Consider the following 108,909-nt stretch of genomic DNA (forward strand, 5'->3'; position numbering starts at 1 on the left):
GATACGATGTAGTTTATTTTTATGGCGGAAATTTGCATCAACATATATTTTCATCACTTTATCTCGGAACAGGCAAAATACCGAATCCTCACAATTACATGTGAGGGAAAAGGGAATATACATCTGGCAGGACAAGTGTGATTTGTATTTTATTTCAGGATACATTTATTTATTTGTCTTATGATTTCTGTTTGGTCTTTATGTAATACTTATGGATGTCAATTTTTATGTAACATTTTGAAAATATTTTGATAACTTTTAGTAATGAATTGGGACTCAGTTACTAAATTTAATTTATACTGATAACCAATTATAAGTTGCAAATGTGTTTTAATGTCACCTGGGATAATTCCTTCAGCTAAATTAGTCATTTCTGTCTCTGAACATTTTGATCATCTATTTTGGATATCTTTTTTCATTTGGTATTCATTGTTCACCTTTTGTTATAATTAAATAAACATAGATAAAATTGTTCATGTTGGATGTTTTCTGTTTGGGGGATAGAAATTGGCAAAATGAACATTTTTAAAATGAGGATAGTTTCCATACCACATACATATATTTATTTTTACTTCATAGCCTCCAGAAGTACAGATTCTATTAACTTACGTGAAACCAAAAACTCTGTTAATGAAGATGTTGTGCACATATTCCAATGCCATTTCCAAACTCTCAACACATGTGTACATGTGCCTTAAGCTCTCCTCGCATTGGAAGGGCTCTCCCAGATTTGGTTCAAGCAGCTGTCTTTAAAACCATGGCGTTCATGTCAGAGCATGTTGGAATTTGTTTATTCACAAAAAGCAAAAAATTCCCACTGGCAATGTGACCTCTCGGTAAGTGCCCACCTATAGACGGAGAAAACCTTGTTAGAATGGGATCAGCATCACCAAAGATGGGATCATGGTGAAAGGATCTCCAAGAGAGAGGGAATTGATGATCAGAAATAGCCACAAGCCAATACCGTTTACCTCAATGATCTGTATAATTTATGGAAATTGAGTTCTTGTTACTCCAGCCTCCTTGGAAATTGTTGGAAACCTATTCTAAGCTTTTAACTTCTTCCTTTGCTAAACCTGTATCTGTTCCTTAAGCAAAGGTTGTTAATGTATTACATTTCATCAACCCTATACTTAATTGCATGTAAAATTTCCTCTTCACAATAAACATTTTATTTTCATATTTTATATTCTTTATTACTCTTTCGAATGTCATTTCAATGTGCTTAAAGAGCAAACTTGAATTTCTTGGTAGGGAGTAAAGGTAACTTCACCTCGAAACGAAAGCAACATTTGTCTTCACATTTGACGTTTACACCACATAGAAAAAAATGCATTCGATAATTTGACCCATTTTGCCCCATCTCATTTAGTGTTTAAACTGGGTCTTAATCACGGACCTTATTTTTAAGACAATTTGGTTAGGGGCATCCTGTGTAAGGTGAGATACTGACCCATGGGTCAGTGTTTCCTAACTCCTTGTCTTCAGGCTAGCCCTACGCCACCAATCCCTTCCCTGATCTTCTTTTTAATAGCTGTTAAAGCTTGGCAACTCTTTAATCTTCCTCCTCCTCTTTCTCAGTGCTGTGATCAAAAGTCCGAAGTCCAGATAGTTTACAGATCCACCGTATAACTTGGGCTGGGAAATGTGGGTGGCTCTTCTGCAGTACTCAGTTGCAGATAAGTATGCCTAACTACAAATGCCCATATCTGCTCATTTATAGTTCTTCAATCCACTGTTGGCTCTGAATAGAGATCTACAGACTATATAAAGCTCTGCCCCATTGACATTAATTCATATGCCTCTCCAAGCCGTCAAAGTGGAATTCTCTAAGCTTGAAGCCGCAACCACTTTCTAATAGGTCTCATAGCCTTGTTTGTTTTTATTAAAAACTGGAAGCTAATGATATTTGTAATAAGAATAGCCTCCTTTAAAAGTATGTTGAAATGTCAATATGCTTAGAATGTCCAGCTGTTCTGTGCTCTGGCTACTTGCAAATAAAAACTGTTTTCACTCCAAAGATACTGGAAATAGATTTAGTCTCAACTTTTGTGTAGCTGACTTATCGCATTTAGAAGGAAAGAACAGTGTTCCTCTAAGTGTTATTAGTTGGGACATAAGCTTTTTAGGTATTCTGACACTCTCTGGTCAGATAAGTTTGGGAAACACATACCGTGCCCCCACCTTGGATGGTGTGATTATCATTGTTAAGGTTCTCAGAAGTCTTGCAGCGAGGAAACATGTCGAATGCTGTTTATCACAGTGCTTCCCAAATTTATTTAGCTGGAGACCCCCATTATCGTTTGAACATAATGTCTGCTAACATCTCACAGAGTCCACTTTGGAAAATATTAATTATAATTAGATCTGATGGCTTTGCTTTTTAACTGTTGACTTCACATATGGTTTTATATATTCATCTCCTTAAATCTCTTACCGAGAGAAGCCAGTTGCCAAATAAAATGTTTTCTTCAATAAGTATCTGATGGTCTAAAAAAATGAAGAGCTGAAAAGTAGTTGTGATTTGTCATTGTTTATTAAATTGACTTTTTAATGAAAATTGAGCCCTGGCTAGTGTGGCTCAGTGGATTAAGTGCCAGCCTGTGAACCAAAGAGTCCCCGGTTTGATTACCAGCCAGGGCACATGCCTGGGTTGCAAGCCAGGTCCCCAGTATGGGGTGTGTGAGAGGCAACCACGCATTGATGTTTCTCTCACTCTCTTTCTCCCTCCCTTCCCCTCTGAAAACTAAATAAATAAAATCTTTGGAAAAAAAAAAAAAGAAAGTTGATATTTCACCTGGGAATTCAAGTGGGCAAATGTGCTAAATTCCCATACAAGTACATTTTTCACAGTGTAAACCAGCTGTCAGTACAATTATTCCTGAGCCAAAAATATAGGCTACTTTTGAAAGTTGAAGTTTGGAACTGATTTTGAAATGAAATTGTGGTTATTCTATGAATTGCAATATTTTAAAGAAGTATCATTTTAATGTATTCAATAGGCAGGGTAATTCTGAAAGTTTCATTTTACGTTTTGGAACAAACGGCTGAGGCACATCCCTTTTTAGCTTTCTGAATCATCTTTTCAGGATATTACAAAAATTCCAAAATCTTTACAATAAAACTAAACTTAAGTGTAATAGGAAGTTACTTTCTATCTAATTTACTTGATGAAAAATCCTGTATTTTCCAGACAGATTTACTCTTTATTTTTATGTTCTGCATTCTGATTGCCTAGTCCAACCTTACATGTCTCCTTTCTGATGTTAGAACACACACAAATAGTGGTAAACTTTTTGCTCTGCTATGAATGCTTGTAGGAAACAAGGGAAGATGGGAAGGGCTGTTCGCTATAACTTTATGTCTCTGACTCCTCTGAAACCACTTCAGGAATATTTTTATTTCTAAAAATGATGAGCAGCATCTTACATGTATTTTTTTTCAAAGAACAATCTTTAAAAAGCTAAGTGTTTACTCCCATATTCTCTAACACAGTCTGGGACTCTGACCAGCCTTCCTGGAGAATGTCTTGTCTTTTAAGCAGCACATGGTTACATAGGCCAAAGGCAATGGAAAGGTGTAGGGTGACCATCCATCCCAGTTTGCCCAGTACTGAGGGGGAGGGTTTTGATGTCATTTGAGAGGCCATTTTAGATCTGAGCACTGATTGGCTAGGGAGGCAGGCTCATTATTGTTGGGACTTTGGGTCATAATATAAAGGATAAGAAACAGAACATGTGGAAAGAAAAGTGCTTCTGGACAGTCTGCCTTGTTACTTCTCCTGCCTATTGCTACCCGTTCTTCATATCTCAGCTTAGAGCTCTGCCCCCCTGTCTCCCAATGGCTGTTTTACCTTTCTTTCCCCAGTGATAAAACCCTATATTTCTAACTGTGCTCCATCTGAAGCAAGGTGTGGCCAAGTAACTAAGTTCTAGACTATAAGATGCCAATGGAAGTTTCATGTGCAACTTCCAGAAAACACCTTTGAAGGGAGAGGTTATGTCCTTCTTTGCTCCTTTGTTCTTCCCACTGGCAGGATGTGGAAGTGATGGCTGGAATCTGAGCAACCATCGTGGACCCCATAGACCTGTGCGGAGGGCAGTAGAAAAACCACAAAGGAATCTAAAGCACAATACCAGCATGGGTTACTTTCCTTAAGACTTTCATATGAGAAAAATTAATTTCTCTCTGGTTTAATCCATATAATTTTGTGTTCCCTGTCAAATGCAGCTGGGCTAAATTCTAACTCATCTAGAATTCTTCCCCTCCAGGAAGTTTTCTCCAAAACTCATAAAGACTAAGTTTGTTCCTGCTTTACATTCCCACATCCTTTTCATTTATATCACCTGCTGGATTCCAAGCGCCCTCAGGGCCAGCCAGGGCAAATATCCTAGAAACTAGAAAACGAAGTATGTGGTGACTAGCAGAATCACAGGCCCAGTCCCGCAGTGTCAGCCGCCGTGGGATTCACAGGCTGGCTGACAAGCAGTGCTGCTTATGTCTGGGTGGCCCATCGCAATGACCAGGGAACTCTGAAACCATTCTGGACCTCCAGACTTCAAGACTTCAGGATGGGAACTGAGAGTCTGCATCTTTTAAAGGCTCCCCGGGGGAGTCCGAAGCCTATCAAGCCACACAAAATAACATTTGGGAACTGTGGTACAGTGTGAGGGTTTCCTTCCCACCAATGACCCATTTTCCTTCCTTCTCTCTCTCTCTCTCTCTCTCTCTCTCTCTCCTCCCGAACCCCTGCCATCATGTTAAGAGCTAGTAGTTCAATGCCTTTCCAAATTCATACTTAATGCAATTGTTAATCTCTTTTTAACTTGAGAGTGCCTCCCAATACATAGATAAAGGGTGGAGAGAGCTTGAACAGGAGGAATTTTACACTAATATGATAAATATAAGCACTTTTCTGACATACGTAATTAACTTGTTTCCTTATTTGTTTTCTCCCCACCAACTTCCGCTGCTTGAAGCTCCAAGAGAGTATTAATATTCACTTTCTTGCTTGATGTATTGTCCCTAACACCTAGCACTGTGCCTGCAATATATGACATGTTTAATAATATTGGCTACATTAATTAATAGACAGGAGTTACATTTTATTGAGTACCTACTATGTACCACTGTGTCTGGTATTTTATGTGAGAGGCAGGGATACAGCAGGTCAGCTTGTGACTCCCTTTGGCCTGAGGAGACAGTCCAGAGCACTAATGAATCCTGGAGCACTCACACCTGCAAAGTGTCTTGTTGGGAAGGCACCAGGGCCAAGCAGGCGACTTTCTGGAGCTGGGAGGAAGTGACTTGAGCACATGACCTCTGTTCCTGATGCACCAGTCTTGGGCAGGACCACACCTTGTAACAAATGGGTAGATATCACAGTATACCTGGAAGTAGGTAAAGATGCCAAATATAAACAAAGATGATAATAGAGGCTACTGATTCAGGACACAATTCTACTGCTCTCAGAGGAACTTTGAAGTCATCCTTTGTAATAGTCCAGCTTTGGTTAGCTTATCAAACCTTGATCTACCCACTCCATCAAAAACAAGCCTGAACAAGCCGGGCATTGTCCATCAGATACCCAGGCATTTTTGATGGTTTAGTTCTGAGCACCAGCCAAAAGTAAATTGAGAACGCCGAGTCATCCATCATGCTTTAGCCACACGTGAGGTTAATGCCTCATCTTTTAGAGGCACACAAAGGGCCGTTTGAGTAGGAAAGTCCCACCGAATCCCGCTGAAACACACAGCCCACATTCGGATCATCTTTCTCAACAGCGTCTTGGTTTGGAAGGCACAGCTGTTGCTGAGACCCCTGAATACAGCCTGCTGTTCTCTGTGGAAGCTAGGGTAGATTAGCATGGTGAACTTGATATACAGGAAAGCCCTCCAGACTGCCCCTTCCTCCAAATAGCCAAGCTGCTGAGAGCCAGAGTGTTTGCCAAAGCATCTCTGTCTGCTTGCCAGTGGGCAGAGCTGAGTGGAAGTTGAACTTACCGTATGATTTTGGGAATGTTGGCACCCTGTCAAGGGGCTTCGTTCCATCAAATCAGGAATGGAAAGGGCTCCACTTCATACTGGAAAGTCCCCTCGGGAATGAGTGCCCAGCCCCTCTGCTTCCTGGGAGGGTGATGATTAGGAGAAGTGGCCTTCTCTGACTCAACCCTCAGAAGTGTGGCTTTTAGAGATTATCATGAAACATGAGACATGAACCAAGAACAAAGCTGAAATCAAGTTTAGGTTTCTAACAGCTGTGGTGTTCAAATGGTTTCAGACTGAAGAAGTTGAGTAACAGCTGCAGATTTAGTCCTTGTTTTTGGGACAAGAGGTGATGGATGAAAATACAGTGGAGACACAACTGCCATGATGACTTTCTCCTTCAGCAAATGCCAAGTTATGTCTTGGGTTCTGTGAAGTAAGATGGAAAATTAATGATCTGCTGCAACCTAACCAAAAAAACATGACAAAAACCCCACCCCCCTAAAACCCCAAGGTTAATATTTTTGCTTCAAGACACCCCAGAGTTCTAAGAGACTGTTAAATTTCCTAAACTATATATGGGAACATCGTGGTTCTCCTGTGTTGTTCCTCATTCTTATATCCATGACGGGCACTGTTGGTCACAGAGCTCTTGACTTCTTTCACAGAGGTGGTCCCGGTAGTGCCTAGCAATGCTATGGAGTTGACATTCAAGATAAAAGTGCATCCCTGACCTGGCCCAAATCATGCATTTTACAGATGGAAAACTGAGCCAGAGAAGGGGAGGACCTGCCCAAAGTTATGCAGTGAATCTGTATCTGTAGGAAGTGAAATTAGGGCTCAGAATTCTTAAAAATGTCAAGTGAAAAATTGGTCATTACTTAACGTACTTACTGTGCTGTGTTTGTTCTCTCTGTTTTCAAGATTAATCAAACTTAAAAAATTTTTTGGTTTTTTTCTTATATAAAAGCAATAGAAATACAAATAAATGAAATCACAAACCCATCTAAAAGCACTACCCATATATGAAACCATTGTGTTAAGCCAAGGTCTATAGACTCTGTTTAGATATATATAAAAAATCTATAGATATAGATATAGCTTTAGATATAAATATATAGACATACAGCTACTATATTCTGCATTTTTGTAAGGGTGTAGTCAAGCTCCCTTTTTAGAGTTCCTGGGTACAAGAAATTCTTAACAGAAACACTACTCCAGGTTATACCCTCAAAACGGACCCACGTTGTGCATATTGTTTTGTAACCTGCTTTGTGTAAATGTTTATCGATTATAATGTTTAAATATCCATTTGACTACTGTGGTTAGACATTTAGACTGCTACCAAATTTTTGCTACTCTAAATATATCCTGGCTAACTCTTTGCTCACAAGTTTCATTGTCTTCCCAAAGGCAGACACATTTTAATGGCTTTTGACACACATTGACAAATTACCCTCCAATCAATCTGGAAACAGGGGTCCCGCAGTGTCTGCAAACTAAAGTTCACGTTTTCTAGCAATTTTACCAACACAAGATCTCATCATTCTTTCCTGTTGTTCTTTTATTCTCCTGTCTGTATGCTTTATGTATCATGATAGAGTACAGAATTCCCAAAGGCAAAACCAGACTTTTGTAGTCCCCATGGGGAGAGCAAACTAACAATGAATTAACATTTACTGAAAGTTTACCAAGTGCCAGACATCGGGCATTAGTTCATAGGGTTCACAGCAGCCATTTTGTAGGGGAAGCTCAGGAAGGTTGACCAACTTGTCTGATGCCACACAGGGACCAAGCTTGGGTAAGTCTGGCTGGAGCCTGCACACCAACCCCTTTGCCAGGCTGCTGCCACACAGTACCAACAAATAAATACTTGTACATAGGTTGATTGATTGGTTCATTTTCTCTGCTGGACAAACCTGAGATGCTCAGAAGGGAGCCACCATAAAAATGGTCTAAAAATGCGGTCTCCTTTTTCCCAGTCAGTCCTGACTTGACTAACCCCAACGGATTTCAGCAATGTTCAGCTGGGTTTGAGGGCATGACCTGAGGTAGTATTTTTATTAAGTATTTCTTATGACTGGGAACTCTAAGAAGGCGGCTTGAATTATCCCATACAAAAATATAGCCATCTAAGATTATCAGTGGCATTTCCTTTTTTATAGTGTTTGGTGCTAATAATAGCCCCAAACTCCTCAACCCAACTTTCCAGCTTTTTAAAAGAACAGTGCTTATGAGAATGGGATTTATTCCCTCCACTGTTTCCTGTGGCTTCCTTGGCAGAGGAGGCAGATGGCTTGAGAGTCAATGGCTGTTTCTGTCTCTATACTGAGGGCCCCTGGCAGCTGAGCGGGAGCCAGAGAGAGAGACATGCTCCTAGGGAAGTGAGGAGGCACGTGAGGCTGGAGGAGGAGAGAGGCCAGGAGGGTATTTATGAAGAACTCAGAGCCAAGTCAGGTTATCTGTCCGAGGTTCCGGGGAGCTGAGTGGAGAACACGGGCCCCTTTCTCCAAGTGGCTGTCCCTTGGTCAACCCTGCAGCTGCCGGGCCAGCGTGCTGGGCCTGACGGGACCCAAGCGGGGACTAGATAGCCATGAACGGTCTTGGCGAAGTGGAGAGTGACTCTATAAACTAACATGTTCCCTGAAGGTTTCCTGCCCTCGCCTGCTCCCATGCTTCTTCCACTGCATGTCTACCCATGAAGGCCTCCCCCTGGCTGCAGGGCCTGGGGAACAATCCACCGTGTTTCACGACTCTTTTGCTAAAAAATCATTTTTTGGAGGTGTAGTAATATGCACTCACTTTAAGTGCGATACAAATGTATTGACAAATGTGAGCACCGTACGATCACCATGACAATCAAGATTGAGAATGCCTCCATCATCTCAAGAAATTCTGATCTGCCCTTTCTGGCCAACCCTCTCTCCCTCCACTACCCCAAGCCACCACCGATTTACTCTGTCACTGCAGGTTGGTTTTGCATTTTCCAGAATTCCGTAGAAATGGAATCATAAAGTACGTAGTATTCTGTTTTGGACCTCTTTTACTCAGCAAAGATATTTTTTGCAAGATAATTACCCTTGCCCTTTATCTGAACTCGGTAAACATTGTAATTTCCTAAAGGGCAGAGGCTGCAGTTTTACCCTTCTTTGCATTCTCTCCCAGTCCCTAAATAGTACCCGGCCACACACACACTAAGTGCTCAATGGTAGTGTGATTTCACACAGTGGGTCAAGAATCTAAGTTCTTCATGAAATTAGTCACTTGCAGTCTTTTGCCTTTCCCTCCGCAGAGACCTCACGGGTTCTGAACCGGCGCTGACCATCTGCCCGTGACTCCCACATCGCACTCCTTGTCTGGCTCATCTCCGTCCTCCCTGTGTTTCCACCACCTTCACACTCAATATGTGTAAAACGGCGTTTGTGGGAGGTATCTGAATCAAAGCTCTTTTTGGTTGCAAGGAAGGAGAAACTCACTCCGACGAGCTCAAGTAGGAAGCAATTTTTCTTGAAGGGTTGCAGAGGGACTCACGGGAACAGAGGGCGGGGGCACGGGGGCATGTAGGAGAGCGTGCTTGTCTTCCGTGACACAGGATAGCAGCATTTGAAATGAAGTCTGGCTATATTTGGAAAGGTGAACATGGTGTGAAAGGCATTTGCCGGTAGGTGGAAGAAGCTGGATAAAGGCAAGGAGATAGGAATGTGCCAGTCATTCTCAAATACTGCTTGGCCCTGTGGTTATCTGGGAATCCAACTTGTCTTCCCAACTGGATTCTGAGCATGAACCTGATATCCTATTTCTTCACATTGATTTAGAACAAAATAATCACAAAGATTATTATCACCATCACCACCAGCCCCACCGGCAGCAGCAACACAGCTATTTATTCAGTACTTACATTGTGCTAGGTATAGTGCTAAATTATTTTCCATATATTTTTCTAATCCTCACAACACCTTTGAAATCTTATAGATGAGGAGTCTGAAGCTCAGGGAAACGTGTTCTTTAACTTGATCCAAAGTGACTGCTTAAAAAGCATGTAAGAAGGGAGACTGGATTCCAACATAGGTCTGCCTGTGTCCCAAAGTCCCTTAATCTTGAACCCGAAGGCTTCTTCAGAACCTGGTCTTAACCCTCAGCTTGCTTGTCAAGTGAAAAAGGCTCCCTGTGATTGCACTGGAAATTTCCATGTAGTCCTCTAAGACTATTATATGCGAAAGCAATCCTGAACTAAAGGTCTTTTGTGATGACTTCATCCATCACGAAGGTTTCTGGCTCTGAAAAAGACAATTATTTCTTCTGACAAGCCTTTCTCAAATGGGATCTTGATTCCTAAACCTTGCAGGAATATTGACACAGGGAGGAAGTCATTGCTTAGCCCTGGTTAGCATTGCTAATCTTTAGGCAAACTGCTCCTTTTAAAGTTGGTTCCTTGGCTTGGCTTTTTACTCAGAAAACTTTGGTTACCGAGAACTTGTGGGAGGGGTTTTGCAATTGATACTGATCGGTGGAGTTTCAAGAGGCTGGGAGGAAATGATGGGTTTAAGCGATCCCCGGCGACAATGACCCTCCCCGAGGCAAATGACTTTCGAGGTACTGACAGTAGTATCTTTTTCAAGCCCAGGTTCTTATTCAGAGAAAAAGATTACCTTGTACATTTGTTACACTCTCTGAGATATAATTTTGAGGCCACCAAAGAAAATGCTCTCAATTCCAGTCTCTGATTCATGCTTCCCATATACTATTGAAACTATGCAAGGTCTGTAAGAGAGAAGGGGGGCTTTGGAGGACCTGACCCAAGAAGGAATGAATATCAGTCGTTCCAATGTGGTGTACGGGGCACCACCCACTGCTGGTATTAAATCCTAGCTCTACTCTGCCTTCAGTTTCCACTCCTACTGCCTGTGCTGGTGATTTGTCAACATACAGTCTCATACATATAGCTCTGAGTTTGATTGCTAACAGATCTTGTTTGCATCTGTATAACTCTTCGTAGTTTGCAAGGTATTTTGAATCATTTATTGGTCCATACATCTTTCATTCATTCAGTAAATATATACTTAGTAATAATGTTACGGAATGATGGACCTGTTGTGGGGGTTGTGGGAGCAGATATTATTACTGAAACAATGCCCCCCGCCTTCCCCTGGGTCCCTCAGTTCTAGGTACTTTGCCCGCCACCCTTGAAATTATGGCTCTCAACGGCAGAGTTTGGTGAAAAGGAAAGGAACCATTTATTCAAAAGTTATACAGGTTTTGAATAATGGCTAAATGTCACTGTTAAATCTCAAAATCCCTTTAAAAACACCCACCAACACATACAGTCCTGCCTTTCCCCCTTTGCCCAGTCAGGCCAGTTAGGCCAGTCAGGCCAGTCAGGGGTACCATCCGTCAGAAGAGAAAAAACAGAAGTCCGGGGCTCGGCTGGGCAGGCCTCTTGTGGTTTCCAGCTGTGGTTCATCAGCTCTGTTGCTGCGATTTCCAGTTAACTTTCTTTCTCATGGCCCATTAGCAAGAGTCCTTTCTCCCCTCTCCTTCCCACGTGGTCTTCACATTGTTCCCCAGAGTCGGTGTCCCCTTGTCTCTCCTGCAGACCCCTTTCCAGTTACATCCTGGATTGAAGTTTAGTCCTCCTTCCTGGTTAGCCTTGTTGAGATGCAAAATAACCATCTTTGCATATGAGGTCTGAAGCTATTCTGCTGTTGTTGACATGCAAAATGACTCTCAAGGGCCCTACTTGGAGTCTGATATGAAGCTGGCCTGTTATTAATACAGAAAATAAACCTCAATGGCCCTGCTCCAGGTCTCCATCCCCCATGGCGACCTGCCTTGGGGGTGGTGGGAGAATATCTTACATTTTTCTTGGACACCCCAAGTTCTGGACCACATTACAAATCCCCTTTGGGGGGGTCTAGCTGCACCCTGTTACAATCATAGTAATGTAATGGGCCCACCTTGTGGCATGCATTGTGACAGACACAGAGGCTATAGTGATAATCAAAGGAGTTACACGGTCCTCGTCACTGCCATCATGGAGTGGGTAGTCTAGGGCAGTATTTTGTTGGTGGTGTTGTTTCTAAACACAATTCAGTTGAATAGTGTTGTAAAAGGTATTTCTTACATTAGGATCATTGTCAAAAACATGAAAACCCACTGTGGAGGCAATTGTGAAAGATTCCTCAAACTGTCCTTCTCACAGCCACGGGAGAGCTTATGGAGTCCAGGGCAGGGGACAGAAAATATTACTACCATTCCCGCTTGTGATAGTATTTGTCAGGCATTGTCCCTTGCAAGGGAGGCAAAAGTGATCAAGCCCACCCATCTTTGCCTTTGGTCTCTTTGGGGCCCCCATTACCCTCAGGATGCAGGCTCAACATCTTAGCCTAACACAGCAGCCACTTGTGGGAGGTCTGCTCTCTAGCTCTCTGTCTCCCTTCACTGCTGTTCATCCCACTTCATCCCTCCTCCTCAGAGGCCTTTCTCGGCTCACACCATAAAAATACCAGTTCTGATAGCTTGTAGATCTAAATCTACATTTCCAGATCTAAATCTGAAAACAGTTGAGCTTTTAGAGAAACACATAGGAGAGCATTTTTCTGATCCTGGGGGATGACACAATTTCTTGAATAGGATTCAAAAAGTACTAGCCATTAAAAAAATTGATAAATTTGACTATGTTAATACTAAGAATTTCTTTTCATTAAAGTGAGTGAATAGGCACCTCATAAAGTGGAAGAAGATATTTGCATATGTATATCTGACCAAGGGCCTATAGAACTCCTACAAATCAATAAGAACTAAATAGACCAATCAATTAAAAAAATCGGAAATAGATGAACAGATTCTTCAGAACAGAGGGTATCCAATGCCCAATAATCATTTGAAGAAGTTTGCAATGTCATTAATTATTAAGGAAATGAAAATTAAAGCACAATTAGATATCAACTTAGCCACCTGACATCTAAAAATTTTTTAAAGGGAAAATACTGCCCTGGCCGGGTAGCTCAGCTGGTTAGAGTGTCATCTTGATATGCCAAGGTTTTGGGCTTGATGCCCCAATCAGGACACATACGAGAATCAACCACTGAATGCATAAATAAATGGAACAACTCTCTCTCATCCCTTCCCCCACTTGCCCTCTCTCTAAAATCAAAACAAACAAACAAATAAATAAATAAAGGAAAATACCAAGTGAACCCAGAATCTCTTAAAAAGCTGGTGGGGGTGTGCCCTGGCTGGTGTGGCTCAGTGGATTGAGCGCTGGCCTGAGAACTGAAAGATGGCCGGTTTGATTCCCGGTCAGGGCACATGCCTGAGTTGCAGGCCAGGCCCCCAGTTGAGGGCTTGTGAGAGGCAACTGATCCATGTATCTCTCACACATTGATGTTTCTCTTCCTCTCTCCCTCCCTTCTCCTCTCTCTAAAAATAAATAAATAAAATCTTTTTAAAAAAAAGCATGTGGAAGTGTAATTTGGTAGAATAATTTTGTTAAATTGTTTAGCTATATCTTCCAAAATGGACAGAGCACTGTGACCCAGCATTCTATGACCCAGCTATTTCACTGCTAGGTGTACACCACAAAGAAACACAGATATACGTTAACCAAAAGAATGTTTACAAAAGCACTATTTATAATAGTCTCAGTCTGGAAACTACCAAAAGGTCTATATAATTAGCAGAACAGATAAGCAGCTTGTGGCACATGCCCCTAACAACATACCCTACCGAATAAGTACTCTAACTATGTAAACAATATAGTGGAATCTCACAGATATAACAGTAAGCAAAAGAAGTAAGGGCATCCCATCTCCCTCAGCCCCACCCCCATAAACCATATACTATGTGACTTCATTTATACAAAGTACAAAAAGAGGCAAAATTAATCTTTACTGTTAGAAGCCAGGCTAACAGTTACCCTTGGTGGGAGGGGGACTTAGGACCCGAAGAGGGAAAAGAGGGTTGGCAGATTGCTGGTCGTGTTTTCTTTCTTTATCTGTGTATCAATCATATGGGTGTGTTCAGGCTGTGAAAATGGTTGAGCCATATATGAATGGTATGTGCACTCAATGCATATGTGTATGTTGCATTTTGACACAAAGTTAAAAATATAAATAATGCTTCAGCAAACATCCTTGTAGCTATGTCTTTGTAGACATCCCCTTTTTTTTTTCTTTTGACTAAATTCCTAGAAGTGGAATTGCTGAGTCAAACACTGTGAACATTTTATGGTTTTGGGTTTATCTTGCCAAGTTGTCAGGAGTGCTTTTATTTATCTTTATCTCCCTGTGCTTAGCACCACACCACTCCCTAATAGACGTTTGGTACATAGATGAACAGATGAATAAATGAAGACCTTCTCTCAGTTCCTTGAATGAATCAGGCCCTTTCAAGTTTAAGAGCAGTTCCTGTTTGCTCTTTCCCCATTCTTTACGCCACTGACTCTCAGCTTAAAAGACACTCAACAGAGAGCTTTCCCCACCATACTGTCTAAAGTAGTCCCCTCTCTTATTTTCTTTCTTAGATCCTCTTGTTTACAAATTCCCATGTGTAATTATTATATTTTATTTTTGTGTGTAGTTAGTTGCCTCTTTATTGCCATCCTCCCACTGGACTCCTAAGTGCCACGATTATAGGAGCGACATACGTCTTGTCCACTATTGTAATCCCAGCACCTAACACCGCACCTGGGATGGAGAAGCCCTTTATATCAGTGAGACCGTTTCAGCAACAAGGGACAGATGCCTAATCCAGACAGACAGACAGACAGACAAACAAACAAACAAACATTGGGGGCCCCTTGGAAATTAGAAGTTCAAGGGGTTGGATTACTTCAGGCATGACTAGATTGAGAAGTCCAAATAAGATTATTAGACCCCTGTCTCTCTCTTTCTGTCTCTTGCCACAGTTGGACTTCATTTTCAGACAGGCTCTTTCCTGCAATGCTACCAAAGGACAACTAGCAGCCCCAATTAACACTGTTCACCATCTCAGAAGAAAAGGAAGGCACTTTTTGATAGGGCTGTCAGAGTCTTGGGAAGGATGTTCATTGGTCCATCTCAGGGCCACATGCTCTTCCCTGAGCCAAGCACAGTAGGTACGGGGATGGAGTTCTATACCCAGGCCTAGGTTCCTTGACTATCTAGGGTGGGTGGGTAGGAGAGGGAGGCTCTACCCCACCCAAACCACAAGCCCAGATGTGAACAGGTACAAGGCCACCTGGAGTTGACTGATTTGTCTAGCTTCTAGTCCAACTAACACTTAACCAGCTGCAGGGACTCAGCTCTCTCACTGGATGTATGCAGCCATTAACCTAAAAACAGCAACTGGGACCTAGAAGTAATTGAGCTATTTTCTAGCTAAGTGGGGCCAGCTAAAATTAAGTGCTTCCTTGAACCTTGATTGCCATTTTAAATCAGGCAGTATATTGGCATTCCCTGAATGCCTTTGCCTTTTGCAATTTATTTCAGGTTTAGGTGGAGGTCTGCCTTTTTTAACAAACACGGGTGAAATTCATACATGACGTTTTCCTCCTTCACAATGTTTATCCTAAACTGGGTCTTTTATACAATTTTCTTGACCTGTTTAAAGATCATCCCCACCCCCCCTTCCATTTTATTTATTTCCCTCTGCTTTAAGCAGATCAACCAAAGTTTTCTGAGCTAAGTGACAAACAGGGATTTTCTCATTGGTATGCTGAGGTACAGCAGATATATAAACTCCCTGACAGCCTTAGTATTCTTTGCCTTGCAGACTCATCACTTTAGCCTTCCAATTTGGCTCCTTTTTCAGGATTTGGCCATGACCTTGAGGAAGTCAGTTCTCTCTTCCTGGACCTTGGTAGCTCTGGTTGCAAAATGAAATAATTACCTTGTCTGCTCAACAAGATGGTTTCTGAAGTGCCCTCCAGATTCCTGATCCTGGAATCATCTCCCCCTGCCCCCTGCATCCTTAGCAACTGGTGATGAGAAAGCTACCATTAAGTGTGGGGGTGGCTGCAGGACCAGCCACGTGATTTGTGGGTCTCTATACAAAATGAGAATGTGGTCCTCTTGTTCAAAAATGATTAAGAGTTTCAAGATAGCAAGAGCAGAGCATTAAGCTCAGTGCGAGGCCTTTCTAAGAGTGCGGTCCTATGCAGCTGTCTAGGTTGCATTTTGTGAAGCCATCTCCAGGTGACTGAATGAGTCAGATAGGATAACCAGCTATGCTTAAGCCCCTCCTCAAAGTTCTGTATCGTGTCCCCACACCTTTCGCAGGGACAACAAAATCAAATGCCTAGAAAATAAATGAGCCCTGGCCGGCATGGTTCAGTTGGTTGGGCGTTGTTCTGCAAAATAAAAGGCTACTGGTTCAATTCCTGAGCACGGCACATGTCTGGATTGCAGGTTTGGTCCCCGATCAGGGCATGTATGAGAGGCAACTAACTGATGTTTCTTTCTCACATTGATGTTTCTCTCCCTCTCTTTCTCCCTCCTTCCCCCTCACTCTAAAAATAAATAAACTTTTTTAAAAAAGAAGTGAGTGATGTGAACTGTGGGTAGTTGGTGACTGTGATAAAATGGAGAACAAATGTTCTACCTAAAAGGAGCAGCTAATACTGATCTCCAGGCAATTGTCACCATAGAAAAATTTAGGCTTACTATTTCTCAACCTTCTAATTTTTCAGGAGAAGCCAGGATAAGGATTTCTTTAAAAATAATCAGTTTCCTGATTTTTTAAACTGTTGAAAAAAATTATCCAGAGTATGAAAATGAGGCAAAGGATAACTGCAATTCCTTTCAAAGGTGTCCAAAAAAGGTGTCAAAGGTTCTCCAAATGTGCTTCCTTACTAACAGCATCTGTATCACCTGAGAACAAAGCATCAGCATATATGTAAGAGCATATATACATATGTTTACATATATACATATATGGGTATCTGTATACTTATATACAAGAGACAGGAGGGAAGAATTAGGGTTATTTTGTTATTATAAAGTAATCACACTACCTAAATAGGAAAAAAGAACAAGGACAACAAATAGGAAAATGTAACAAATATGATAGATATTAATCCAACTGCACCAATAATCACTTTGAATGTCAATCATCTAAATATACCAACGAAAAAAGAGATTATCAGAGTGGATCAAAAACCAAGATGCAATTATATTTTGTACATGAGAAATCCACTTTAAATATAAAGAATATGTAGATTAAAGTAAGCGATGGGGAAATATATACCATACTAACACTATTCAAAAGAAGGCAGGAGCAGCTATACTAATTTCAGACAGAGCAGACATCAAACCAAGGAAAGTTAGCAGGGATAAAGAAGGGCATTATATAATGATAAAAGGGTCAATATTACAAAAGACTTAGCAATCCTTAATGTGTCTGCATCTAATAATAGAGCATCAAACTAGGTGAGGCCCAAACTTAGAATTGCAGAGAAGAAGATGACTTCACTAACATAGTTGGGGACTTCAACCTCTCTATCACAAATGGACAGATCCAGCAGGTAGAAAATCAGGAGAGATAGTTGAATGCAACAACACTATCAGTCAGCTGGATAGAATTGACATCTATAGACTACTTCGTCAACAACAACAGAATACATAATATCCTCAAAATTACATGGAACAGTCACTACTATAGACCACAGTCAGAGCCATAAACTACTCCTTAACAAATTTGAAAGAATATAAATCATACAATGTTGGCTCTCAGACCACAGTGGAATTAAATTAGAAATCAATAACAGGCCCTGGCCATGTGTTGCCTAAGCCTGACTGCTGAGTGCAGAGTGGCAGCCACGGATAGTAGATCCCTGCCTAAAGAGGGCGCCGAGTGGACTAGAGGCACTTGAGGAGAGACTGGAGAGGAGGCTTTGGGGAGAGAACTGAGAGAGTAGCCAGAGGGGTCCCAATATTGAGACATCCACCGTAGGGCAACAGCTATCCTGCTCAGGCAGACCACTCCCCTGAATCACAGCAGAATGAAAGGAAACAACAGCCTCACCCTGTGGTGCTTAAGCCTGACTGCTGAGTGCAGCGTGACTAGATTAACAACTGAAGGAGACAACCACAGACAGTAGAATCCTGGAAGTCTTGAAAAAACTGCTTAAGGTAAGATGGGGTCAACATCTGACATCAGAGGTGGATCTGGAAAGAAAAAACAACGGTAAATACTAGAGGCTACAGAGATGAAATCCACTGTGGTCTTCTTCATGATTTGCAGTATTTTCTTTACTACATAGCTTTTTAACGTTCATTTTGGGTCCATCAAGTTTGTGCATATTAAGCCATTAAATTTTATACTAACAGTTTATTTCTCTCCTTTCTTATAATAGTCTTAATCTTTTTACAGCCTTATTAATACTGGTTCATTTGCTGTTGATAAGAAGATTGCAGGGGGCAGTTATTTTTGCGGATGTGGGTTTGTTTCCTGGGCTTGTGGTTTTGTTTCCCAGCACCTGCACAAAAACACACAAGACATGGTGGGCAGAGTGACCCTCACTCAGCTAGTTGGAGGGTAGGACCTACCAAAGAACGACCAAACCACAATCAAAACCCAATTACTTCCATAGAGACAACATAAATGGCATAAAAGGCATGCAAAGAGCAGCAAGTGCAGGAGATCAAGGAGACTGCACCACTGAATCTCCCAGGTCTCTTATGGTAGAAGTTCACACCACAAAGTCAGGAAGTCAAGACAGATCAATTTCAGAAGCAGCCCCAGCTGGTGTGGCTCAGTGGATTGAGTGCTGGCCTGAAAAGCAGACCAATTTAAGAAGCAGAAGAGAAGAAAAAGTCTCACAAATAATGGTAAGACAAAGAAACACTCTCTCATTGAAGCAAAAAGAGGAATCCCCTGAAAGAGAACTAAATGAAATCAGATATATATTTTTTATTTTGTATTTATTTAAAAATTTTTTTTATTGTTCAAATACATTTGTCCCCATTTTCCTGCCACCGCTTTCCCCTGCCCCACCCACCTCCCCCTCCCACCCGCAATCCTTCCCCACCTTGGCTTTGTCCATAGGTCCTTTATGCATGTTCCTTAACTTGACCTTTCCCTTTCTTTTCACACTTACCCCCTCCCTCATCCCCTCTCATTACTGACGGTTTGTTTTTTCTTTCAATGTTGCTGGTTATATTTTTCTTGCTTGTTTGTTTTGTTGATTAGGTCCTGTTGACGGGCTCCTAATCCTTACCTTGCTCCAGACTCTATTTGTTCATCTTGTTGTAAAACAGGTATATGACAAGAGGCTGTTAATTAAAGTTGGGACAATTACCCAAAGTTATTTATGGGCTACTTCTTAGGGCACTGTGGCCCCTCTCCCACATTTCAGGCCTCGGGATGAAAGCACAGTTTCAAGGCCTTCCTTCCCAGATAGTGGAAATGCTCCATAGAATTTCAAGGACTTCCCTCCTTCCTTGCTAACATAGTGTTTCTTGTGATGCTGGAACACCTGGCAGTATTATAAGACCAGGCTCAGGACTGCTGAGTTAGTGGGTGAGACAGGTCTTCTACCTCCTCCCTGTCTTGGTTTACTATTCATTCTACCTAAGCGATAAAAGGTGTTTCCTGGCAACCAGGATGCTAGATGCTGCCTAGTAACAGCAGTGTAGTCTCAAAATTCTTCCTGTGCTGTCTCCTGCCTCAGTTCCACTTATAGGTGAGATTGTATGGTATTTGTCTTTCACCCCCTGGCTTATTTCACTTAGCATAATACTCTCCAGTTCTATCCATGCTGTTGTGAAGGGTTGTAGCTCTTTCTTTTTTTCTGCTGCATAGTATTTCATTGCATAAATATACCATAGTTTTTTGATCCACTCATTTAGTGATGGGCACTTAGGTTGCTTCCAGCACTTGGCTATTGAAATTGTGCTGTTCTGAACATTGGGGTGCGTAGGTTCTTTTGAATTGGTGTTTTGGGATTCTAAGGGTACAATCCCAGCAGTGGAATTGCTGGGTGAAAAGGCAGTTCCATTTTTAGCATTTTGAGGAAATTCCAAACTGTTTTCCACAGTGGCTGCACCAGTCTGCATTCCCACCAACAGTGTTCTAGGGTTCCCTTTTCTCCACAATCTTCCCAGAGCTTGTTGTTTGTTGATTTGTTTATGGTGGCCATTCTGACTGGTGTGAAGTGGCATCTAACTGTGGTTTTAATTTGCATTACTCTGATGGCTAGTGATGCTGAGCATCCTTTCATATGTCTCTGGGCCCTGTGTATGTCCTCCTTGGAGAAGTGTCTGTTCAAGTCCTTTGCCCATTTTTTAATTTGGTTGTTTGTCTTCTTGGAGTAGAGTCATGTGAGTTCTTTATATATTCTGGAGATCAAACCCTTGTCTGAGGTATCATTGGCAAATATACCTTCCCAAACGGTTGGTTCCCTTTTCAGTTTGCTGATGTTTTCTTTAGTCATGCAGAAACTTCTTATTTTGATGAAGTTCCATCTGTTTATTCTTTCCTTTATGTCCCTTGCTCTAGGGGACATATTGGTGAAAATATTGCTACATGGAATATCTGAGAGTTTTCTGCCTATGTTCTCCTCCAGGACTTTTATGGTGTAGCAACTTATATTTAAGTCTTTTATCCGTCTTGAGTTTATTTTTGTGTATGGTGTAAGTTGGTGGTTGAATTTCATTTTTTGGCATGTAGCTGTCTAGATCTCCCAACACCATTTGTTGAAGAGGCTATTTTTACTCCATTTTACACTTCTGCTCCCTTTGTTGAATATTAATTGACCATAGAGACATGTATTTATTTCTGGGTTCTCTATTCTGTTCCATTGTTCTATGTGTCCATTCTTATGTCAATAGCAGACTGTTTTGATTACAGTGGGCTTGTAATATAGTTTGATGTGAGGTATTGTGATCCCTCCTACTTTGTTCTTTCTCAAAATTCCTGCAGCTATTCAGGGCTGTTCATGGTTCCATATAAATTTTTGAAATGTTTGTTCTATATCTGTGAAATATGTTATTGGTATTTTAACAGGGATTGTGTTGAATCTATAAATTTCTTTGGATATTATGGACATTTTGATGATGTTAATTCCTCCAATCCATGAACATGGCATCTGCTTCCATTTATTTGTGTCTTCCTTAATTTCTTTCTTCAGTGTTGTATAGTTTTCTGAGTACAGATATTTTACTTCCTTGGTTAAGGTTATTCCTAGGTACTTTATTTTTCTTGTTGCTTTAGAAAATGGGATTTTTTTCCTGATTTCTGATTCTCATATTTCATTATTGGTGTACAAAAATGCCTTTGATTTCTGAATATTGGCTTTGTATTCTCCTGTTTTGCCAGATTCACTTCCTAGGTTGAGTAGTTTCTTGGTGGCATCTATAGGGTTTTCTATGTACACTATCATGTCACCTGCAAACAATGACAGTTTTACTTCCTCCTTTCCAATTTGGATGCCTTTTATTTTTTTTTCTTTTCTGATTACTGTGGCTAGGACTGCCAATACTATATTGAATAGGAGTGGTGAAAGCAGACAACCTTGTCTTGTTGTTCCCGATCTTAATGGGAAAGCTTTTAGTTTTTGCCTGGTTGAATATGATGTTGGCTGAAGGTTTTTCATATATGGCCTTTATTACATTGAGGAATGCCCCCTATACTCCCACTTTGCTGAGTGTTTTTATCATAAATGGATGCTGTACCTTATCAAATGTTTTTTCTGCATCTATTGATACGATCGTGTGATTTTTGTCCTTTCTTTTGTTCATGTGATGTATTATGTTTATTGATTTGCAAATATTGAACTATCCTTGCCTGCCTGGGATGAATCCCACTTGCTAATGGTATTGCTAGATGTGGTTTGCCAATATTTTGTTGATGATTTTAGTGTCTATGTTCATCAGCGATATTAGCCTGTAGTTTTCATTCTTTGTTGTGTCTTTATCTGGTTTTGGGATTAGGATGATACTGGCCTCATAAAAAGAGTTTGGGAGTCTTCCCTCTTCTTAGATTTTTTGGAATAGTCTGAGAAGGCTAGGGGTTAGGTCTTCCTTAAATGTTTTGTAAAATTCTCCTTTGAAGCCATCCAGTCCAGGGCTTTTGTGTGACGGGAGTGTTTTGATTACTGCTTCAATTTCACCAGCTGTTACCAGTCTGTTCAGACTTTCTCCTTCTTCATTCAGTGTTGGAAGGTTATATTTTTCTAGAAACTTGTCCATTTTATCCAGGTTTTTCTTAGGAGTCATATGTCAAGCAGACAGGATGACGGGAGCCAGGAGAAGCTCTGGTCAGTCAGGAGTGTCTAGATAACGGATGTCAAGGGAATGTGTCTGTTGAGTCATTCAGGTGGTAATCAGATGTCCTGGGTATGTAAGTCCTTGGGGGTGTAATTAGAGGGTTACCTAAAGTCAGATGTATGTCAAGGCATTGACTCAGGACTGGAAAGTTTAAAAAACTTAAGTTCCTGGTGCTAGTCGGAAAAAGAAGGGACTCTTTCCTTATGCCTTAACTTTCATGTCAATAATTTTAGCAGCTTGATTAAAGTGACTTCATTTTATATATTCCCTATCATCAATCACTCTTTGCTCAGCTAAGAACTACCACTATCAGCATCCTTTATAGAGGAGGCAATGAAGTCACAGAAAAGTTTTTTTGACCGCTGGTTCTGCAACTGGTTAAGGACAGCAAAGGGATTTAACCGCTGGCAGGATGGCCACCTCCAAACCATGATGGTGTACTGTAGAAGGGAACAGTGGCCTGGGTCACCTGGACTCCTGAACTTTGGAACTGGTTACTGTAACTCTGCCTCAGTTTCCCTAACATCAGAGGAGAGAGGCCAAGAATGCAAAACTTTCTAGGACACCAGCATAAACCATTGTTCCTTCTGAGTTCCTTTCCAGTGTTTACTGTTTATCTACCCACCCCCATTACTAAAATCATACCTAAGTATTATAGAAAATGAAAGAGGCAAAACAAACAAACAAAAAACCTCAAATGAACTAAACCAAAACATTTTATTTATTCATAGCCTCATCACCCAGAGGTAATCACTGCAAACATTTTGGCACATTTCCTTCTAGTCTTTTTAAAAATGTCTTTTATTTACATAGCTGAGGTCATACCTAAATGTAATTTTGGACCCTGCATTTTTTCACTTAACATCAGAGCATAAACTTCTTTAAAATGTTATTTTAAATGACTGCATAATAATCCATCATGTGGATATTTTGTAATTTATTAACTGTTCCTTCACAATTAGATATTTAAGTTGTTTCCAGTATTTTCACTATTATAAATAATACCATTATGAACATTCTAGTTAATAAATCTTTGTGTGCATTGCAGATTATTTTTTTAGGATAGTTTCCCAGAAATGTAATTAGTGGGTTAAATGTCCTGAATATTTTAAAGATTATGTAGAGAAATATAGTACTTTTTATAAACAACAAATACATTCTTTATCAATAAATGGGAGGGCTTCCAAGGGTCAAAAGTTGTGTATATGTTTGTTCCTGTGTATAAGTGTGAGAGGGATGGATGAGAGACAGAAGAGAAACTTTCTCACTCCTTGGTCAGAGTTCGATAACCACTAGACTTTTTCTCTTGTGAGCTGCTTTCCCAATTTGGGGGTGGGTGGTACATGCTGATTAAATATTGAGCAGCTGAGTGCCAGCAAATGGAAGCTAATTTCAAGTATGGAGTTTGTATACCTTTTGCAAGGAGATGGTCCATAGAATCAATTAGACTTGGCACTTCAGCTTTTTCACCAGGTACAGCACTTTTACCGCCATTAGCTCAACAGCCTCTCACAGCTTCTGGGTGAGACAGAATGGAGCAGTCATTCCCTTCCCAGGTCATTGGTCAGGCCCAGACAGACATGGCTTATTGAGAGTCACAGAGCTGATTAGAGAGAGCTGGGACTAGAATTCTAGTCTCTTGGCTCGTAGGGGTAAAATCCCCTGTCACGGACTGAATTACGGCCCCGGCCCCATCAATGTGGTGAAGCCTGAACTCCCAATGTGACTGTACTTGGAGATAGGGCCAATAGGACACTAAGGTGTTCCTATAAGGTGACCATGCAGTTAGTTAATCAATCCTACTAATAGAAACCAGGGATAGGGATGCAATTACTGTATTTTGCTGTGTATAATGTGCACTCACATTTTTTGGCCCAAACTTTCAGGAAAAAAAATCTTTCACTTCAATTTTTAAATTCAATTATGTACTTATTTCTATTTAGAAACAAAACCAATTACCCTATTCCAGGGTATTTTTTGCATATGGATATCGCTATTGCTTTCTAGAGTTAAATTTTTAATGCATAAGAAAAAATAAAAAATTTAAAGCATTTATATAGGTACAGAATCAGTACTACCCATGTATAATGTGCATCCTTATTTTTCCCTCAAAAATTTTGGGGGAGAATATGAAGATTATACACAGCAAAATACGGGTATACCAAACTGGACAGAGACACTGCCAGTTTGGACCAAAAGGAACAGTCAGGACAAAAATAAAGAAAGCCTTCTAGACTTCCGGGATTCTACAGGTTAGAACACTAGACCTGCTGAGTATGTTTTGTCCTTCAAGGAAATGGAAGAATGACTCTGAAAGTGACTCAGAGATCATCAGGGCTGCCATTCCCACTATCTGCGTAGAAGGAGAGCTGCTTTCTTTCTTGGTTCAGAGAGTGGGTGCCCCTCCAGGTTTCTGGGAGTCAGGCTGCCCCTGCCTAGGGCCTCAAGGGGGCAGGGCTGCTGCAAAAAACTATAGGGTGGCGCTGCTGCAGAGCCGGGGCGCGAGGGGCGGGGGCGGGGAGGGGGAGGCGGGCAGGTCCACTGCCTAGGGACGTGGGGATGACGCGACTGCCCCAGTGGAAGGCAGAGCAGGCAGCCTGAGGACTATTCTAGAACTTTAATATTCTGTGGAATTTGCCTTGCTAGGTTTGGGGACTTGCTCTGAACCTGTCACCCCTTCCTTTCTGATTTCTTCCTTTTGGAGTGGGAGTATCTGTCCTATAATCTCCATTTCAGAGGCAAGTAAGTTGTCTGGTTTTGACCAGTTCACAGATGGAGAGGAATTTTGCCTCAGGATGAACCACCCATAGAGTCTCACCCACATCTGAATAGGGGAGATATTTAGGTGAGACATTGGACTTGGAGTTGATGCTGGAATGGGTTATGACTTTGGGGGCTATTGGGATGTGGCAAATGTACTTTGCATGCAAGAAGGACATGCATTTTGCGGGCCAGAGGATGGGATGGAATATTATGGACCGAACTGTACCTCCCAAAATTCATATGTTGAAGCCTTTACCCCCAGTATGACTGTATTTAGAGACGGAACCTTTAGAGAGGTAATTGACCTTGGGCAAATTAGCCTCTCAAGTCTGGTTTTCTCATCTGTAAAACAGGATATTATTAGTACCTGCCCTAGGAGATTATGGGGCTAATTAAAAGAGATAGATGAATGCAGAGTTCCTGGCACATATCAAAGGACAATAAAATATGGTTCTTTTCCGAGATTAATTAATTAAGTTAATGGATGTAAAGTGCTGAAGACAGTGTCTGGAACTTAGTAAGTGCTATGTCAGTCTGTTATCGTTGTTACTTCAGCAGTTAGTAAGCCCTCCAAAGCCTTAAATCCTAACCACCCCAAATTCCGGTTTTCTCCCAGTTGAGATCATAGGCTTTCCTGCCGTAGTACGTTTCTCTAGGCCATTTTCTCTGCCTGGGCTCCAATCCTCCCCCTCCCTAGCTCTGATGTCTTCTTTGAGAGTCCTCTCTTCTCCACAGCACCCGCGCCCCTCCCCGCGCCGCCCCCCCCCCCCCCCCCCGCCCCACTTCTCCCAGTCAGAAGGAAAGGCTCCTTGATTTGTGTTCTGCGAAGAAAACAACTCTACATAGCACGTAGTTCTTTGTGTCTGGTGGTTCCATTAACTCCTTCGAGGCCTCCCTACAAGCGTGGCAGCCTCTGGGGACTGGTGCCGCTGAGTAGCCTCTCCAGTGTCACCCAAGGCGTCTGGCACAGTGCGGGACAGAGGAAACGGGCCTCTGTGCAGAGAGGGGTCTTGTTTAACTCCCGCACGCCCAAGCCCAGGACTCTCCCCAGGCCGCGCCCACCTTCAGTGAATCCTTGGGGCTCGGACTCTATCTCCGTTGCTCTGGGTCGCCTGAGCCGGCTGGACTCCCAAGGGGGCCCGCCGGCTCCGCCCCAGCCCCCGGCGGTCCCTCCTACCCCTGGCGGGCGGGCTTGACCCCCTCCCTCACTGATTGGCGGGGGCCGAGCTGAGGGCGGAGCATTTCCCGATGGCCGGGAGTCGGGCTGGGAGGCAGGGGGCAATCAGTGGCGTCGCCGGCTGGCTGGGGTGCTGGCATGGCCCGGTGCTTGTGAGAGCGGAGTGCGCGAGGGGCCGCTGCCACCATGCCCAGGGCTGTGTGCGCCGCCGGGCTGTGCCTGCTGGCGCTCGCCCTGCCGGTGTGGACCAGAAGTAAGTGGCCGAGCAAGGGAGGGCTGGGGTAGGGATGGAGGCGGGTGGGCTAGGTGGCCCGGGGACCTGGGAGCTGCCCCCTGCAACTCCGGGAGGCTGCGTCCCTGAGGTCCCTCAGCTCAGGAGCCCGGCTTTGTTCCTACATTGCACGCCCTGGGAGGTGGTGGAGGTTCTGAGTGAGAAGAAAACAGCCAGTCCCCTCCCTGGCTTCTCTCCCTCTCTTTCCTCTGTTTTTTTTTTTCCTTTTCTTTCTGCTTTTGGCTTCTCTTTCCGCTGCTTTTCCAGTCTCTCCTCTTTTCTCCATTCTTTGCATGTGTGTTCCTATAAATGTATACTGATAAAATTGGAACCATACCGTATGTCTAGTTTTGTGTCTTGCATTTTCTACTTCACATAATGAGCATTTCCCACATCATCAAATTCTCAGAAAACACGATTTTAATGACTATAAATTCCATCAAGAAATTGCAGAAGTACAATGTTCAAAAAGTTGAAAACATGATTCTCATCCATACATTGGATGAATGGATGGCAAAGACTTGTTCGGTTCACTAATGAAGCATTGAATGGAGTGGTAACGCTGGTTCAGAGCCTTAGAGGAACAGGCAGGGTGCAGGCATTGGAGGAAGAATGTTGAGATCTTGTGCTGGGACAGATGCAAAAGCGGTCAGTACCCCATGGGGCCAAACAACCAGAATTCTTAGCTACCTTTCTACTATACCAAAGTCACTTTCATCTCTACCAGTCAGAAATCTACAGTTGACACATAACTGAGTATAGTCTTTTAATTAATAGTAAATTTAAAAAGTCAGACAAAGCTACGTTCCCTTAGGTAATTCAGTGATGTATGGAAGGCCTGTTAAACAATGCTACAAGGTGGCATTGAAAGGACGTCCTGCTTTCTCTTTGCCTTATTTCCAAATTTTGAACAATTTTTCTTAAAATGTACTGTGGTCCTCCATTATGGAGCCTTTAGATTGCTTTCAGTATGTTTTACATCATAAAGATCATTTCATTTTGAAATATTTCATTAAATATCATATAATTTTTTTTTTTTTTTTTGCAAAGAATCTAGACAAGCAGAGCCACTGGAGCAGGAACTGTGCTTCTCTGGTGCCCTGTGAATATTAAGCACCTAGCATAGTGCCTGACACACAGTTAAGTACTCAGAAAACATGAAATGAATAAATGAATGCGTTACTTCTGATTTTTTTTATCAGTATGATAAAACTAATGCACGTGTAATGAGATTATTTTTAGGATATCTTTGGATTGAGAATGCACTATATTGCTAATCTGAAAGGAAAGTCAATCTCTCATAACCGTACCACGCTAACAAAACAACTCTGTCCTCTGTCACTCATTACATTCTATGGGACTGATGTGGTTGGTTTAGACTGAACAGATTTGGAGTCCTCACCCTCATCCCCAGGAGTCCTGTGGATTTGGCCTATTCTCACAGAGACTAGGTCTTGGAAAATGACCACTTGTTTAAGATTGTCTGGCCCTGACTGGTGTGGCTCAGTGGGTTGGGCATCATCTCACAAACCAAAAGGTTGCCTTCCGGGGCACATGCCTAGTCAGTACCTCATGGGCCCAGGCTGAGGGTGTACAAGGAGCAACGGATCAATGTTTCTCTCTCACATCGATGTTTCTCTCTCTCTCTCTTAAAAAAAAATAAATCTTAAAAAACAAAAAAGGTTGTCTGCAACCTGTATTTGAGTTTGCCACCACCTCGAACAAGTCTTTCTTCATACAAGTTTCAATTCACCTTTCTTAATAAAAGGAATCCTGCGAATTACGTCCCACGGTTGTCGTAAAGATGAAGGAGAACTGGGTGGTGAGATTGATTTGGAAAGGAGGAAGCGTTAGCCAAAGGCAAATTTCCCATGAAGAAGCTCAGGTCCATGCTAGGATGCTCAGTGGATTGAGAAACAATTTCACAGTGACTCTCCCCAGTAATGCTGTGAGACGGGTAGGCAGGTACCATTTTCATCTTACAAATGAGAAGACTGAAGCTCAATTGAAATAATACCCATGGGTTTGACCTCCAGAATATGCCCAGAATCCAACCACTTCATTCCTCTCCACTGAGGTCATTTTAGTCTGAGGCACCATCATCTCTCACCAGGCTGGGCTCCTGCAAGTCTCCAGCTTTTCCTTCTGCTTCTATTCTCACTCCTGCCACCCTCTCCCCCCACCATCACCACCCAGCAGGCTGAACAATCTTTTAAAAACTGAATACAGATCATATTGCTCCATGTTTAAACCCTCCAGTGCCTTCCAAGTCTATTTATAATAAAATCCAGACACTTTCCGAAGCCTCTGTGATATCAGGCCCATGGCTGTCTTGTTGACCATGTCTCTTACCAACTTCTTCCTCATTCACTAACTTAAGCTACCTTTACCTTCTGCTTCTGTAAACAAGCCAAGTCTGCTTCTTCTCACGCAGGGCCATCGCGCCTGCTGGTTCCTCTATCTGGGACACTCACTTCCAGATCTTTGCCTGACTGACTTCTTCTGGTCCCTCAATTAAATGCCGTTCTTTGCTGACCATCCTGTCTAAAATAGGGAATGCTTCTTCATTGTCTCTTTATTCCATGACCTTATTGTACCATTTGAGAACGTTTGTGTGTTGTCTATCTCCCAGCTCTGGAAGATAAACTGTGAGGAGTGCAGAGACCTGGCTGCCCTTTTGGCACTGTATTGCCAACACCTAGCAGAGCACCTGACCCAAAAGTGCCAAGAGCCTGGAATCCACCAGGTCTTCTAACAACCCAAGATGGGGTTCTTCCCAGTTGGCAGTGCCTGCCCGGCTTAGCTGGGGTGCAGAGGTCTGGGGTTCCAATGGCCGCGCATCTTGTCTTGACAGGAGGAAGTGAGGAAGGCAGCCCCCAGCTACAGCATGAACTAACCATACCTCAGTGGAAGACTGAAGAAAGCCGCATGGGAGAAAAGGTAAGACCAAAAGCTTTCATTTTCAGAGGGAAGAGTTGGCAACTTCATTCTGTGAGGCTTGGGCCACCTACTCTATTGTTGTCACCGTTAGTTCCGTCTGACCCATGCTATCCTGCCTGTCTTTTTTCAAATCCCAGATGGACCTTTCCTTCATCCTGTGACAAACTTCTAGAACACGTTCAAATGCTATTACTTGAGGAAATGAAAATCCACATTAATGCTGACACAAAAGAAGTGCAAATATGTGTCACAAAAATCACCATCTTTCAATTGGAATTGATTAAATATTGTCATTGTTATTTTTTCTCTGCATAACACATGCTTTATTTTATTGGTGAGGTAATGTACTTGGAGGGAAAATTCTAATCCAAACTACTTTTTTAAATAAGAGGCCAAAGAGGGCCCTGGCACTGGGGAATATATATCTTAAAATGCAATGGGCATCTTGGGCCACAGCACCAGCAAAATGCACAGGCTTTATCAAGGAACTTGGGAAAAAGATGGAAAACACTACTGTGTTCATGCAGATAGCGCCTGTCCATCTCGAATATTCTTTGTGGCTCTGGTTTTCACATGGGAGAGCTAGAAAGGAAGATGCAATGGTTGACCTTCCACCCTCTGAACTTCAATTTCCTCATTTATGAAGTAGGACTTAGAGGGAATGAGAAGGATGAGGGCTGGGGAGAGGGGGTAGTGAATAAGAACTCTGGTTTCACAGAGTCAGTGATTTACTGGGCAACACATGAGAGCAAAATTACAGCAGGAGAGAGAGGAGAAAGCTTTGTCAGGAAGGATCTCAGACTTTGTGGCTTTTGAGTCTAGAAAGGTAAATAGAGAGGGAAAATGCCTAGAAATCCTTAAAGTAATGGTTCAAGTAATACAGACATGTCCAAACAATGCTCCAATTTGGATTTACTAAGAGAATTTACAGCAAAAATTTTAGGACAAATGAAAGCAAGTAACATTTTATCCTAAAGACAATAAATGCAATGAATTCATTTCATCAAAAAGTAAGAAAGGCTGAAAATAGCTTCAGGAAAAGTCTAGACAAATAAATGGATGGCCATCCTCGAGCAGGTTATTTTTAAAAATTAAGATCTTAGATAGCCGAGCCTATCCATTATTGCCAGGGAATGTCTCTGATACCCTTTGTAGAGGCCTCTCTGTTCCGTCCAGATGTGGGATGCTGGGCATCCTCAGGAAGGGTTTGAGAAACAAAGTGGAGCCCCAGATCCTGTTTTTGTTCCCAGCCATTGTCTGCCCAGAATCATTGCGTTTTGTACGAATAGTCATCACAGTGCCTGGCACCATAAGTATTTGTGGAATGAACAAATGAAGGAATGTCAGAGAGAGAGACAGAAAAAGGTAGGTCCCCCTTAGGCTGCTTATTCTCATTTACATAATTTATTCATCAAACGTCAATGGAACACTCACTGTATTGTAAATACAGTACTAGATCTTAACAGGGATGCAATACATAGGACAGATGTCAGGGACAGTGTGGAGCTGAGGATCTGTTTAATGCAGCCCTAAAGTGAAAGGACTTTGAACCCCTCTCTGGGGTAAATACAGTAAGAGTGGCCCAGCTGCCGAGGAGAGGTGAAATCTCCCGTTCCTGGCACAGAGTGGAGGTGCAAGGCAAAAGCGGAGGGAAGCTGGGCGGGGAGCTGCGCAGATCCTTGTGATGCTGTTTCACTGCTTTGGATGAAACGTGCCCGGGACACAAGGACCACCATATTTAAAAAGTAGCATTGTCTGAATTTGTTCTCATGTTACAGTGTGTGTCTCTTTGGGAGAGAGGTGGGTGCTTTGATTAGGGTCAACTTTTCTTTTTTGTGTGGGTCGTCCCGTGGCCACCTCTCTCTTGGAGAAGAGAATTGCTGCCGCTCAGTTGCCATGTGCCTTTTCCCAAATGACCACTTGGGACTGTGTCCCTGAAGCCTAATGCGGTTGCGCAGGGCCCTTGTTCCCAAACTACCCAGAGTAAAGTGGCAAAGGGCCAGCAACCAGGATGCATGTTGGCAGAGCTGAAGTGGGGCATCAGAAACAGAAGTGACTCCCTTAGTGAAAGTTATTGGGCAAACATTCACCTACTTCCTCTCCCCATGGTTTTGAAATGTTCTTGAGAGTCAATGAGATGTTAGCAAAAAAAGTAGCAAGACAAACATGGTTGCTCAAGCATCCTGTACCAGAAGCCCTGAAAACACACAGGTTGTGCAGGACTCTAAGGGAAGTGGGGTTTGAGGAAAATAAGAGGAAGAAATGTGCTTGGAAGACACAGGCCCACAACTGGAGGTGGGTGACAGAGCAGAGGACCTGGTCTCTCAGACACCAGAACTAAGCTTTCGGATCCATTTAACAGGGGAAGAAACTCTACCAAGAGCTTTTGTGGATCGAATGAGACTTCAAGAGTTTATCAGTTCTTCGCTATCAAGTTAGCACATATTTAAAGTACCCCAGAGAACAGATGCTGTTTTAAACAGGCTTAAATATGTAAATCAATAATTTCTGCCTTCTAAAATAGTTTAACTGCTCTAAGTTGATTGTTGAAGCATGGAGGTTTACTTTGACTTTGATTTTTAATTTCTTTGAAATTTTCCACAATAAGGAGGTAAAAACAGATAAAAAGCCTATTTCTTAAGCAAGTATAAAAACATGGAAAGTTGCACAAAAGAAAATAAAATTAACCAGTGATCCCACTGCCTTAGAGATAACTATGGCAACTTGTTGGTTTAGGTTTCTTTTTCTCTCTGTTTTTTCCTTTTACAAAAGTATATTTAAATAAAACATACTGTGTTATATTTTGAGTTCTTGTGCTTCATAATGATCATTTATGTTTTCTTGATAATTTAGAAATTATTTAAAGTCTTTGTTTTTAATGACTATCTATAGTGCTTTGTCACATGAATGAATCATTATTTATTTAACCATTCTCCTATTTTGGACATTTAGGTTCTATTTCCTTATTTAGGATTATAAGTAATGAACATCCTTGTGTATAATAAACGTTCGCCCATTCTTCCTTTTGTTCCTTTCAGACATAAAAACTCTTTTCAGACACTTAAAAACTCCTACTCCATACTGTCAAATTATCTTCCAGTGAGTAGGTGTTATCGGTTTAAATTCTCCCTGGCAAGGTATGAGAGGCCCCTTTTACAGTGTGCTCTTTTGCACTGTGATGTGTGGGGTTTTTTTTAAAAGGTATTTTTGAAAAAAAAATGGAGGGGACGGTTAGTAGTGATGTTGAGCATGTTTTTCTTGCTTACTGGACATTTGTATGATATCTTAAATGATCTCTGCTGGATGTATAGCAACTTTGGGCATCAGCAAATTTTCTCTTGTATGTAAAATGTAGCTTTCCTTGGACTTATAAAACCTTAGCTGGAAGTGCTCCTAATTGTCTCCTCTGAGAAGATTGGGCATATCTAAATTGAGAGCCAAAACAAAACAATATAAAATAAAAACCCACTATGAAAGTCTTTCCCTGGTATTTTAGATAATAGCCACCGTGTATCGGCGTTTCCTATATGCCAGATAAATTCTTTGTGTTCACTATGTCACTTAATCCTAACAAGAGCCCCATATTATCTCTGTTTTATAAATGAGGAAACTGAGCCATAAGGAGGTTCAGTAACATGCCCAAGTTCACGTCACCTCAGTGTCAGGGAGTCAGCACTTGAATCCAGATCTGTTTCCACACAAAATTTGCTGTTGAAGATTGTGTTTTCCGACATTTGACTTTACCAGACCCGCATGCAAGCACTTACAGCACATTGCAGCTTGGAGTTTCTTTCCTTTGTCTTTTAGGAGAAGGCAGATGGGGGAGGGGAGTTGGTCCTTCTGGGATTGAAGCTATTTTATGTTTGGGCTGGAAATGCAATTGACCCTTTCTCTTTCACTTCCTGTGGATCAATGTCAGAGCACTGTGCTAGATCCTGTGTCTGTTTCTGGGAGCGTCCATCCTGCATTTAGAAGCTGACATTCTTTTGTTATTGCTTTTAGCATCCACGCAAAGCTGAGCTCAGGGTCATGGCCGAGGGGCGAGAGCTGATCCTGGACCTGGAGAAGAATGAGTAAGTGGACTGCCTCCCCCTTTGTCTAAAATGAAACAGTTCGCTTCAATGTCAACACCGTCATAGGTGCCACTGTTTTGTAAGGAAGCAGATAGTGAAGCGACCCAGGCTTTCTCTCAATCTTTGGTTTCTTTGTGGGGAGCCTCATGCAAAGACAGCATTATCACAGCCTCTGGACTTACTGTGAAATTGCTGGACTGTTTAACAGGCTGTATTTCCAGGGTTTCTTAGAGTTCATGTGCGTGTGCGTGTGTGCACGCAAGGGAGGGATGGGCGGGTGGACTCCAGCAGCTGTCTTCCTAGCTGCAGTGCTGGGCATGGCAGGAAGCAAAGGAGATTAGAGGAAAACAGCAGAGAGGAGCAAGGCAAGGCGGAGTGTCCTGGGATTTGCACCTCCAACACTGCCTGCTCTATCTGTTTTATTCAGTTAAATCTGAGATTCTGCCAATAAGGGCACGGTCAGCAATCTCCTGGCTTCATCGGGCTGCTGCTTCCGTCTTTCTAACCTCATTCGTCTTGGGTGGCGACCTGAGTCAGAAGTATTTCCACACTGATTTGCGATCATGCACAGTTATATCTTGATTCCTGTTATTGAGCAGGTGAATAGACAATGCATAGCTGTGTCTGTTGTCTGTTCTTGGTCATTTCCAATCTGCTTGGCCACTGGGTAGCTCTCCTTCCTTGACTGGGAGATCCTGAAGGCCTTTGGTATTTCCCCACTTTGCTTCTGCCGCACAGACCTTGCAGATAAGGCTGCGGGGCTCGGACAACTGCCCATCTCCTCTTGGCAGCCTCCCTGGAAGCAGATGAGTAATCAGACATATTACTGCCAAGAAAGGGATGGCTGGGGGCCTTCCCACATCCAGAAGGATGGGAATGGCTGATGAGCTTGGGTGGAACGCGAGAGTATAAATTATTCCCGATTTGGGCTTTTGGACCCTTGCAAGGGAGGATGAGTGGAGCTGAAGGAGGGTGAGTCGAGCCAGAGGAGCGTGAGTGGAGTCAGAAGTGTGGTAGGAGTGTGACTTCAGCTTGCGCAGTAATAGGGCCTCATCCACATCTTCCTTCTGCCTCCAGAAAGATGGGCATCTCATTCATTTTTGCTACTTTTCTTTTTGTGAGTCAAACCAGCCCACACATGTGTTCTTTCTGTCTCATTTCCCTGGGACAGACCTGGCTGACCCTGTCCCCAGAGGGTGCAGGCCCTGCGTGCCTGGGATTTCTCCTTGCATAGCCATCCTTTTGTTCTGCAGGAAAAGGCCTTTAGAGGGTCTGTTCTTGATAGTCTCTCTCAGGGGTCAGCTTCAGTTTCTCATGGCCCCTGCCCTCTAGCTCTAGTCTAAATGTTCCCTGTTGTCACTTAATCTGATCCACCCTATTCTGCCCCCAAGTGGAATATTTGACCCTTCAGCTTCCTCTGTGCAGCCCACGTGGTAGGGTTACTGTCATGCGCAAATAGTTAGGAGCTGGGCTGGCCGAGTAAGGATCCCAGCATTCATCCCTCCCTCCTATTTTGGAGCCTTTACAAGAAAAGATCGTTGGAAGTTACAGCGGGAAAACACTTTAAAAAACAACAGTCTTATGCGTGGATACAGAAACTTCAACTCAGAGGGAAAGGCATTTGTCTAAGGCCACAGAGCAGGTCAGTGAGAGAGGGGAGATGAGGATCATTTGTGTCCTTGGCTTGGGTCTGGACTCAAGGAGAGCCCATGGAAGTAGTTCTATTGTGTGCTGCTCTGAGCTGCTCTCTGGCTTCTGAGTGAGCGGCAGGGGGCTGGATGTGATTCCTTGCCTCCTTGAATTGGCAGGAGGCAGACTTGACAAAATGGAAACAGCATGGTCAAGCACAATGACCTCATCAGGTATCCCTAGGGGACAGCTTCCTGCTATTTTCGTCTAAATTGGGCTTTTTGTTTTTGCACATGTGTTAGCAAGCGGAACTCCAACTGCACACGACTTCCTAGTGTGTTTATTTCCCAAACCCTTCTCATTCATGGTGTGTTCGAGGCCGGATGCAAAGCAGCGAGGGGGTGGGGATGATGCTTTTCTGATTTCTTAAATCCCTCTGTTAAGGTTGTTATAATCCTATGATTTTTGAGGGGAAACTGGGCCATGTGCTAAGTGACTCCTCAGGCTCTGGTTTCTAAGTTCCTCGGTGGAGTCACTGATTTTTTTCATCTCCTGTGCATTCCGGGCACCAGTGTCGGTACTGGGGATGTTGCTGTGTATGGAACAGCTCTGCCCTCATGGAGCTTTTATTCTGCTGGCGGGAACAGCAAAGAAATAAATGAATGACTGTGTAGTATGTCTGGTGACAAGTGCTATGGAAACAGAGGAACATAAGGGCTAGAAGAGCAGGGATGGGGAGGGAAGTGCTGTTTAAGGATGGTGATCAGAGAAGGCATTGGTGGCAAATTGGTATTTGAGTCAAGGCCTGAAAGTGAGAATAATGAGCCTTGGGGAAGGCTGGCCAATGGCAACTCCAAGGAGATGGAACAGCGAGTTCAAAGGCCCTAATAGATGAGGAGGGTTTCCGCTCCCCTCCGTAAACCCCGTGCATTTCTCCATACACGGGATTGTCAGGCCCCCAAGGAGCTGTGGGCAAGAGCTTCTGAAACTCTGAGGGGAGATAGAGAGAGGACATTTCTAATTTCTTTTTCATCATCCGGAGGTGTCTGGCCTTCTCCCATCAAATCAAAGCCCACGTGCTAATGCATGGTCCAAAATAGCAGTGAGCAGACCTTTAATGGAATTCACACATGGAGAGATTGCCAGGAATGGGGAAGATGGAAGAGTGTGGGGGGTCGGCTAGAAGAGGGGGGCCATCAGCTCAGGCAGCAGATACCCCAGGTGCCTTATTCAATAGCGCGGCAGCTGCAGCCTTTTTCTGCTGTGAAGCAACTCAGGATAAACAGATGGCATTCCCCGGGGAGACAGACTCTCCTGAGTGCACATGCATTGTGGGGATAATTTGCATACGGCTTTCCGGTCAGATAGTCCTGGGTTCAGATCCCAGCACTCCCACTTTCCAGCTGGATGTCCTCTTTAAGCCTCAGTTTCCCTATCTGGAGTATAATGATAGTTGCACTCTGTAGAGACACAAGAAGATGAAATGAGAGGGTGTGTGTAAAGGACCCACACAGTACCTGGCTTGGGTTCTATACCAGTAAATGGCAGCTACTGTTATTTCTTGCTCGTGTTTTTTGCTTTTTGTTTTTTTAATTGCAAAAGCAATACATGCTCACTGTAAAGCATGTAGCAATACCAAAGTATAATAAGTAAAAGAATGAAAGTCTCCCACCCACAAGAAGAATCCACTGTTAACAGCTTGGTGGGTATACCCGGGACCTTTTCTGTGCACGTGAGAATGTGCACATAGATACTCATAGACAGCCTCACAGAAACACACGCAAAGGCTGCTGTTTTTGTCGGGAGGGGAGGTGCAGAAATGAGATTATACTGTACAAACGTATATTGTTCCACACTTGTTTTTTTTGACTCAACCATGTATCATGAAGGTAGCACACTGCTCTAATAAAGTATATATTACATTTTTTGTATTTATTCACACATATACACATAATTTGTAAGTGTTGGGGCATAGCTGTTGTTAGGAGAACCTTACCTGCGGTTGGGCTGTGTGATAGAATGGAGAGAGTCCTGAGCTCAGAGACAGACATGTGGAATTGGTCAAGAAGCCATTTGGTATTCCTGGGCCTCAACTTTCTTATCTGTAAAATGGGAATTTTGTCCCAGTTGGGCTCTAAGAGCTCCTCCTGCACCTTCTATTTAAAGGATACTATGCAAGTGGAAGAATGGAAAAGAAGCATGGTGTTTGCTCTCCACTTGTGGAGACATTCCTGGAAGTGAGGGGCAGTGGGATAAAGTCAAATGGCCTCCAAAACCATGAGCCTTGAAGTTGAGGATGAACTGCCAGTTCAGGACCCACCGTTTACGCAACATAAACATGAGAAGGTGAATTACAGAGAAGAAATGACTGTGCTATTTTTACAACCCACAATTTTGAGGCACCCACCCAGAATGTTACTACTCTGTATAATTTCCCCCATCCTCTGAGGACTGCCTCATCAACCCAGAGACCATATTGGACAAAAAACCCCCAAAAAAACAAAAACAAAAACCCAAGACACAAAAAAAACAAAAAAAAAACCTTGTTTGCTGAAATGAAATGGAACCTTCTTGAGCTGCAGGCATCTAAGGAGATGCACCCCTCCAGGAAGATGTAGGCCTTGCCTCTCTTCTCTTCTCCTTTCTCCACATCGTGCCCTCCTTCCCAAGAGGAGGGCTCACTGAACTGTTCAACCAGCTTGCAGGGTGCTCACTGAGCTGCGTTACTAGATGGCAGGATCATTACATTACAAGGTCACCTTCAAAAGCAAATGAACAGCTCACCTAGTGGGCACTGTGCCCAGAGGACCTTTGGTCATATGCTTCTCTCTGCTGGTCTCTTGAGCACATTCTGAAACTCTTATCTCTGCCCTGTACTGCCCTTCCTTGAGTCTGAATGATGATAAGATTTGGGTTTCGGCTTGGACAAGAGACAGATGTCCTTTGGTCTCACCCCATTCCTTGTGCTTCAGCCCTGGCTAAAGACAGATCCTGTTTGCACAAGTCTAGCTAATAAGAATGGATATTTATTTTTTCTGTGTGTATTGGCCTTCAGACCTCATGAGGAACAGCAGTTGTCAAAGCAGAATTGGGGCACTTAAAGGTTTGCTGATTATAGTACTCGCCATTACTTCGCACTTTGATCTCTTTTCCTATCTCTTGACTTTTTATCAGTCCCACAGAGATACCACAGGGAAGGAGACTGCTTGTGTTGGCTTGGAAATCAGGCTACAACCTAGAAAATTAAGTCATTCACACTAAGGGAGCCATTTAGCTCCCAATTTTCTCCTTCTTTTTCCTCAACCCTATTTGAGTTGTATACAATGGAGGACCCGAGAAAGGGAGAAATAGTAGGCAGGAAAGGAGTTTCTCAGCACTAGACAGGATGGATTCGTTATCACCGCTTACTACTGCACTTTCCTTCCAAGGAGGCCTGGTAGAAATCTGTAGCTGATCCCGAGCAAAGCCCTGCTTACCGCCTAGGCCTCACCCACACCTCCTCTGCTTCCTCTTGGGTCCTCACGTTAACATCTTATCTAGGACTAGGACAAAGGACAACTCTCTTAGTCCCTCTCTTGGTTTGTTGTTGGCAAAATTCAACGTCCTGGATCTAAGAGAAGCTTAAGAAAGGCTTAAGATGATATCCCAATGCTTTTGGGAAACCATGCTTCACTGAGTTGCATTTAAATGAGTCGCACACATATGGATTACATTTCACTTGAAATACACATGGCTTAAGAAATTAGAGGATATCATTCTTTAACCAAGTACTTGGCAGATCTCAAGTATTCAAAATGTTTTTCCAAACTCGGCCTGCAGCTGGGCTCCCCATTGCCTGCAGCTGAGGTTGTCTAACCCAAGGAGACTGGTGCCGAGGAAACAGTGGGATGGATGGGTGGGGGCGCCAGAATTTGATGAGAGCTGCCTGTGAGTGTTGGGAATGTTTTCAAACCTTTTTTTTTTTTTTTTTAGTGTCAGCAACTGAATTCACCCTGCCGCCTTGACGCTGAGGCAGCGAATGCATTAAGTGAATTTAAATTCCAAGCGCTGTGCTTGGTCGGCACCTTGCCCCCGACAGACCTCGTGGTCCTGTTTGAGATGCCATTTTTCCAATGATAGCTTTCTAGACAGAGGTTGCTTTCATTTCCAGGTCTCGTGACGTCCAGAACCCCTGGAGTCACAGCCCCAAAACGATTGCCAGCCAATCTCGTACAAGCCTAATTTTCAACCCTACCCCTGCAGGAACAGGGTCCCCGTTATTTCTAAATCGATTAGGGTCCTTTGCATAGACTCAGTCTCAGTAGTTAGGAGTGGTAATCTGTAGGGATACAGCTACACAGTTGCTGGAGGAGAGGGTCAAGGAGCATCCAGAATTGAAATAACCCAGGTGTGTTGATTCTGAAGGCCACGAGCACGTAAGCCCCAAACACCATAATCCGTAGAGTAAAACAGGCTTCGGCTTTTGTGCCGGAGAGACTCAGGTTGAATTCTGGGCATTGCTGCTTCCTGGTTAGGTGGCCTTCAGCAGGTCCCTTGCCTTCTGTGTTCACAATAATACTCCTTAGCGAGCTTTACTGAGAGCCAGTCACCGTGCCAAGGCACTTCACGTACCGTCTTATTTAATCCTCAGGGCAGCCTTTTGGAGGAGATATTATTGTTGTTCACATTTTATAAATGAGGAAACTTAAGTGTGAGGAATTCACATAATTTATCCTAAATATCAGGCAGCGCCAAGAGTCGAACTCAGGTCTGCCTGCCTATTACTACATTCTACCGTCTGCATAGGAAATAGACATTAATACCTTCATTGCACAATCGGGTAGGCTGAAAAATGCCTCCCCTCCCCACTGTCCCAAGGTATCTGCATTCTAACCCCTGGAATGTGAGGCTGTGCTACTTTATATGGCAAAAAAAAGAGGCTTTCTTTGTGAGTGTGACTAAATTAAGGATCTTGAGAAGATCCTGGATCATCTGGGTGGTTCTACATGCAATTGCAAGTATATTTGTAAGAGGAAGGCAGAAGGAGATATGCTTATAGATAGAAGAAGGCAATGTGCCTCGGAGGAAGAGATTGGAATGATAAAGCTACAAGCCAAGGAATAAAGGGAGTCACCGGAAGCTGATGAGGCCAGGAATGGAATCAACCACAGGGAGATTTCGGCTCAGTCATACTGGTTTCATTCTTCCAGTCTCTAGAACTGAGAGGGAATTACTTACTGTTGTTTTAAACCACCAAGCGCGTGTTAATTTGTTACACAGCAGCCACAGGAAACAAATACATGGGTGTGTGGGGTTCAGAGATAATGTGCACATATTGTGATGGGCCTTGTAAAATGCCTGGCACATAACAAGCAGGTTTTCAATACATGCCAACATTCGTTAATGCGAAGTCAAGAACAGATGTTTTCTGAAGTGTCTTGGTGATGCAAAGCAATGCATGTGACTGTCTTCAAATATGAAAGTGGCAAGAGAAAACCATGTTGACAAATACAATAGGACGTGTGGTTGTTGTTTATCAGCATGCCCTAAGTTCCGGGTCAGGTACTCGGATGTGCAGTCTGCCTTTGAATTCTGGCTGAGGAATGTGGGTCAGATGAATAATGATGTTAACAGTCATGGTAATAGCTACTGCGTAGGGGGTGCCTCTCCAGCAGGCTGCGTTCCTCAGTCTCTACGTGATTCATCTAATTGAATCTTCACAGCAACTCTGTGAAGTGGAGGTGCCTTTCTTAGCCCTATTTGGCAGATGAGGGGACCCTGAGGCATGGAGCCATGTGACTTGCCCAAGGTCACCTGGTGAGAAGGGCAGATCCAGGCTCTCAGCCACGGCCTCACATTGCCTCCAGATGCCCTGTCCTTGCTCAGCACGTTCTTCCCCCGTGAGCACTAGCATTACTTCTCCCTTATTCTGCCCTCCCTCTTTTCTTTCCTTCTTCCTTCCCTAGGCCCTGGTTAGAGTTTGGATTTCAGTGTCCTGTAGTGGTATAATCCAGGCAGTTGGATTTAGAGCCTGGCTCCTTGTGGCCACTGGCAAAACATGCTTTGGCCAGTTGCTTCACCTTCGCATGTCTCAGTTTCCTCATCCACGCAGTGGGGCTAATGATAGTGGCCACTTCGTCTGATGTCATGTGAATTTAATAATGTAAAACTCTTAAAGAAGTTAATGCCATGCCTAGTGCACTGGGGGAGCCCAATAAGTCACTATTATTTGGATTTTGTGGGGTTGGAAAAATAGTTAAGTATGAAATAAGAGGGAATTCCCCTGAGTTGGTTTCCAAATGTAATTAAGAAAACTTGACCTTAAAACCCATTCCCCCCCCTTTCCCAGGAGGAAGCTCAGTTCTGATCTCCAGCCAGTGCCCAGTTTGACCTCACTGTATCTCAAGAATACAGCATTGCAGGCTTCTCCGGGCGGCCAAACTGTATCTCTTTTCTGTGCCTGCAGAGTCAGTGCCGGGCCCCTCCCTTGGCAAATCCCTGAACTGTCCGATAAGGAGGTCAGGATTTGTTCAGTGGTTCCGGCTCTCTCTCCTTCCAGGGACCCGCAGCCAGGGCTGCCTGTGTAGCCAGGAAGGATGTCCATGGTTTTCTTTTGTCTCCAGCTTATTTCTCCTGGCGGCCCTTCAGCAGGAGCACAGGGCAAAATCAATGGGAGGAAGCTGTCAGCTGCCCTCTTGGCCTTTGATGGACCCTTGTCAGAGCGCGGGGAAGCTGTGCCCTTGGAGGAAGCCTGGAGTTGATTCTTGAGTTTGTGGATTCCTTTACCATCAGGCTGTTTACCTTAATACAGTGATAGCTGGCGTCCAGTGAGTGAGCGTTTACCATACACATACTATTTTGCACAGATTTTTCTTTAACCCTGTGTATAATTACTCAAATAGGGTCACACAGTATCCTAAGTTTTATAACCTTTTTTTTTTCCACTTGGAAGAACAGCATGGACAATCCCAAATCATTAAAAAGGAATTCACACGAGAACCTTTGGGAATGTTTGAAAACTTTGATAATGATGTTCTTGAAAAAATATTACACACATAATAGAGTTTTAAAATACATTAGATCATACTTTATATACTATTCTGTAATTGGCTTTTTCATTACTTGTCTTCAGTATCTTTTTATGTAACACACTTATAGGCCTATTTTATTCTTTTTAATGGCAACATAGAATTCCATTGAATGGATGGACCAAAATTTATTAATTTCTCTTTAATGGACAGGTAGGCTTCCAATTTCTGGCTATTACAAATAATGCTGCAGTAATGGGTTCATACACATTTGCAAGTATTTCTGTAGGGTTGATATCTATACATAGAGTTGCAAGGTCAAATGGCATATATATTTAAAATGTTTTAAATTTTGACAGATTGTACCTTCCACTTCACAGATTCCTCCCCAAAGGCTATACTATTTTACTTACAGCAGAGAATAAGAGAATATTATAGATGCATTTTCATGTAAATTTATTGGATCATTTTTAATGGCTATATGATATTGCATTATAACTGTACATGCTAAAATTTCTTATAATGAAAATTACCGAATGCACATGGAAGTAGAGAGAATAATGTAATGAAATCCTGTCTACCTATCACCCAGAGTTGGTAGTAATCAAGATGCTGTGATTGATGTAATCATCTCATATTGATGGGCATTCAAGCTGCTCCCTTATTTTCCCTTCATTTTTACAAACAGTTTTGGAAGGGACACCCTTGTATTCCAGGAGGGTACTTCAAGGCAATCGTCTCCCAGATTTAATCACTGGGTCAAAGGGAATTTACATGGAATACAGAGAAAGGCACATTGCCTTTGGCTTCTCTGTAAGTTACATCTTATCGCCCTTGTTACATAACTCATTTTCACTCCTCTCCTCAATGGTTGATTGTGGAGTTTGGGGAGACCCTTTAAACCAAGCTCTCCTGCCTTTAAAGAAAAACAGCTTTATTGAGATATAGCTTACATACCGTATAATTCATCCATATAAAGTGTCAATTTAGTATTTTTTAGTATCTTTACAGAGTTGTGCAGCCCCAACATATTCTGATTGATTGAACATTTTCATCACTCCAAACGAGCCATCAGCAATGTAGTGGGTTGAATATGTCCCCTCAAATTTCGTAAGTTGCAGTTCTAACCACTAGTGCGTCAGAGCGACCTTATTTGGAAATAGAGTCATTGTGGATATAATTAGTTAAGATGGGCTCACGCTGGAAAAGGTGAGCCCATCTTAACTAATTCGGTATGACCTGTGTTCTTATAAAAAGGAGAATTTGGACACAGATATGCACACAGCACAGAGTTGTGCTGCCATAAGCCAAGGAACTACCAAAACCTAGGAGAGGGGCCCGGAACAGAACCTTCCTTAGTATCTTCAGAGACAGCATGGCCCTGCCAACAATTTGATCTTAGACATCTAGCCTCCAGAACTGGGAGATAATAAATTTGTTTTTTTAAACCACTCAGTCTGTGGTACTTTATTAAGGCAGCCCCAGCAAACTACTGTATTTTGCTGTGTGTAATGCGCACTTTGTGCCTAAATTTTTGAGGGGAAAATGAGGATGCACATTCTCCATGGGTAGTACTAAGATGTGGGTGTGCATATAAGCAACGCTCCCCGTTCTTCCCACCGGCTTCAGCCCTAGGCAGACACTAACCAGTTTTCTGTCTCTATAGATTTGCCTCCTCTGGACATTTCATGTAAAAGGATTATACAATATGTGGTCTTTTGTGACTGGCTTCTTCCACTTAGTGTAATGTTGGTAAGTTTTCTCCATGTTGAAGAACATGTATCAGTTCTTTAGTCCTTTTGTTGTTGTTGTTCCATTGTATGGAATTGCCACATTTTGTGTATCCATCCATCCATCCATCCATCCATCCTTTGATGGATCGCCTGCCTTCTCAGCCGCAGCTAACTTGTCTTCATTCTGCAAGGTTGATTTCAGCAAATACTGGCTGAGCATCTATGTGTAAAGCCTTGTGCTAGGTGCTGTGGGGAGTAGGAGCAAACACTATCCTTGCCCCCTGGCAGTTTACTCTCTGTGGGATAGAAGACAGAAACAGCAAAATCCAAGGCAGATTACAGTTTTAAATAATAGAGTTGAAAGTGCAGTGCTGAGGAGGCAGGAGGGAAGAGAGAATTTCTGACTGGCGGTAGAGAAAGCTTCCTCAGAGGGTTGCTTGGAGCTCTGTCTGGCAGGAATGAGGAGAGGAGTCTTTTGATGCGGGAGGGAAGAGAGGTGAGTGGAAGGATGAAAAGGAATTCAGACTGAAAAATTAGCGTATAAATATTTGGTCTGGGTCAAGGGGAGTCAAAGCTGTAGCGCTCATAATCTCTTAGGAATTCAGTATTCCAACCAGCCAAATCATTTTAATTCCAAAGAGTGGTATGTGGGGAATGGGGAAGGGGTTTATTTTTCTTCCAACAGCTGGGCTACCTGAGGGCTTGAGTGGCTTAGAGCTCAGTTTTTTATTTTCCTGTTGTTGACTTTGAGTTGGGCTCTCTTTCCTGAGGTGAAACCACACAATCACCAATGTGGTCGGGGTAGGTGGGGTATTTCTAGGTAAGATACTTGAGGTGCACTTGAAAGAGGAACTATATTTTCTGTGTCTTGGGTGAGAAGAAACTTCCCCTGCCCCCCACCCCATTGCTAGGAAATTTGGGCCACGTGATGGGAATTTGGGCCGTGCCACGGGGGCAGAGGCGTACCTGGTGAGTGGAGCTGTGGCCTGCTGGGGCTGAGCACAAGCAGACATGGCTTCTTCACAACCTGGGGAGATGGGGAGTCTCCACAGAAACAGGGCATGGAGGTGGGAGTGGATGGATGTATGGACATACATTTGGGTTTGGGAGATGCACGGGAAGTCTTACCTCCCAGATCACTATTTTCCCCTTAGCTTCAAGGGTGTGCCTTGGCTCTTACTCCAGACTCCTTGGAAGTTGGAGGATGTTTTCTACTGTTCAATCTTTGTGCTTGGACAGTGGAGTATGACTATCCTGGGGGGAATGTATGGGAGGAGGAGGCTGATACTGAGGCCTCTGGACTGATTTTATCCTGAGAATGAAGTGGCATTTGCATTCACACAGGCAATATTTTGATTGGGAGACGGGAAGCTTATTCATTCTCTACTTAGAACTCGTTGGCATAGGCCTTTGGCTGACACCTCAGAAACTAAGCGAGTAGGCTTTTGGGCACCCAGGAGATGGTGTTATTCAAACTCACCTCGGGGGCAGTTATTGGGTCAGGAAATCCCTAGCTTTACTGACGAGATTCTCTCATGTACTGAGCTTGAGCTCTGTACTGCTCATTGGGAATTCTTAACTTCCATCTTTCTTCTCTTTCATCTGACAAATATTGTGAGTGCCGACCATGCGGCAGGTGTTGAGCTAGGTCCTGGGTTTTCCTGGGAGGGCAGTGGCAAGCAGGACACAGTCCCTGCCATCCTGTGGATTAGATCCCAGTGGAAAAGACAGAAAACTGTCATTAGCGAGCAATGTGGACATGCTGTGATGGAGGAAGTTGAAGTACTGTAGGAGCATGGAGAAGGGGAACTTAAATAACTCGTAAGACAGTGGAGTAGTAAGACTGCATTGGTGGGGGTGGGGGAGGGGGAGGTCAGCAAAGTCTTTTAGGAGGAGGAGAAGTGAGTAAGAAGTAGGGCTGTGGTAAGGGTGGTGGCTTACACGAAGGGAGGTGGATTCCAAGCAGCAAGAGAGGACAAAGGCTCAAAGGCAAGAGTAACATTTGAAGATGGAAACTTCTTTACAGTTACAGCAGAGAGCTAGAGCAAACAGTGAGAGGGAGGAAGGAAATGGTGAGAGAAGAGGTGAGTAGGCAGGGGTGTAGGCAAAGGGGAGTCCTAGAGGGCCTTGTAGACTCCATAAAGGGTGTGGGCATGTATCTTGAGGACAATGGGAAGCGGATGAAGAACGTTTTAAAAGCAAGATAGTGACAGCACCCAAAATGCATTTGAGCAGGATTACTTCCGAAATGTAGGGAACGGGTTGGAAGTGCAAGACCAGCAGTAGTAATAAGACCCCTTCAAAAACTTTATTACAACCTGAGTGAGAAATTATGATGATCTAATTTATGGAAAAGATAGCTGATATGGGGAGAAGAGGATGGATTCCAAAGATATTTGTATGGCGGAGTCATGGAGACTGGCTATGGGCTGAATATGGGCTGAGGGAGAGGACGGATTCGAGAACCAGTGGGAGGCTGCTGCCTAAGTAAGTAGTGAGACAGTGGAACCGGTCCCTGGATTTGTCCTTAGCGTGCGGTGGGACCTCAAACAAGCCCCTGCTTTCTCGGATCTAGAGTTTTCTCATTAGATGAAGGTAGTAATCCCCCGTCGCCAACTTTGCAGGGTTGTGGCGGGGAGCCAGTGATGGAATCTGTGTGACATGGAGCCTCTGGTATTCTTTTCCTGGCCCCCAAAGGAAGGTCTGTCCTTACCCTGGTTAGCTCTGCAGTTTGTTCTCCGACATAGTCTTTCCACCTTATCTACAATTCTAAGCACTTGATCTTCTTAGGAAATGGTTAGACCTCTGCCTGTTCTAGCAGCTGAGGCCTCACTGGGGGCCCCTCTGCGGGTTCTTAAACCGGCTTTTGTTGCAAACAATGATATCATTGAATGGTGGACTGGGCCAGGCTTTCCTCAGCCAGTTTAAGGAGAAATGGGGTCTTTATGCCTTCTGCACTCATGGCTCTTTTCCAGTCCCTTCCATAGCTCCCATGTGGCCCACTGCCCCTTTTTCCTCCTTCTTTTTCCCCTGAGGTTACGGGTTTGCAGAACACTGGCAGCCTCCAAATTTTCTCCTCTTGCATCAGTCTCCCTGGAGAGAGGTCCAGATGGGCCAAGGGGCTATAATGGCTGCATTATGTCAGGCATGAGTTCTTTTCCTTCCCCAGAAATCCCCCCTTTCTGGGGAAGGAAGGGCAAGTCGCGGAGAGGGATTCCTTAGGAGGGAGACCAGAGTGCTAGGGAAAGAGGTGATGCTCAGTGTTGGCAAAGATGTCAGGCGCCTAGTATTCTAGAAGTTCTTTATCTCTTGACTTCTTCTTTAAAAAAAAAAAACCCAACAAAAAACTTGATCTTTCAATTACAGTTTACATTCAGTATTATTTTTTTATTAGTTTCAAGTGTGCAACATAGCGGTTAGATAATCATATACTTTACAAAGTGTTTCTCCAAATATTTTCAGTACCCACCTAGCACCATGCATAGTTATAACAGTATTTTTCACTATATTCCTTATGCTGTACTTGACATCCTTGTGACTATTTTGTAGCTACCCATTCGTACTTCTTAATCCTTCCACCTCTTTCACCCACTCCCCTAAACCTCCTCCCCACTAATCATCAGCCTTCTCTGTGACCTCTTTACTCATTGACGTTAGATTTGTAGTTTGGACAAGAAGATGAAGATTAAAGTGGGTTTCAGTTGTGTGGTGATGGAGATGTGACGTTGAGTGAGCATCCTGGGTGCCTGATCTGTGTAGGCTGCCTTTCTTCTCTGCTCTGCACACACACACATTCACACATGCACGCGCGCGCGCACAGCTGTTCCATAGCTATGTAGGCAGCTTGTTAGGGGAATTTGGAAGTTGGTTTGCAACAATTCTAGGAAGGAAGGAAGATGGGCCATGAAATAGTGACTTGGCTTCTGAGAGCCAGATAGTGAGACCTACCTTTTGTGTGGCCTAGTAATGTTTGCAAAGGACTTTCACATAAGACCTTGTAGGGGAGGAAGAAAATAATTTTCCCTGTGGAAGTTCCCTGCGGGGAAACCCTGTAACAAAAGACAGATTAGCAAGAGAAAAACAAACAAGTTAATGCTTCTACCTGGGAGATACCTGGGGAAAATGAATAACTCAGAATTCAGGCTTCTACAGCATCTTCAACAAAGACAAATGCTTTTGGAGAGAAATGACAGGACAAAGGAAAGCACTATCAGGCCTGTAAAGGGGGTAAGTGGTAGGTAAATACATGGTAAATAAATGGTAGATAAACTAACATTTTATCTAACATTAATGGTTGACAACTAACTAGTCAAGTTTGTTGTGCAAATTTCTCTGGTGTTTTCTCCAAGCTGATAGTTGTCTCTGGTGATTAACTTCTGTCCTTGGTAGAGAGGGGAGGAGGGAGAGAGGCCTTTGAAAATTTATGTCCTGCTTTTCTTGTGCTGTCCACCTTCCGCTCAGAATAACCCCATGCTAAAGTGGTACATTTGGGGAGGCATACTCTGCCACCCTTAAGCCTCCTCTAATCTTCATGGTGGGAAATTCAGGTGCCAGGGGGAAAGCAGGAAAGCCGTGCTTGCGTCACATAATGCTTGGCACACAGTTGGCCTCCCTAATATTTGTGGACTGAATGAGTGGGCTTGCAGATGCAGACCCCGAGACTCAGAATAGGTGCTGCATTTTGGTCAAAGACCTAGGGCAAATACATGAGGAATTCAAGCCAGGAGGACCTTGGTCTTCCTGATGCCACGTGCCCCACAGTCTGTACAGTATTATGCTGCTTAATAAGTAATTATTGATGAGCTTTCATGAACATCTTTCCTCTCTGTCCTCCGGGAGTGTCTGGATGGCCTGACTCTTGGATTATTTATCGCTGATGTTTAGCTTACTTTAGTTTATTTAGACTGATGGGTTTAGAAGCAAAATCTAACTTCATGAGGCTGGATATGTTGCTTTTGCTCATTTTCAAGTTGCCTCCCCCCCACCCCCTGCCAAAACACAAAACAAAACAAAAACACCTTCATGGAAGGGATATGAGGCAACACAGAGAATGAGGGAAAAAGGGAAGGACTGACTGGGGCTTGGGAAGGACAGGATCTGGGATGTCAGAGACAGTCTCTTTAGGCGCCACCAGTGGGGTGACTCAGCTGCAGCCATTTTCGCCAGGTGTTGCTCATCTTGAAAGCAGCTACATGAGACCAGTGTGTCCTGGCTTGTCATGACTGACTTAGGGTGCTCTCGGTCAGCGTATAGCACAAGGGGAACATTTCTCTAAATGCAAATTAGAGCGCTGTTATCCCAAGAAGGTGGCAGAGATGCTGGAGGCCGGGGCAACAGATGTTCCCGACAAATTAGGAGGGCTTTCCAAGTCCTAACCTTCCTTACTTGTGCTTCAGCTGTGATTTATGCTTTAGGATGTAAAGAACATTGGGCAAGATTTATCAAAGTTACTGGGATATTGAATCAGAGCCTAAAAGGGACCAAGCACCCACATGTAGGGCAAGTTGCTTTTTGTTTGTTTGCTTTTTTTCATGGGGTGGTCCGCCTCTTCCCTTTTTTCTTTCTTTTCTTTTCTTTTTTTAATCTAGCCTTTTAATTGCTTTTGTTACTGAAAAAGGCTTCATTTTTGTATTTAACTTTCTGACCCCGTGCTTGTGCCTTTGAGACTTTCGCGATGCCTTTCTGCCCCTCAGTAAGGAAACTACGCTTGGTCCTACCGCAGACACGAAGTGCATGCAACCTGCTGTCGCCTCTGCTGACATGTTGTTTCATTTTAGACGACCTCATTAGAACTTCAGGTCTCACAGCACGAGCTCCACCAAGTCGGCCTGGGCACACACCACACGTAGATTTTGGTGCTTTCTCAATTTTCTTGGTATAAAGGTAAACAATTCTATTACCAGGGGTTCAGGACAGCCTAGTTTTATTAGAGGCTGTGTTGTAAGACAGTCTTCGACAGCACGTCCAATGCTGGGCCATTGTGAACACCTAAAGACACCGACCCCAGGAAAGTGCCCTTCCAAGCATATTCGCAGCAGTCCTGTGACCGTAGAGGTTCATTTTCTTCACTTTCTCTGTGTCTTATCACAAAGTTGATCTCTATAATATGGCCAATTACTTCTTACATTTGCCTTCCATTCGGGTTAATCTGATAAACATTATGGTTATTTGTCAAAAACTGGTTGCTAGGAGGCTACTGTCAAGCCATGTTTTAGTTTTTTATCTTTCTTAGAAATAGTATAAATATTACCCCATTTCCCTTAGTTGTCCTTATCTCTTGCCAGTAAATACCCATAATGGGCCATTCAGGGCACTGTAAAACAAATCTGTAAACTCTACTTTGGTGAGTCATTTTTAGGGCACCCCAGGTCCCTGCCAGTTAAGCTTCCTGATCCCAAGAAGTCGACCCTATTTGCACAGAGAGCTTGCTCATCTTTGTGGAGCCATGAAGAGGATTAACTAAAGACCCTGCTGACCAAAAAGAGTAAACAGTGCTTATCCAAACATCCTTTGGTTTTTTAACATAAAAGCAAAACACAAGACCAGGAGCTGGTCCGAAGGATACTAGTTCTGGTGGGGACTGAGAGAAAATGTAACGGCAAGTGGTTGGTGAAAAGGAGTGTTGATTTAATGCATTGTTTGGAAACTTCCTTAACAGAGGGTTATACACACACACACACACACACACACGCACACGCACAACCACCTCGCCTTGGCTTTGGACCAGGCTTGCGGGTGGCACCATCTTGTTCTCAGCGCTGCCCCTGGAACTGACGCCCTGGCAGCACTGTACCTGCTCCGGGGAGTCCTGGGGGTAGGGGGGATCCCTGCTCTTTACCGTTCCCCCTTCCATGGTCTTTCTGTTCCCTCAAAAAGGAATGTCTCTGCCTGTGGGCCCCTGCACATGTCCATCCCTTGTTTGGCTTTAGGGCCGAGCCTTGGGCATGTTGGTTTATTTCCATTCCTTTGGAGTCAGACATGGAATGAGCACTGGTTGGGAAATCTTTGTTCTGACACAGCTCAAGCCGCCTCTTCTCCCCTTTCCTTTCTTCGTCTTTGAAGACAAAGCAGGACTTACTGGATTTGTTGTACTGCTGTCCCAGACAGGGGCAGGCTCCGTCCGTAGCACTGGAAGAGCGCCCTGCTTTTCTGCAGCCCTTCCCAGTGCCTGGGCGTCACCATTTTCATTTGATAGGGAATCAGGCTGAGTAGCATGTGACTTGGATAGTGTCACCTAGCTAGTTAAAAAATATTAATATTAAAATTTCCAAACTTACCCCAAAGGAGAGAGACTAGATTATGAGCCCTCAACAACGTATTATCTTTATTTACCAATTATCAAGATTTCATAGCTAGTTCTGGAGAAAATGACACTCATGATGTTTGTAAAACACAAATACTTTATACTCTGCTAGAAGTTCTTTTATGTTTGTGCATCTTATTTAAACATACTCTTAATTAGGCAGTCTTTTAACATTTTACAACAACCGTATGAAGTAGATCCTCTTGTATTCCCCATTTTATAGATGAGAAAACCGAGGCAGGTGTTAAAACTGAAAACGGAAAGGTTAACCCACTTGCCCAAACTCACAGAACTCATAAGAGCTAGTATTTGAATGTATTTTCTCACTTGATCCTCTCAACGATGCTGTGAGATAGAATTTATTTACTCTGTTCACTTGCAGTCTAGGAAATGGGGACTCAAGTCAAACCACCTCATGCAAACGCACTTATCAGCTTTATCCACTGACAAACGGGGGAGCCATTAGGATGACCAAACTAGTTTAAAATTGGAAAAAGGGAATGTTGAGTTAGATGACTAAGTTAGATACACAACTTGATAATTAATATCCTAGGGGCAACAAAGCCCTGCATAACCTTTGGAGTTCTCCCTTTTACTGGGTAGAAATCATTTGCATCTCTGTTTTATCTTATTAGGTTTTTACAAATTACATTCTATTTCTACAAGGCTGTACACAAGGGCCGCCCTATCGCCTTTTCCAAAGAACCTTAAACTGGCCTCCTGGCGCCTGTGACCTGCCCTGTATGACATTTAAAGAGACCTCAGGCAACTCTTGACTCATTTCCTGGGTTTGAAAGGACAGGTATCTGGAGAGTAGCTGTGGATGGTGCTCAAAACAAAGCTTTCTGAGCCCTAGACTTTCCCTCTATCTTACACTGGTATCGTTTTCAGGTGTTGGGAGGCTAGAAGTGGGGGAAAGTATTTAAAATGTTAAAATTGATCCAATGGAGCAGGAGCATTTTCAGAGCCTGAAACAAGTTATCACCTGGAAAAACTGAAAAAATCCACATTTCTGAGTCCTTCTCTAGAAAAAAGGATTCTCAGTGGGTCTGCAGTGGGACCTGAGATTTGATATTTTTTCACAGCCTTTCAGGATGTAGTGGTGACTGAGCGAAGTCCCATAATGATGGCATTAAGAGTATGAGCAAGAAATGAAAGAGGCTCAAGCCATCACCAACACAGGCAGGCAGGGCGAAGATCCTCTGGGGCAAATAAGAGGGACCAACAAGGCTGCACCTCCGAAGTATTCCCAGTTTCTTGGTGCCTGGATGCTCTTGAAAGAGCAGGATGGACCAAGAGCTGCAGGAAGGAGGTGTCAATAGAAATAACCCCTGGGACGAGTGGAGTAATGCTTGTATCTGCTGAGCGCGTCTGCGCCGATGTGCTTACCTGAAGCAACAGGAAGAACGGTTGACCTCAGAGGTGTTTTGCAACTTTGCCTGGAGTTGAAGCTTAGAGAAGCAGTTCAGATTTACCTGACAGTAAAGGGTCCTTCCAGGGGTGGTGCTGGGTTGGAAGGCCTCAGGCCTTAGGAAGGGTGGGTCAGGGCTGATTCGGACTGCAGTGTGCCTTCGGGCCCTCGCTGAGTGCACCCACAGGATCCAGGCTGTCACGGGCAATTTGATTGTCCTTCTCTGGAGAGCAACCTTATGTCTCATGCCTGGTCCTTGGGGGCTTATTTTCCGAGGCGGGATTCAGAAGATGCAAGATTTGCCCAAGGACTTTGGGGGCTGGGCAACCTGGGTTTTGCCCAAGTGGACATTCCGGTGCTGGCTGCTGTGGTATTAGCACTGGGACGGGATACGGACACAGCCCGCCTGTGGGCTTGGGAGCCCCGAGGGAGGGGCAGGAGGCTCTTTCAGAGGGCAGGAGGGCACACAGAAACTACTTTTCCATCAAAGCCAGAAAAAGGAGGGGGCGGGGTGGGAAATCGTGGCTAGTCCTTCTCTCTTTCTGGACTCACATCACTCACAAGTCGTTTCCTGAAAATCCTAACGCACTCCAGTGGTGAGAGCCGGCTTCCTGCTGATCTGCTGAGCCAGCTCCTTGTCAGGGAGGAGACGAGAACAAGATGTGGTCAGAGAAGGGGCGGATGGGCCAAGCTGGGCTGCCCAGTAGCCCCTCTGTGAGGGGACAGCAGTATCCTTGGTCCTGAGAGCAGCGCCAGGGCGCCACGTGGGCATCGCAGATGGGCCCAGCTTGGGGCAGCGGGGAGCATTTGAAAGCCGTGTTTTGTCTACCAGTAAAATTGCACAGATGGTGGTGATGAAACATGACCCTTCCTTTTGTTCAAGAGAGAAGGACCTTCTTGGCCAACATCTGCAGCCTCATTTGGGGAAATGGTTGATATGTCGAAAACAAACAAACAGACAAACAGACAAACAAACCAGAAATTAGCTCTGTTATTCTCACATGTCCATCTCACATGAGCTGGGACAGTCACACGTCTGAGTTCCTGGTGTCCTCAGTCACAAAATGGGGCAAGGATTAGTACCTTCCTCAGAGCTGTGTTCTGAAGGTGAAATAACTTACTCACTTATTTATTCATCCACTTATTCATCGAATAAACATGTGCTGCCTGCCTGGCAGGGGCTGGCAGCTGGGGGGACGCCTTGAACAAGGCAGCCATGCCTCTTGCCTTTAGGGAGCCTGTAGTCTAGTGAGTTTGGCTATGATTCCCTGAAGTCCCTATTAATGCTGAGGCTCTAAGAGTCCTATGGTGATGCGGGCAGATCCTCAGAATGAGAAAATGCAGAAAGATGCGTACCCTTCTGAGGACGAGTGGCTGGCTGAGGACTGACAAGAATGTGGACACCTGTGAGGTTCAGTCTGGATGGCTTTCTTTGGAGCATCTTAATGTCACTGGATGAATAATTTCTCCCCCTAAGGCTAAGAAGAAGCCAAGAATGTCCTTTCTGTGGGAAAATTTACATCCATTGGCACCCGGATGGACCATTAAACTCTGAACCCCTGCCCATTATGCAGTCTCTGAAATCAGACCCAGGAAGTGGGGCTGCAGGAATGAGCTAACTGCTTCTCCACCACTCCCAAGTGTGATACCCTGGAAAGTTCCTGCTGGGGAGATTTAGAGGGAAATAGGTAAATTCCATGCGTTGTGCCGGGTTCTTCCATCATACTTCCCTTTGAAAATGATGATAATCACTAACCGTTACTGAGCTCCGCTCTGCCCCGACCTGGGGTTAAGCCCTTCTCATGCGTTTTTGTCATTTTACTCTCTTGAACACCCTATCAAGTCAGGATACTGTCTTTGTTTTTGGAGAAGAGAAAATATCCAGAGGGATAAAGTAACTCACTCATGGCCATAGAAACAGTCAATGTCAGAGCTGACATTGAACTTCAGTCTCTCAGACTCCTGACCATGTTCCAAGCTCCTAGCATGCTGAACGACTCACTCACCTATTCCTTTATTTCCATTTCTTCATTCAATAATTAGTTAAGTCATTCTTTCATCGAGTAAATGTTAAACACTGATATATACTGGTGAGCAAAGTAGCTTGGCCTCTGTCCTCATGGATCCCGCAGTGTATGTCCCCAGACAGATGGGTAACTCCTCCTCCCCTAGGTCCTTGGCTGCTTAGATACTCGGGAGAGAGAGAAAGGGCTGGGGGACAGGCTCCGGGAAGTTAACTCGACCCAAAGTTTCCATGTCATAAGAGATTCTCTGCACATGCTGGTGTTTGGGCTTTGCTTTATTTTTACATTTCCCAGCCTTGTCCAAGGCTGGGTGTTGAAGGGCTTCACATAGTACAAGAGATATTCTCGTGGCATTTGCCTTCTGACTGCACTCTAGGGGCGGCGGGGCATCTGAGAGTCAGGAGTCCCAGAACTCAGAGCTGGAAGTGACTCTAGAGTGACTCGAGAGACTCTCTTCAAGGACCCTGCCTTTCTGGGAAATGTGCCCTCTTCCACAATCGGGGTGGCCCCTGCGGATCCCTTTGGCTTTCCGCTCTGGCCTCCGCCTCTATTTTCTTCTTCTTAAAAGCAGTTTCAAACTAGGTTTTTGGTTTTCAGAATGAATGCATGAGCATTATTTTTAAAAATCAACCAATTTTCAGAAATAGGCAACTGACATTGTAAACATTTTCTTTAGCCCCCTGAGATAATTACTGTTAACAATGGGCGTTTGCTCCCCGAGTTGTTTTCAATGCATACACTTGGGTGTACTATTATTATTTTTCATTAAAAGGGATTATTAAAATGCATACTTTCCTAAAATTTATTTTTTATCTAACTCAATTTTGGACATTCTTTCCAGTCAGTACATATAGATCCACTTAATTCTTTTTCTTTCTTCTTTTAGACTCCAATTTGTCTTCCATTACAAACCCTTTTGCCCCCTGACCTTGACTTTCTAAAGACTCATTCTCTTTTCAATGTGGCTGAGCTAGCTGGAGCATCCGTTTGGCTTTTATTTTACTTTTATTTTTGTGTTTTTTATAAGAGAAAGTTTATTTAGGAAGTCACAAAGGTAGAAAATGTGAGCTGTAGAAGAAATGGGCTCAGGAAGCAAGTCACAGAGGCCAGAGAGAGGAGCCCTTGGAGCTGAGGAGGAAGAGAGAGGCAAGAAAAAGATGCACCCGTGGGGTAGGAGTGGGCAAAGTTGGGGGTGTGCTCCCTAGAGAGAGCTGCTTCCCCCACCCCCCGACTTTTAGAGAAATTGTAGGAACCTTGTTTGGTGTCGCCTTTCCTTTGGTAAGGGATCCTTAACCTCAGCTTCAAGTGATCTGTGGCAAAAGAAAAACCAATGTCCAATTTTAGAAAGGAAAATAATATATTGGTAGGGTAACACACAAAAGTACCAGGTCTCAGGAAATCGGAATCACTAGGTCTCAGAAAGGACAGGCCGAGGCAGCTGCAGGAACCTGTGCAACAGGAGCAAAGGAACAGCTGAATTGCTCCCTTCTGTCCATCTCTTGCGACATTATTCCATTCGCTTAGCTGGGATCATGGTCACCCTTGGCCAGGGCCAGGGACGACACCTTGATTGACAGGCTCACCAAAACATGCAATAGGCGAGAGGTATTCTCTTCAGTGAAAGTTGGTGCGCTAATACTAAAAGCTGGTGGATGCGGTGGTAGAAAAATCAATCCAGGTGCATTTTGAGTATGCGTTTGCCTGTGTGTGTTCCCAAGACCTAGAAAAATTTTAAGGCCACTGCTTTCATTCTGTTGGCTCCACCTGGTTGCCTGAACTGAATGATGATCCCCACAATTACAAAAGTCATAGCAGACCCCCTCCTGGTTTTCTTTTTGTTTCTTAGGCCCTGCTGGCCGCCCTGTTTCTTCTGCACAGACATGCTTGGGGTGGTTCCACTTGCTTCAGTTAGAGTGACTAGCCATAGTTCTCAGGAGGATGGAGTCTGTCACTTCAGGTGACAAGTATCTGGTCTCATTCTTTGCAGGTACCTTTTTGCTCCAGCCTACACAGAAACCCAGTATACTCCCAGTGGCAACCCTCAGACCACCACGCTGAAATCCGAGGTAAGTCCAGGACAGCAAATAGCTACAGAGCAGCTGCCCCCTCGACCCCACCCCTGGGAAGTGAGGAGATGGCGGGACCCGGTGGAGATGGTTTTTCTTCCAAAGGGTTTGTCTCTGTGGACTGAAGACCAAGGGAGACAGGAAGAGAAGCCAAGTATAAGTTTGTTGTTTCCTAAGTGATTCCTTTGCTGGCTAAAATGGTCAAACAAAAAATATGTTACAATAATTGCATCTGATTAAAATTGGTATAAATCACTGTGAAAGGTACACTTTCTTTGCTATGTTAATTACTCACATATTCACAGAAGTTGGAGCAAAAGGAGTGGTTTACTGATAATCCCGTCCTCTCACCCAATCAGATGTGTCTCGTCCAATTGGGTGTCTAAGCGCTCCTTTCTCATATGGATCTGTCAAGTTTTGTAGTCTGCCTTTTTAATGTGATCCTAGGTTATGAACATTTTCTTATTTTGCTGCTATCTCCATATTGGATTTTTTTTTCCCCCTCGAAGTAGTTTTTGAGTACGGATGTTTCCACAAAGAACTTGTCGTTTAAAAAAGTGGTCTTTCAGATAGATACATTTTAGTTGGTTTCACCACACCCCACTGGTGGACGTTGAAGGTACTGAATCATACCCGTTTCATGCTTTGCCAGTGTTTCCTACCAGGGGACCCATTAGAATCATAGCCTCAGAGCCTTGGTTCTCAACCAGCAGTGATTTTGTTTTAAATCATTCATTTACTTAAACTTTTGTCAATATGCGGGTAACTAACGTGAAGCAAAGAAACTATGCTTCACAATGATGTACACCAATTTTAATCCAATACGGTTACCCTAAAATATTTTATTCGTATGTTTGACCATTTTAACCAGTGAAGGAAGGAACCCTCGGCAATGTCCAGAGATAGTTTTGATCGTCATGACTGAGAGATGAATGCTCTTGGCACCAGAAGGTAGAGGCCAGGGATGCTGCTCACCTACAGTGCGCGGGACAATGTCCACACAGAGAATTATCTGGCCCCAAGTATCACTGGTGCCCAAGCTGAGACACTCTGCATTGCAGTGACCCCTCTCAGACTCTGGGCTGATGCGTCGGGCAGAAGGAGAAGGGGAGATGGGCTCTGGTAGGAGCGTCTGGGGCAGGACCTAATGGACTTGAGTGGTGGGTACCTGTGGGAGGGGTGGTGTGAAGAGAGCGTGACAGGCCCCGGGGCCCCAGGCTCCTCTCGTGGAGGCTTCCCATGGAATCTAAGTCTCCCTCATGGCCTGTTCTTTCAAATCTCCCTGCCTGGGCATGACTGCCTAGAAGGCAATGACAGCCACTGTCCGTCCTTACCAACTCAGATTACTCAATCAGATTACCCTTGAAGGGCAGGATGTAAGGTAGCTACGTGCCCGTAGCAGGTGATTCAGCTGTGTTTTTCCATCTCTGGGCGGGCTGTCCAGCTGTAGTGTGTCCACACACCTTCTTCAGTGCCCCTCGGTCAAAACCTCCTTCTTCGTTGAGTTTTCTGTTCTCTGCCTCTGGGGAGGAGAGGAGCAGACAGGCCCGCCTCGAAAGCCTCAGCCATGACCGCCTCACGAAGCACCCTCCTCGGAGTCCGGTTCCTGCATTGACATACCAGCAGCTCAAGAGTGGGTCTCAGTGCCCAAATTTGCCATGAGCTCATGCTTCCTGCTGGGGAAGCCCCCTCGGGGTGGCTCCCGCAGGCCAAGGAGCTGAGCAGGAATGCGGTGACTTCATGACTGTTCATTTCCTTGTTCTTTGTGCTCTCAGAGTTAGGCAGAGATGTTGTAAAGGCCCTTCAGACACAGAGGAGTGGGAGAGACCTTCCCCGCATTTCCAGAATGCCCCCCTTCCCGAAGGTCTTGCTGATCCAAGCGTGGTACAGGCCATTGTTTCCTTACATCCCTGCTCCTGGACAGCACAGCCCCCACCCATCCCCGTGGAGCTCTTAGTTCTTTCTTCTTTGGGCGCTGAAGACTTAAAGAGACACGGGAATGGAATAAACCATTTAGCTGCACTTGACCCTGGTGTTGAGGACCATGTTCTAAGACCAAACTTGGCCTGGGGCAGCGGGGGTTCTGGGAAACTTATCAAATGCTTTGGAAGGGGCAGTAGGCTTCAGCCCTAATCTCAGTCAGATCGCTGGGGGAGGGGCCTATGAATGTGTCCCAGTAGAACTATGAGTTGCAGAGTTTGGGGTCTGAAGCCAGAGCTTGGCTTCAGCTCTTTGACCTTAAACAACCCTTTTGACTACACTCGTATTGAATTTCGTCTTCTGAAAATTGGACATGTTAAGATCTGATTCTCAGGGCTATGGAAGAATAAGATGAATCACTGATTTTATGGGAATTTATAAACATCTCTTGCAATGCCACATGTTACAGATGAGGAACTTGAGAGAAGAGAAAAAAGTAACATGCTTAAGTTCAGATAACCAGCAAATGGCAAGGCTTAGAGACCAGAAGTAAAATCTCTATTAGTGGAAGAAGAGAATAGTTTTGACAAATGAATCTGTATGTGCTTTGCTGGGTCTGCTTTTCCTGGGAGAGGCTGAGCGTGGGTCTGATAGGCTGCTGGAGTTTGAATCTCCACTGGATAAAATCTCTCCAACCTTTAGTTTTTCCCTTTTTAAAAATGGGAATAATAATACATACCTCCTAAGGCTTTGGTCAGAATTTTTAAAAAAATCTGTGTAAGTTGTTTATCCAGTAGTAGAAGCTGGAAAGATGTTAGCTCTTGTTGTTACGAACACCAAGTGGCAGATGTTATTATTATCCATGTGAGGGTGTGTGTGAAAGCCCTTTGGAAATTTAAGGACATGTTACAAAAGTCCGTTGTGATGCTATTTCAGAGAGCGCCCAGGGAGTGGGCCCTGTTAGCATCAGTCCAAAGATGGGAAGAGGTACAAGGATTCTTCACACCCATCCCCGGCTCTGAATTCTTATTTGTAGAGATACCAGGATTTTCAAAACTGACCCATATTTCTGAACCTCTTGACTCTCTGTCATTCCAATATCTATGAGCCCCATACATTCCACACAGGCCTGGCCCCCCGCTTCCATCTCTGAATGATCTTGGGTTTTGGAGTTCATGGCATTGTTGCCGAATTCTAAGGATCAGGTTTAGAACTTGAATGCTTGGCAATGTGGCTCCAGGTCCCAGAGCCTAGGGTAGGTGAAGAAGTCATGCCACAGACTGGCATTTAAACAGATGGAATTCTGGCTGGAAGGAGCATTGTGCCCACTTCCTTTCTTTCACTAGTGCTGCAGGATTGCCCCTGGCACAGTGGCTTTCTTTTGTGCCCTGCTAAAGGTCGGGATCCGACATGTTGTTTCAAGTCCAGGAGGGTTTGGTGTGGAAAGAGGGGCTGGTGGCTGTCCCTCCTCCTGCCTGAATGTGTGAGTGGGTGGAGGGGCCACCGTGGAGGCAACAGATTATCAGCAGGTGACAAGTCCGCAACTGAGACTGACCTTGAATTGAGTGCCAGCTCAACTGCTGTGACCTGGCTGTAGCTAAGATCAAAGATTCAGCCCTTTGGTGGGCTTCCCGCTCCCTAAAAGCCACATTCTGCATTTGACAAAGGATCACTAATGCTTAAGGCCGGCTACTCTGGGCCAGGTGTGCTGCACAACCTTCCCTGAGGTAGAAACTGAAGATGCTGGAGGTCAGAGAGGGGTTGGGCAACTGTTTCCATGGCTGGTAGGTATGGAGCTTGCATTTAGCCCTGGCTGGGCATACCAAAATGCTTCCATTTAATTAGGCGATACTTGGGCCTAGAGCTGGGCAGGAGATGAAACCAGAGGACACAAACGAATGGGTTAGCTGTCTCCTAGGTCACATTGCTGCCTGCTGGGGACCAAGGAACATCTTCAAGCAAGTATGGTCCTGCTGATGGATCACTTGGACTGTTTCGTAGGCAAATGCCAGATAATTCTGTTTGGCCCTGCTCAGGCTCAGGGTGTTGGGCTAGGGTTGGAAGAAGAAACCTCCATGTCTGCAGCTTCTTAGTTTATGTCCTTAACTCCTGCTCAGAACCTGGCTCTGCCCTGTGAGTTTTACCTTCCCGCTGTTCTGACCACCTATTCTCTCTTAACCATTTGGGAAGGAACTTGTAGGGATGTGTTACCATGCCTCGTTGTGCCCTGGCCAGTCCTGGTTTGTGCCTGTTTGTTTGGTTTCACACGTTAGCACTCAAAGGTTTCCTTGTTTGCTTCCTAAATGCTTTGGTTACCCTACTTACAAACCACTCTGCTGGCATCTCCAACCTTGATTTCAAGCCATTCTTCATGGTTTGTACTTATATCTTTGTATGGCTTTTTAATTAGGATTGGCTTGCACCAGACCATAAGCCCCACGAAGGCTGGAGCTGTGTCTGCTTGTTCACTGTTGTGTCCCTGGGGCCTAGCCCAGGGCCTGGCACACAGTGGTGCTCCACAGCTGTCTATATTCATGGAGGAGTCCAGCTGGGCTGGGGGGACCAGATGGCCCCAAGACACAGTGACCAGAGAGCAGCGTCAGACCTCTGTGCGTCCATGGATGTATATTAGGTGCCAAAATCAGTCCGATCCAGGCACGCAGAGAGATTCAGGGCAGGTACTGGGGTCTGTCCATTTCCTAGGGCTGCTGTAACAACGTACCATGAACTTGGAGGTTTTACACAGGAGAAATGTATTCTCTCATAGTTCTGGATGCTGGAGTTCGAAACCAAGGTGCTGGCAGGGCCAAGTTCCCTCTGTAGTCTAGGGGAGAATTCTTTCTTGCCTCTTTTGAGCACCTGATGGCCTCTGGCCATCCTTGATTCTCCTTGGCCCTCCTTGGCTTGTAGATTTAGCACTCAAATCTCTGCCTCTGTTATCACATGGCTTTCTCTGGGTGTGTGTGTGTCTGTCTGTGTCCTTTCCTCTTCTTAAAAGGACACCAATCCGGTTTGACTTTATCTTAACTTCATTGTATCTGCAAAGATCCTATCTCAAATAAGATCACATTCTGAGGTTCTGGGTAGACATGAATTATGCAGGGGACACTATTCAACCCTACAGGGGGTCACAAAGGTGCTGGTGGAGTGGCAGGCTCTTCAGAAGCCAGTGTTCCCTCTGGGCACCATCCTGTCATGGAAGAAGCTCTGATCTAGCTCTGAAATCCTGGGTCTCCAACTAGCAGAAGGGACTTTCAGCAAACCTCTTTGCTCCTCTGAACCTCAGCTTCGTCACCTGTTCTGTGGTGGTGATGCACCTGCCTGTCCCATCTCCCAAGGCTATTATGAAGACCAAATAAAACAGAGGGTTGGAAGGCTCTTAGCAGGTTCTAAGGTTAGACTAGGTATACAATCAGCCGTGACCTTCATGAGACATTAACGTTGCTGTGCTTCTCAGTGTTCTTTGGCCTGACCACCCCTTTCTCCTTACTTAGGATCACTGCTTTTACCACGGGACAGTGAGGAAGGCATATCAGTCCAGTGTCACGCTCAGCACCTGCCGGGGAATGAGGTAAGAGGCCCTGACAGTGCCGGGGGACACCTGGCACTCTCCCCAGGAAGGGGATTTTCAGGACGAGCAGGACTGGCCCCAGGCAGGGACCTCGAGAAGCTGTCCACTGAGAATGTACACAAGCCAGTTCGGAGGCAGGCTGGGTCGACAGGGACTTGAGGAACTCGATGTTCTAGTGTCACCCTGTTGTGGTGAAGCCGACAGAGCAGGAGACGGCTGCCATTGAAGAGGCAGTTTCTTGTGCTCAGTCAAGATCCCAAAAGGAGGAGGCCTATGGGGTGGGGCACCCCGGAAACCCATGGGTCAGTCTGGAGGCAGAGGGGGAGGGGAAATGTGGCAAGAGTCTTTATTGTGTCTGCAGGAAAGAGCAGGCAAGGCTTAGGACTGGTTAGTTTAAATAATTCCAGTGAGATCGCAGGCTCAAGGGCTGCTCCTCGTTGTCTGGTACGTGACCTGGGGTGAACAGGGCAGGGGGCTGGTGGCCCAGAGGGTGAAAGCCACATTTGAAAGGCATGCTCACTGGTGAGTTGTTTACTGTCTCCAGAAATTGGAGTCGATGTCCAAGCATCAGAATATAGAGAATCAAAGATGAGGTTCATATACTTGAAACTGATGAGCGTGAGGATTTATTCCCACTTCTCCTTTGCTCTTTCTGGGAGTAGTACTTGTTGGCGCTGAAAAAGGAAATGAGCAGCTAGTAAAAAGAGAAAAAGGAGAAGCAAGGATAATTTTTTTTTTCAGCAGATATTTTCTAGTTTATTTGTTTTGCTTTTTCTTTTTTTAAAAGCATATTGTATTGATTATGCTAATATAGTTGTCCCATTTTTTCTACCCCTTCCCCCTCTCCGCTCTGCTTCCCCTCTCCCACCAGAATATCCTCCGCGCCCCCTGCCCTTATTAGTTCATGACCACAGGTCATACATATAAGCTCTTTGATGTCTCCATTTCCTACACTATTCTTAACCTCCCCTTGTCTATTTTGTACCTACCAATTATGCTTCTTATGCCTTGCACCTATTATATTATGTTAATAGATGTATTATGTTAACTCTGCAGCACTCTACAGGCATGCATATATGATTATTATCATTTTATACCATCTCATAACAGTGAAATCATGCTCACATTTACCCAGGCTCACATGCAAATGCAAGGCTGCAGTCATATTTACCCAGGCTCACATGCAAATGCAAGGCTGCAGATCCCACATGTTTGTTTATGACTTGGACCATGTCTTCTCTGTAAGGCTTCGCTGTGAGTGGGCCAGAGGGAATTAGGCAGGAAACAAGTTTTGGATGGGAGGCCATACCAGCGGCCTCCAATCCCCCACTCTAATGACTTGGTTGAGCCAAGCCAACTGGCCTCTCGGTGGTGTTTACAAGCCGGGCCACGGCCACCTGCCGTCTGCAAGTAAACAACCATCTTTCCCAAGAAGGAGGAAAGGGAACATGCAGGTGTGGCTTGCATCTCCCTGCCTCTTCCTCTGTCCCCTCGGTCTGGAGTGGTGGGAACTTGGCTTGGCCTCTTGTGAATCATTCCTACAGCCGTGCTGACAGGGGGAAACCGGGTGAACTGCCCATGTGTTTCTGTTTTGCATGCTTCCCTCGGATAGGGTCCACTCGCCTAACTTTCCCAGCCATCTCACTATACACCTTAAGAAACCAAGGGTGTCTGTGGGCTTGACTGATTTAAGAGCAGGAGACTCATGCCAGATGGCTCCGTTCGGACTCTGGAGAAGGAGCAGCTGCAGCAGCGGCAGCCTTCAAACCCATGTAACACTCAGGTCTTCCCGCCAGGCTCATAAAACGATGCTGCAATGGAAAATCTTTTTAGCAATTGTGTTTCTCCTGGAAACATGCTCTTGGTGATTGGAGAAAATAGGTAGGACTTATACCAAGTGGAATCCTCAGGCTGATGATATAAATACAGAGGAATCCAGCTGAGATTCTAGATGGTTGTGAGGCACCCTCCTCTCTCCAAACCAGTTCTTTATGCTGCTTTGAGGAAATAATATATGATCATAGTAAAAAAAAAAAAAATTCAAATAATACAAGACTATCAGTGAAAGCTATGTCTTTTACCCCGAACTTACAAAGTTTCCCCTCCCCAAAGGCGGCCATTGTTATCAGTGTCTTGTGTATCCCGTTAGAAATCTCACTTGCAAAAAAGAGCATGCATGTGTGTATGCAGTGCAGTGCTCTGTCATCGTATTTGGACCCCTGACCGCTGACCTCTGTTTGAGAACTGAGTGGCAGCTGAGGATACTTGTAAACCACGGCAGCAAAACCGTGTTGCACACCATTTCCTTAGGGGTGTCAGGTGCCCACTCCCCTCAAGTCTGTCTCCGATGAAGGGCTCACCCTCTGAATGTCTACAGGACGTCTCACATGCACGGTGCTTGGCACACCAACAACACAAAGTCGCAGTGTAAAGAGCGGTGATTATTTGTGAAGTCTAGGCACCACAGGGCTGAGGTGTTCCTGACGGAACCTGTGGGATGTGGGAGACTCTGTGTGTGTGTGTGTGTGTGTGTGTGTGTGTGTGTGTGTGTGTGTGTCTTGCTCCCTGTCAGCAGGAGATGTATTGATTGATTGCAGTAAAAACATTTTTAAAAATCTGATTCATCAGTTTATTTTTAAAGAAACTGCCGATTACAGTTATCATTACATAACTAATTAGCGTTAAGCATTCAAGTAATGCAGAAGTGTAAAACTAAAAAGGTGGAAGTTCTTTGTCCTGGCCCGCCCTTTCAGCCGGTCCCGTTCCCCATCTGTGTTCACTGTTGGGGATATACATAATTGAATTATATAATTGTGTGTATATATGATTTTTTTAATCCAAATGAGATGACCCCATACATACCATTCTGTAATTTTTTTCCATGTAACATGCCTGTGGATGTGTGATCTCTGAGCTTCCTCTTCGATTTCATTTTCTCCTTATCTTTGTCGTGGTGCAGGTGCCCCCACTCCCCTGCTCAGTTCTGCAGAAGGTGCCCACGGGGCAGGAGGCCGCTCAGGCCCTGGAGGGGGCTCGGGGGATGGGCCAGGGCCCCACCACAAGTGATGAGCCTTGTCAGGAAACCTGGCTCCGCCCCCTGCCCTAACAGTAACTCACTAGGCGACCTGGGCACGCTCCTTCTCCTCTGGGCTTTGATTCCTCTCATCCGAAAAAGGAGGGTAGGCCAGACCCCTAAAAGGACCCCTTAGCGTTGGGGTTCTTGCGCTGCAGAGGGAGTGGGCAGAAGCTCAGGGAGCTGGGTGCCTGGGACAGAAGGAGGCCCGCCTACAGGCAGCCAGTGCACACCTGCACGCCCCTTTGCCACAGCAGGGCGAGGCCCTTTCCCCTTTGCATACCTGGCCTTCCTTATGCAGAATGGGTGGTAAGTGCTGCCTCTGTCCGTGTCAGGCACAGAGTAAGCCCAGATAGGAGAGGACCACTAAGCTGTGACAGGTGAAGGCTCTCGCGTTGGACAGTTCCTGCCTCAGAACCTGATGGCTTGCTTCAGTTTTCCAGCACCCATTTCTCTCCCTGGTACAATGGGAACAAGAGTGACATCACTGGGTGATGAGCGCAGCCTCCTTGAGAGCAGGGACTTTTTTTCCCATCGTGCTGCATTCCCTGTGCCGAGAACAGTCCTGACATGTAGTAGGTTCTTAATGCCTATGTGTTGAATGGCTATCGAATAAAATGCTTTTACCCTCCCTGATGTATAATATATGCTATTCTTTTTCATGTTGCTTTGATTGTTAGTAAACATTGCCTATTACTTCCGTCAATTATCCTAGTGACCCCGTGAGAAGGGCAGCATTGTTGGGTGGTTTAGCACAGAGCGAGTAGACAGCGGAGCGGGAGTTCGGACCCAGTGCGCCCTGCCCCCAGGCCTTGCTCTCCTGTGTGCCACCCACGGGCGCACATCACCCGTCTGCCTCCTTTCCTCCCTTCTGTGCCGCCTTCAGAGTTGACTGTAACTCCTTCTGACGTGGATGCAAACTGGGGGGAGGAAGGACAGGCAACAGGGTGATTACCTCCGAGGCCTGCTCTGGAGTGGGAGAGGTAGGGTGTGTCCCTCGGGGTTTAGCTCTGAATGGACAGATTCCCAGGAAGCAGTCTTGCCTAGTTCCTTGCAGGATGTATGTGCAGTCATTCAGGGGTTAAACCTGAATCTCCTGCTGCCTGCTTGGCCCGCCCTGCCGGGGTTCCTCTGTACAATTTCATTTGTATCCAGAGAGCTGAGGAGTAGGATGGAGAGCGGAATGGAGAATAGCTCCTGAGGTCCCGGCCACCCAGTCTCCTGGGCCCCCCTCCCCATGTCCATGGTGAAGTTCTGCCAGTTCTTATATTTAGCAAATTAGATCAACCGAGGCTGCTAGAAGCATAAACAACCGGTGAATGTTCACAGGAGGGCAGCTAGCAGGACTTGGGCTGGTGGCGGGGGAGAGCCCCCAGAATCAGGTTCTCAGAAATCACCCTGCTGTCAAAGCTGGGGTTTGCTGTCAAGTGCGGGGGAGTGTGCCAGCCTCTCCCCCACCCCCAGGCAGCCAGGGAGGACTGTGGCTGGGACATGGGGCGAGCTGCCACGGGCCACAGTGCGGGGGTGAGGGGAGGGCCACAGAGTCCTACTGCTGGGAGGACGTCCCGTGCCCTTCTGGGCCTGTGTTTGTCAACTTGTCATCTGCCCACTCCCTGAAACAGAATTGCTGGGGGCTTCGGGAAGAGGGGGAAGAGGGGGCTCCTGCTGCGCAGATGGGCTTCCAGCTGTAGTGCCGACACCCAGGCCTATAGAATCTGAGCCTCCTGCATCTGTATGTGTCATGCGCTCTGCGGAATATTCTATTCTATGGCTCTGGGAGCTGTGGCCCTAGCGATCTCTGACCTACAGGTTTAGAACTCACGGATGGAGACAGATAGCATAGAGGTTATGACGTCCAGAGCCTACCAGACCTTAAATCTTTGGCCCAAAGACTCGTGAGCGCTTGTCATTTAATCTCTCTGTGGCTCAGTTTCCTCATCTATAAAACGGGACCCATGATGGTGCCTTACAGTGTTGATGTGGGACTGAAATAAGAATGATAGTGTCTCACTTCCGATATGCCAGCTGGGTGATGGCCAGTCACACCTCAGAGGAGGGCTGCTGGTGCCTGTCATTGTAGCCATCTGTAAACTGAGGATATCTTTCTAACCCACTCTATGAGGCTATTGTGACAGAGGTGTGTGAGGTCATGGTTAAGGTCGTGAGACCTGGAACCAGACTGCTTACGTCCTTGTTACCTGTGTGAACTTGGGTCAGTTAATCTTGCGAGCCTTAGTTTTCTCATCTGTACAACGGGGACAGTATTTGTAAGGATCATGGAAGCCGGTGTCAATATCAGCACAGTGCCTTGTCCATAGCAAAGGCTCGATCATTTATAACCACCATGATTATTATTGTTAACCCTGTACTAAAATTTGGCAAGGCCTCTGTCCATGTGGCCCAGAGGCTTAGTCAAGTGATGCCCAGTCAGCTACACTGGAACTTTCCCCAGTCCCTACGTGGAACTTTCCATTCCCTGGCTGTTATCTCCGCAGCCACAACCTGGTGCACACAAAAGCATTAGCTGCTTTGCGGTCCAGCCCTCTGTGTTTGCTGAGTTTGTAGCCAATGGGGGAAACTGAGGTGACGGGAAGGGCCTTGGTCAGCCGAGGTGAGAAGATAGTTTGGAAACAGGATGCCCGCAGCGGCTCTGCCCTGTGCCCTTTCCTGTCTGGACTCAGGAGCGGATGTGACCCTTGCTCTTCACCCCACTTCCACCCCCAGCTGTCCAGGGAGCCCCGTGGGTGTCCCGCCAACAGGCTGCTCCAGGGTTGCGCTGGGATTGCTGCGTCAGCCTGGGCGAGGCAACTGGGAAGCCGGTAGGGTCACCGGCACCGGCACCAGAATGAGGTCAGCCAGGGATGGGTTCCAGGAAGGGCTGCTGCTGATCAAAGCCTGGCGTGGCGTCTCCTGCGTGCATCACAGGCTCTTCCCAAAGGGCACAACCGGGGTGGGGGTCCCGAGGAGCGAGGGGCAGGGCTGGAAGCCAAGGCAGCTGCCAAGAGAGGTCCTTTCAACGTGGAGCGGCAAAGACCGACGTGGAGATAATGTAACTTTTGAGTTTTCTCGATGGAGAAGAGCCTGCAGTTTTGGAAGACGTGAAATGCTGCTGGGGCCCCTGGGACGCATTGCTGGGCTTCTTCCTCCCCCAGAGGGAATACATTCCCTCGTATTCATCTCACTGCATCAAGGACAGCAAATACCTGCCACTTGGGCCTATGCTCACGTGTCCGTTGATTATTTGCAATAGTGATTGATGATAAGCTGCAGCTCTCTGTCTCACCGCGTCCAGATGAAGCTCTCAGACGCCTCATGGATGCAGCCTTTCAGGCAGCTGCATCCAGTCGTCAGTGTTGGGGGTGATGACACCTTTCTGCTGTCTCTGTTATATACTCTAGCAGTGTAAGCCCTTGTTCAGACTCCCAGCTCCATGAGGGCAGGCACTTTCTCTTATTCGCTATTCTGTCTTCAGCAACTAGCACAATGCCTGGCCCATGGCAGGAGCTCAGGAAATATTTATGAGATGAATGTCTGACCTCCAATGAGCTGCGAATTACTCAAGGACAAGGATTATGTCCCAGTCACATCTAGCACAGAGTAAGGGCTTGGTGAGTGAAAGAATATGATGAACCTACAATGCTAGTATCTATAACCAAGAGAAAGAGTAGTCACACGTGCTTGGTTGTGGATGTCCCTTTACCAAAGAGCTGCCTCTCTGACATGGGGACATTGGGGCTAGTAATAATGCCATCAGTGATGTCTCCAGCTTTGGTTTCCAAGGACAGTGATACTTGTCATCCCATTTAATCATCCCCAGAGTCCTCGTGAGTTAATAAATTATCACTTGCAATTTACACATGGGGAAACGGTGGTTCAGAATGATTTAAGAGGTTTGAAGAGCATTTGATAATTTCATGTTGGAGCTAAGACCAGAACTTGGGTGTCTCCCCACACCAGTGTTCTTCCCCTGGTCACCATACCATCTTTTTCTGCTTCTGTAAAGTTTCAACTGATGATCTGTCAGATGCCATGTCTGGGTTTGGGAGGCTTTTTGGAATCCTGGCCCTACCATCACTTGTAAGTATTAGCTGTCCCAGGTCCAGTCTTTTTAGAACCATTTGAGCTTCCCTGTGATAAGCTTTTAGTACCCTGAAGTTGTGAACCACATTTCACAGACATGTGCATTTCTCTGGAGAGGAAGCCTGAGTTTGCACCAGCTTCTCAACAAAGGGTGCATGACCTCGTTATAAAGTTTAGAACCAATAAGCACAGCCAACTGGGTCTGGGTCATTTCGCATAGGGGGAAACTGAGGCCTGAGGAAGAGGCTTTTCCAGGGCCATCATCTTTGACCAGCGATTCTATTTATCCTGTTGACAGAGGACTGATTGTGGTGAACAGTAACCTCAGCTACGTCATCGAGCCCCTCCCTGGCAGCGAGGACCACCACCTCATTTACAGAACCGAACATCTCAAGCTGCCTCCTGGGAGCTGTGGGTCTGAGCACTCCGGCACCGGCACCAGGGACTGGGGCCTTCAGTTTACAAACCAGATCAAGAAGGGACCTCATCGGGTGAGTTCTCAGTGCAGGAGCCAACCTCGCGAGAGGCTTGTCCCCTGTGAGGACCCTTACTTGGGATCCAGGAGTAATTCCAAATTAAACAGAGATGGCTAAGAAGGAGGGCATAGCTTTTTCTTTTATTCTAAGTCATTGCTGAATGTGGGATACCCTTGTAGTTGACAGAATAATGCTTTGGGGAAAACATTACTACATTAAAAATATTCTGAAGTGCTAATTTCAGAAGCTTCAAAATGTGAGAAAAACAAAACAAAACATATGCTTCCCTTTTGGGAACAGCCCCTTAACCAAATGCACAAAATGCTTGTGTTTTTTCATACCAACCTGAGCATGTCGTTTCAATGATTTGGGGGAACTTGATGGTCCCAGTACATTGGCTTCTGTTCTTCCTGTGCTGGCTGGCCCACTCAGCTCATTGGTTTTTCAGACTAAGGACGGCACCCGATGTCCCCAAGCAGCTTCTGGCAATAACCACGGTGGTGGGCGCAGGGCGCAGGGTGGGTGGCGGCAACCACCGCAGGGCTGCTGCCGGTGCCCAAGTTCAAAATTAAATGGGCACCACTGCTTAGTCGTTTTTCGAAATGAGGCCAAGTCCACCGCTTCTACTGCTCTAATGTGCTCCTATCTTGTTCCTAGATGAAAAGGGACGATTTAAGTGCCATGAAGTATGTGGAGCTGTACATCGTGGCTGATTATGCGGAGGTAAGGGGCGGGGTGGGGAGTGATGAATTTCAACAGAAAAACCAGCTCTTTTGGTGCGTCCATTGCAGGTTTTGAACTGCTTTGGAAGACTGGTGAAGCAGTCATCTGTCTCTCGTTTGTCATATGATTTTGAGCTTCAGTGATTTTTGCTATTTTAAATGTAGTTGGGGGGAGGGGAACAAGGAAAAGGCTCTTCTAGCCTGATACATTTGTCAGATTAAAGAAAACCAAAAACAGTACAATTCACATTATTTGGATTAACGTTCTTAAATTGGGTCTGAAGATCTCCAGGTGTTGGTGCTTATTCACAGGGAGCTTATGAATTCTTTGTGGAAATTTAAAAAATAATTTTTGTACAGATAATACATGTATTCTCAATCATCTGATTGAATACATTTTTTGTGTGTGTGCCCACATATGGGTCCATTTTTATAATCAGGTTGGTGCTAAATGAAAACCAGAAGCAGCAGTTCCCAAAATGTGGTCCCTGGACCAGTAGTCTCAGTAGCACCTGGGAACTTGTGAAAATGCAAATTCTTGGGCTGCACCCCAGGACTGCTGAACCCTAAACTGCGGGGCTGGGATCCCGTAATCCGTGTTTTGACAAGCCTTCTGGGTGGCTCTGATACACAGGCAAGTGTGAGAACTACTGACCTAAAGAAATAGGTGTTTGGCCTTTAATCCCATATTCCTCAAAATAGACAGGTTCTCGCAGGCCTTGACTTCTAAGATATGATGCACACTTATCTCTCTCTCTCATATCATTTATTCATCAGTGATTTCTTGATCTTTATTATGTGCCACGCACAGTACTTGGCCCCAGGAGATATGGACCAGCCTGCCGCTGGTATCACAGGGCTTCCAGCAGCAGCACAGAACTGTATCCTCGTTCCGAGTGTGGTAACTGCCGAGATGTGTCATTATAGAGGATTAGAATGCAGATAATGAGGGATCCAGCATGGTCGTTTGGGATATTGGGGAACGCTTCTCCAAAGCGGTGATGTTGACATTGACACCCGAAGAATGGGTTCAAGCCCAAGAGCCCACATTTGCGTAAATGAGCCATGTTTTACCTCAATTCTCACTTTAGGTAGTGACTCAGCCATGTAACTAAGCACATCTGGGCATGGGAAGTCACGATGAGCCGACTGTGCTCTAAGACCACGTTGTCACCTCGGGCTCCCCTTAGGACGGAACTCATCCAGGCTCCGGCCTGTCTCATGGCCCCCCCAAGGGGCTTAGTTGCCAGCTTCCCTGAACGACTCCTAAAGTCACTCTATCTAGTCCATCGTCCCAAAGCGCAGGTCCTGGAGGCAGTGGGACTGGTGGGAAGAACCCTAGACTTGAGGCCCACAGCTCTGCCTTCCTGGGTTAGTGGCAGGAGGCGGTGGCCCTCGAGCTGTCTTAAAGGACAAGGAGCTGTTAGCTGGGCAGAGGTGGAGGCAAGCGGCATTCCAGGCTGGAGAATGTCGTGTTCTGCTTCGAGGAGTTTTGCTTTTTAATTGATGTCGGTATTGATTTTAAGCAGCCTTTTCTTTTCCTTTGTTTTCCTTTTCAAAGACTGGTGTGTGTGTAGGATGGTGGAGCAGTGTGGGGAGCAAAGTCCAGAGCTGATTTAAAAGCCAAGGCTCCGCGGTCATGGGAGGAGGTGACTGTCGTTGGCCCCCAGTGGGACGGTTGCTGGGAGAAGGCTGAACTCTTCTGACTCCAAGACATTTTTTTCATTTAAGCTTTGCATCTAAGATCATCTCATACAGCATTTTCAGCCACAGAATCCTTGGTTCAGATGACAGCTGCTAGGACCCCAGTAGCTAAACGTATAGAAACACTGCCACTCCGTTGTAAAGTGGCGGCGGTGGGGGAGGTGACCCTCCCCTTCAGCCCCATACTGTCCCCAGTGGAATCTTGGCTCGAGGTTTTAAAACCCGCTGGATGCGAGTCTCTGGAAGCTGGAGAAGCGGGGGCAACGTAGGGATTGGGCATCTTTAGTCTCCTGACCTCCAGTGTCACAGAAGAAAACCCCAAAAGGAAAACTGTCTGCTGAGGTGCCTTGGGGACTGCAGTGTTGCCTGGAGCCCTGTCCTGTGTCAGGAGGGTGCCTTCGGCAGCTGCCTGTCAGGCACTCCTGATTCATGCTGCCTGGGGACAGGGAACTTGCTTATTTCTCAGGGTCCTGGGCTCTGACTGAGTCATGGGAGGGGTGGAGTGGGGGATGCAACAGGCCAGGCAGGCTCTCAGGCTCTCACATCCCTGCCCCTCCCCACCTCTGCCCCACTCCCTCTTCAAGTGGCCTCTCATCCTCTGCTGGCAGAAGTGTATGCCTGACAATTAATTAATCTGAAAGGATGGGAGGACCCAGAGCAGGGGGGCTGCCTTATCTGTGATTTACAACCTGGTGCTGAGACAGGCCAGGCTCCTCCTCTGGGCTGTGCTCGGGGAGCAGGGGCAGGGATGGCGTGGCTGCCAGGAGAGCACGCGCGAGCGTCGTCCTCTGCGCAAATGACCAAGCAGCTGCTCACTCCCTGGGCCTAGGTGGGGGCGCCTGGGGTGGGCTCAGCTTATTCCCGCAGGTGAAAGGGGAAATCCAGGAGCAGGAGGAACAAGGTGGGGTATTGCAGAAGGGGGCGGAACAGCCTTAAAAATGGGAATACAAAGAGCTTTCCTGATGTAGGCAGAAGGTGGTGAGGTCGGAAAAGGCCAGGGGATGTACCACGTTTTACTTTCTCTGTCACCCTAGCACGTTTAAGGTTGAGATAGTCCTTTCTTTAGATCATGGGTCTGCAAGCGATAGCCCGTGGTCCAACCCAGCCCACCATGTTTTCGTAAATAAAGTTTTACTGGACCACTTCGATGTCTGCTGCTGGGTGTATTGTCCGTGGCTGCTTTTGAGCTGTAACGGCAGAGTCGAATAGCTGTGGCAGAGATAGTATGGCTGCAAAGCCTAAAATATTTAATCTGTCCATTTAAGAAAAAGTTGGCTGACTCCTGCTTGAGGCTCTTCTGGACAACACAATACCTTCTTAAAACTGTGGTGGTATTATCAGGCCGTTGCTTGAAGACAGGAGTAATATATTTGAAAGGCAATGAAATACGGCTATGATTTTATGATAAATATTCACTAAATACTGCAGCACTTTCTGTGCGTGAGACCAGTCTAGAAATGGGGTGACTCTAAACTTCAGGAGTAATACCTTGTACGTCACGATGCCTGACATTGAACTGAACTCTCAGGACGCGGTGACGAGAGTGAGACAATGGACCGTTCCGGTGGGTGACAGTCCAAGGGCGCTCGGGAAGCCCCGGATGCCGTGGAGGGATAGGAAAGGATGGCTTCTCCCCTGGACCCCGGCGAGGCATACCCCCGCACAGCCAGTATCCCAGGGAGTTTTATTGGACTGCTCTTCTGCTCCTTGTTTGGATATTCTTGCTGGAGCGGGTGGAGGAAGGGCGTGAAGGTTTGGACTTGACATAGCATCTATAGTTGTGTATCCAAGGTACCCAGATTCTACAGCAAATTTTGTCTTTACACTGTGAAGCTTTCCTTCATCATTGCAGCTGAAAGAGAGCTACTCTCTTGCAGCAGGAAGGAAAAATGTGGGGCTGCCTACTGAAATGTCCTGGTACCCAGGCCAGACATTTCTCATCGAGCACAGCACTATTCCCTGCTGAGCTCCATGCAGCCTCAGAATTCTTCCCGCTGTGGAAGGCGCTGCCAGTCCATCCGAGTGACGTGCCAGACCAAAGCCAAGGTCTTGTGGTCGGCACCAGCCCCTGTTCTGTATCATCCATGCGGCCTCCGATTGCAGTTATTTCTGTCCATGTTTTCTCAGTTGCTTTCAACGATCGACGCCCTAAATACGGAATCTGCCATTGTGGTTCTTTCCGGCTCTCTCTCTATTTTCACTGAAGCTCCTCTAGGCCGCTCCCAGGCTCTCCCACCTGGTGCCAAGCGCAGTGCCTTTCCTGTAGCAGGCGTTCAGTAACATTTGACCATTCTGGATTGATCGCATGTAGGGGGACCTGCTGAAATCCCTGCGACGGTAGCTTTATGTTGGGGTGACGATCAAGGCAGAGGTTGAATCGGCCCCTCTGCTGAGGCCCAGTGGTAGCTTGCGGGAGGCCTTCTCACTTGGAGGACAGGGGAACAAAGTTGACTTCAAGAGCTGGAGAAAGAATTCAATTCACTGCACAGCTACCACCTGCCAGCCGTGGGCCCGGCACTGAGCTGGTAGTTGGTGACACCAAATGGACCTGACCCAGGCTCTGCTGGCCCCAAGCTGGCACTGTGTGTGTGTGTGGTGGGGAGACAGCTGTGTAAATGTGAGGCTCATAGGAGGTGGAAGAAAGAACATACTAATTCAAGGACAAGAATGGGCATGGAAGGGGTCCTGAGAGGCGTCCTGGGGTCTTACCTGGTTCTCCGTGTCCTATTTAGTTTCAGAAGAACGGACGAGACCAGGATGCCACCAAACACAAGCTCATGGAGATCGCCAATTACGTTGATAAGGTGAGACCAGGTGTGTACTTTGTGGGACAGGTGCCAGCACCTCAGAGGACAGGAGACCACAGAACACCTGAGCTGCCTCCTGGGGGCCTAGCCAGCCCACCGGCGGGAACAGCAATGCCACAGAGGCACAGGGCCATCTGACAAGGCTCAGCTATGTGACCTTAGCCACGTAACAACTCTTTTTTGGCTTGAAATTTTGTATTGTTTTGTTTTGAATTTACATAATAGAGGGGTTGGCCTAGATCAGTGGCTTCGGATTATTTTTATGTTTCTGGTGGAATCCTTTTTTAAAATGAAATCTTACGCCACTGTCTATGTAACGGAAGCACTGACATTGTTTGTTTTTTCTTTTTGTAATGCAAGTGCCTGGCTCGAGCTCTGATTGCCCAGATGTTCATTAAGAGGGGCATCCATACAAAGTGGGCTGTCTCAGCAGACACTTTACTGCCATAGGACCAGGGAAAGAGCCAGGCCGCCTCCCTCCACGGAGGCTCCTTTGTTTTAGAGATGTTGGTTGATTTCAGTAACTGACCATTTGGGATACTTGTTTTTTTCATTTCCCCCCCTTTTCCTGTGCTTTAAATTATACAATGAAGAATGAGCCCTCAGAACCCTGGGCTCTCACCCTTCACCCCAGTAAAAGCAGAATCCAGGCCCATTCTCTCTCGCCCCAGCCTCACACTCCCCCCACCTCGCTGTGTGGCCCCAGATGTGCTATGTCATTTCCAGGCCTTGTGAGTAATAAACCTGTATCTTTTCAGTTTCCTGATAGTTATTGCTGGAGGGAGTCTTGCATGCATAATAAGAACCGCAGAGCTAGTCCAGCTATATAATAACGCTGGTTATTAATAGGCTGAGGCCAGTACAAAACAGTCTAACATAAAAGTCAGATGGAACGGGCTGCTCTAAGCTGGAGCGGGGGTGAGGACTCAGCATTGTGCCCTGACCCCTTCCCTTCCTTCCTACAGTGGCTCCCAGGGAACTGAGGACATAGAGGAGGTCAGCGTAAGTGCTGTAAGGTTCTTTAAGGTTCCTTCCAGGGGCAAAGCTCCTGGATGCTCTAACTTAGGAGAGATTTGTGGTAAGTCAGCAAGGGAAAGGGACACAATCATAAAAGTTGAGGAGTAGTTGTTTGGGGACCAATCTGTATAGTCTCCATCTGTAAAATGGTTCTAAAACTACGCAGGTGGTTCACTTTCCTAAGGTAGGCCTTTTAAACATGCTGTTAAGAAATACCCAAATTCTTGAATTCTACTAGAACAGGCTGGTCTAGGACATGGGAATCCTTTGGGGGGGGGTGTATACACACATATATACACAAAATATATATATTTATATATATGTAAAATTTTCTATGGTACAAAATGCAGTAGAATGGGTAACCTAGGCCCTTGATAGGCTAGTAGTAGTTTTAATATGTAGATTTTAATATATTTGGGGTCACAGGTCTCTGAGACTCTATTTAAACATTTATTGTACAAATTCAGGGCACTCACAGAACTTCTGAAGCTTTAACTCTGGGCCTGCCCGGGGTTCATGGAGCCCAGACTAAAAGGAAAAATCATTCTTCCTTAAGCACTAGAATATAAAGAAGAAAACTTTGATATTTTTTAGGGATTTACAAGCAAATTTGATAGTATTCGGAAATCATTAGGTGGGAAAGTCTACGCCATGTGTTTTTGTTCTGCCCAAGGTGGCTCTGGGAATGCCGGCCAGTGGTCAATGACTGGTATCCGTCGAACACTGGCATTTCCTGGAAGGAAGGACTCCAGGGACACAGTCCAGTCCTCTCTAGCTCTTAACTCACACCACACACAATAACATCTAAATGATCTTACAACCCAAACACTCAACATCTGGGAAAACAAGAACAGCTGGGTCTCTGGGGTACACGCAGGAGGCAGACCCTGTTATTGCCCACGTGATACCTATTGTTCTGGAGACCTGGCAGGTGGGAGGCTTGGCTGAGTCTCCCCTTTGCAAACTCTGCAGTCAGCCTGGGTGATAGAACCAAGGGTGCTGATGAAAAATAGAAGAGAGCCATGAGCAAACCCCGGCCCACCCTTGAAGCCCCCGGCCCGGCCAGCTGGTCCGTTCATTCAGTGAGACGGTCTCAGCGCCCGCCTCAGCAGCTGATGTCCGTCATTCCTGGCTGGGAGGCTGACCCACTTCTCTGAGACTTGCTGACCCAGCTACTTGAACTGAACTATTGTTGAACTAAACCTGGAATGAACTGCACTCATTTGCTGAATCATGAACCCAATCCAAAATGTTTTTCCTTCACCGTGAAAAAGCCAAGTCTAAGTCCTTAAAAAGCTCCCTAGTGAAGCAAGTTCAAATTGGAATCCAAACTTTTTATTTTCTGTAATGATTGACCTGGCACAAAACAGGAAAATCAAAATTTCCACTGAGGTCAACTGAATCTGGAGCCCATCCTACTCCACAAGTTTCTTGGAGGCAAGTGGATTGTTTGGAAGTAAAAACCCCACACTTTAGCCGAGTAAGGGTATAAGGCAGCTCTGAGAGCGGATCATTTTGGCTTTAATCCTGGCTCCACTATTTTTCTGCTGAGACGTTGGGCAAGGTACTTACTTCTAAGCCTCTGTGCTTAGTATCTAGAAAGTGCTCTGGTTTTTATTTTCAGCTGGGGCAGTACCTGCCCAAAGTCATCTAGTTTTGGATTAAATGGGATCTCCTTGCTCATGCCACCGAGGCTTACGTGAAGCTTTTCTATTTTTTCAAGTCACTGCCTCAGTAGTCTCTAGGCTACGCCAGTCAAAGAATTTCTTATATCCATGCCTTGGAATCCTTAGCTTTAAAGAAAGCTCTCATTCTGCTTATATGTATATGACGTGAAAGACACTGTGTCATAAAGGTTAGATATAGTTTTACCCTTAAGGATCCTGGGAGTCAGGTCTCCTTTATAGAATTTCCAAACTTTTCTGTGTGCAGAACCCTGAAGATTGCCTGGCCCCTTTGCAGTCTAATGCTTGCAGTTTATTGTATCCTTGATGAAAGCTGAAGGCCTCCAGCGATGGGGAAGGGAACTTTTGAGAGTAAGCATGTCTACTTACTTGTAGATCACTTGTACCCATTTACTTCCAAAATGAGTGGAGACATCTTACAACAAAATATCCATATATAGTTGGGTATGTCCATACAATGGACTACTGTTTAGCCACCTGAGATTTATAAACCCCTTGCTAGCATTGACAGATGAAGATGATGCCGTGGCTTTTCTGTTTCACTGATCAGTTTTACCGATCCTTGAACATCCGGATTGCTCTCGTGGGCTTGGAAGTGTGGACTCACGGGGATATGTGTGAAGTTTCGGAGAACCCTTACTCTACCCTCTGGTCATTTCTTCGTTGGAGGCGCAAGCTGCTCACTCAGAAGAAACACGACAATGCACAGTTAATCACGTAAATAGCCTTTTTCCATGTGTGTTGCCTTGCTGTTAGCTGCAAAGCTCCTGTCCACAGAACATGTGCTATCTGCCCCTTCCTTTCCTGATGCTGCATGTTCGTTGCACTAGGCCACCCTGACTCCCTGGTCCCTGTAATCAACTATTTCTCAGTCATCTGCTCTGTACCTAGCACGTGCTGGAAAATGTTAAAAAGCCTGAGAATCATAACAATCCCAAAAAGTATTTACACATATTCAGCTGAGTGTCTGAAACAATTGGGTGTGTATTTGGGAAGTGACTGTTGGTCATGGGCAGCTTTGAAACAGACTTTCTAAGGGGCTCGTCTTCATCATCTTGGCACTTTGTTCTAGTCCAGAGCATATCTCCTGAAGCAGGCACAGGTGGGCCGGGGGCGGGGTGGTGGTTCCCTGGCGGGTCCTTCGCTTCCTTCCTGGGGGCTCAGGGCTGCCTGCCCAAGACAGTCAAAGTGGCGGATAGCGCAGGGTCCATGTGTTTGGTGGGAGGGAAACATTGAGGGTTTGGGGCGCAGATTGTGTTTCTTCTACCCCAGAGAGAATAAGAGAAGACACTGCTGAGGGTCACAGGGCATGGTGACAGCCCCCTGGGAGTGATTACCTAGTTTTTATTAGGGTTGACTTCCCAGGGTCTTCTGGGGCAGTGACAACAGAAGGCATGTACATAATCAAATCATTTTTTTCTTTTGTTGCTTAAATACCTTTCTGAATCAACAATCATTTCAACCTTTGTTTACTCTTAAAAAAAAAAAAAAAGGCCTGACGCATCCCATTGTTATCCAAATATAATGCTCCATTGTCCTTTCTTAGTGTTTTGTCATTTCAGTTTTGATATCCCTTTTAAGCCATGAGTTATTTAGAAGTTATTAGAAGCTATCCAGAAGTTTTTAAGCAAAAGCTCATTTAATTTTTTTTGAATTTTAAAAATAATTTTAAAAGACCTGGGAAATAACTACCAAAAACCTGGGCAACAAGTACATTCACCTCGGAAGAGTCTTGGGTTACCAAGACTCTTGGCCTGAACTTTGGAAGCATGTCCTGCTTGAATCTAGGTTTCCAGTTGGACTTCCCCAGAGCCATTGTCTAAATTTATAAAATAACCAGTAGGACTTCACGTACATTTGCACACATTTTGTGTTTTCCTTCGCATCTTGTTTCTCTGAAGAAGAACCTGCCTTGACGTCGTCAAGCACTTATTAAGCACCCACTATGTTTCAGATTCTAAGTTCCAGTGATCCCAAAATATGTAAGATAGTCTCAGCTCTCAAAGATATCAGGATCTAAATAAAAAGACAAGCACAGGGATATCAAAGTATGACACAATGACTTTCCATATAGACTTTCCATAAGTTACATGCTTGTGGCATGCGTGAAAACACTGAGCTCTTGCCCCCTGCGCTGGGCGTATACAGCCAGAGAGGGATGCATTAAACTGGGGGAGTGGCGCTTGGCCGTTGGCAGATTAGGATCATACTTGCAAAACAAAGGCAGAAATAGGTCATTCTTGCACCCAGCTGCACTCCTTGACGCTTCTGATGGGACACATCTGTTTCCTTGGCCCCCGAGTGATGCAAGAATGAAACATCAGTCCCCACAGCTGCTGCCCCAAATTCCCTGCCCCATCCCCCAGGGCCGGGGATGTGGCATGGGACCCCGGCAGCTGGCGGAAGTGGGCCTGATTCACTTCGGCATCAGAGCCTGTGGCACTCTTCCCTCCCCCCACCCTCTGACCTTTTCCTGTGCAGCAGGAATGGGATGCAGTTTGCAAGCCCTGCCCATTTCCTTCCAGGGGACAGGGCTGCGGGCATACTGTGGGGAAAAGTGACCTTTCACTCTCTCTGTCTGCTTTCCTAGAGCAGGGAGAGTGTGGGTGAGAGGAAGTCAGAGGTGCGGCAACCTGGAATCTGTCCACTTGGCCTGTGGTGCCAGGGCCTCTCCCTTTGGGAATGATCTGGGAGTGTCAGAGGGGCTGAGGGACACCGTGACAGCTGTCTCAGTGTGCTTCTGGTCACACTGAAGCAGCCCTCTCAGTTCCCTCCGCAGTCACCCTCTCTCCTTCCCTTCCGCAGGGGCAGGTCTTTCCAGGGCATCACCATCGGCCTGGCCCCCCTCATGGCCATGTGCTCCGTGTACCAGTCCGGAGGCGTCAACATGGTGAGTCTCGGCTGACGTGCTGATGCTGCAGGAGGCAGGAAACTGCCTCACAAGACAGGAGGTCATCTTGTCAAACATACTGTTACATTTATTATTGCAGAAAAATGAAAAGCTTTGACATCACAAAGAGCAGGTGTTTAAAATGAAGTCAGTAAGTGATAAGAGATGGAGGTACCCAGGGGTGCATTTTCATTGATTTATCCCCAATTTTCAAGTTCAGGAAAACCCAGGAGCAATCACCTTAATACATCACTGGGTCTTTCATATCTTCCAAACCATGGGCTGGGGAGTGGTAAGATAACAGAGATGAAAAACATTTGTTTTTTATTCTAGGTTTTATATTATGTATATCATTATGAAATAAGAGCTTGTCTCAAAGTCATGGTTAGGAAATTACTGCCTTCTTTTGAATTCTCTCTGACTGTGACTACGTGTTAAATGACTCTGAGTTTTCATTTCTGACGTGCGGAGTAGATGTCAAGGAGCCTGCCATCATCTATCTGTTCATCCTCTATCCACCCCATATGATTGGCAGGTGCAGTGTGTAGTTAAAAGCGTGGGCTTTTATCAAGCTGCGAGGCTTGGCCAAAGTAAAGGCAGGGCCGGGGGTCAGGGACAGCTGTCTTCTTAACCTGAATCTCTCCCTGTGCAGGACCACTCTGAGAATTCCATCGGCGTGGCTGCCACCATGGCCCATGAGATGGGCCACAATTTTGGCATGAGCCATGATTCTGCCAATTGCTGCCCAGCCAGCGAGGCTGACGGTGGGTGCATCATGGCAGCTGCCACTGGGTGAGTCAGGCGGGAGGGGCGGACGGGGCAGAGGGCAGAGCGTGCACAACCCCGTGCTCCTCCCAGCTGGCCCCAGAGAGCCTCTGTTAGGGCTTGGAGAGAAATGTGCTTTTGACGACAAAGAGATGGGAGGAGGACAAAGAAAGCAAATGCATGCAAGGAGCACTAGGTTCCTAGCGTGAGGTTAGGTGCTGGTGGGACCCCAGATAGACTAATTTTTGTCTTAGGTCTTCAGCTGCAAAATTGACCTGACTACGTGTGTCCTTTTCTCTTCATGAATTTTTGATAAGGAATGATTTTGATAGCGGTCACAGGTCTTAGTCCGTCCATTTCAAGGGAGTTTGATGAGTGCTCTTACTTCCCAGGCTTGGTTGAAAGCGCTGATGTGGCCTACAGAACAAGAAGAAAGAGGAGCATTTGTACACCCCCCCAGGGACCCCCTCAGGGAATTTATGGGCTGTGTTTACCAGGAGGACCAAGCACTAGGCAGCTGCATCTCCCTGTAGTTTTAAGGGTTTTTAAACCGGAGCAGAAAATTCTGGAGTTTATTCAAAGGATGTATATTTAGTACCTGAACTCACTCAGCAGAGAGCATTGGCTTCTCCCAGGAATGGAGCCCCCCGTTGGGAGCCATCACGGTGGGAGGTTATGTTCCTCCCACCCCAAACCATTAAGACTTGCTTATGCTTCTTAAAGAAATGGTGTTTCAGTGTCTCCAAGAAAAAATGTAGCTTTCTTGGCGCTCCAGTGGCCAGTGTTTTCCCCACCCCTTCTCAGCTGTGACACACAAAAGATGATGGGTTTTTTCCCTTTTTTCTTTTTGTTGTTCAGTTACAGTTGTTCCCATATCCGGCCCCTCTCCCTGATGCTCTCCCCTGCCCCGTCCAGCCCCCGCTTCCAAAGACAATCCCTCCCCGCATTGTCCTTGACCGTGGGTCCTACAGAGGATGATGGGGACATGCAGGAGAGAACTCCATAGGTCATGCTCCAGTCCCTACGAGCTCCTGGTGAAGTCCACCTCTTTCTCTCCCAATCTGAAAAGCATATTATTAGACAAACAGTTGAGAGTTATATTAATTACTACTTTAATTTGTTTTTAAGCCACTTGTAAATTTTAATAGTCTAACAGTAAGTCCCTTGTGATATGCCTGATGACTGAAAGAAACCCTCTAGTGTTTAGCCTTTAGTTGGGTTGGAGAATGGGGATCAGAATAACTCTTCTTTTATAAACCCAAATGGTAGTACTGACCTGCTACCAGAGAACGTATGGCTTTTAATTCTTTTTCCCAGTAGTGAGACCTAAGACCTTTATACCCTTTGTGATAAAGACTATGCATTTGTGAATTGGCTGGTTGAGTTTGGAGCACTGCCTGTATCCTTAGTACAGCTTACTACCGAGATCAGGCAACTGGCCCAGCAAAAAAAATTAAACCCATGATCTTGGCCCTTTGGGGCCTGGTCTTCTGTCCCAAGAAAATCTCCATCTAATATCAGCTTCAGAAAAAGTTTGGGTTGGCTGGTATTGTATTCAGCTCTAAGGCTCAAGGGACCTTTCGTAACGCTTATAACCCTTTATGTATCGTAGCCCCTTCATGTAAAGGGCAGAGATTGCTTGCTGCTTCTGATTCTTAGACACTTCTTCTATCTAGAAGGGGGGGAAACCACTATGGGGTGGTTACTGTTTTTTAATTCTTAGAAGGAATTGTAAGCTAATATATTGATGGTGTTCCGAGGGGGCAGAATGTATGTGCATGGCACTGTGCGGGGTCTGAGTCCTTCCAGGCGGAATCAACCCAGCGGGCAGCAGGGTGACAGCGGCCCTGGCCGCTCGATGCTCAGACTTCCAGCTAACTCCAGCCTTACTCTCTGCCAGCCATCCTTTCCCCAAAGTCTTCAATGGATGCAACAAAAGGGAGCTGGACAGGTATTTGCAGTCAGGTGGCGGGATGTGTCTCTCGAACATGCCAGACACCAGGACGCTGTATGGAGGCCGGAGATGTGGAAACGGGTACCTGGAAGACGGGGAAGAGTGCGACTGTGGGGAGGAAGAGGTAAGGTGTTGCGGCCGCGGAGGGAGACTCTGCGTTTGTTTCAAATCTCAAGTTCAGAGAGAATGAGGAGTTTCTTAGTCGTGTGCATTTCTTACAACACCGCAAATAAGACGTGGAGAGTGAGCCTTAACTATGCGCGGTTTCTGCAGACTCTCCCAGTTTGAGGTTGTCGCTGTTTGTGTCCAAATTAGGGTGGGGTTTTCCTTGTGAGTGTCTGACCCAACCAGAAACCACAGTCTTCACCCGTGGAGGGGCAGGTGGCTTTTTGTCCTTCCGGCTACTCTGAATTTATTCTGGAGGCCACGCAGCTGGATGTATGAACTTGAATCTGGGCCTTATGAGGATGCTTAAAATAACAAGCTTGTACCGTTTAGCCTGGAGAAGAGATGATTGAAAGGGGAAGTAGAAAGTGTGATCAAATCTGAAAAGGGCCGCTAGGAGGAAGAAGGAGAAGGGCTGTTTTGATCTTTAGAATGAGTATGGCAGGCATACAGCACCGCTCTGCCACTTGTAATGGATGCGTGTTTTGCAAAAAGCAGAACTGGATAGTTTTATCTCTATTTCTGTAAGGGTGAAACTATGTACATTAGCATGAAGACAGTTTAGGGGAGAATACATGAGTAACAGTTAGACATGGAGGATGAGATTTAGGGTCTGTGAATGTGGGAAGAGACTGGTTTTATAACCTTCTCTATGGTTTGATTTTTTTTTTTTAATGTCAGCGAGTTACTTTTATAAAAGAACAAGACCCAGTTTAAGGCTCTGCTACCCACCCCCGCCCCCGTCACACGTTCGCAGCGACCAGCCTGGGCCCTTCGGAAAGGAGGGCGTTGTGTTGCCCTGGGGGGACCCGTGGGGTTGAGGAGCGGCCCGCGACTGGGCTGAGCCAGCTGGCTTATATTCGGAGCAGTTGCTGATTCTACAAATATTCACTGAGTTGGGTGCTAGGGCAAGGGTAAATATAGCAAAAAGAGATGTGATCCCTGTCCTTGTGGCACATTTAGAATAGTGGGGGACACACATACTGACCAAAGAGTTGCAAAAGTATCTCAGTCCTAGGAGGGCCCATGACAAGGTGCTCTATGAGTATATGTAGTACGAAGGGAGTGGCCCCACCTGAATGGGGGGTGTGACCTCTGACCCCATACCCGAGGGCCATTGGGAGCTAGTGAGGAGCACAAGGAGAGAAGGCACATTTCAGCTCAGGGTGGAACCAGGCCTTGAGGTGGGAAGGGACGTGGTGACACAGGTCTGCCTGGAGCCCAGGATGATGAGAGATCAGTGGCAGGGATGCTCCCTCTCTTAGGGAAGGCGGGTGGATGGGTATCTCTAGGGAGGCTGTGGCGTGTGCCGCTCCAGTAGGCCGGACCCGCACAGTGATGTTTCTGATGTGGTGAGTGAACGCGGAGCAGGCCCTGGGCAGGCATGGCTGGAGTCCCGCTCCCACCCTTGCCAGGTGTGCGCCTCGAGCAGCCGGGGGCCTCGTCTGAGTGCTCCCCGTCGGTGAGAGCCGAGTGATCGCGCCTCGCAGGCTGTGACGGCCCTGTGCGTGCGGGCCAGCACATTCTCAAGAACTGTCAATGGACAGGCCTGTGACCATATGTTATAAGGACACTCAGAGGCGGTGGCCGACCGTCAGCCTTTTAAATCTTTTGCTGTGTGTCAACAAATGAGGACCAGGAGGGCGGGCAGGAAGGAAGCGGGGGAGGGGGGGTGTGGAGCGTGGAAACTCTGGAGACCTTCTGTCCCGGTGGGAGGGCCCAGGCCAGGGAGGCTGAGTGGGAGACGGCTGGGGACGCAGGCCCGGGAGCTGGCCGAACGGCGGCGTTCAGGCTCGTCGCCGGACACCCTTGCTCCGACGGCCTCTTTCTATGGGAGAGTAAGGCCGGGGGTGAGGGTGGGGGGTGGGGCACAGAGGCAGCAGCACAGAAGACAGAATCTTGGGGTGTTCCGTTGAGGGCAAGAAAGACACATCACAGAATTCCCATACAGTGTAACGCTGTGCTGAAAATCATGATTTGGAAGGATACATGACTACCAGGAGAAGCGTGTATATTATATTACGTTACAGAGCAGCGTGGATACTGTGATTTTATAAAATAAGTGTATGTTTCTATTTATGTACACGGGAAAATGCCTGGGAAAATAGCCATGCTCAGAATGGAGTAGTGTCTCAGTTGTGGTGTTACTGATGATTTTGCGTGTGTGTGTGTGTACATATACACACGTATATATATGTATATTTCTGCAGTTAATACACATTACCTTAGCAATTAAGCTATAAAGTGATTTTTTCGGTACAGACTTCTAGGGAGCCGGGGCTCCAGGGGCATGGGGGCGGGGGCGGGGAGATGCGGGAGGCCGGGGAGGGCCCCGCCCCTGCCCAGACCCCCGTCTCAGGCGCTCCCGCCCCAGAGGCTCACACCGCTCCCTTTGCCCCCCCAGGAATGTAGAAACCCTTGCTGCAATGCCTCTAATTGCACCCTGAGACAAGGGGCCGAGTGTGCCCATGGCGCCTGCTGTCACCAGTGTAAGGTAAGTGGCCCTTCCCCGACCCAGGGTTCTGACTTAACAGCCCAATGCTCTGCTGGGGGTGAGGCGCGGGACACAGCCTCCGTCTTGGGGAAGAGGGGACCTCAAAATTTCAGAAACATGGAACTGGGACCCCCTTAACACAGAATGAGCACCCCATGGGTGTACATGTAGATGTTCAGGGGAAAATGTGTATATGGATGATTTGGATGTATATGCATGAATGGGTCTGTATATTTGTATATGCGAGTTTATAATATGTGTGTGTGTGTGTGTATTAATGGGCCTGGTTTGTTTGCCATATACTCACCATGAGACTTTGGACACATTGCTTATCCCCTTCTGCCTCAGGTTTTATAATTTATAAAACAGAGATAATTATATTACATAAAACTGTCGTGAAAACTAAATGAAGTCCTATTTGTATGGGGCACTTAAGTGGGAGCTCCATAAAAGTAGGCATTATTACTGAAGCACTTAGTCAGGTGTAAATTGTTGCATAAATGTTATTTCTTACCTACTTCTCATGAAGAGGAAGTGAGTGAGCATTTCTGAAAACACCTGGAAAACTCAGGTCACTATTCACATGAGAAGGTTAACAACACTTTGAACGAATGAGGTCACGTAAAATGGTAGTAATGGGAAATCCTGTTCCACCAGAGTGATGCGCACAAGCCAGTGGCTGGGAGGGTTGAAGGGGGGCAAAAGATTGATGTTTTTGCCTCTTCCCCGCGGCTCAGCTGCTGGCCCCTGGCACACTGTGCCGTGAGCAGGCCCGACAGTGCGACCTCCCGGAGTTCTGCACAGGCAAGTCTCCCCATTGTCCCACCAACTTCTACCAGATGGACGGCACCCCCTGCGAGGGCGGCCAGGCCTACTGCTACAACGGCATGTGCCTCACCTACCAGAAGCAGTGCCAGCAGCTGTGGGGGCCTGGTAAGTGTGCCGGGGTGTGCGGTTCCCCCACCCCCATGCTGAGCATAGAATCTTGGCTTCAAAACAGCCTCTCTAAGTAGTACTCTCGGGTCAGGGCAGACAGTCAGGGAGAGACAGTGGACTGTGTTCCTCCCAGTTCCTCGATGCTTTCAGCTCTCAGAGCAAGGAAATGCATGAGAATAATCGAAAAGCAAAGTGGGCAGAGGGTGGAGGCAGAAAAGGAAATGCAAACGGCCTGTACCTATGAGAAGATGTTTGCCCTCGTTCATGTTATCAAATCAAATCAAATGAAATCAAATTATAACCACTGTAAGATAGGATTTTTTATATATCAGATTGGCAAAGACTGAAGGGTTACTATCATAATGTAAATATTATAAGAGTACAACAAGAACAATAATAATACAGTGATGTGGAGAGTGTGGGGGAACAGGTACAACCCCCGTAGAGAGCAATTTGGAGATATAAAAATTTTAAATGCACTCATTGGACCTACCCATTCTACTACTTAGGAATGTATCTTCCGTTGTGCTTGAACATGTATGTGAAGATAAATTTATGAGGATAATTATTACAGTGTTGTTAGTTATAGTAATAACTATATACATCCACCATAGGGACCAACTAAATTAATTCGGATCCATCCATACAGTGGAACATGATGCAGCTGAATAAAAGGAGGCGCTCTGTGTGCACTAAATAAAATCATCTCCCACAATGAGTTCAGTGAACAGCAGAACAGTGTATAGACTATGCTGTCATTCTTTACTAGAGAAATTATTTCTAAAAGATACACAAGAATGATATCTCAAAGATATATAGATGTCTGTAGAAGACACAATGTTAATTATGATTACTTCTCCAGAATATAGGGAAGTAAGAACTGAAATGACTAGTTAGAAAAATTCCCAAGACATACTTTATTTCTTTAGAATTTTGCATATGTATTACTTATTTTTTTAAAGTCCTAAAAAAGGACAAGTCTTCTTTATTAAAGAAAAGGCTTAACATACAAACCCACAGATATAAAACCTCAATAAGGCATAAAGAACTGATATAAAACCTGTTTCTATGAGTAGGAATGGAATAAGCTAATAGGGGATACAGGAAGAAAAGGCTAAATATTCTCTCGCAAAAAGCTTTCTTAACCTTGACCCTTTACCAAGGACTAGCTTTGCCCTGCGAAGGGCTTCTGAGTTCTGCTCAAGTTGGTTAGTGTTCTGATAAATGTTTCTTGCCCACTCAGGAGCCCGGCCTGCTCCTGATCTCTGCTTCGAGAAGGTGAATGTGGCAGGGGACACCTTTGGAAACTGTGGGAAGGACATGAATGGGAAACACAAGAAGTGCAACTTGAGGTGATGACCGTAGGGCAGACCCCATGCGAAGAGGGGGTAACAAAACAATTCCTGCTCTGTCCTCCTCACATCCACCCAGCCCAGCGGCTTGGCTGGCCCAGAGCTGGGCCTTTAAATACATTGTTTGGAGGCAGCCGTCTCTTCCAGGCCCGTCGTGGGACAATGCCCCGCTCAGCCCTAAGGAAGCCAGAGGGAGGGTGTGGACAGCAGTGCTTCCTAGAAAGCTGGTCAGGAAGCTTTGGGGACCTTCCTACAGTAGGGCAGGGAGTCAGCCTTCTTGAGTCACTTCTGGAGGGTGCTAATTATACCCTTATCTGAACAGCCCATCGTTCATTAACTCATTCATTCATTCATTCATTCATTCACTTCAGCCAACCAGCCACCCATCCACGTATTCATCCATCTGCTCACCTGTCCCCTCTCTGTTGAGGGTTTACCATGTGCCAGATACTGTGCTGAGTACATGGCACTTTAAATTAACAATGCAGTGCGATGACGGACATGGGGAGAGAACCACCCAACCTGATCTTAGTGGGTGGAGGTGGTTTCCCAAAGGAAGTTACGCCTAAGCTGAGAGCTGGACCAGCTCTCCAGGTGGATCAGGCGGAGAGCGGTGCTGGGACATGGGAGAGGGTCCTGGGCAGAGAGATGAGAAGTGGGAAACCGGTGGTCAAAGAACTGATAACAATTTGATATGAAGTCTAATGTTGGGGTGCAGTGTAGAGGGGGCTGCTTAGAAATGAGATCAGTAGTGAAGCAGGGACCAGATCATAAACAGTCTTGAACACATGGCTGAGAAAGTTTGGATTTGACTCAAGAGCAATTTGGAAATTAGGTTCCAATGGGGCAAGACTGGAGGCAGAGAGATCAGTGTCCTGGTGTCCAGATAAGAGAGGATGATGGTGTGAGTTCGGGTTGATGTATAGGAGGGAGGAGTGACGGGGCCTAAAAATTGCTTGAACCTGAGATTAAGGGAGAATGGAGTCTGAGATGACACCAGGCTTCTGGTTGCAGCACCTGGGTGTGTGGGGTGCAAGGGCCATAGGGGGACAGGTTGCTCCATTCAGGCCATTGTCCTTGCAGTAAAGAGGACTCCCTATGGCCAGCTCTAGGCCTGGATCTGCTTGGGGACAAGGATCCTGTTTCCTCCTCTTGGTCTAAGTCCACCTGTTGGGTCCCTAGAGCATGCGCATTGCCCCTTTGCCCCTTCCCCAGGCTTGGAAGCCTGCTGTCCTGGTCAAGAAAAGCTAAGCTCTTCTATGCCCCAGGTCTTCCCTAGCCTCTGATTTGACCTCCTCTCTTTCTCTCTCTCTCTCTCTGTCCAGAGATGCCAAGTGTGGGAAGATCCAGTGTCAGAGTTCTGAGGCCCAGCCGCTGGAGTCCAACGCGGTGTCCATCGACACCACCATCATCATGAATGGGAGGCACATCCGTTGTCGGGGCACCCACGTCTATCGAAGTCCCGGAGATGAGGGTGACATTCTGGACCCTGGCCTGGTGATGACCGGAACCAAGTGTGGTCACAACCATGTGAGTCCCTTCCTGCCACTTCACTTGGGCTGGGCTGCAGAGGGCGGTGACTGAGAAGCGTGAGCTCTAGAGGGAGGACACCTGGGCTCAAAGCCCAGCTTGCCCAGCATCTCTGTGCCTCGCCGGGCTAGCCATTATCATGTCACTTTTGTCCTTGTCATTAATTATCTTATGAATTAAGAGATGGACTAGACCAGGAGCCAGGCAAGCTTGAGGAAGATAGGGGCACCCATCTCGGAGTTACCTATGAGAATGAAATTCTTAAAAAAACGCAGACACACACAAAGCGCCCGGCGCAGTATTTGGCACAGAGTAGACTGCTGTCACCATCATCATTGTTTTGAAGTTTAATATTTAATTTGTACATAATATACAATTAAGTGACTGACATATAACCAACATATAATACTATAGGGTATAATAACACAAATTTATCATCAGATATAGTGATTTAACAATATAATATTTGTTGTTTTCTCACTAATCGCAAAAGTAATCATGGAAGTTGGTTAACTGCTGTCCAGCCCTTGGCTTTTCCGGTTTTCACATTTTCACCGTGGCAACCCGAAGGGGGCTGCCTTTTTGAGTCCTGCGTGTCCTAGGCTGAGCTGACGGCCGGTTTCCTCCTCGCTGCAGATTTGCTTCGAGGGCCAGTGCAGGAACACGTCCTTCTTCGAAACGGCAGGCTGTGGGAAGAAGTGCAACGGCCGCGGGGTACGTGTGCCCAGGGCCTGGGGGCCCGGCGCTGGGGTCCCCGGGGCGGGCCCTGTGGGAGGCCGGCGCTCTCCAGGGTGCTGACGCCTCGCCCGGCCCTCCCTCCAGGTCTGCAACAACAACCAGAACTGCCACTGCTTCCCGGGCTGGGCGCCACCCTTCTGCGACACGCCGGGCCAGGGGGGCAGCGTCGACAGCGGGCCCATGCCCCCGGAGGGTGAGTGCCCGGCCTGCTCGGGGCCTCTGCCCACCTTTGTGAGGAGGGGTGGGCGCCGTGGGAGCAGGCGGCCTCTTGCGGAGGGATAACAAATCAGCTTCATTATCCAGATTTTGTACAGGGGGGTGGGGGAAACAAAAGAAAGAGGGGCCAGGTGGGGGGAGCAGCTGCATCTGGCAGCCGCCTGGGGCTCAGTTCCATTGCTCTTTCTCTGTCGTTTCTACTGAGGAGAGTGAGTCCTCTTAGAGCGAAGCTGAGGCAGGCTGTAGGATATTGAATGATCTCATCCTTCTCGGGGTGGGGCGGGGTGGCAACCAGTCCTCCTCAGCCACTTAAAAGTAATCATGAACCTGGAGCACATTATAATGGTTTAGATTCCCTTTCAGGGGTAGCCAACCTTTGGGCATCTTTGGGCCACACTGGAAGAAGAACAGTTGTCTTGGGCCGCACATTAAATACATTATGACAAGTAATCACAAAAACATCTCATAATGTTTTAAGTAACTTTATGATTTTGTGATGGACCGGCTTCATAGCCGTCCTGAGTCGCATGCAGCCTGTAGGCCACAGGTTGTGGGTAGCAGTTTGGACGCCCCGGTTTGAACAAAGCTTAAAATTGTGAACCACTCAGAAAAATGCACAGCTTTTATTGGAAATCGTAAGGATTTTTAACCCTTTGGTGTCCAAGCCTTTTAACAATTACTTTTATTATAATTTTTAAGTTAAAATAAGTAATACACATTAAATGCAAATCAGTATCTGGAGATGAATCAGAACATGTTGTTTAAAATCCGCTGTGGTGGCCCAGACCCTTCTCAGCCTCTTGGGTTCTGCCTCTGGAAGGTGTGGGTCCTGTGCTTGCCGGAGTGTTCTCGGCCATCTTCGTGCTGGCGGTCCTGGTGCTGATCTACCACTGCTGCAAACAGAACAGCAAACTGAGCCACCTCAAGCCCTTCGCCCTTCCCTCCAAGCTGAGGCAACAGTTCAGGTGGGATGGGGCTCCGTGGAGGGCCTGGGGTCCACTGTGGATCACAGAGCTTCCTGTGAGCAGGACTGGGTGGAAAAGCTGCTGCTGATGGGTCTAATTAAGGGAAGGCCAGTGCAGGGCGCACACACCACCTCCCGCCCCCTGGCTGTGCTCCAAGGCCATGGCAGACAGTGCTCACTGACTTTGCTGGAAGGGTCCTCTACTGAGCCTGGCCTCCACTTCAGAGTCCTTCTCAGCAGAATGTCCCCAACCAATTCAAGTGGAAGAAATCTGTTTCCCACTCTTTATCTAATTGATTTGCTCCCCATTTTAAAGAGCTGGAAACTGAGGCAACAGGGAAAGAATGACTAGCCCAAGGCACTCCAGGAGTGGCTGGACTTCGACTCAAGACAAAGACTAAACCTTTTCTTTTTTTAAAGCTATTCCTTCCTTGGGATGGGGAAGACGTCTAGTCTCTGAGTCCTATTGTTAAATTACACTCGCCCTGGAGGGGATTTTAAATCCCAGGTCCTTGTGAATCGATACCTAAGGGGGATTAATTGGTGGCTGATGACATCCCACTGTCTCCTTGGGGGAGAAAGGTCTTGAAAGGGTGAAGAGAAGGTGCCAAGGAAAACCCTGCTTTGTATAAAGCCCACTCTTTTCCCTGGGAGTTCTCCATTGGCCACGCTTCTCTTCACACCCAGGAGGCTGGGGTTCAGGAGACCAATCCCACTTTCTCCAGAGCAGATTGGGGGGAGGATTCAGCTGTTTACTAGCTGTGCTTGGGTCAGAGGAGTCAGGCACCGACCCTCGATGGTCAACCCCCTTCCCTTCTTACGCCATTCCTTGTTGTTAGTTGTCCCTTCAGGGTATCTCAGAACAGCGGAACTGGCCATGCCAACCCAACGTTCAAGTTGCAGACCCCCCAGGGCAAGCGAAAGGTAAGGGCTTTGCCCCTCGAACTTTGCTACTTTTCCTTTATCCTCAAGACCCTGTTGGATTTTCTTAAGAGCCTCTGTGGCCCCTTGAGATTGATAATAAAAGCCACTTTATTGACATCAAAAACATCCAATTGGCTCTGACATCCCCTAGTGAATGTAAAGGTTGCATCTGACCTCTGGGATCCCTGGGATTTAACAAGTCACCTTGCTGTCCCTCGGCCTCTGGTCATCTCACAGGGGCACCCGTGAGTTCTCAAGTGCATCGAGGGTTCCTTTGCCTTAGATGTTCCTTGTCTTATGCACACAGGTGACCAACACCCCTGAAACTCTGCGGAAGCCCCCTCAGCCTCCCCCACGGCCCCCTCCGGACTATCTGCATGGCGGGTCCCCTCCCATGCCATTGCCAGCACACCTCATCCGGGCCCCTAGGAACCCCCCTGGGGCCGCGTCCCAAATAGAGAGGAAGGAGTCACCCAGGAGGCCCCCCCCAAGCCGGCCAATGCCCCCCCCACCGAACTGTGTCCTCTCCCAGGTAAGTGGCTTCTCACCAACCCTGGGCTGGGGGCGTTCATTGCTTTTAAGGCCACCGGCAATGACAGGAGACCAAGGAGGGAACTCGCTGAGTCTGAGCTGACTGCCATTTCTGCCTTCTGGAAGCTATGGGGTAAGGGCAAAGGCTAAGGGAAAATACACTCCCCAGGCAGCCCCTGAACCAGGGAGGATTTCCTCCCTGGTTGGCCTATTTTATGACAAGCCACTACCACCTTCCATCCAAAATTAGCTGCATTCAGTTCCCTGTGGTCTTTTTCTCTAGGTCTTCACAAATGCTGTTGCTTCTGCCTGATACACTTTCTTCCTTCTGAATACCGAGCTCCCCTTCATGCTCAGATCTCCTCTTAGATGCCTTGTCTCCCAAGGAGCCTTCTCTGACCCCCGAGGCTGAGTTTGGTGGCCTCATAGTTCTCTCGTCTTAGGAATTACCTCCTAAAGTGTACCTATCGGAGCTTTCCGCTAGTCAGAAGGGCTGATGCAGGACGTCTTGCGAGGCCTGGCTCACTGTGGGGCCGGTCAGGGGCAGGGGGCTCTGGGAAGCGGGCATGGGATCGGGCCGTCCGCATCCCGGTGCTCGGCCGCCTGCTCCCCCGGCGTGTCTGGGCTCTGATGGCTCAGCCATACCTCCTGGCAGAGCTCCCGCAGCTCACACACAGATGTTTCCAGGGCGGTGGCCGGACCTGCTGCCTTCCCGAGTCGAGCTGTGTATTTTGGGTGTGACCCCACGGGGGAGCAGGGGATTTGCTTATTTTCCTCCCGGGACTGCTTTTCTTGGGCACCGTCCAGAGGCCTCCCTGGAAGCCCAGCCTGTCTCTGAACCTAGGGCTGCGGTGTTGGCAGCCGGGCTCAGAGGGCCCCCAGGGCGCAGGCAGTGTCACAGTTTGGCAGGGCTGAGAGCATCCGGCTTGGTTCTCCGCTAAGGTGAGGCCTCTGCTTTCCCGTGTTCCCGTCTGGGGCACGGGTGGGGGGAGAAGCTGTGCAGAAGGGGAGGGGAGAAGCTGAGAGAGACAGGGGAGGTGGGGGAGCAAGGGGGAAGGGCCAGAAGGCAGGAGGGCACTCGTCTGCTCAGGCAGCCTCAGCAAATACCACAGAGCGGCTTAGACAACGGAAGTTTATTTCTCACAGTCTGGAAGCTGAACATCCAAGACCGAGGTGTCAGTAGATGTGGTTTCATCCAAGACCTTTCTCCTTGGCTTCTCTGTGTCCTTATAAGGCCCTTCCTTGTGCATGTGTGCCCCCAGGTCTCCCCGTGTGCCCAAATTTCCTCTTTTAAAGACACCAGTCAGATTGGATTAGGGCCTCATTTTAACTTAACCACCTTTTTTAAACCATGTCTCCAGTCTCCAAAGACAGCGCGGTTCAGAGGTGCTGGGGGTTGGGGCTACAACACATGAAGTTGAGGGGGCCCGTGACAGAGGGAGAGGAGAGAAGGGTAGTAAGAGGGGAGAGCATGACACAGGAAGACAGGGTGTGTCGGGGACAGAGCGCGGGAGGAGAGACAAGGGGCGGTCGGTTCGGACCGTTGTTCCTGAAAAACTCACACTGGAGGCTTGTTGAATGAGGACCGTGTCAGCCTTCCCCCCAGGGCGCTGGGTGGCCGGTCGGTTGGGGGCGACCACAGGTGCAGGTGTTGTCATTTTAAATAAGGTGGTCAGGGAAGGTCTTGGTGAGAAGGTGATAAAATAAGAAGGTGATATAAAAGCAGAGAGGAAAGAATTCCTGTTCATTGTGCCCCCGCCATAGCCAACCACAGGGAACACCCACACGTGGTCTTACTGAAAAAATTCCAAGTTCACCTGGGCGACCCCCCTCCCACTCACACCCCATCCCCGAGCTCTGCTGCCAGTTTGGTCTGTGCCCTTCCCGACTTTCTCTGTACGGATGTATTTACACTGGGGACCGCGGGTGTGTTTCACGTCTACTGTCCTCTGTAGCTTGTGCATCGGCTTCGTGACTCTCGGTCCCCTTTCCAGATCAGCACACATCGACTACTTCATTCTCTCTAACCTCTGCATCACATGTCTCTGGACAAACTCAGTGATGTGCCTTTGATGGGAATTAGGGTTATTTATTGTTTCTTTTGCTGTCACAGACAGTGCTGCAAGGCATGTCCTTATTTTACTTTGGTGTGCCTGTGCAGGTAGTTCTCTGACGTGGGTAATAGGGAGTGGAATTATTAGATGTGAGATAGGGAATGGTTATTTCTAATTTTAATAGAGGCTTCCAACTTGCCAATTTGCCTTCCAAAAGGCTTTTTCCTGAGCATTAAAACACACATGCACACAATCCCTTTTTAAACAGGACCATAGAGTATAGTATATCCCCTTTCTCATCGGATTTTGGTCTGTAATTATATTGGGAACATTTTCCTTTGAACGGGCCCCTCGGGCTTTGAGTAAGGCTTGTGGCTTTCTCCCCAGGATCTCTCCAGGCCTCGGCCACCCCAGAAGGCTCTCCCCGCTAACCCGGTGCCCGGCCGCAAGAACCTGCCCCGGCCAGGCGGCACCTCCGTCCTGCTGCCCTCTGCCCCCGTCTCTCAGCGCGCTCGGCCTCTGGTAGCATCTGCCCCAAAGGTGAGTTTGCGGAAGTCCGCGAGGTAAAAGCCGAAGCCAGAGGGCTCCCGGGGACAAGACTGTGGTTGAGAAAACCTTCCGAGTTCATGTTCTTGTTGTAGGGCTAAGCCAAGAAAAAAGGCCAAGGACAAAAGCTTAGTGTTCCTTGGTGTCTGTATGACTCTCCCTTAAATAGGTGATGGTTTTTTTTTTTTTTGTTCCATGTGAAAGGTGATACTTAGAAACATGACCTATGACAGCTTTGCACCTGGATCTGCAATGGACTAGCTGGGTGGCCCTGAGCAAGTCACCCTCGTAGGTCTGTTTCCTTTCCTGGAAAGAGGCAATGAGAAGCTCGAAGCCAACCTCCCCAGGTTGCTGTGAAGGTCAAGGCAGTTAATTTACATAAACTACCAGCCTGTGATAGGACGTGTACAAATGACTCCTCTTATGACCTCTTCCCAGGGCTGATGTGGTCTCCGGCTGCCGTCCTAGGAGTCGGCCGTAGGGGAGGCGCGGAAGCTGGCTTACTCCCCGTGTTCCCAGCGGGCTCTGGGAGATCTGCGGCCTGAGCTGCAGCTTTGCGGGGAGGGAGGGGGATGGCTTGTCGGTCAGCTCGGGATGGGGACACCACCATGTGGGGTTGATGGCCTAGCAGACGTGTCACAGACTTCCATGAGAAACCATCCCTCTTGAAGACCAGCTGTCACCCATTTGACCTGTCAAGACCCAGAGGACGGCTCCCCGTGATCCCGTGATCAGCAGGTAGCTGACACCTCTCTCCCTCCCCTCTCTTTCCACAGTTTCCTGACTACAGATCCCGCAGGGCTGGGGGGATGACTAGCTCAAGAATCTAGACCTGCCAAAGGGGCTGCTCCCTTTCCTTGAGGACTCTGAACAACAACCTGGAAGAAGCCTGTCTGGCCGCCTCTGAGCCCCCTCTCCCCTCCCCTCTTCCCTCCTCCTGGAACCACGCATCTCTGAAAATCTCCTTCTTGACTTAGCACCCCCCTCCGCCCAGCCTCCATGGAGGCCCAGAGGGACCACTATCCAATAGCATCCAAGCGTTGTTTTGTGCAATATACAGGCCTGGGGTTGAAAGGCAGGGCATCCAGATGCAGGAGAGGGTGAACGACAGCTTCTCCTCCAGCTTCCCTTCACCTGGCCCCTCACCTCAGAGGTGCCCATGGCCCGCCTCTCTGAGCCAAGGAGCCCAGCTGGGAGGAGTCCCCTTCAGCCCCTCAGGCCGGGACTTAGCTTGGAGAAAGCACCCTTCCTTGTCCTGTGCTGGAGGGTATGCATGAGAGCTTTCCATTGCTTCTGTCCTCCTCGAAGGTCCTGGGCTAGACAGAGGCTGGGCACTTACCCATGCTTTGTAGCTCTGAGAGTCCGAGGGGTCAGACCAGCCACGGCTGTGTCCCTGCCCAGGCCTTGACTGGGTCACAGCTTTTGGCTCTGCAGCCATGCGAACAGATCCAGCCCCTCCTCACACTCCCAAATCCCACGTCCCCGTATTTACACGGGTCACTGACTCAGACAGGTACTATTTGTAGGCAGTGCAGACAGCAGGGGGAGCACCCGGCCTCCTCTGAGCCCTAACGCCAAAGGTGTCGACTCTTGACTCTGTGATCCTTGGCTGCCCTTGTTTTCTCTCCTGCATTTTCCATGTGCTCTGTGCTTTTAAATTCTCCCTCCGCGACCCGACCCCCCAGTGTGGGGCGCCGTGGAGAGCGGGCCCTCGGCAGTCCTGACTTTCTGGGGATCTGGTGCTTGGGACCTATACGTCAGGGTCCTGCCTCCATTGGTGATTTTTCAAGGTGTTTTGTGACCTCAGCAGGGGGAGGGTCTCCCCCTACTCCCTGGCCTAAATCTCAGTAAGTTCCCCAGGGACGGCAACAGGTGCAATGACCTAGGGAGCGGACGTCCCGGGAGCCCCAGCCCGTCCCTGGGTCTGGCTACTGAGCAGAGAGCACACCTGTCTCTGCAGGTCCCTAGAGAAGCAGCGTCAGCGGTGTTGAAGGAGCAGAGTCTGAGCTGGGGCCAGCCAGGCTCTTTGTGGTCTCCTTCCCTGTGTCGCCTCTGGTCACTGCCCTTACCTGCCCTCACAGAAGGAGAACTCCGAGCAGCCTGGGACGCCACTCTAGGGGGCCCCGCCCTCCCCGGAGCAGGGAAGGAGGGCTGTGTGGTGCTCCGCTAAACCAGACAACTTGTCTCTGGAATGTTCTCTGGCACTGTCTCCCACCCCCAGAAAGGTGCTGGGCGGCTCTTGAAAACCTCAGTGAAAGGAAGAGACTTGAGCTTCCACTTTCCACCCCCCAACCTCCCTTACCGTTCTCCACACACAACAGGTGCTCAGTTGATGTTCTTGGGTTTGTAGACAAGTGGGAGATTTCGGATCTGCACCCGGGGACACACGTGGGGCGGCTTTAGAAAGAGCTCAGGAATATGAGGTTCTCTTCCCTCAGGGAGTCATGATGTTCACGCCCCCGTCTCCCTGACTTGGGCCCTCGATCCCGACCTTCCTTGCTGGTGACTGAGGCAGGGGACAGCCTGCCATTGAAGCGTGTGCTCCTGCGACTGTCCCAGGCCTCGATGTTGGGTCCCAGAAAAGTGAAGGTGAAAACAACCCCCCGCCAAAAAAAGAATCGTCACCCTGAAAGGTACCCCCATGGCTCCCAGACATTCCTGGGGCTGGTCCGGCTTTCCTCCCTCAGGTCAGGAGGCAGAAGGCTCGGAAAGGAAAGCGCCGCAGCTACTGTGGCTGCCGGAGCCTTGCGAGCCTGAAATCCGCTCTCCCTGGACCCATAGCCGAAAGACAGCTGGGTTGTTGCTTTCTTGTTTTGTTTCTGTGTTCCATTACTTTTAATACCACCTCCATCCCATAAAACTACTGTGAACTGGAAGATGGTTGAGATTTCAAATTTAGAGGGACTTTCAGCAGCCGGTGCTATTTAACGCTGCACTCCTGGCTCTGTTCAGGGAGCCGGGCACCGCCATTCGGCTGGCCGAGGTGGTTGCCCAGGAGCACGACTGGCCACGACGAGCCCCTTTGCCCCTCTGTGCCCATGCGCTGCTCTGAGGTGACAAAGATAAACCCGGACCCAAGGAAGGAGGGGCTTTATTTGAAAGGATTACTGCAGGGAATGTTGCCGTAGGGGCACCGCTCAGCAAGCTGCTGTGAGGTCTGCCCGCAGCCCAAAGCTCTGGAAGAAGAGGTCTTTGCTTTTCTGGGAAGGAGTGAACTGGGTGAGTACAGTCAGGGACCGCCTCTGTGCTCGGCCCCTGCGGGGAGGGCCTGTAGGCCAGCTCCGGCTGGGGGTGGGTCCAGGCTCAAGTCAGAGGAGCTTCCCAGAGGCTGGGTGGAGTGAGTTAACCAGTCCTGTGTGCAGATGGAGATGCGCATAAATCTTCCTAAAAGCTAAGTTAGCCCTCTGCCAGTTTTACAACCCTGGAAATGTTTTTCTTAAGAGCCTGGGAGCCATCTCTGAAATGTAAACCTAAGGGGACCTCAAGGGAGACAGCGCCTGGCTCGCTGCCTGTCTCAGTGGGAGCTTCAGCTCAGGCATCTTGCTCCCAGTTAGCACTTACCTGCTCACCCTGGGTTCTTGTGGCCTCGTTCACTCCTCCCCTCCCAGAAAAGCCCCTTTCTGCCCCAGGGCGGGGACGGTCGTGGTCTCACGGGGCTGCAGCAGTTGTCCCTCGCCATCCCTTGCCATAATCCTTTTGAATAAAGCCTCCCCTTACCTATGTTTGTTACTAATAATAATTCGTTACCCAATTTGTTATGCGGCAGAGGGGTGGAAGACTTACATATTTAAATTGGGGACCAGTTCTAAAGTCAGCGAGTAACAGCTCTGCTGGACACCAAGAAAGCCAAGGGGACGCCAACTGGAAAGGTGCTGAGAGGGGTTCTGCAGAATCCAAGCTGAGCACCCCCCAAGTTACCCTCCCCCACGCCCCTCCCACCATCCACTGTGTATGTAATTGGGATCCAGGGCAATGTGAATTTTCTTTCATTTGGGAAATTCTTCATGGAAAGCAGATCCTCTTCTCTCTCGTCCGCCTATTAATTGTTTACAATATTTGTACATCTATGCAAAATACTTGAATGGGCCATGGTGCCTTTATTCCTTGTTTGTATTTAATTAAAATAAATTGACATTTGAAATGTTGTCTGGCTTGGCAACTCTTGTGTGTGTGTGTTTTGACGCCCTCCTGCTCAGCCTGGAGAGGATCTGTCGCGTGAAGGCTCCTCAGAAGGAGAGTGCCACTGCGTCAGTGGTCCAGCCCATCAGGCCGTGGTGGAAGAACTGGAGCTCTGCAGAGGCCTTGGGTTTCCTGGGGACCCGTCCAAGGGGCTGTTTCTCTTTGCACTGGGACATAGGCAGGTCCAGTTTGCTTGGGTCTTGGGTCCCTAAAAGCATGAATCATCCTGGGAAACCGATAGGCGTTTCGGAAGCAGCCGAGACCCTCTGTTTCTCTCATCTTAACTGCTAGGGACCTTGCGCTTCAGAGAGGGGAGGGCTTGTCCGAGGTCTGTTGGGCTGGGCGGGGAGGGCCCATCTGGGTGTGCTTTCTGGCCCCAGAGCACTGTGTGCTAACAGCTCATCCATTCGTGCTTCTCAGTCCGCAAAAGGACCCCACGCTCATTCTCTCATTTGATCCCCACTTCAGTTGTGAGGTTCTCTGAGAGGACGGAATCATCATAACCACGATAGCAAGTAACATTTACTGAGTGCTTAACACATGCTAGGCTCTGAGTGCTCCTTGATCTCATTGATTCTTCACAAAATCCTTGGGAGGGGTCCTTGATAATCTGATCATACTTGTCTAAGTTTTCATAGTGATGCATTTGCCTAAGGATGTCAAAGGCATCAAACACTAACACTCTGACTCCTAAAATGCCTGCTCATGAAATCAGCCCCCACCCAAACACTGCTGGCCTGCCTAACACCGTCATCTACACCAACCGCTAGGTCCAGCTGTTGATCGGCATTGGCTGGTCAGCAGCGTAAGACACAGCCTGGCTGCACAGACCTGGGTTCAAATTCTACCCCTGCACCTTACACGATGTGTGAGAGCGGGCAAGTTCCAGCACTCTGGTGGGAATCGTACCTCCCTCAGAAGGGTCGTGATCCTTAGTGAAGCGCTCTGTGGGAAAGCACCCAGCTGTCACATAGTGCTCAGAAACAACATCAGCTTCAGAGCTGCTCTGCTTAACATGGTGGGGCTCTATCAGGAACTGTTCTGGATTGAGCTGGCCCCAAGGGAGTTTGAGCAAAGAACCATGGGATTGTTCCTTCATTCAGTGTTTTTATGAATGCCAACTGTGTGCTTAGGACACCCGTGGGGCCTTCGTGGTCACCGTGTACTCTGAGGGGTGGAACCACAGACAGCTGTCATCGGGGGACAGCGCAGATCACAAGAAGAGATGAACAGAGTCCTGTCGGACTGCAGTCGGGGCAGACTGAACCTTTGGAGACGCACTCGCTGCCTGGTGGTTAAGATGGAGGGCTTGGAGCCAGAGATCAACGTGGACTCTCCCTGCTGTGTGGCCTTGGGCGATTACTTAACCTCTCTGAGACCCTTTCTTCGTATATAAAATGAGGATTAAAAAATATATCTGCCTTGGGATTTTTTGAAGACTTAAAGACAGTTTATGTGAAGCTCTTAGCAATATGTCAGGCCTCTAGTAACGTCAGGCATTAACAAGGTCTTCTTGCTACTGAGCATATTCTATTGACTCTGTTCCCAAAACAGCCTTTCCTACTCTAGAGAGGGCTGTTGAAAACCATTGTAAGGATTTCTTGGAAGCCACACCCTCTAGAGATTAGGGACGGGCTTCCCAGCACTAGGGGGACCAGGGTAATTGTTCCATGTCCCAGGAAGGCTAAGACGCAAGTATAAACACACTCGAAGGTCTTTATTCCTGACCCTGCAGGCCACACTCTATGGGCCCTTAGATTATTGCTATTCTCAAGATCCAACATGTTGCATTGATTTTAGTTACAGTCAGAAATCCACATTCATTAAAAACTTGGGATTTAAGGCTGGAGGTGCAGGAAGCCAGCCTCTTGGTCAGTGGAACCTCAGAGCTCCCAGGCCAGCAAGAGATTGGCCTGGGCTTGGCTGCACTTAAGGCATGGTATGTAAACACCGGGCGCAGGTGTGGAGCTATATAGGGCAGGTGCTGCCCCAGCTTGGGGGCTGAGGATCAAGTCTTCCCTCTTTACAGAGATACTTGGCTTTGTTCCTTCCCTTTCAATGGTCCTGGTACCGGCTCTCACACTCCTGCAGCTAGAAAGAAGGCACGAGGGGAAGGGTATCAATTATCTCTCTCTCCACATGCTCTTGTTTTGTGAACTCCTCTGGCAAAATGTGAGGGGACCAAAGGCAGTCCCCAAAGCAGGTGGTGCTGGAGCATCATGACACCCTGCTTCCCAGGGTGGGCAGCTCATCAGTGGAGTTGAGGGCTTGGTGGCAATTAGGCCAACAGCCAGACTGTACCCACACGTACCAAACCTACACCCCAACTTGGTCACTGAAGTTCAAAGCTGGTCTCACTGGCCAAGCCTCCAAGGCTGGAGCCCAGAAATTACCCGGAGTCCTTTCTGCCTGGGGTCTTGGTTGGGCACCAGAGTAAACACACAAGTTAGCTGGGTTCCCATAGAGTAGGTGGTTGCTTCCTGCCAAGTCCTGACTTTGCGCTTCATTCTCCCCATCTCCCCAAATCACTTTAGTTTACTCCTTGAGGAAAAGAAAAGTACATTCCATCTTCAGCTCTACAGGGTACTTTTAAGAGCAGTGCAACTGCTGTTCTCTGAGGCAAAATGAAACACTGGGTTTGGCCAGCAGAGCTTGGCTGTGAAGCATTTTTGTTGTGGCGGTTGTCACTTCGTTCTGAGTCTGAGATAATTGCCTGAGCATCTCAGTGACTGACTCTTTGGGATGTATATTAAGAGAGAAGGAGCAGACTGGGGTGGAGTCCAAGGGAACAAAGGTGCCAACCTCTGACCTCCGACCTCCAGGCTGGAGTGCTTGGGGAATGGGGCTGGTAAAAGTGTTTCCCTGAGACATCAGGTGACTTTCACAGTCAGAAGGTCAGCTGAGGCCTTGCTTCTGTCTCCAAAGAAGGAGGGGCAAAAGCAGCAAGACAGTTTCATACACTGGCCCTCAGTTGGCTCTGGATGGGGAGGCGTGGTAAACAGCTCTCCGAACCTCAGGGAGCCAGCCTCACATCATTCTCAGGCTAAGGAATGGCGAGTCCACCTCGGGAGAGCCAGAGATGAGAATTTCCTGACAGGCAACATCTCAGGGAAGCTCTTAGACTGTGTGCTACATTCAACAGGTCACATTCTGTCTTCTTCCCAGCAACATAGAGATGGCACCAAGGAAACATGTGGGAAGGGAGGTCCAGGGACCGGCTGGCGACAATGTAAATACGGTGTTTGGTCACTGAGGCTGTGTTTCCAGGAAGTTCTGCCCCCACCACTCACTGGGTAGGGATTTTTCTCCTGGAAGCAGCAATGAGGTATACATGAACGTCTCAGAAAAGAGAGCTCATGGGTCACAGCTGTGTTGCAAATAACCAGGTGGCTCCGCGACTGAGGAGTCGGGCTGTGCCGCAGGGCTCATCTTCTCCCTCATGGATTCTGAGTTTTAAGAATGGATCGTAAATACTTTGGGCTTTCCTTCCTGCGACGGGGTACTGGAGAGTTCTATATTGTCCACAAGGACATTCTTGTCTTCTAGTCTAATGACAGTGGGCTCTGGGGCGGGAGGAGGGGTGGGGTCTTTGTGCATATGCGGCAAGGTCGTCTGGCTCATGTCCAGGTCTTTGAAAGCATGAAGCATGAACACCCCCAGGATGATGGTGACAAAGCCGGAGAGGGTGCCCACAATGTCCACAGCAGACATGCTGTGCCATTCCTTGAAGAGGATGATGGAGGAGGTGACCACGACCGTGGTGAAGAACACGTAGTAGATGGGGAACACCAGGGAGGTGTTGAAGATGTCCAGGGCCCTGTTGAGGAAGTTGACCTGCGTGCTGAGCGAAAGTGCGAGGATGAGGGACAGGATGTAGGGCAGGGGGTGCCGCACGACGGGCAGCCCCTGGAAGAAGTTCTTGATGGTGATGCCCAGACCCTTGACGGCTGACACGGAGAAGGCCCCGATCACAGAGCAGATGGTGATGTAGACGAGGATGTTCCTCTGTCCGTAACGTGGGGCGACGACGAAGATGAGGATGAGGCAGAACACTAGCAGGAGCACAGCGAACACGATGTACCCTTCAGGAGCAGAGGGAGACAGGTTACCCCCCAAGACCACTGTTTGCTCATTTGAACACAAGGCTAATAACAAGACCTTCCACAGAGAGCTTTTTCGTGTAGGATTAAATGAGGTCCTGTATGAGGTAAGACTGAACAGGTCCCCCCAAATTCGTATGTTGAAATTTAACCCCCCGTGTGAGGGGATGAGGAAGTGGGGCCTTGGAGGAGTGATTGGGTCATGAGAGTGGAGCCCTTGTGAATGGGATTAGTGCCCTCATAAGAGGGACCCTAGAGAGCTCCCTCGTCCTCTCCACCAGGTGGGACACAGCAAGATGGTGATCTAAGAATCAGGAAGCAGGCTGTCACCAGACATGCAATCTGCTGGCCCATAGATCATGGTCTTGCAGCCTCCAGAACTGTGAGAAATAAATTTCTGCTGTTTATAAGCCACCCCGTCTACAGTACTCTGTTTTAGCAGCCCGGACTGACTGAGCCAATGCAGATGATGCAGTTGGAACATCCTAAGCACAATAAATGGCATCAATATATCTCAGGCTGTAAGAAGGCTATAAGCGAGTCTCGCCGTCTCCACCTCAGACACTGCGAGCCCAGTCGGCCCTCCCACGTGGTGCAGGCCCCTGCGCTTTCCTGTTCACCAGGGCTTGGCGCCTACCTGTGTCCTTCATCTTGGCAGCCATCTCAATGACAGTGGTGACCTTCTCCTCCTCGGGGGCGTGAATCACCATCACCGTGCTGCCAGCCACGCAGATGGCACAGCCCAGCTTTCCCAGCAGATTCAGACTCTCTCCCAGGAAATACGAGGACAGCAGGGCACTGCAGGTAGGGGCGGGAGGAGGAGCTTAGGCAGCCCGGCCTGGGCAAGGGCTCTTGGAGCCCAGGAGGTCAGGATGCACTCCTCTCTCACGGAGAAGCTTTTCTAGAGCCCCCTGAACTGCTGGAAATAGAAACTCGCTTATGGGAGGGTCACAGTGTGCGCTGGTGGAAGCAGGGACGTTAAATTTCTTTCATTTTCGAGCCTGAAAGTATTCTAAAGCAGAAGCGTTGGAAGAGCCCTTCAAAGCACCCTTGTCTAACTTCCTACCCAATGAGCTCATCTTCTCTTAACATTGCAAACAGACGGCTTTCAGCCTTGGCTTGTATACCTCTGGTGGCAGCAGCTCACCCCTTCACAAGGCCAATGAATGCACTGTAGGTTCATTTTACTTATACACCAAAATTATGGTGCTTTTTACTCATTATTCCTTTTCTATTCCTTGAGCCATGCCGAACAAATCCATTCATTCTTCCTTTTGTATATACTGATATAAACAGGCACGATGACAATTACAGGCAGTGTCTTTGGCCTCTATTGCATAGGAGGTATTATGTTATGAACGTTCCATTTATCATCTCACTAACATCTCACGTCTTTGAGAAATAAAATATGCTATCCTCATTTTGTAGATGAGAAAACTGAGTCTCACAGAGGTTAAAACAAATTGGCAAGGTCATACGACTGGTTAGTTGCCGAGCCAGGATTCAAGCTCCAGTTCTCTCTCATTAGAGAATTCTTGTGACCTCCCTGAGTCTTCTCGAGGCAGAACACCTCCACTTCCTTGCTGTTCCTAGATGACATAATTTCTATTCCCCTCACATCTTCCAGATGAGCCAGCATCGGCGAGGGAAGAAGGGAGGGTAATTGGGCAAGACAGATGTAATCGCTAGGGCGTGCTTTTGTTTCTTTACAAAGTTAGCATTAGTTCAGGGTGAAAATCTGTTATCTGACCTAGGACCCACTTGGAGGCAATTGATGTCCTAGTTCTTCTGAATGTCTCCCACCTCCTCTAAAACTACCAAAACTATTTTACCACATGCCCGTTCAAGAGGGCCTGGTGGCATTAGCATAGGCAGGGGTCTTGCAGTGGAGGGTTCCTGACTCTCCTAACGTCCCAAGAGTGGGAATTTGTAAACTAATCAGCTGTGCAATCATGGTAACACTGCTACATCAGCCAACTGTGCAATGTGAGTCACAGCTCTGTTTGGTTTGGTTTTGATTTGACTGCATAAATATTGCAATATTGTCAAGAAAGTAAACCAAAACAGAGGAAATTATGGATACTGGGTGTGGTGGGGTGGGATTTACCAGGGCTCCAAGGTTCAGCCCATGGGAGCCAGCTTCAAATGGGGCTTCAGACCCCCACAAAGGAGCTATGTTTGTGGCTTGGGAGGAATGGGGCAATGTATCAGTTATTTTTAAAACCAGCAGACGTTTGTAAGGCAATGCAGCATAGTGGTTAAGCACCCCGACTCTGACACTGGACTGCCTGGGTGGGAATCCTGGCCCAGCCTCTTAGGACCTGGGCGACCTTGTCCAAGTTGCTTAACCTCTCTTGGCCTCAGGTTTCCCCTGCTTTCTAATCATCAGGGATGATGTCAGAATAAATGAGTTAATACTGGGATACACTTGGAGCATTTAGCACATAGTAAGCCCCTCATATATGCTAGCCATGGTTATTCTTCAGTGCTAGCCTAACTATGCACTTTCTGTGCACTTTGTCATTTAGTCCCTGTAGCAATGCCTTCTGGTAGGTGTTATTAGCAGCCCCATTTAGCAGATGGGGAAGCTTAGGCGTAGAGTGGTTAAGTGACTTGCACACGGTAATGTAACTACTAAGTGGTAGAGCTAAGGTGAGAACTCGGGGAATGTTTTTCTAGGGATCATGCTTTTCATTCGTAAGCTTCTCCTGTTGGGGCATCAAAACATTGACATGAAACATTCAGACTGGCAGCAGTGGAAGCCCTTCCCACTGGTTTGGGCTTGGCCTGTCCCTCTACTGCCCGGTAGGCCGAGGGGATGCTAGAGCAACTGATAGCAAGCGATTCAAGGACCCAGAGCTCTGAACAGCACGCTCCCTCTTTCGGGTTGCTGGGACTGACCCCACTGGCAGTTACAGACCTCAAGAAACTAAGAATAGGAAGCCCTGGCCAGGTCGCTCAGTTGGTTAAAGCATTGTCCTGATAGCCAAGCTTACGGGTTACTCAACCAATGAATGCATAAATAAGTGGAACAACAAATTGATGTGTTCCTCTCTCTGTCAAATCAATAAATAAAAATTTTAAAAAAGGAAAGAACAAAGGAAGGAGCTAGAGAGAGCAAAAGAGGTGGCAATAACCTTATGAGGACGCTCATGGCTCCCAGGGGTGTGATGACGGTCGCAGGAGCAAATGCGTAGGCCCCGAAGTTGGCAACTTCTCCAGCAGCCACTAGGAAATTAAGGGAGAAGAGAGGCTCCTGTGGCTCCAATGCTCCGCCTCCCGCCCAGATGGATCTGGGCAGAGACAACTTCATTCTGCGTTTGACCATTCGCAGGATCCCAGGCTAGCTTTCGTAAAAACCCTGACCCGTATGCTCTCTCCCTGGAGAACCCGATTAAGGTCAGGCCTAGGTCATCCTGATCAAAGCCTTCCATTTTAAAGGTGGGGAAGCTAGACCCAGAGTTCAAGGTCACATGACATGGTTGTGGGTAGACAGCATCTTATTCTTGAGGTCTCTTGGCTTCTTCTAAGTCTAGGCACAGTTAAGTGTGTCTCAGGGACCCCCAATATTGGTCTGTATCTTTAAGGTAAGTTCTAGAAAGCGTTAATCATCAAGTAAACAGTTGCAGTTATTGATTCTCCAGGTACCGACTGGTCCATAGAGTTATGTTTCCTGAGGAACTGAGGGTGGTCCGCAATAGACAGGCAGGTGGGTTAGAAAGTATGACGTTCTCAAAGGGCCCAATTCTCTCCGTTTGAATTTCTAACTTCCGTTTGCAGACTCCCACAGGGGCCTTTTCTCTCTCTGCTGGTGGAGGACGGCCTGGGTCCGCCCCCAGGAAGCAGATGGTAAATGTGATACCTCCGGCTAAGGCTGGAGCCAAAACATGACGCAGGGCATTATAAATGGAAAGCTGGCTAGTTTTCCATCCAAAAAGAATTAGGGTTTGAAAGCCAGAGGGCTTCTACAGAGCTTCTGCCATGTAGCAGTCCATTAGGCAGTGATATCGCCCATGTTTCAGGGAAAGTGAAGAAGTTACACCTCTGTCATTACCAGCTCTGGGGATCGATGCTTCACGGGCGGAAAAGTGACTTTGGGTTGAGAAAGTGACCTGAGGTACAGGTAAGATGTTCTACCTGCAAAGACTGTCAGGTTTTCTCCCTAAAATCTGGGCCTCATATTCATACTTTGCACACTGGAGACAGAAATGCCCCGGCCACCCTTCCTTTCATCTCTGCCTTTGCTGTCAATAGGTTCACCGTCTTTAGTAGCAAAGTCCCCACTTACTGGTGAGAAATCCAGCCCACCACATGGCATCCTTCAGGTAGCCATAGCCTCCGTCCACTGCAGAAAGACACAAACACAAAGTTAGAGCTCGGCCACACTTTCTCGGGGACCCTGCCTGTCTCGGCCTTCGCTTCACAGTCTCTAAGGGCTCAATCTTTATATGTTAGTTGTGGGTAGTCCTCCGGGCTTGCTTTGGGGTCCTCTCCTAGGTGAGTTCATCCATTCCCCAAGTGTTAGTACCATCTATGTGCTAGGATCCCTATTTCACATGTGTCCCCTGATCTTTTCTTTGGAGCCCAGATGCATATCCAAGTGCGCATCCAACATCTCTTGGATCTCTCACAGGCATCTCAAACTCTGTCCTAAATGGAACTCTTGATTTGCAATGCTCTCCAACCACCCACCCACCAAATGAAATTCAGTAACTGGCAACTCCATGCTCCTAGTTGCTTAATCCAGAAACCAGGGAATCACCCTTGGTTCTTTCCATTCCTCCACCTTCCGCACCAGTCCATCCTGCTGATTCCGCTCCAAAGAGCATCTCATGTGTGTCTACTCCACAGTCACTGCCCAGGTCCAAGGTACTACCATCACTTCTACAAC

General features: G+C 46.8%; 2 protein-coding genes across 2 annotated transcripts in view; one reads left to right on the forward strand and one right to left on the reverse strand.

The window, feature by feature from the left end:
• The first annotated feature begins 26,247 nt into the window (after positions 1–26,247).
• ADAM19 (ADAM metallopeptidase domain 19) lies at positions 26,248–96,617 on the forward strand. The gene is made up of 23 exons (XM_054568120.1): positions 26,248–26,421; positions 29,294–29,379; positions 33,382–33,452; positions 56,547–56,625; positions 62,040–62,116; positions 69,568–69,760; positions 70,403–70,468; positions 74,904–74,975; positions 78,231–78,397; positions 80,486–80,570; positions 81,223–81,362; positions 83,236–83,413; positions 85,859–85,948; positions 86,686–86,881; positions 88,128–88,236; positions 89,562–89,766; positions 90,403–90,480; positions 90,589–90,697; positions 91,541–91,685; positions 92,524–92,608; positions 92,916–93,140; positions 95,581–95,733; positions 96,516–96,617. The coding sequence occupies exons 1-23, from the start codon at positions 26,355–26,357 to the stop codon at positions 96,567–96,569; spliced, it is 2,730 nt and encodes a 909-aa protein (XP_054424095.1). The 5' UTR covers positions 26,248–26,354; the 3' UTR covers positions 96,570–96,617.
• A 6,754-nt stretch (positions 96,618–103,371) lies between these two features.
• NIPAL4 (NIPA like domain containing 4) overlaps positions 103,372–108,909 on the reverse strand; it is an 11,004-nt gene continuing 5,466 nt past the window's right edge. Inside the window, exons 3-6 of the mRNA XM_054567895.1 lie at positions 108,307–108,363; positions 107,156–107,246; positions 104,656–104,816; positions 103,372–104,000 (exon numbers count right to left, since the gene is read on the reverse strand). Coding sequence (XP_054423870.1) covers positions 103,372–104,000; positions 104,656–104,816; positions 107,156–107,246; positions 108,307–108,363 — 938 coding nt within the window. The remainder of the gene's footprint in view (positions 104,001–104,655; positions 104,817–107,155; positions 107,247–108,306; positions 108,364–108,909) is intronic.

The sequence above is a fragment of the Pteronotus mesoamericanus genome, unplaced genomic scaffold (genome assembly GCF_021234165.1).
Source record: "Pteronotus mesoamericanus isolate MK-2021 breed Mesoamerican mustached bat unplaced genomic scaffold, CSHL_Meso_final contig_2, whole genome shotgun sequence".
Taxonomy (NCBI): domain Eukaryota; kingdom Metazoa; phylum Chordata; class Mammalia; order Chiroptera; family Mormoopidae; genus Pteronotus; species Pteronotus mesoamericanus.

Excerpts from the sequence above, each read along its gene's own strand:
- ADAM19 (XM_054568120.1), top strand. The coding sequence starts at position 26,355 with ATGCCCAGGGCTGTGTGCGCCGCCGGGCTGTGCCTGCTGGCGCTCGCC. Across the intron at positions 26,422-29,293 it reads CCTGCCGGTGTGGACCAGAA|GAGGAAGTGAGGAAGGCAGC; the intron begins GTAAGTGGCCGA and ends TTGTCTTGACAG. Across the intron at positions 90,698-91,540 it reads CGGGCCCATGCCCCCGGAGG|GTGTGGGTCCTGTGCTTGCC; the intron begins GTGAGTGCCCGG and ends TGCCTCTGGAAG.